The following is a 114,802-nucleotide window of genomic DNA, read 5'->3' as shown; positions in this document are numbered from 1 at the left end:
CACTTTCATCACTCATTACTTTCTTCATTTGTTTAAGGATAGTCTCATCTGTGACATTGGCATCTGCAAGGAGTGGCTTTAACTCTCTACGAATGTCACTATGTTTGTGGCCCAGTCCTTGATACACAGTATGAAGAAATACATCCTGAACTGTACTGGCTGAGTACTTTACATGGTATGCTTTGAGGTGAGCAAGATCTTTTGTTTGAGACCTATGACTCGATACAGAAACTGTTGTGGTGTCTCACTGTCACTTTGTTTGGTGCACATGAGTTCCTGGAAGAGTTCTGTGTTGTTTTGCTCACCAAGGTGAGAATGGAGGAAGTCTTTAAGCTCCTCTACTGTCAGTTCATCCTTGTTCATTAGCATGTCTTTGAAATTACCAGGTTTGATAACTCTCATGACAGCCCTCACAATTTCGGCATCATTAAACTGTTCTTTGAGACCCTCTTCAATCTGGCGGCAGATGCTGTTATAACTGATGTCTGATCCCTGGTCTCCAATCTGGCCCCCGTGAATCTTAAACTCCCTGCGATGGAGGTAAGACAAGTCTCTTAGGGACACCACCTTGTCATGTCTCATGGGTGCTTGAGTTTCAACTAAGCTGTCATTGTGTGGTGTGCTTCTACAATGAGCCTGTGATGGTGTCTGAGAGGTGAGTTGAGAACCTGATGTGGGCATGTACTGCTTAATTTTCTTAGAGAGCTCTTCGTAACTGAAGAGTATTTTTTGTAGTTCTATATCACGTTGGGAAACAGCAGTAGAGCTGGTATTCTGGGTCACACTGTCAGTTACTTCTGTACCACTATTATGACCATCTTCTAAAAACATTGCATTAGTTGGACTCACTTCAACACTGACATCATGAGGCTGAGCATTTGGACATAGATCACATGAATCATTACCAGTGGCAGCCTGTATCTGCAAATCAGGAACATGACCCTGGGTAACAGCATCAACAACATCTTTCAGTGATCAGACAGGGAGACGTGGCTTGCCGTTTCCTGAATACTCCGCCATTATTTATTCAAATTCACAATTATGCACTCCTTTTATTACTTTTACAGTATTACAACTGTGTATTTACTTATTCTTAACATAGCTCACACATTCTCCATATGTGTTACTAACTGTTACCAACTAGACTACAGGGAATTAACACATTCCAATGTTATAAACATGACCAATTTTCTTGTAAGACTTGGTTCAAAATGAATTCCAACAAGACAAATCTATAAATCTCAAATAGCTTGAAAGAATGGTGTAATCAGCACCATCTTGACATGTGCACTGAATTCACGGAAACACTTTATGGCAGAAAACAAGATACTAAAACAATACAGAATAACGGTGGAGCCGATCACTAACATCACAGAGCATAGGAGGTGTGCGACCCAAACTAACATGCTAACCATAGCATGCTGCTAAAGCCGTAAACAAATACTTACAAAAGTGTAATTTACTGTACTACACAATGTTGTACGCTTTCACTTTCCAACCGTAATGGTTAATCTATGCTATATAATGGATGTGATTGCTATTATATTCTATTTCGGGCACGATACGAACCTGTAAACAGGAAAGAAATGATCAGACAGGGAGACGTGGCTTGCCGTTTCCTGAATACTCCGCCATTATGAGAAAACAGCGCGGAGCATGCGCTTCAGGCTGCTAACAACAGGCCAAACGATGGTCTCACACTGCCACCTACTGGTACAAAAATGGAGCGTCCGCTACAAATATCCCAGGGTAGTTACCAAGTTTCCTGTTACAATTACTGTAGTTATTTAGGGAATTCCCAAATGGAAATATCACTTACATTGAAAGTGAAATTATTTAAATTAATTCACATAAATGTGATCACACATTAGTGGGTATCACATTAAGCTCGCTGCATAGGGTGAATAGCCATACATTCACCTGAGGGCGGCAGATAAATTATTAACTAACATTCTTGTTCTTAAAGTGCTTTGTCAATATTGTAGAAAATATTAAACTTAATCATCATCTTGGCCTGACAACCTGTTTGCTGTTGCATGCTGCTGAAAGGCAGTGGGGAGAGGGGACACTTGGGCAGTGCATTTATCGCAGCATATAATGTGTTTTCTGGATACACTGTGCTTTTTCAGCATTCAAAGATTGATGGCACCGTGTCAGAGCACTGGCTACGAATTTCAGACAGATCAGGCCTTAACTTAACACAAAAGTTATCAACAGTTCTGTTCATCTTTTCTCATTACCCACAGCTACATCCACTTCTGTCGGGCCTAGGCTGCTCACTAGGGCTGGGTATCATCACTGATTTCTATAATCCATTCGATTCCGGTTTCTCAAAGTCCTGATTCGATTCAGTTTAGCCTCAGACAGTCAGAAATATTATAATTCTGATACTTTATCAGTACTGATACATGTGAGACTTCATCAGCATTGTGAACATCACAGCAGATGCCTTTGTGTCAAAGTAACTGAGAATAAAACACAGAAAAACATGAAGGAGATTTTCCTGGTCTGGCTTTTTATAGCAGATGACCTTAAAAATATTCTGCAATATTCTGCAATTTTGCATAATTTTAAGAAGTTTAAATTTCTTCAGTGTTGAACAGCAGAAATTAGGCTTTTTTGTCAGAGGTCATTTAAGTGAAAAAAGAAAAGAAAAAGACAGCGGCCGACAGCGCTGTAAACAACGGTAGACTGGTGGGTAATAAGCAAAAAACAGATTTGAGACGGGAAACTGTTCTTGAAGTACAGAGAGAGAGAGAGAGAGAGAGCTGTGCAGGAAGTGTGATTTTTATCGTGGTGGAAGCAAAACAGCAAAACTCAGAGAGAATTCATGACGACATTGCTCAAATGTGAAGCGTAGTTTGCTGCTTCTTTTGCTGCTGGCTCGGCGAATTTTGGTTGGAGAGAGACAAAACCTGCAGCTCAGAATCAGCGCAAAAAGACGTAAACACAGAGCGGACCCGACGAATCAGAATCGCTGTGCTCCGACAGCGTTTCCGTGTTCAGGCCGTCGGGTGAGAAAGCCGAGAAAGACAAAACTGATTCTGATGCGTCGGGTCCGCTCTGTGTTTACGTCTGTGTGGAATCCGTTAATGAATCGATATCGCTTTATTCAAACTACTCCCCTCTCTCTTCCACCTGCACTTTCAACTGGACCACGGCCAATCAGAGAGGTCCCGCCCCTGACTATCTCTGGTTGGTTTAGTCCACGATAGGGGCATAATGTGTGTCTGTTGTTGACCACAAGGAGAGTTGCAGAGATTTTTGTTTTTTTGTTACCCGAAAATATTTGGTCGCACCACTGAAAAATTTGGTCGCATTTGCGACCAAATTAGTCGCACTCTAGAGCCCTGATATGGCAGCCTTGCTTCTGTCAGTCTGCCCCAGCTGTGGCTACAACTGTAGCTTGCCTCCACCAGTGTGTGAATGTTAGAGTGAATGAATAGTGGAATTGTAAAGCACTTTGCAGGAGTGCACACAAGTTCAGAGGTGAGAACCTCCCCCTTCGCTCAGGACGCAGGGCAAGGTCCTGCGCCATCAGGGTATCTTAGTTGACCACACTGCCAAGACTTGGGACCTTGGTTAATGGTCAGTGGTCAGGGACCATTTTAGTGTGCTGTTTGGTTGAAGAAGCGGGGCTTCAGGCGTGACCACTTCAACGTGGATTGACCGGTAAAACTTTAAGTAAAGCTTCAGGCGGCAGTTAAATACTGGACGCTAGTTAAGTGGAGTTATTGGTCAAGCTGCAGGGAGCGCTTTTAAATTAACATTGGACTTAGAAATCTGGCCCCTTTGTCCCGGACAGAGAAGGAAGAAAAGACTGAAAAGATCAAGAGAGAAGGAATGGAGAGAGGAAACAGCTGATTTGGGCCTGTGTTGATCTGCGAGGCCACACAGGAAACTGTGAGAACAGAGACGAGGATCAGTGAGAGGTGAACCGAGACATGATGCAGTGAAAGCACATGAGAAATTGGATTGAAGATTGAGACTGAACTCATGGAGGTTTAGAAATGTCCAGAACATCACAACAGAGAGGTAAAAAATAAAAAAATAAAAAAGAGAGAGAGAGAGATAAAGAAATAAATAAACTAACAATTATTGAATTGAACAATTGAATAGAAAAGACACATATACAAATAGTTACATGTGAAATTATTTTTGGAGAGAATCAGAAATGAGACAGTTTGAATCCACAGCTCAGTGCAAAGATGCCTGAATTAAACCTGATTATAAAAACACATCAAGGCAATGAAGACCAGCTTACACTCAATATTAATCTGAATACAAATACATACACGCAATGAAGACATGCTTACATTCACGAATGTGAATACATGACATAAATGCCAAATGGTGGAGATTTAACACACTTAAGTTTGAAGTTGAGGAATAACTCAGGGAGTTCCATGACAATAGAGGGATTTTTGTGAAAAGGAAAAAGGATAAACCAGTGATTGGAAGTGTAAAGTAGTTTTAGAATAGTGAATTAGAAGTGCTTTTGTGCCGATTGAGCAAAACAAAAGTTATTACTCTAGAAAGAAAATAAAAAAATAATTTAATTATGTGGTAATGTTTTAAATATGCATTTCTCTTGTCAAGGCAACTTCTTCTGAGAGGAGAGAGTATGAAAATTAGCTGAATGTGTGGCGACAAAAACAAAAAGAAGAACTGAAGCTTCCTTTCTGGCTGTGAAAGAAACATGTCTGTGAATGAGAAGAATTGCTTGGTAAAATATATAATGGTAAAATACAGGATAATTAAATAAAGTGGTCAGGTCTGTGACTAAGTCCAGTAGTCCAGATTTGGAAAAGAAATTTAGAATTTAGTGATGATAGATTGTTATAGCGTTTTTAGAAAGGGCTTAATAGGAATGTTAATATTGTGCAAAACTGTGTGGCTTTTAACAAGATTTTCTGTGTGGACTCTTGGGTGGACCAAGTTTTGGCACAGCGTGTTTTGGGGTTTAAAAGCCACAGAGACCCGGTGTTTAGAAAAAGTGTGTCTCAACTGCTCCGATACTCCTGACACATAAAGGATAACTACAGGTTTTTGCTTGGGCAGCGGTTGTCCTTCTCTCCTGGATCAGCTGGAGCTTTCTTTAGGAGCCTTTCCAGCTTTGACAAAAGTCCAGCTGGTTGTTGATCAATGGTCATGAGAATTTGCATAGTTAAGATTAAGGAACTGACCTCCCAGCCCATTGTCCCGTCAGTGGGCTGGTTTTAGTCATTATGCAAATGTACTGTTTATAAGATTGGGGAAACCTGCAGCCAGCTGAGACTGAAGAAGTCATTTGGATGAGTGATGAAACATTTCTCCCACAAAACGCTACGTCAACATGAACAGAATAAATTTTTGGAGATACTTGAAAAAAGATTGTGATATGTAAACAGGCAGCACCTGAAATAAATATAGAAATTTTGGAACAATATTCATCTTTACGGAATTAGCTTTCCTAATAAGAGATAATGTTAAAGTAGACCATCTTTTAATATATTCTTTGCACTGTTCCAATAGAGGAGTGAGGTTACTTTTAAACAGACTGTAATAGGATTTTGTGTTACACATTTCGATGTTTTTTTCCTCGCTACCTAGCCTGACCTGTCTCCCCAATGTGATGTTTGTGTATTGTATGTACGGTCGGCAAGGTCTGTCATCTCGGTTGTGGGCAAAAGACCTGCAACTGACAAATAAAGGCTATCTCATCTCATCATCTCATATTAAGATATATTTCCAAATTCTTGCAAGACTGAGGATTTCAAGGGTAGATGTGATGGGATTAGTTACATATAATAACAAATCATCAGCATATACCGAGACAGTGTGAGTTATGCCACCACGTGAGATGCCTTGTATACCATTATTGCTTCTAAGAGCTATTGCAAGTGGCTCTACAATTGACAGCTTGCTCGGGTCCATCAGAAACTCATATAAATCCAAATCCATCAGAAACACATATAAATCCAAATCCATGCCACCAAGCTGCTGAAGAATACAGCATGCTACCCTCCTACTGTGATGAAACGAGCAACGGAAGAAAATCAGGCCCAGGTTAAAAGTAAAAAAAAGTTATTTTTTATTTAACCCCAAAACCTAGTTGGTTAAATCATTCAAAAAAAATCTAAATCTTGGGCCCATAAAAGAGGTCAAAGTAACAGAACTCTACTCAAAGTTGACAAAAAACAATACTGATAACTCAAACAAACTGACTGTTAGGTTTAATGTATGTGTTGTAGGTTGCCATTTAAGAGCTCTGCCCATTCGGGGTAAGTCTTGCGACTTATCCCACTATAATAACCGTAGCCACTAATATGAATAGTGACTGTCGCTGCCCCTCTCTTCCAGCACCCCGGAGCGGAAACACTGATAGGATGGCGAGGACGCCGCTGGGTTTTCCCTTCTGCGCCGATCGGCTGGATTTTTAACTTTTAGTGACTTTTACACCGTGGCGGACGCCACTGGACTTTTAATGTTTTTGTTTTATTGATTTTTATTGTGAGTTTTCCCTGGCCAGGGTTGTTTTAATTCATTTTACATTTTTAACTGTTTAAATATAATAAATTATATTTTAGTGATACAGTTTTTTAATTCTGTCTATTCCCTTGGCTGCTCCGCTGCTCCGTCCGTTTTTGAGGAGGGTTTCCCTTCTAGAATAACACCTGTGTTAAATCACAATCACATTGCCCCGTTACATAATTGGCGTTGTCGACATAGGATACGGAGGAGCAGTTGGTGGTAGCTGGGGGAATAGTAAATTTGATGATGCATGTGTATTCCAGTGCCCCAGTGTTGCTGTAGTTTAAAGGGTTAGGCAAAATAAGAAGATGGAGGATAGACTGTTGGAGCCAAAGCCAAGGACCCCTGAGCAGATATGGACAGTGTGCACAGGTATAAGTGTTTGGCCACAAGAAGACTAAATGAGGAACTTCCGACCTAGGTTGTCATGGGAGGGTTGCGGGACGTGCGGTAATGGTTCGCTGCTAGGCAGCAGTGCTTGGGATTAAGCACGAAGCCCAGGTTAGGCCTGGAAGTATCCCCACAGTAGCAGCTAGGTGCAGTTTAGGACCTAATGGCTTCCGGGTAGCTATGCTATGGGGACGTGAAAGGGATTACTCGTTGTGGCATTTGACTGTATGGCGCACTTTGTTATATTTTCGCTTGGGTGATACTTTTATTTATTCACTTCACATGAAATGTAATAAATAAATTATAAAATACAAAAACCAACTATTTGCATTTCAACTTTTAACTATTTAAATTTTCAGCTTTTTCCTTTTAAACAAATTTAAAGTGAAACAACACAAAACACTGCAAACCACAACACAATAAAATATAAATTAAAATATGCAAAACAAAAAGATGCACATTCTCTGTCATATGGGCCCGCATGAATAAACTTTCTGAATCCTTTATCATCCGCAACTGAAAATAGTTGTTGATGATTACTGGCATAAGTAATTTGAATGTTAGCGTTCGTGGAATTGAAGTGTTCAAAAATGCTGTTTTTTCCCTCTGTAATTAATGCAGTAGATTACCACATGGGTCCATTTCCTGATTTAAAGCAGTTTACTGGAGCAGGGTTCATAGTCTTTTTATAGTATGTTGGCCTCACAGGAGTTATGCTTGAATATCTGCAATGTGATAATAAGTTTAACAGCATTTCTAAACCAGGAGTAAAACAGGGCATACATCAAAGGGTTTATACAAGAGTTAAAATAAAAGATAAAGATCACAAAAGATGCAGCTGGATCATTGACAGCATTTTTATCAGTGAGAGAGTAGCAATAAAATGGACAGTAGCATGACAGAAACACAACTACAAGAACCCCCAGAGTCCTGGCTGCTTTCAGCTCAGATTTGTTTGTTTGATTCAATGAACGCTGAAGTGTGAGAGCTGTAACATGAGAGCGCATGGCACGAGCCTGAGACACAGCCACCACAAATACTCTTGTATACAGAACTATGATGACAGAAACTGGAAGAATAAAAAATAAAATAAGGTCAACCATTCCAGAAAAATCACTGATGACAAGCACACACTCACCATAACAGGAATTATACCTGCCTGGTTCAATCAGCATTTCTTGCGTATAAAGACTGCAGTAGAAAGTTGAATAAAACCAACACAGACAAACACTGAGTTTGACTCTAGGCACAGTAATTCTCGTGGAGTAATGCAGAGGGTCACAAATAGCCACATAACGGTCAATCGATATAAGAACTATGTTCCCTATTGAAGCACAGGTAATGTTTACAGTCAGAAAAAAATAAACAGAACACATAAGATCACCAAGTACCCAGCAGGTCATGCTTCTAAGGATTTCTGCTGGCATCAGCAAGAGACCCATGAGAAAGTCTGAGACAGCAAGAGAGAGTAGGAGGATGTTGCTGGGTGTGTGAAGCTTCCTGAAATGAAACAAAAAAGAATATATTAGTAATTTTAAAATGTAAAAAGGTCCATTATTAAGACTGTAAGACAAAGACATTAAGGTGTATAAAAATTAAATATTGTGGTTTAAATTGACCAAGAATGTGCCAAATTCATTTCAATTTAGATAATAAATCATGGTGTTAAACTTTTTAAATGAAAATACAGTTTAAGTTTTAGAAACATTATCTGTGCCTGAAGTAGGAGACTGAGATGATCACGAGAAGGTTTAGAGCAGCAGTGAGCAGAGAGATGCAGGACAAGACAATGTTCAGGAGCACAGCTTTGGACCAGTGAAGCGTCGGCTTCCTGCAGGAAATGTTGAGGAGTTGTGGAAAACAGAGCTCAGCTCCTTTCTGTATCTCCATCATCAGATAGCTACAACCGCTGCAGCTCTCTGATCTGATCTCACTATTATACAGCAGATTTATCTCTGCGTCTGTCTCCTCCTCTCATTCATGCTCTGTAGAATTTGCTCCTATTTCTCTCTGCACAACCTCTTGGACTGTCATACACCTAATTTATTTTGTTCAACCTCTCTTTCCTTTGCTCTGCTGTGCCTCTTTTTCTCTCTCCCAGTCCTCTCTCCTGTTATTTCTGTCTTTCTCTCATGTGGGCAATTTTGATTTCTTTGCATTTGCTTCACCTGTGGAGTTCCTGCTCCACTCCAATTTCACTTCACCTATTGTATTCTCAAATGCAACTTTCACTTGGTAAAAATAATTTGTTCTTACAATAAACTATTAGTAAACTTAGCAAACTGGCTGAAAGGAGCAATCAAAGTGAAGAAGGGGACCTATCAGGGTTAGTCTGTGGACCTCATCCCTAATATCCAATCTCTAATATTCCTCTAATATCTCTAGTAGTTGGCGCATTGACCCAATTGCCAACTCCATCTGAGAGAGCACAGACCTTCCTCTTTTCTGGTTGCTGCCACATGAGCTGCACACTAGCACGAAATAAGGACACCGAGATTCACAGTAAAACTTACAAAAATGATACAGAAAGAAGAGTTAGCACTCACTGCTGATACTAAAAATTATTTTATGCATGTATACTGCTAAAACAATGCGTTCAAATTTAATTACTATTAACTAGCTCTGATTCTCTCTGCATTTTTGGTCGTAGAAAATCAGGGCTTAGAGAGAGTGCCATTTCTAAAATGTCCTCTTGTGAGATCGATGAGCAAATTATTTTACCTGTTCATTATTTATTTTCACTTTTTATGAGTTCACTGTGAGTAAAATATTTCTAACATTTACTGAAGAAATAGTTTACAATGTTTTGTAGAACGCTATACTTTATTTTGCTTAAAAAAACTTGAGGCAATGCCCTGCAGTTGTATTTTTTATTCAGAATGTGATTGAAATTGTAAATATTTAAATTACTGAGAAAAGACTGAAGAAGCATTTAAAACCAATGCAAATAGTGTTGCATATTTTGGTATTTTATTTTCAATTGTAAGCATGGTTAATGTTACATGCAGTAATTTTTTATTTGCTAACAAATTGTGAAGTGTAATTTTTTACAAACTCAGTATGTCCTATGACACTGTCGTTGACAGGTCAGGTTTTTTGTTAAATGCATTGGATTGGATCTGATATTGATGATGAGCCAATCCTGTTGATGGACCAGTTGATTTTTTCCCGTTCTCCAAAACAGAGTGTGGTAGGCCAGCTGCAACAGAAATCCCACGCCTTTTTGAACTTGCTGTCCCCGTTCAAACACACACACACACACACACACACACACACACACACACACACACACACACACACACACACACATTCCCCTAGACTTTTGGACATTTTACTTGAAACCTTTAAGGACTTTTACAGACTCCACACATCTCCGCACACAGGAAGTAGACTTGGTGTAGGCAAGTTGGACCTGTTCCTCCAATTTAAGGTTTTACTCCAATCAGCTAACAAGGTCTGTGCAATGTCAAATTAATGTTGCTATTTATTTTCTTTGAGAATCAATCCGTGTCCGAACTTTGGAAAAAACGGGGCATATACACAGATTTTTTCAATAAGTAAGGAGCAAGCCGAATATGGTGTTTGAGCATAGGGGTGTAAATGTATGTATTTGTTTGTCACTGTTTTTGGTCTATGGCAGTGGTTCCCAAACTTTTTTTGCTGGGCTCCCCTTTGTTTTACAAGAAAAATGTTTGCGCGCCCCCACGTGCACGCGCGCACGCACACGCACAAACACAAACACATCCTCCAACCACACACACCCATATTTTGCTCCATTGCGGTTTATTTCACACCTCAAACATTTAGTAAACAATTAAGCAAATACAAGTAATCTGCAATAAATTACAGGTAGCAATGAAATAAACTACTAACTCTTTTATGCTACGTCCGCACCTACACGGGTATTTGTGAAAACACAGCTGTTTCGTCCACAAGTAAACGGCGTTTTGAATCACCGAAAACTGAGATTTTTTTAAAACTCCTTTTTTGCGTTTACGTGTGGACGAGGAATACAGAGTTCGTCATGCAATGTCAAAGGTATGTGCCTTTTTTCACGTCACGCTGTGCACAAGTTATTGTTCACATGGGATAAATTGCAGAATGGCAGATAGAGACAAAATGTTAATCTGACTATCTTCAGGTTTTACACGCTTACATACACACATGCAGTTAATGTCCCTCCATTTAGAAAGGCAGAGGCGTCACGGTGTGATTATTTTACGTGTAGTTGTTTTTTTTCCTTTGTAATAATATTCAACATTGCTATCAATGCATTTTCAAAAAATGGCTCTCTGTGCAAAATAGGTTTAAAAACATAAACAACTGTGGGATACTGTTTGTCCGGGATTTGAACAGCCCAGCGCTGCTCCCAACGAAGGGAAAACCAATTCTGCAGGGAGACCTACCTCGGCACTTGTGCAGGTGAAACCAAAGGGAAGATATGCTTCACTATATTTTCTAGTCTTTGGCTTAGAATGAAGTTGGTTTGGAAACATATTCAGCGATGCTTCATCTCCTGCTTTGCGTTTCTGTGGGTGCCCGTGCTAGCAGTGTCCAAGCGTTTTGTTTTTTCCCCCCCTTTTCATCCCGCCCCCCACTGCCATGGCTCTGCGCCCCCCCTAGGGGGTGGGCCCCACACTTTGGGAAGGTCTGGTCTATGGTATGTATTTGTCTGTTTTTGGTTTGGTATTTGTTCTGTTTAAAAGGTGTAAAACCTGTAGGGAGGGAGGGCTGAATAAAAGTGAAAAAGTAGTATCAAAGTAGTATAGAATTAGTCCATTTAGAATAGAATAGAATAGAATAGAATGCCTTTATTGTCACTATACAGTTGTACAATGAGATACAGAGCATCTCCTACTCAGTGTAAACATGCTGGGGGGGGGGTACAGTTCTGCAGCGCTATGTACATATGGACAGTATTAACATAGGGAAAAACATATATATATATATATAAAATGTACAATATACAAGCCGTAAGTAATATGTAATAAATAGTGTTATGTATATACAGTTGAGTTATTGCACATGGAATTGGTATAAATAGAGTTATGTATATACAGTTGAGTTGTTGCACATAGAATTGGTATTGCACAGTGGTGGTCCATAGAGGAAGTGGGAAGTGGGGGGGCTGTGTTATCTGTGCATGTGTGAGTTCAGGGTGGTTATCGCTTTGGGGAAGAAACTGTTTTTTAGTCTGTGGGTTTTTGTGTTGATGCACCTGTAGCGCTTCCCTGAGGGAAGCAGGCTGAACATGTTGAAGCCAGGGTGGGAGCTGTCCTTGATAATGTTTGCTGCTCTGGTGAGGCAGCGGGAGGAATAAATGTCCATCAGGGAGGGGAGAGGGCAGCCGATGATCTTTTGTGCTGTCTTGACCACACTCTGAAGCCTCACTCTATCTGCTTTGGTGCAGCTGCCGTACCATACCGTGATGCAGTAGGTTAGCAGGCTCTCAATGGACGAGCGGTAGAAGGTCAGCAGCAGGTTGGAGTTCAGCTTGTACTTCCTGAGGACTCTCAGGAAGTGCAGCCGCTGTTGGGCCTTCTTGATGACCGCTGAGATGTTTCCTGTCCAGGAGATGTCAGCAGAGATGAGGGCACCAAGGAACCGGAAAGTGTGGACCCTCTCCACACACTCCCCGTTGATGTAGAGGGGGGCCAAGTCGGTGCTGTGTCTCCTGAAGTCAACAATGAGCTCTTTGGTTTTCTTGGTGTTCAGTGCCAGGTTGTTTTCTGAACACCATGCTGCCAGCTTCAGGACTTCCTCTCTGTACTCTGCCTCGTCTCCCTTCGAGATGAGTCCGACTACCGTGGTGTCATCAGCAAACTTGATGATGAGAGTGTTGTTGTGGGTCGAACTGCAGTCGTGGGTGTAGAGAGAATACAAGAGGGGGCTCAGCACACAGCCCTGTGGGGAGCCGGTGCTCAGTGTGCGAGTGGAGGAGAGATGAGGGCCGAGTCTTACAGTCTGGGGCCGGTTTGTGAGGAAATTCTTTATCCAGGCACATGTGAGAGGAGGGAGGCCAAGAGTGACCAGTTTGGTGATGAGGATGTCCGGGATGATTGTATTAAAGGCTGAGCTGTAGTCCACAAAGAGCATTCGGACGTAGCTTTGCCGCTGCTCTAGGTGACTCAGCACAGCGTGGAGGGCTGTGGCGATGGCGTCTTCTGTGGATCTGTTTGCACGGTATGCAAACTGGTGGGGGTCGAATTCTGGGGGGAGGTAATCCTTGATGTGCTGAAGGACTAGTCTCTCAAAGCATTTCATGATTACCGGTGTGAGGGCCACAGGGCGGTAATCATTCAGGCTGGAGATGGGAGACTTCTTCGGCACTGGGATGATTGTGGCTGATTTTAGACAGGATGGGATGGCTGCCTGATCCAGTGAGAGGTTGAAGAGTCTGGTGAAGATGAGGGTGAGCTGGTGTGCGCATGCTCTTAGTACCTTGCCAGGTACTCCATCTGGACCGGCCGCCTTCCTGGGGTTCACTGCTAGGAGCACACGTCTGACATCGTGCTCTGTTACAGTGAGTGGAGCGGTGCAGGAACCAGGTGAGGATGAGGATGGGAGCAGGGCTGAAGCAGATGAGTGTTGCTGTTGTGGTGTTTCAAAGCGGGCGAAGAAGCTGTTTATTTCCTCTGCCAGCTGCCCACTCGGGTTTTCTGTTTTCGCAGTGCTGCCTCTGTGGTTGATGATGTCTTGCATTCCCTGCCACACCTCTCGTGTATTGTTGCTGGACAGGTGGGACTCGATGTTCCTTTTGTGGTCTGACTTGGCTTTTTTAATCCCCCTTTTCAGGTCAGCTCGAGCAGCCCTGTACAGAGCTCTGTCACCTGACCTGAAGGCGGCATCACGGGCTTTGAGGAGTGAGCGGACCTCGCTGGTCATCCAGGGTTTTTGATTTGGGAAAACCCGAATGCTTTTGTCCACTGTCACATTTGCAGTACAGAACTTGATGTAGTCCAGTACTGATCCTGTGAATGTTTCTAGGTCCTGGTGTTCAAATATGTCCCAGTCTGTCTCTGTGAAGCAGTCCTGTAGTTTGGAGAGAGCATTTTCCGGCCAGGTTGTAACAGTCTTTGTGGTGGGCCTGGCACTGCGCCTGAGGGGGGTGTAGGCTGGGGAGAGCAGGAGGGAGAGATGGTCGGACTGACCGAGGTGGGGGAGGGGTATGGCTCTTTGGTTTACTGTTAATAAATAAAACAAGTACAATAAATAAATTAATTGAGTAAGAATTTAAGAAAAAAAATTGAGGATAGGATAAAAAAAATTAATTGATTGATCACAAAGAGTAGTGATAAAGCATAAAGAAATACTGACAATTCAAAAAAGGATTAAGCAACGAAAGAAAGAAATTGAAAATAATTGGAAGAATAATAAAATAACAGATGATGTTGAAATAAGTAATAACAAATTAAAAACAGTAAATGAATACACAAGCCACAAAATAGTTAAGCTATAATTATATAAGAAGAGTGAAATATAAAATAAAAATTACAATGGCTACTACCACCCCTGCAACATTCAATGAAGAAGAACTAGCAGCTCCCAGCAATATGAGACAGCTCAAGGACTTTGTAAATGCCAAATGTTGGAAAGAGAAACGGAGAAGAAAAAAAGGGCAAAATCGTAAAAATGCTTGGATGATGTCTGGATGACGTGGGAAAAAGGATTTCTCACTACACATCCAGGAGCACCACTCCCAACTAATGACACAATACAAGCCCTGCATCAAAAAGCAAAAGAGAATTATGATAAGGCACGTGCAGCATGGGAAGAGGGAGTAAGAAAGGCTCGGGGTTCAAAGAAAGTGGACATGGATAAAAAAAAGAGATCTTCTGCTCACAATAACAACAATGTGTCAAATGATGGTTAACAGGAAGAGGCATAATCATTTAACACAAAGTCATAGTGTTAAAGAAATTGAAACTGGACCAACTGTTGTACAGGCCACACCCATGGTTTCGCTTCTGCATCCCTTCCTATTAATGAACCCTTTTTTTTTTTTTGCCATCAGAATTATTGTCTAAAGGCAAAGAAAGATGCCCAACGGATTTACTTTTCCAAATCGATCATCCCAGCCTTGCCGTAATAGTCTATTTGATTCACCTTTTATTGTTTATTTTATTTTATTTTCACTTGCTAAATACGGGACAGACTTGACTGGGGAAAAGAAAGGGGAGAAAGAAAGAGGGAAAGAAAAACAGCGGGGAAGAGGGACGCGGATAAAGTGCAAAAAACAAAAACCAACAAAATAAACAGACAAAAAATACATATCAATCACCTGGATCACCTGTTGAGAAAGAAAAAAGAGAAAACAAGCAGAAGAAAAAAAAAGAGCAACATAATAAACAACATCACAATGATCTATGGGAATATGACAGTAAATACTAAATATTAAACATTATTGTGCAGCACGTAAGATCGACAGCGCACAGTGTGCTTTGAGGTAGGAGCCAAAAAGGGTGTAGTTTGTGTGTGAGAGCACCCGTGTGTACACCTGTGAGCATGAGCACGCCTGTATTTAAAAGGTTCCTTAATGTAATGATCTGCTAGAGGGTGTGGGGAGCCACAGCCCCGTCCTCCAGGGCATGAAGCAGGTATGGAGGAGATCAAGACTCCAGACATCCAGAGGGCCTCAGAACACAAGAGACCAAGGAAGACCAACAGAGGGGCGATCGCGCCACTGTCCCAGAAAGAGCTGAGGAGATCCCCAGATGAGGGGTCACTCAGTAGCTGCGGAGCACAGAGACCCAGGTAGTGTTACCCTTTTCCCTGGGGTGGAGAGAAGCAGACTGCCCCGGCTCAGCAGCAGGGAGGCCCCACTTTCCAGATCGGACGGCCATCTCCTCCTCCTAGCCCCCCCGCTCCGACAGGCTGCAGAGAACGGGGGGGTGTGAAGACTCCAAACCTCCTTCCACCCGCTCATTGTAGTGTTGATGCATGTGTGTTCTAAGGTGCATTTAAAACCCAGGAGGGCATGGAGCTACCTGCCAGAGAGCAGCAGGTACGCGCACAGCCCCTCCTGATAGCCCTCAATGTCTACGTGTATTTAAAATTGAGAGGTGGGCAACGACGCCAGGGGTGAGGTTGTACACCCTGATGGTCTTTTGGATTCCGTGTAGCGTGCCCACCCCCAAGATCCTATATGTATGTGTAATGAGAGTGTGAGTAATGTGAGTGTCTAAGTTGTGAGATAAAATTGAGGCACAGGCAGCCAGAAGGGGACAGAGTGGGGGGGATGCCTCCCCTGCACCCTGGTGACACACCTTTACCCCAAGGCCCTGCATGTGTGGGTGATTGTGGTGGAGCAGGAAGAGGGAGGCAGCTGGAGATGGGGAGGGAAGGAAGGGAGGGGCAAGTGACCCCTCCCTGGGGCCAGCTCCCCCGCTGACCCCAGCAGGCACCCCCATACTCTGCAACCCGCCAGGGAAAGGGGGGCCCAGGCCCATCTGGACTGGGGCCTAGTTCGGCAGCGCCGCCTGTCCCCACAGAGCCCAGGACAGCCCACCCGACCCCACCACAGAGAAAACTGCACCCACCCCGCCATCCACTCATCTTCCAGACTACACAAGACAATAGACATCCAGGCTGAGATCTTCCTCCACCTCTCCTATATCTCCCCCTCCTGCAGAGTGAGTTCCTGAAGAGAGGAGACCTGCAAGATGTAACAGCCTGCCCCACCAGTTGAAGAGCCCCCCAGGTGGCTCGATGAGCCAGCGGAACCCTGCACCAGGGCTGGGCCCCTATACACCCACCCGCCCACAACCCCGGCAACACACCAACCGGAACCCAAGCCCCCAAGGCCCAGCCAGGGCCCCAGCCCAGAGACGGAGCACCCCCAGAACCTCACGCCTGTCCCGGACCCACCCAGGGGAAGCCAGGCTACCAGGTGACCTATTAATGAAACCACCGCAACCAAAGAGGAGAGCTAAACAAGTTACACTGAAGCAACTACAGGAGCTTATGGTCATTCAACAAAAAGAAATTGACAAACTAAGACAAACTGACAAACTGAGATTGAAGAAGCAATTCAAAGACTGCAGATGTGTCAAAAGACAGACTCAACACTGCAAAGAAATTGAAAAAATGACAAAAGAAATGCTGAAACATCAGTGAGTTAAAAATGTCTTGATGTATGCACAATCATGCAAGGAATTAGTCCCAAAAGGAGTTTTCAGTGGCAGAAACGTTTCGTTTCATCCAAATGATTTCTTCAGTCTCAGGTGACTGCAGGTTTTCCCCCAAATTTGTAAACAGTACATTACACCACTGAACCCCCTTAGTGGTGCTAGTTTGCCTTGATGGATAAATGTTGGATAAATATTATGCCTACTGGGAGGGGCAAAGGAGTATAAAGGGTATCAGGGTCTATCTGGGACTCTGTGTGATGGTTACAGTCAGGTAACATGTAGGCTGGTTCAGCCACTTGAACTTTGTAAATAGAATATCTTCTTTTTGGTTTGTGATTAAGTTACTTGTTATTCTTTTTGTAAATAGTCCCTTGTGCACTTGGGAGACCGGCATAATAAAGTACACATTCAGAACCCTTCCTGACTACGCCTATATTTGTTCGGGAGAAGTTTATGAGAGGACCCTGCGACAGTGCCTAACTGATCATTTATAAAGTGTTGCTCATCCTTGGTGTGTAATTTATAAATAAATATATAAATTTTATTCTTGATTAATAAACTCATATATAACTTGTTCATGGTAAAATGTACAAAGTCTAAATAAGTGATTCAAATATTTAGAAGCACATTTATATATATAATGATTAAGATATAAGTGCATTGTTTGTGAGTGTGTTAATGGAGGTTTTATTAATACTTATTTCATATTGTAATTCATAGTTAATTCAGGCACTTACTAGTTGTTAAGTATTTTGTTTGACCTCATGTAAACGGAGTGCCGTTCCATTATAAAGCATTAATGAAAATGAAAGTAGCTTAAGACTCTAGCAAGTCTCACCTATCCTTACAACAGAAAAATTATGTACATATAGATAGGTTTACAGAATACTAAGTTTAAAAGCGAGGTTTGAAAGAAGACTGCAATGCTAATGGATCAAAAAACAACATAGCTGTAAGGCTAGTTAGCCATGTTAGCTCAGCTCAGCTCAGCTAAATTAGGGGGGGCAAACTTTGCAGGGCATGTTTAATGGTGGGCTATCAGTTTCTACTTTTAACTATATTTTAGTAACAGCTCCTTCATGGAAATTCTTTACTTTTTCTCAAGGAAGTTTACATATTTGTCAACTTCATTATCTTGAAAGTTCATTAAAAACAGCAGTTAAAGCTAGAAAAAACATTTTTATTAACTAGATAACACAACCTACTTAAACAACCTACATACCTGCTTCTCTTCTATTGATGGATTTTTAGCATGATTGTCTTCTTTTTCCTCAAAACTGTTATGATATATTTAAAAGGTAACATTTACTGAGATCCTAATTAATATACTAGCCATATTCACAGGTGTGGAAATAATTAGCTAACTTTTGATTTTTGAGAAATATTAATTTTTTTGGTATTAAGCATATGATACAATTGTATCAGAGCTAGAAAAACAACACAGCTGTAAGTCAATGTGTGTTTAAGAAACACAGCCAAAGTCAATGTCATTATTAGTTATAAAATAGAAAGTGGCTCAAGCTGAATGCTCTTCATGTTCAAGTTAACTTAAATGTTAACATTTAAACAAATTTTATCGTACTGAATTCATACACATCTCAATACATAGAAGACAGCAGTTTTATATTTCCAGACTATGGACACATTCATTTACTGGATTTGAAATCTTTATATAGCAGATGTTAGTCAAGTCACTCCGCATCATCTCTGTAGTATGTTGATCTCACTGCTGTTAGCCTTTAATATCTGCAGAGTGATGATAAGTTTAACAGCATTTCTAAACCAGGAGTAAAACAGTGCATACATTAATGGGTTTAGGCAAGAGTTAAAATAATAAACAATGAGGATAGAAGATGCAGAAGAAGCATTAACTTCATTGCCTGCAAGAAAAAAGTAGCAGTAAAATGGACAGTAGCACGCCAGAAACACAACTACAAGAATCCCAAGGTTCCTGGCTGCTTTCAGCTCAGATTTGTTTGCTTGATTCAGTGGACGCTGAAGTGTGACAGCTGTAACATGAGAGCGCATGGCACGGGCCTGAGACACAACCACCACAAACACTCTCGTATACAGCACTACGATGATCGTAACTGGAACTATAAGAGATACAACAAAGTCAACAATTCCAATAATATCATCAACAACAAAGACACACTCTCCATAGCAGGAACCATACCTGCCTGGGTTTATCAGGGCATGCTTTGTATAGATGATGTTATACAAAATAGCATAAAACCAACACAGAAAAACACTGAGTTTGACTCTCGGCACAGTGATTCTGGTGGGGTAATGCAGAGGGTCACAAATAGCCACATAGCGGTCAACTGATACGAGAATAATCATTTCAAATGAAGCATTGATAAGAATGCAGCTCAGATAAGTATAAAGTGAACACATGAGATCGCCAAATATCCAGCAGGCTGTGTTTTTGAAGATTTCTACCGGCATCAACAAAAAACAGACAAAAAAGTCAGAGACAGCCAGAGAGAGGAGGATGATGTTACTGGGAGTGTGGAGCTGCCTGCAGGGAGACAGAAAATGATAAATTACACATTAGTCATGTCAAAATATCCATTAGAGGCATGGTGCAATTAAGCAACTAAAACATATACAGTCATGATGAAGTACACACAGGACATTCATCTTGACATAATTCATTAATTACTTAACTAATTTACTAACTAATTACTAAACTTGATTTTCTAAAAGTTGAACTTTAGTTTCATCTGAGAAGTTAATCTCTGCCTGAAGTGGGAGACTGAGATGATGATGAACAGATTAAGAGCAGCAGTGATCAGAGAGATGGACGAAAGCCCAACGTTCAGGAGCACCGTTTTGGACCAGTGAAGTGTCGGCTTCCTGCAGGAACTGTTCAGTAGCTCTGGAAAACAGAGCTCTGCCTCTGGATGCATCTCCATCATCAGGTTCCTGCAGCTGTCTAATCAGAACTTTCTGTCATACAACAAATTTATCTCCTTCTACCATACCTCCCATCCACTGTTGTGCTCCCTGGAGAATGATATCCTCCCTCTTTTTGTGCACACAACCTCTTTTACTTTTCACTTCTGATTTCTCCGTCTCCCATCCAAACATATCTATCGCAATTAAAACCAGAAGATTTACATTTTAATGGCCAAAACTACAAACTTGGGCCTAAAAACTGTCATCTACAAATCAGCCATCCAAATGTCTCTGTTCTCCTTTTACAATCAGTATGTAAGAGTTAAGATGAATATTTTATGCAGCACCTAATCCAGATAAGCTGAATACACACAGGCAATCAATACAATCCTTGACTTAAGGCACAATTAATCTGTTCTTACTGTGTAATTGATGCTTATGTTAGTTTCATTTATAATCAAGATACCTAAGTTAGTGTTGTTCCAACAAAACTGACATCATACAGTTTCATATGATGATGTTATAACATATATACAAAACCTCCTAGCACTGAGATTTCAGTCATTCTGTAACTGCAGTGACAATACAGACTTTTATACAGTTTTTAGTTTTTCTGTCAACGTAGTTATAATCAGCAGTCACAGAATCAACTGTTGTCTGTGATTACGCTTGTGGGACAAGACATGAACAATAAATGTTAAATTACAGGCACTTCTATTTGATTGAATCTTGAAAATGTGCACCCTTTAAAAATATGAAGGAAAAAAATGTGGCTCTCTGTAAAATGTAAAAAAAAGGAAAAAAAAACACAGAATGCAGGGTGCTGGCATTGTTGATTGATTGAGCAGGCAGCCCGTATGACAAAAACCTACTGCCAAGGCCTGGATTTGACTCCACACCAGGCTATTTGTGTGGCTAAATGCCAAAAACATTAAAAAGAAAACACAAATTGCAATAATTTGTAAACCTCATAAATAAAATTTGTATTCCCAAAATAACATAGAAAATACACCAAATATTTAAATAGAGAACATGGAACTTTTTTTTCTTGCCCTGTCTCGCAGTGCAGCAATCAGAATTGTTGAAAACACACTGAACATTTGCTTCAACGCCTGTTAAAAAGAAACAACACAGCAGGCAAACCATAGCAACAACCAACATATGCATAAGTACCACTAAATAATAAATATTAAATGTTACTGAGCAGGACAGAGTATTAATGATACATGACATGTTTAGAGACAGCAGTCGACCAAGATATTGTGAGTCTGTATCTGTGTGCAAATCTGTGAGTGGGAGCATGCTTGTGTTCATGAGGTTTCTCCATTTAAGTATCTAATAGTGTGTGGGGGAAACATTGATCAGTTTCAATATGATGGCAGCAACACGTCTCTGGGAAAGGGCAATGTGTTGCATCCCCTCTTTGTTTCGCAACAGTCCATAAACAACAGAGAAGTGAGGAGACCTCTGGCTGTTATTTACTCTGGGAAAAACTGCACAGAGGTTTATGAAAACAAGCAGTATGTCTGGAAAATAGTGCAGGAGACTCTGCGAGAGTTCAAAGAGAGGAGAGAAACACAACTACAAGAATCCCAAGAGTCCTGGCTGCTTTCAGCTCCAATTTGTTTGCTTGATTCAGTGACATGAGACCGCATGGCTCGAGCCTGAGACACAGCCACCACAAACACTCAAATATAAACAACTGTGATGATAATAACTGGAGCAAAAAAAGAGAAAACTAGGTCAAAAATCCCTGCAATATCATTAATGACAAACACACACTCTCCATAGCAGGAATTATACCTGCCTGGTTCAACTGGTTCACCTTCATGTAGAGACTGCAGTAGAAAACAGCATAAAACCAACACAGACAAACACTAAATTTGACTCTCGCTACAGTCATTCTGGTGGGGTAATGCAGAGGGTCACAAATAGCCACATAACGGTCAACTGAGATGAGAACTATGTTCCCTATTGAAGCACAGGTAATGTTGCTGGTCATATAAATATAAAGTGAACACATAAGATCACCAAGTACCCAGCAGGTTGTACTTCTAAATATTTCTAATGGCAGTAACAGGAGACCCACAAAAACATCTGAGACAGCCAGAGAGAGGAGAAGGATGTTAGTGGGTGTGCGAAGCTGTCTGGAGGGAGACACAAAAGAATATATATAATATTAATAATTTCCATTAATATGTCCATGATTCAATCTAGGAAAATACAACTTTACAATCATGGTTAAAATCAAGAATGTGCCCGTTCATTCACCATTAAATCAAATGAAATAAATCATAGGATTAAAATTTCAAAAACTTCAACAGTAGTGTCCGCTAAGAAGTTGTTCTTTTCCATGAAGGGAGACTGAGATGATAACGATGAGATAGTTGAGATCATGTCATGTCTTAATCATGTCAAAATGTATTTAGTGAAATTGCTTCTTTATTGAGACAAAATGAAGCTTAATCAACTTAGCAGTTATGGTTGAACATTGCTAATTCCAATAATGCAAATCTCACTTTTCATATATCTAAACCAAAATTGTATCTCAAGTGTAATTTCAATTCAAAAGTTGGTCTCTGCTTGAAGTGGGAGACTGAGATGATGATGAGCAGATTAAGAGCAGCAGTGATCACAGAGATGGACGAAAGCCCAACGTTCAGGAGCACCGTTTTGGACCAGTGAAGTGTCGGCTTCCTGCAGGAACTGTTCGGTAGCTCTGGAAAACAGAGCTCTGCCTCTGGATGCATCTGGATCTCCATCATCAGGTTCCTGCAGCTGTCTGGACAGAACTTTCTGTCATACAGCAAATTTATCTCCTTCTACCATACCTCCCATCCACTGTTGTGCTCCCTGGAGACTGATATCCTTCCTCCTTTTGTCCACACAACCTCTTTTACTTTTCACTCATTCACTGAAGCCCTAGTTTCTCATCCAAACATAGTTATCACAATTAATATTTATTTATTCTGGTAATGACCAAAAAACAAAAATTTTGCCTTGAAAAAATATAATAATTCCTCAATGCTGATGTTAGTTTTATATATATAATCAAGATAGTGTTGATCAGATATTTGTCGTTGCAACAACATTCCCATCATACGGTGTCATATGATGCTTTTGTAACATATGTGTAAAACTGACTTAGCAGAGAGACTTCAATTACCACAATAATTCAGATAATTTTAAAAGACCAATAGAGTTTTTAATTTAACTATCTACAGCGTTGTGCCAGAATCAGTAATCAGAAATGGAATTCTGAATCAATTGATAAGACAGACTTAGAGCTTTTTATTGTCATTGTGCAGTTTCTTGCACAGTGAGATAAGATAAGATAAGATAAGATAAGATAAGCTTTATTAGTCTCACATGTGGGAAATTTGTTTTATTACAGCAGAAAGTGGGCAGTGCAAAGTTACATAGCAAAATTAGAGAAAGACTGGAATAGGATAACAATAAGAATAAGATACTGTACACAACTGTACACTATAGGATTTAATAAAATAAAATACTGGCCACAATAGAATAAAACAGAATAGAAATGCTATATACAACTGAGTAAAATACAATGTTGTCAGAAAAAGAGTATCGCACAATTGCTATTGAACATATGTGGATGTATGTGTTTGGTCAGTTGCGGAGTCTTTGTTGTGGAGTCTGACAGCAGTGGGGAGGAAAGACCTGCAAAATCTCTCCATCCTGCATCGTGGGTGCCGCAGCCTGCCACTGAAGGAGCTGCTCAGTGCTGTCAGAGTCTCCTGCATGGGGTGGGAGATGTTGTCCAACAGGGATGACAGCTTAGCCACCATTCTCCTGTCACTCACCACCTCCACTGGGTCCAGAGGGCATCCTAGAACAGAGCTGGCCCTCCGGATCAGCCTGTTCAGTCTCTTCCTGTCCCGAGCAGAGATGCTGCCACCCCAGCAGACCACACCGTAAAAGATGGCTGAGGCCACCACAGAGTCATAGAAGGTCTTCAGGATTGGGCCCTTCACTCCAAAAGACCTTAGTTACCGCAGCAGGTACAGCCTGCTCTGCCTTTTCCCGTAGAGGGCGTCTGAATTATGAGTCCAGTCCAGTTTATTGTTCAAATACACACCCAGGTACCTGTAGCTGTCCACAGTCTTGATGTCCATACCTTGAATGTTTAGTGGTTGCAGTGGAGGATGTTTGTGCCTGAGGAAGTCTACCACCAGCTCCTTGGTTTTACTAGTGTTGATCTGCAGGTAGTTCAGCTGGCACCAGTCCACAAAGTCATGGGTAAGTTCTCTGTACTCCCTCTCATCCCCATCAGTGATGAGGCCGACTATTGAAGAGTCATCAGAGAACTTCTGAAGGAAGCACTGGGTGGAGTTGTGGGAGAGGTCTGCAGTGTAGATGGTGAAGAGGAACAGAGGCAGAACTATTCCCTGTGGGGCCCCCGTACCTCAGACAACCCTGTCCGACACACCGCCCTGAGTTCTCACATACTGTGGTCGGTCAGTGAGGTAGTCCACCATCCATGTTGTTAGGTGATGGTCCACTTGCATTCTCCAGCTTGTCCTTCAGGACTGTGGGAAGAATGGTCTTGAAGGCAGTGGAGAAATCAAAGAACATGATACTCACAGTGCTCCCAGCGGTCTCCAGGTGAGAGGGAACTATGCAGAAGGTGAATGATGGCATAATCTGCTGGTCTCCGAGATTAGACCTTTGGGACATTACATCAACAAAAGAAAGAAAAAAACACATAAAAAAAATTAAAGTTAAAAAAGTAAAATGGGAATAAAAACAGAATGCAGGGTGCTGACATGCTGAGCAGGTGACCCATAAATATTAAAAAGCTCCAGCTCAGGCTTGGATTCAGAAAACAAAGCTGCTTTCTATATCTCCATCGCCAGAGAGCTGCAGCTGTCAGAATGTTTTCTCACAGACGTGATTTATTTCACTACCACCCACAGACATACACACATGACACACACAAAATCCCTGTCCCTCCTCTTTCTCTCTACACCATACATTCACTGTCTTACGCAATCAATTAATGATCAGTAATTTTTCATTCATCTGGAATTCATGATATTGGTTATTATTATATTATGTCTTGAACGGATTGGTGCAGCGGCTGCAGCGATGCGGACGATCTACGCCCCTACCGTCACCTATGGCCATGAGCTGTGGTTAGTGACCGAAAGAACAAGATCGCAGATACAAGCGGCAGAAATGGGCTTCCTCCAAAGGGTGGCTGGCCTGTCCCTTAGAGATAGGGTGAGAAGTTCGGCCATTCAGGAGGGGCTCGGAGTAGAGCCGCTGCTCCTTCACATCGAAAGGAGCCAGTTGAGGTGGTTCAGAGATCTGACAAGGATGCTTCCTGGGCGCCTCCTGGGTGAGGTTTTCCGGGGAGGCCCAGGAAATCTCTTGGCTGGCCTGGGAAGGCCTTGGTGTTCCCCCGGACAAGCTTGAGGAGGTGGCTGGGGAAAGGGAGGTCTGGGCTTCTCTGCTTGGACTGGGCTGCCCCTCCTGGTCGACAAGGAGGGGCAGGACTGGATTTTGTTTCTCTCTTTCCTCGGGTTCTGTCATTATTACCAGGGTGACAGCTGAACTTGACTTGACAGTATGGGCCCAATATAATCTGGGAATAAACACTGGAGGGAACAAAAATACAGTTAAGTGATCTTTTTTCCTGGGTCAGACTCATCGTGCTGAGCATTTTGCACAAGTGTCTTTCCATCTCCCAGATTAGTGAGCTGATGATGGGTGATGATGGGTGATGGACCAGAAGGATTGGAGCACTCTTAGAGGTGGCGTCAGAGGTTCAGATCCAGGTCTGTAGGCAAAAGCAAGATTAAATCTAGTAAAGAACAGGATCCACTTGGCTTAATGAGCATGGAGTTGCTTAGCAACGGCACTAAAGGATTTTAATGGTCCATCCAAACAACAAAAGGTTTTTCAGCTCCTTCCAGCAATTCTCTCTATTCTTCCAGAGCATTATAATTTTGTTCACACAGACAATTGGAGAAAAAGGCACAAGGATGCATTTTGCTTTCTCATTCCTGTGGGAAGAGAAGAACAAACAACAACAAGAACAAAACCAAGAAAGCCCAAGCACTGGAGATGCTTCCGAGTTACCGGTACGGGCCAGGCAACACTGCCTACACTGTAGCTGGATCTGTCTTAATCGGCCATTTCTCTAAGATGAAACCAAGAAAAGAGACTGAATCACATTTCTCACCTTTGATATAGATTTTATTTTCTAGGAAGTGCTGCAGCACTATACTATTGCACTTCTTTTTTTCTTAGCTAATTCCACTGATGTAAGTCTAAGTTTTTACATATGTTAATTTAAAACTGTAGTTAAGTGGGAGACTGAGATGATGACCAGAAGGTTTAGAGCAGGGGCGATTTTAGCCCATTTTTGGGGGTGCTGAAGCACCCCCAAAATGAATCAAAGCACCCCCAAAGATTTCTTACTTTTTTTCCACAATATTTGCTGTTTGTGTGACACACTACTAAAAATATAAAAAGATTACAGTACTTGGTTGAAACGTAACATTTCAACAACAAAAGTATAGATACCCCCCTCCCAAAATGGTTTGTTCCAGCTCGCCTCTCCCCTGCTCTGGCTCTAGCGCTCTTGCTGCTACAGCAATGGTGGCTGAGACTCAGCAGAGCGGAGGTGTAAGTGCCTGGCTTAAAACAGGACATATTAGCTGCATTTAACCTTCAGTTACTCTTTATATAGTTAGGTAGGAGTCAGAACATGTTTCTTTTAGCTGAAAAACATTACACCCAGGTAACCTGCAGTGTTGAAAACGTCGATGTTTGCTACCCTACAATCCGTCCTGCTCTGTAGTAAAATCAGCGACATTTGACCGTCCTGCTGCTCCCATTGAAATTTATATAACCTATTTAAAATCTAAAACTTAAAATTGTCCGTAGCCTGGTGTTGTTACCGCTGTCCTGTTTGAAATGGATACTGCGGCGTGGGTGTGGTCTCTGGCCGGCTGCAGAGGAGGGGTGACGCAGTGAGCTACCGGGGCGGCGCAGGGGCGGGGTGAACAGGTGTGCTGAGAAGTGAAGGTGATTGTCACTCTTTATATGTTGGCAGTGACAGTTGGAGGCGGAAGAGCGGACGTGACAGCAGAGAGCGGGATTGACTGTGTCCCAGTGAACTGAAAACCACAGTATTAATAAAAGTATTGCTGTCCTCACACCTGTGTCCCGTAGATGCTTTACAGGACAAACATTACAGATACTAACTAGCTAACTGACTGGATGCCCATTAACCTTATAACTCCTGTTGTGTGTGTGTGTGTGTGTGTGTGTGTGTGTGTGTGTGTGTGTGTGTGTGTTTGTGTACAGAGAGACAGCCAGGTTCATAATGGATATAAGGAAGTTTTTTCAAAAGAAGGAGCCACATTCAGGTAAAAGTGTAAAATCAAATGATCCGTCAATAAAGGATAATGTTGGATCAGTGTTTCAATATTTATATCTTTTATTAGATGTTCATGTGGTTTGGTTATTTGCCTTTTGGTTGAAAGTACACTGAGAGAGGACTTTTTGTTAGTGATCTTAATAGAATTTTTTTCATATTAATGTAATTTTTCATCTAATTGAATACCATCTATTTGTGTATGATTGTCAGTCCAAAGAGGGAGAAAGGAAAGAGGGGAACGTGAGGAGGTACAAGGTCAGGAAGAACCAGGTAAGAAAACAGACAGGGAACAGTGACAGGCACAACACAAACTATTAAACCGACAAAGAGAAAAAACCTGATTTTACTCACACAATCTGGCAGTTGTGTTCTCCCTATATTAAAGCTGCTATACAGAATCTGCTAAACAAACTGGGTTGAAACATTTTTGACCCTCTTTAACAACATTCCAACATAACATTGTAATGGATTGGGGAGATTAAAATTAATGATGTATTTTTATGTAGTTCAGCCACAATTTTACTAAAACCTCAGCCAGTAATAGGTAGGCCAACTTTTGGACCGTCCAGTTGTCTGTATGACTGCCGCAGTACGTACGTGAGGAGCTGTAAAGAGAAGCAGATGCTCTGTTTATATTCTAAAAATGTTTTAAGCTTGTTTCAAAGATTCTGTACAGCAGCTTTAAATGTTTTCCAAAAGCACACATACACTTATCAGTGTTTCTCAAACTTTTTAGTGTGTACCACCTGATAAAAAATATCAAGCTCTAAGTACCACTATGAAAGCATGAAACTCATAAATCTTACAACACAAAATTAGTATTGTTAAATTAGTCAAATTAGTATCTGCAGTAAAGATTTTTCCATGCGTTGTATACGTTCTACCACAGGCAACGTTGCCTCTATTTTTATATGGCCTGGGATTTTATAAAAATATTCTGCAGTACATCAAAAACGAAAGAAAACCATTAATCAACATATGAACATTACCTCTGAAGTTACAGCGGTTTTATTAGAGACACGGCTAAGCGTTTTGCATTTTGCATAATTTTAAAAAGTTTACATTTGTTCAGAAGCCTGTTGAACAGCAGAAATGAGGTTTTCTTTTCGGAAGTAAGTAAAAGGAAAAAAACAGTGGCCGACAGCGTTGTAAATAACTGTAGACTTGTGCGTAACAAGCAAGCGAATAATGCAGAAAACTGATTTTTAGACGGGAAACTGTTCTTGAAGTATAGTGAGAGAGACAGACAGAGAGAGAGAGAGATGTGCATGAAGTGTGGTGGAAGCAAAACAGCAAAAGTCAGAGTGAATTCATGACGATGTTTATGTGAAGCGTAGTTTGGATCTTCTTTTGCTGCTGGTTCGGTCAATATTGTTTGGAGAGAGATAAAACTAACAGCTTTAGAATCAGCGCAAAAAGGGCGTAAACACAAAGCGCGGAAACATCAGAATCAGCGAGCTGTCGGCTTTCAGCCCCGACCGTGTCCGTGCCGTCGGGTGAGAAAGGCAACATCTCACTGATTCTGATCCGTCGGCGGGTCCGCGCTTTGTGTTTACGTCTTTGTGCAGAATCTGTGTTCCTGCTCTCATTTACTGTTTTAGCTGTTTGGTGGTTGTTGAAATTTTGTGAGGTTTAACCTGAGATTCTGGCGTTTCGGGCAAAATCGATATCACGTTATCCAAGCCAGAATCGATTTAAATCGATTATCAAAACCCACCCCTAGTCTCATTGTGACAAGTAAAGTGTATCTTGGCTGGCTGGGAAGCTCTCTGGGTGCTCAGCACCCCCAAAGCTCTGATCCTAGAATCGCCCCTGGTTTAGAGCAGCAGTGATCAGAGAGATGCAGAACACCTCAATGTACAGAAGTACAGCTTTGGACCAGTAAAGCGTCATCCTCCTGCAGGAACTGTTGAGGAGTTCTGGAAAACAAAGCTCAGCTTTATTTTGTATCTCCATCAGTGAGCTGCAGCTCCTGCAGATCAGATCAGGTGGCTGAGATCAGAAAGGACCCTCCAGTTGTGGTCATTTCAAGATGACCTAACATATAAAACAGGAATAGACCGCCGTGTAATCCATTTATTTCAACAAAGTAACTGTATTCTAATTATCACCTTTTTAAATGATAACTGTAGCAGAATACAGTTACTCATATTTTGTATTTTAAATACGTAATGTTGGTACGTGTATTCCGTTACTCCCCAACACTGCTGCCAGATAGAATATGCTCAATGGTGTATTGACAGAAGTGGTTAGTATTCTCTAGTCCATGCCAAACCTGCTCAGCCACCGCAGAAAGAAAAGCCGCTGTCTCACTGCTTTTGTGATCACATCAATATGATGTGACCAGCTCAGATCCTCATTAATGTTAATCCCCAGGAACCTGCAGCATGTGACTCTCTCCACCTCTGTTTTCTCAATGTTAAAAGGAGTGTTCCTGCTGCCCTGCAGTCTCTTATAACACTGGAAGTCCCAGTCCACAATGAGCTCCTTTGTCTTGCTGACGTTGAGCAGCAGGTTGTTATCTGGACACCATGATGTCAGGGCTTTCACCTGTGCTCTGTAAGCATCTAAAACAGCAGTCCCCAACATTTTTGCGCCACAGACCAGCCTTTAAGGTGTCACGGATAAATACAACAAAATAAAATGATAACACCAAGACAAAAAGTGTGGTTTTTTGTAAATATAATAATAAACACAAATTTACTGTGTAACTGTCTAACTTAGCAGCGTCCCCCTGAAATGCGCCAACAACATTGAGAGTACCATCCTCCTCTCTGCCCCTTAATGCTCTCTGGTCGCTATAGTAACACATAAATATTTCTTTCAAAATAAGACACACAACTACAACACGGGAAAAGGCCCAGGGAAACTGAGTTAACGATAAAAACCCTGAAAACAATTTCACACCCGAGCCTCAACTCTCGTGGCCCGGTACCAAATGGCTTACAGACCAGTACCAGTCTGTGGCCCGGGGGTTGGAGACTGCTGATCTAAAATACAGCTGATGCTGGTGGTGTTGTTTGCAAATGATGGTGTTGCAGCTGTGTGGAGCCACACAGTCATGGGTGAGCAGTATTTTATGATCCTAGGCACACTCTTACCGTCTGTGATTCAAACTCTCTAAAACCAAACCCAAGTCATAAATTTGGGACACTTAGTCTAACTCATTTTTCTTTCATGACAATGTTCTGGCTCTGTTGCTTAGTACAAAATTTTCCATCTCTATTCAGTGTCAGTATTTGCAAACGCATGATGGAATTGTGGTTTTCCTTTAAGCTGCATGAATTTAGTCTTAGGTGCAGTCTAGAATAGAATAGAATAGAATAATCCTTTAATTGTCCCACAAGGAGAAATTTGGTTGTAACAGCAGCCAGAAAGACACATATACAACAAACAGTACACAGGACACAGAACAGAAACATACACAATTTTTCTTACATATTTACATTTTTACATTAAGGACAATGGTTACTATAAACAGAGTACTGTACAGTTATTAAATTAAATAAGAAACCTAACCCCTGAATGAATCAGCACATCTACAACCGCAGCTTTCTACCACCTTACACGGATGTCTACTTTCAGTTGCTTTACTCTCTAATCCAATTGCTGCTAATCAGGTGGTTTGCAGGTTAAGAATATTTCTCTTTTAATGGTCTTTAATGAGGTAATTACAGTATGAGGAATGGCCACATGGTTGCATGGATGTAATAGTGTGTGGGGGATTTTGTCTATTTTTGTCTCTATTTTGCTGCTGTAATAAAAACAATAATAAAAAATAAGACATTTAGGTACAACAACATTTGCTCAAATATATTGTAATGTAAAGACCGTACAATAATACAAAGAACCTGTGAAAACCCCAACGTTCATATGACTCCCTCTGAACGAGCCCTTTGGCGGAAGTGGGAAGGAAAAACTCGGTTTTAAGAAATCTCCGGCAGAACTAGGCTCAAGTAGGGGCGGCCATCTGCTGCGACTAGTTGGGGGTAATGGGGAGGAAGACAAAACATAGACATGGTGTGGAAAAAACCCCAGATATTACTAATAACTAATAATTAATTGCAGAGAGGTATATAAACACAGTGAGTGAAAAGGGTAACTTAAGAAGAAACACTGGGGAATCCCCCAGCAGCCTAGATCTATTTCAGCATAACTAAAGGAGTATTCAGGTTCATCTGATCCAGCGCTCACTATATGCTTTATGGGAAATTAAAGTCTTAAGCCTTATCTTAAAAGTAGACAGAGTGTTTGTCTTCCGAATCCAAGCCTTGAGCTGGTTCCAAAAAAAAAAGGACCTGAAAGGGAACAAAACCTAACAACCGGCAGCTTTTAGGATATCCAGATAGTAATGAATTACGGTAGTCTAGGCTATAAGTAAGACATGCATGAATTAATTTTCCAGCTTCACTTATTTCTAATTTTAGAGACTTTGTGCAATTGGAAGAAAGCAGTCCAACATATTTGTTTAATATGCACATTGAAGGACATATCTTGGTCAAAGGCCTTTAACACATCAAGACCTGCATGACCTCTAATTTCCTACTTCTAAACTCAGATAAAGCTCAGGTTTGCTGAATGCTGAGTGGGCACATACGACTGTCATAGTTGCAGCTTCAAAGGGAAGGGGTGTACTCAGGGTGTCTGGTCAAGCTTCTCATGGTACTCTACGTGGTATTGGATCACCTTCACATTATGCCTACTGAATCTTCTAGGCTATGGAAACCCATGCCATGAAACCTTTGTGTATCTATGTTACACAAAGGTATAACGCAGATAGTTTCAAGTGTAAAACATAATAATACATATCACGAGTCCCAAACAACTGTAAAAATATGAATCAACTGTCTATGACACAGCAAGTGTGAAACAGCTGAAGTGTGGCAGATTGTGTAGAGCGAAAGAGGGACGTCATTTAATAGAAAAGGAAAGAGGTAATGAGGAGGAAAAGCAGAAAGAGATAAATTAGTTCTATGAGAAGTCTTGGTCAAAGAGCGGTGGGAGGCGTAGCTGTTTGGTGATGGAGAAAGGAGCTGAGCTCTGCTTTCCACAACTCCTCAACAATTCCTGCATCAAGCCGACACTTCACTGGTCCAAAGCCGTGCTCCTGAACATTGTGCTGTCGTGCATCTCTTTGATCACTGCTGGTCTCAATCTTCTTGTTATCATCTCAGTCTCCCATTTCAGGCAGAGATTGACTTAAACTTTAGCTTAAATTTTATAAACTTTGAGAGTATGATTTATGTCATATGATTTGTTGATGGACGAATGAAGTGAATCTGACATATTCTTCATGTATTTTAACCAAACTGTATTGTGTAATTCATTATCAATGAATCATTTTCTTACTTAAGACACTTTGAAAAGATTAATGATTATTATTTTCACTTCTGTGTCCCTGCAGGCAGCTCCACACACCCAGTAACATCCTCCTCCTCTCTCTGGCTGTGTCAGACTTTCTTGTTGGTCTCCTGTTAATTCCAGCTGAGATTTTTAGAATCACAGTCTGCTGGGTATTTGGTGAATCCACGTGTTCACTTTATACATATCTAGGCTACATTGTTGTAACATCTTCAATAAGTAACATAGTTCTCATATCAGTTGATCGCTATGTGGCAATTTGTGATCCTCTGCATTACCCCAGTAGAATTTCTGTGGCAAAAATCAGACTTAGTGTTTGTATGTGTTGGTTTTATTCGGCTTTCTACAGCACTCTTTGTACAAAGAATATCCTGATTGAACCAGGCAGGTATAATTCCTGTTATGGAGAGTGTGTGTTTATCACCAGTGATATTGCTGGCATAATTGACCTTGTTTTATCTTTTATCGTACCAGTTTCCATCATCATAGTTCTATATATGAGAGTATTTGTGGTGGCTGTGTCTCAGGCTCGTGCCATGCGCTCTCATGTTACAACTACACTTCAGCGTTCACTGAATCAAACAAACTAATCTGAGCTGAAAGCAGCCAGGACCCTGGGGGTTCTTGTAGTTGTGTTTCTGGCCAGTTTCTGTCCATTTTATTGTTACTTTCTTGTTGTAGAAGACATAGTCAGTGATTCATCTGCCTCTATTGTGGTCATTGTCTATTATTTTAACTCTTGTCTAAACCCACTAATTTATGCCCTGTTTTACCCTTGGTTTAGAAATGCTGTTAAAGTCATCATCACTTTTCAGATATTCAAGCATGACAGCAGTGAGGTCAACATACTATAGAAATGTAATGAAACCTGTTCCAGTAAGATGTTCAACCAGTCAATTGATACATCCAATAGTCTGGAAATACACATTTTTATCACCTTGTTTCAATAAAAATTATATTATTGAATTATGACAGTTAAATAAATGTAAACATCAAGAGTGCAAATTTCAGTTTAAAGAAATAATTAGATTCACTTGTTGCTGAAACTGACTTTGAATTATGGCTGTCTTTAGAAACAGCAGCAGATCAAACCTCTTTTCCAGTCCTTAAAAATCTTTCCTTCCTTTTAGAATCTCTTAAACTGGGAGAAAAGTGTCATTATTGTGAGATTCTTACTCTGAATCTGATTAAGTACGTGGGACCACTGTGTGCGGTAAGACCATCTCTTTTACTTCCTGTATTACCATCTCCCGGCATGCATTGCCAGTGCGTAACACGTAATTACACAATCAAACAATGAACACATACTGCCCATACAACAAATGTACCAGAGACAATTATGAATACACTACAATTATGACATAATTGAGTGGCATTATTTAACTAGTAACACTTATGCATATGTTGAATGTGGCCTGCTATGTAAATTGCATAGAGAGATTAATATGATTAGACTGATGAATCTAAATGTATTAGATTAATTATAAATTCGATCCTATTTATTTCACAACACAGTTTTATTGAATATAATGTTTATAATCATTTATAGTAATAGATCAATTGTATTAATTATGATTGCAGTATATGACTGAGGAAGAAAATAAAATTTAAAATAAAAGTAAAATTTACTGAAGTAGTTTGATAATTCCATATCTTTTTAATAAAAACTAGAAAACTGAAGACATTCTACGTGGTAATTGAAAAACAAACGAGTAAGATACACTAGGCAAGAGTGAATTCAGCTTTTCACTCAAAGTATTTAATCCTTCCCTCTTGAATGCCTTCTAGGCGTAAACCTTGTTTCTCTTTTCAGACCTGAGCTTTTTCAATCATATTTCAGGCTTTGTTACAGAAAAAAAAATGGTCTGAGCATGAATCAAGGTTGTGACAGTGCCATCTACCTAGAAAACTAATTGTGACTTCCCTTGGAAAATCTCATAATGTTTTTTAATCACAAATAACCTTTAGTGATATAAACATGTCAAAAACTGTTAGTAAGGGTATGTCATCAAATATTATCTTTATGGGGGAAGAATGTTAGCTTTGAAAGGTAGGTAGCGGCATAATTTTAACTGCAATGTAAACTGAATTTAGTATAGTAACAAGTTACGGTACTGCATTACTGAAAACTGTAAAGCATCACACCCAACAGTGGTAGCGACCAAATTGTCCAGTTTAGTTTGTCCATTCTGGGCTCCAGATGGGTTATTGCGTTAAAATTTTTAATTGCGGTAATTGTGATGAAGGCATTAACATGAATACACTGACAGCCCTACAACAAACACAAAAACAGAAGACAATATAATATAGACTTATAATTTGCACAGATGTGTTTTCTAAATTCCATCAAAGTGAGCGTGAGGGCCCTCGGTGCGCCTGCTTGCTGTTGTTGCTCACACATAACCGTTCGAAAGGGGAGGGGGGCACGCTGCTTCCAAATAGTGCACATATCATTCATAATGGTTGTTCATTTCATTCATAATGATGTAGGATGTTGATACTGTTTTTTTTGATAGTCCAAAAAAAAAAACACCTCTGCACATAGCACATGAAAAAACTCTTAATACACCAAAGAAACACATGACAAGCAACAGGGATGGGTAAAGGGTGAGAGACAGCCAGTGTAGACAGTACATCAGGGCCTGTAGCATAAGCGCTGGTCTCCTTGATCCACCGTCAGCATCGGAGGGGAATAAGCGTCGAAGGCGTTTGGAGTGGGAGGGGGGATGAGTGTACATCTGCATGTGTATATATGTCTGTGTGTGTGTGTGTGTGTATGTGTCCAGAGTTCAGCTGAGACAGTGTCCTTCGCCCTGCCAGGCAAGTAAACAGTCTTCCAGCTAACCCAGGTGGCCTTGCATAGAATGTGAAGAACAGTCAACACACAGCCGTTATCAGGGTGTTGTTGTTCAGCTCCAGCCTTGAGACCGCAGCTGGCGCCGAGGGGGTATCCGCATGAAGTGATGGTGGTTTTTACTTTAGTGCGAACAACTCATATGAATTTCAAAGCTGTTCTAACAGTCCAACACTGGTCTCTCAGTCTCCCGTTGGAGAGCCGTGAGCTTCTCCGTGATGTTATCAACATTACGCTCCGTGATGTAGTCATTCTTGTGCTCAAAGAGCCGATTCTGAGAACTCACGACCGCAGTAAGCTTCTCCAAGATGTAATCCAGTTTGCGCTCAGAGGTCTTATTCTGAGTATTCACGGCAGCCTTAAGCTTCTCCAAGATGTTATCCGTGCTGCACTCAATGAGCCCATTTTGAGAACTCACGCCTCGTCCCATCGTTCCAATCCCAGCGGGCAGCCTTGTGGGGGTTTGAACAGCCAGTTCCTCTTCCTTAATTCTTCGATAAGCCAGGGCCAGGCCAGCTCCGATCAGCAAGAACCCTGTTATCATGGTTCCGAATAGGTAGATATCTTCAGCACTCAGGCTCACCCGAGCCCAGACTTCTCGTTGAGAAAAGGGTGTCAATTGCATTCAGGGACCAGTTGATCAAATCCATAATTCTCTTTTAGGTTTTAGAGAACAGACTGTGAGAGAGTGTTCCAGGGAAAAGTAATACAAAAAACACAAGACTAGACAAGGACACAAGAGGCTAAGCAGGGAAGCTAAGGGAGAGGAGGAGAGGAGAAAAGTGCGACCGCCTTCGTCAAGAGCAAGATCTTCTCAAGATTAATTAGCCATTAATTGGAAGAACTGTATTGTTGATTTGTCTGCTATTTTAATGTATGATGAATCATAATGGCTCTTTGTTAGCCATTTCCATAATCTCTCTCTCTCACTATATAAAATATGTATCTGGTTAAATTCAGTATGGTTCCGACAACAGTTTACACAATAAAATATGTTAATGTGGGGGGCGCCGCCACTGGAGGGGGGTGCAGAACCATTGCGGGGGGTGGGGGGTGGGGGTATGAATAAAGAAAAAAGAACACTTGGACACTGCTAGCATAATGGATGCTAAACAAAAGATGGAGCATCACCAAATATGTTTCCAACAAGATATAACAAGAATAGAAAGTATAATGAAGCATATCTTGCCTTTGGCTTCACCTGCACAACGGTGGTGCCAAGGTAGGTTTCCCCAGTAGAATTTGTTTCTCCTGTGTTGGGAGCACACGCTGTTCAAATCACGGACAAACAGTATCCAACAGTCTTGATTTTTAGTTCACAAACACTTCTTATAATGACTAACTACTCCTGAAATTTTGGACATGTTAGCTCTAGGGGTGGGTTTTGATAATTGATTTATCGATTAAAATCGATTCAGACTTGGATAACGTGATATCGATTCATTAAAATCCTGCGTCGATTTTTTAATATAAATTTATTTTGCCCAAAACGCCAGAATCTCAGGTTAAACCTCACAAAATTTAAACAACCACCAAACAGCTAAAACAGTAAATGAGGGCAGGTACATGGATTCTGCACAAAGACGTAAACACAAAGCACGGACCCGCCGACGGATCAGAATCAGTGAGATGTCGCCTTTCTCATCCGACGGCACGGACACGGTCGGGGCTGAAAGCCGACAGCTCGCTGATTCTGATGTTTCGGCGGGTCCGCGCTTTGTGTTTACGCCCCTTTTGCGCTGATTCTAAAGCTGTTAGTTTGATCTCTCTCCAAACAATATTGACTAAACCAGCAGCAAAAAAAGATCCAAACTAAGCTTCACATAAACATCGTCATGAATTCCCTCTGACTTTTACTGTTTTGCTTCCACCACAATAAAATCACACTTCATGCACAGCTCTCTCTCTCTCTCTTTCTCTCTCTCTCTCTTCAAGAACAGTTTCCCGTCTAAAAATCAGTTTTCTGCATTATTCGCTTGCTTGTTACGCACAAGTCTACCGTTGTTTACGGCGCTGTCGGCCGCTGTTTTTTTTTTTCCTTTTACTTACTTCCGAAAAGAAAACCTAATTTCTGCTGTTCAATCGGCTTCTGAACAAATTTAAACTTTTAAAATTATGCAAAATGCAAAACGCTTAGCTGTGTCTCTAATAAAACCGCTGTAACTTCAGACGTAATGTTCATATGTTGATTAATGCTTTTCTTTCATTTTTGATGTACTGCAGAATATTTTTATAAAATCCCAGGCCAGGAAAACCACCTTCATGTTTTTCTGTGTTTTATCCTCAGCTGCTTTGACACAAAGGCATCTGCTGTGATGCTCACACCTTTGATAAAGTCTTGCGAGTGTCAGCTTCCTTTTTATAGATACAAAAATATGTAAATGTACTGATCTGAATTATAATATTTCTGCCTGTCTGAGGCAAAATTTCCCAGATTCAAATCGAATTGAATTGAATCGAATCGAATCGTGGATCGAATCGATTCGGGACCTTGTGAATCGGAATCAAATTGATTCTAGAAATCAGTGACGATACCCAGCCCTAGTTAGCTCTTTATACACTAAAGTTACAGTGGGATACAACTGCCAAAGTTTGTTCCTCTTGTCCAAATAACTGACAAACAGTATCCCACAGTTCTTTATGTTTTTAAAACCCATTTTGCACACAGAGGCATTTTTTGAAAAATGTTTCTCTTGAATATTCTTACACAGTAAAAAAACAAAAACAACTGCATGTAAAATAATTACACCATAAAGTCTGTTTGTTTTCCTATAAGAAATGATATGGAACATGAATAAAACTATAAACCCAGCAGTCTACAATTTCTTTAAATGCAATGATGGCCCAATGTTCAAGCTCTTTCCTCAAATTTCAAAGGACATAGATCCTTACTGAAGCTGTTTTGACAAAAATAAATAAATACATAAAATTTAAAAACTTGAGAGAAATCCTTTGTGTGTCAGTAGCTAAAAGACCTACTTAGTTTAACCCTCTGTGCTCTCTTACCAGCCCTGGATTACTGGATTACACTCCCTGCCTCTATGATTCACCTGCCATCTGCTTACTGCTGCTGAGGCTATCCAGCTCCTCTCCATAGCTGCAACCATTTGCAGCTGTCTTCATGTTCTTCCCATCAGCCACAAACAACAAAAAAGAAACATGGCTCTCAGTAGTAACATATGATGAACTGGTTTAATGTTGATACTCTTGGTATTATTAGTGCCTACGGACTCTGAGCCACCCAGGATAATAGTGATGCTATAATCTGCTTCCTCTGTAACTGTGGTTCTGCCAGACACCTCAGAGGCTATTATCCTAGAGTCTGAGGTCATAAACCATAAGTTAGAGTCCCAAAGCCAACTCTGGATGTCAGCTTTGTGGTTTTGTTTGTTGAACCTGTGCAAGCTGCTCAAGAGACTAAAAATGTGTTTCCTCTTGCTGAGCTAGCCAACCTTGAGTGTGTTTGTCCTGTGCCTGAGTCAGCTGATCCCAAGTATCTAGACTAGTGGTGCAACGGATCAGGGTTGATCCGTAATCCGAAACGATCCCACTCCACAATAACAACGACTAGATTCTCCCGATCGTTTACTCTTGCTGTCCTGTGAACAACATCGGCGTGGTGTTAATTGTTTGCTGTTTTCGCGATCGCGTCTTGAATGAGAATATCACCAGGTAAACTTGTGACATTTTTAAACATTTTGTTGTTCAACAGCACCAAGACTGACGGAGTGTGTTTGAGAAACCTCACAAGTGTCACAGATGACACATTTGGCGTTTTTTTGCTGGTTTGTCGGTAGCAGCTCCTGAAACGCAAGTCTGCCACACATCTGTTCGACCAAATCCAGTTAATCTGTGACGCCAGTTAATCTGGAACACCCTAACTACAAATGGGTGGACCTCCAGGGCAACGGAAAGCTACGTGACCGTGACCGCTCATTATATCACAGTGGAGTGGTAGATAGAAAGCCCTGTACTGCCCTACATTGCACCTTAATTTGTTTTTATATACCGTATTTTCCGGACTACAAAGCGCACCTGAATATTAGCCGCACAAGCTAAAATCAGGGGAAAATCCTGTTTTGTACATACATTAGCCGCACCTGACTAAAAGCCACAGGTGTTTTAATGTTTACTTACCATATGTAAGAGAATATGCACAAAGGGAATTGTCAGGAAAGAGATGGCTGTTTGGGAACACATCCCTTTTATTAATATTTTGAAAAACAAGTTACAGGTACATATTTGTATAACTTTTTATGTATATGTACAAGTACCAGTAATTACAAGTACGAAACATGTACTGTGCTTTATAAACGAGTAACAAATGTAGTGTATAACAATAACCTACAGCACACCAGAAAAATAGATTCGGCCTACCTTTTAGGCTCAGGTGCAGTGACACGGCTTTAACAAGAAGAAAAGTCAGTCACTCACCACCATCTTTCTCTTCTTCCTGCGCACTAAAACCCATAAAGTCCTCTTCACCAGTGTCGGAAACGAACAGGCTCAGGATGGCTTCGTCATCCACTCTCCGCTTCTCTCCTTCGTTGTCGCTTTCAAAACCAAAGAAATCCTCATTGTCAGTGTCAGAGTTGAACACCCTCTGAAGGGCCGTGGCGGTGTCCTCCTCTCCATCATGCAGCAGTCCTGCCCTTCGAAATCCGTTGGTGATTGTGGATGTTTTCACACTTATCCGCGTTGTCAGAATCCACTGGCAGACTTGGGCAAAACTTGCTCTTCGCATGCAACCAGTTTTGGTGAATGATTTATTGCCGCTCGTCATCCACGCCTCCCACTGAACGCGTAGTGCTACTTTGAATGCACGATTCACACTGATGTCGAGTGGCTGCAGGTGCTTCGTTGTGCCTCCAGGAATCACAGCTGGAATCGAGTTTGTGCTCTTAATGGCTGCTTTCACAGAATCTGTGATATGGGCCCTTATGCTGTCCACAACAAGCAACGCTTTTTTTGGCGAAAGAATCCTCCAGGTCGCTTCCCATAGCACTCTTGCAGCCATTCCTTCATTACGCTTTCCACCATCCATCCTTTCTTGTTGACTTTAACAGAGATGCCGCTCGGGATCTCTTCTCTTGGCATAGTAATCCGCTTAAAAATCACCATTGGTGGAAGTTTAAACCCTGATGCTGTGCAGCCCAGCACACAAGTGAAAGTCGTTCTCTCATGGCCAGTGGTTCTCACCGTGATGGTTGATTCACCTTGCTTGTTAACAGTCCTTGTGAATGAAAGCTTCCTTTGCTCCTGTAATACTCCTCTTGCTCTTGCTAATCAAGTTTGTTTTTCGCGCTCCGGACGGACATGTGACCAGCATTGTACTCTTGTGTGTCTGATCACATGCCCTTCCGCCAGGCAACGTAGTGCCGTACAACAGCGGAACAACCAAAACAAATCCTCTTACGATATCACAAAAATCATGGACGATCCTTAGAAAAGCCGCACCTGACTAAAAGCCGCAGGGTTCAAAGCTTATGCAAAAAGTAGCGGCTTATAGCCCGAAACATACGGAGTCTTGAGTTGAATGTTTTTAATAGACAAAAAATACTTAAATAAGTAAATGACGTGTTAAATTTTTGTCTTTTTTTTCTGCTGATCCGAAAATTGATCTGATCCGTGACGAAAAAAACGTGATCCGATCCGAACCGTGAGACTTTTGCATCACTAATCTAGACTATATAGTATCCTGCCCCTCTGCTTTGCCTTGCCCCCAGATCAACCTCCAGAGACCTCTCCTCTTCTTAATAGGCTGAACTGCTGAACTGTTCCTGAATCCTGCACTACATATAAGCTTTCCACTTGAACTTTTTTTTTCAGCCCTTGAGCCCCAGTTTATGTTTGAGTACACTGTATGAAGGTACATAAAATTGGAATGAATGAATTACAAATCTCACAGTTTTGCATCCCCTTTTCTTAAAAACATCTGAGAACCAGTTGCTGGATCATGGGAGAAGGATCTATTCTATCCTTGTCCGATAGCTGTCCATCAAAGTCCCAGAACATGACTCTTGTATTTTTCATCATGCTCCAAATAATTTAAATTCGTGAACGGTCTGTACTGTAGTCAAGTCACTTCAGCACTTGGACAGTTCAACTACCAAGCTATGCTGCTGTAATGGATGCAGTATATGGTTTAGTAATGTCTCAATGAAATATACAAGTCCTGTCCTGAAAAACATGCCATTTGGAAGAAAGCATATGTTGCTCTAAAACCTTTACATACCTGTCAGCACCAATGGTGTGTTTCCACATGTGCAAGCTGCCAATTCCATGGGCACTAATGCTGGAGAACAACAGCCAGTGTAAGATGGAGAAGAGAGTTCACTGGACAGAAAATAATTAAAGTCACGCTGCTGTGTTACGTCAGTGTCCATTGAGAACATATAAGAAAGGGGGAGGGGAGAAATGAAGGTCCAGAAACAGATAATTTCATCAGATTTGAAAGCTTAAACAGACTGTGTCTGCTGATACTCTTATCCTCATCTAGATGATGGAGAACAAGGACAGTATATGCTTTCCAGAAGTCTTCAACTCTTCCTGCAGGAGACCAGCATTTCACTGGTCTGAAGCTGTGCCCCTGAATACCCTGCTGTGCTCCATCTCTGTAATCACCATAGCTCTGAACCTCCTTGTCATCATCTCAGTCTCCTACTTCAGGCAGATTCCATTTTCTATTAGATTTAATTTGGGAAGTTTTCGAAATATGATCGTGCAAAACCTGATGTACAGAAAACCACCACTACACCTTTCTCCAAAACAAGTTATTTTAATTGTTTTACAAAGTTAAATTTAACATAATGTTATGGCAAGTTATGTGGCACTAACATAAAGTTTCTAATTTTTAGGGAAGATTTTTTTGGTAATGGTGCTTTTTTGACTTATTCCAGGCAGCTCCACACACCCACTAACATCCTCCTCCTCTCTTTGGCTGTGTCAGACTTTCTTGTGGGGCTCCTGTTGCTGCCTGGAGAAATCTTCCTAGGAATAGCCTGCTGGGCTTTCGGTAACCTTTTGTGTTCTCTCTTTAATTATGTGTCTTTCATCATTACCTCGGCTTCAGTGGGAAACATGGTTCTCATATCAGTTGACCGCTATGTGGCGATCTGTTATCCTCTGCATTATTCTACCAGAATTACTGTGACAAGAGTTAAACGTTCTGTTTGTTTGTGTTGGCTCTGTTGTGTTTTGTACAGTAGTTCGAGACATCTCATATGACACCATCTCTTGGTGGCGCTGTCACTTGGTGTTCGCTCGCTCTGCGGTAGAGTATCACTTCCTGTTCCTGCTCAAACACAGTGGTGTTTCTGAGTAGCTTATTTGCTTAGCAATTTAATTAACAACTTTTAAATACATTCTTCTTTCATAGTATAATCTTCACGTGCTTCATCCGAAGCACACTTTCTGTGTACTCACTACCTAATTTATAGCCAAAGTATTCACTCACTGTCTCTGTACTGTTTCGCTAGCTTAGCTCATAGCCGACTCGTTAGCACCATGGCTACTTCACCTGTCCCTCCTGCACTTTCTTGCTCATTGTGTCAGATGTTTAGTTACTCCTCGGCCTCCTTTAGCAGTAATGATATCTGTAACAAATGTAGCATATTTGCAGCTCTGGAGGCCAGGATTACTGAATTGGAGACTCGGCATTTAGTCTGTTATTAGACTCAATCGGCTTCTCTCAAAATGTAAAAGAACCCACCCACCACTTTAATCACACTCTAGATCTTGTTTTAACATATGGCATAGAAACTGAACATTTAACAGTGTTTCCTGAAAACCCTCTCCTGTCTGATCATTTCCTGATAACATTTACATTTACAATAATTGATTACACAGCGGTGGAGAGTAGATTTTATCAAAGTAGATGTCTTTCTGAAAGCGCTGTAACTAAGTTTAAGAATATAATCCACCCACTGTTATCATCTTCAATGCCCTGTACCAACACAGAGCAGAGCAGCTATCTGAACGCTACCCCAACAGAGGTTGATTATCTTGTTAATAATTTCACCTCCTCACTACGTACGACTCTGGATACTGTAGCTCCAGTGAAAACTAAGGTCTCTAATCAGAAGTACCTGACTCCGTGGTATAATTCTCAAACACGTACCCTAAAGCAGATGACTCGTAATCTGGAGAGGAAATGGCGTGTCACAAATTTAGAGGATCATCATTTAGCCTGGAGAAATAGTTTGCTGCTTTATAAGAAAGCCCTCCGCAAAGCCAGAACATCTTACTATTCATCACTGATTGAAGAAAATAAGAACAACCCCAGGTTTCTCTTCAGCACTGTAGCCAGGCTGACAAAGAGTCAGAGCTCTGTTGAGCCAACCATCCCTTTAACGTTAACTAGTAATGACTTCATGAACTTCTTCACAAATAAAATTTTTATCATTAGAGAAAAAATTACCAGTAATCATCCCACAGATGTAATATTATCTACAGCTACTCTTAGTACCATTGATGTTAAGTTAGACTCTTTTTCTCCAATTGATCTTTCTGAGTTAACTTCAATAATTACTTCCTCCAAACCATCAACGTGTGTTTTAGACCCCATTCCTACAAAACTGCTCAAAGAAGTCCTGCCATTGATTAATTCTTCGATCTTAAATATGATCAACCTATCTCTAATGGTCGGCTATGTACCACAGGCCTTCAAGCTGGCTGTGGTTAAACCTTTACTCAAAAAGCCATCTCTAGACCCAGCAGTCTTAGCTAATTATAGGCCAATCTCCAACCTTCCTTTCATATCAAAAATCCTTGAAAGAGTAGTTGTCAAACAGCTAACAGATTATCTGCAGAGGAATGGTTTATTTGAAGAGTTTCAGTCAGGTTTCAGAGCTCATCACAGCACAGAAACAGCTTTAGTGAAGGTTACAAATGATCTTCTTATGGCCTCTGACAGTGGACTCATCTCTGTGCTTGTCCTGCTAGACCTCAGTGCAGCGTTCGATACTGTCGACCATAATATCCTATTAGAGCGATTAGAACATGCTGTAGGTATTACAGGTACTGCACTGCAGTGGTTTGTATCATATCTATCTAATAGACTCCAATTTGTGCATGTAAATGGAGAGTCCTCTTCACACACTGAGGTTAATTATGGAGTTCCACAGGGTTCAGTGCTAGGACCAATTCTGTTTACATTATACATGCTTCCCTTAGGCAGCATCATTAGAAGACATAGCATACATTTTCACTGCTATGCAGATGACACCCAGCTCTATCTGTCCATGAAGCCAGATAACACACACCAATTAGTTAAACTGCAGGAATGTCTTAAAGACATAAAGACCTGGATGGCCGCTAACTTTCTGCTTCTTAATTCAGATAAAACTGAGGTTATTGTACTCGGCCCTGAAAATCTTAGAAATATGGTATCTAACCAGATTCATACTCTGGATGGCATTACCTTGGCCTCCAGTAACGCTGTGAGGAACCTTGGAGTCATTTTTGACCAGGACATGTCCTTCAACGCACATATTAAACAAATATGTAAGACTGCTTTCTTCCATTTGCGCAACATCTCTAAAATTAGAAATATCCTGTCTCAGAGTGATGCTGAAAAACTAGTTCATGCATTTATTACTTCCAGGCTGGACTACTGTAATTCATTATTATTAGGATGTCCAAAAAACTCACTGAAAAGCCTTCAGCTAATCCAAAATGCTGCAGCAAGAGTACTGACAGGGACTAGAAGGAGAGAGCATATTTCTCCTGTTTTGGCTTCCCTTCATTGGCTTCCTGTTAAGTCCAGAATTGAATTCAAAATCCTGCTCCTCACATACAAGGTCTTAAATAATCAGGCCCCATCTTATCTTAATGACCTTGTAGTACCATATCACCCTATTAGAGCACTTCGCTCTCGCTCTGCAGGCCTACTTGTTGTTCCTAGAGTATTTAAAAGTAGAATGGGAGGCAGAGCCTTCAGTTTTCAGGCCCCTCTTCTGTGGAACCAGCTTCCAGTTTGGATTCGGGAGACAGAAACTATCTCTACTTTCAAGATTAGGCTTAAAACTTTCCTTTTTGCTAAAGCATATAGTTAGGGCTGGACCAGGTGACCCTGAATCCTCCCTTAGTTATGCTGCAATAGACGTAGGCTGCCGGGGGATTCCCAAGATGCATTGAGTTTTTCCTTTCCAGTCACCTTTCTCACTCACTATGTATTAATAGACCTCTCTGCATTGAATCATATCTGTTATTAACCTCTGTCTCTCTTCCACAGCATGTCTTTTATCCTGTCTTCCCTCTCTCACCCCAACCGGTCGCAGCAGATGGCCGCCCCTCCCTGAGCCTGGTTCTGCCGGAGGTTTCTTCCTGTTAAAAGGGAGTTTTTCCTTCCCACTGTCGCCAAAGTGCTTGCTCATAGGGGGTCATATGATTGTTGGGTTTTTCTCTGTATCTATGAAGCGCCTTGAGGCGACTTTTGTTGTGATTTGGCGCTATATAAATAAAATTGAATTGAATTGAATTGAATAGTGTCCTTTTAAAAGATGAGCTGATTCAACCAGGAAGGCATAATTCCTGCTATGGAGAATGTGTTTTTGTCATCAACTTTATTGCAGGAACTGTTGATCTTTTGTTAACCTTTATTGTTCCTATTTCTGTTATCGTAGTTCTGTATATGAGAGTATTTGTAGTGGCTGTGTCTCAGGCCCGTGCCATGCGCTCTCATGTTACAGCTGTCACACTGCAGCTTTCAGTGAATCTGACAACAAAGAAATCTGAGTTGAAAGCAGGAAGGACTCTTGGTGTTCTAATAGTTGTGTTTCTCATGTGTTTCTGTCCATACTATTGCGTCTCTCTTGCAGGGGAAGACTCACTCAGTGAGTCATCCACATCAATTGTCCGTTATCTCTTCTATTTTAACTCCTGTTTGAACCCTCTGATCTATGCACTATTTTACTCCTGGTTTAGAAAAGCTATTAAACACATTGTCATGCTTCAGATATTTCACACTGGCTCCCATGAGGCCAACATACTATAGAGAGGACCTAAATGAGTGAATAAGTGAAATCTGCTGAACATATATTTTTATCCTTAACCCGTATAATGTTATGCAAGATGCCTGGAATCATTTTGTTGTTTTAGCTCCAAAACTGTCATAAAATCAGCTGTATGTTCTTTGGTCTCTTTTCAACATCTGGTATGTAGTTGTTTGGCATTACTGTACACTACCAGTGTGTTATCAACGATTAAAAACAGAAGAACACAAAAAAACAAAGTTGAAATTTTTACGTTTTTCCTGAATGAGGCACTCAGAATGTACATAAATATGTAAAAAAATATATATCATTTTCAATTTGAACTCTAAGCTGTAAAATACTGAATAATATCAAGTATGTGACCTTTGGCCATGTGGTTTGTTATTGGAAATCTTTTTCTAAATAAGTCACTGTGTTTTTGGCCCCTTGAATAGCTCCAAATGAAGCTCCTCTCAAGCTATAGGCAAAAGCCTACATTGCACTGCTGGCACTTTTTGCTTGCTTTTATACAATATATTTTCCTGAGTCCATGTTACATCCCGGTCTAGGGGTACACAAGTGCAACATAAAGGCTAAAAAGGGTCCCCAAAGCCAGACCCAAATAGCCAATATACTGTTAAAGGTGAGGTTTATTGCCACCAATAACACCAAAACTGAAAGCATTAACTCCAGGGTTACCAAGGGTCAAAATAATAAACAAAAGAAGCTATTTCAAAAAAGTGCTACCTAAACCCTGCATGAAACAAAACTAAACAAAAGACAAGCACTAATGTTAGCGCCCTAATTTAACAAGCAAAAGAAAACAACAAATAGGTAGTTCACCCCCTTCTGCTTCAGTGCTTATTTACAAATGGACCAGACTATTTACAACACTATATACAAAACCTAATTTCTCTCAGAAGACTAGTACTCCACTGCACTTTGCTGAATTAACCAACTGAATTCAACCTTTCTACTACTGTTATTATTCCCTATATAAAAGTATTTGTGGTTTTGTTATGTTATTTGTGGTTTTGTGGTTAGTGGCTTTGGTTCATTGTAAAACAAAGATGGTAATGAAGGAGCTGGGCAACAAACGTTCTGTGACGTTCAGTCCTGTGACTTTATAGTGGAAGGTGTTAATTTACAGGATAATATTATTAATTGTGTCTATAGACTTTCATTTTCCTGTTAAGGAAGGAGAAACGTTTACAATCAATTAGACAGAAAAAAAGACAGCCTACCATACTAAGTTTATCTGAACAGCAACAAAAATGTGGACCCATATGACCAAAAGTACAGTACTTCCTCAGAAAACCTAAAATATTGTTGTCTGTTTTTTACAAATAGAAAACTAAAGTATTTGTCTTATGATTATGTTAATATATAGTTTTGTAATACTTTAAGCAACTTAAACGCTCTAAGAGGCATTCCTAAACCAGCTGAGAGATGTAACCTCAAGCATTTCCAGTGCCTGCTCCAGGGTCTCCTCCAAGTGTGTCATGCCCAAGCAATCTAAACTGGCTCCTTTCAATGTGAAAGACTGCACTGTAAAAACTATGCAAACTTGTTGCCTCAAAAAAAATTGAGTAAAGTTGACTTAAGACGACTAAGGTTTTGCAACTTATTCACTTTGAGTACAGAGTATAAAACCTATTTAGTTTCCAGAACTCAAAAAAGCTATGCATAACTAAGTAAAGCTTACTTAAGATGACTGTTAGGATAACTTATTCATTGCAAGTCTGCAGTATTAAGAATAACTTGATATTTCTGACTGTGCAATACTAATTGTTTACCTACTGACAAACATTTCAAGTTCAACTAAATTAAAAACCAATTTGTGGTAACCTGAATATGATTAAAAAATAATTAACAACACTTTTTGTAATGATGTTAAAATCAGCCCAACTTTTATTTTCAAATGCAAAAAAGTATAATAGCCAACATACTGGACACTGTTCTGCTGAACAACAAACAATTATATTGCCATCATTGTTATAATCTTACAATGAAACAAAGTCTCAGATTTAATTATTCTGAAACTAAGTTTAGGCTTTCCACAGCTTTTTTTTGTACTTACATTACTTATATAATCAAAATAAAATTTTTATTTATTGTTCAGTCACAAGTGCAGTCTCTAGTTTAAATAACACTTTTTTTTTCATTCAAACACAGGAGCTGGAATGTTGTAATATTTTAAGGATGGCTTGTTTCCAGTCCAGGCATTACTGCCTGAATGACTATCATGGATCGAGGTGATCCAAATGTAAGTGCAGAAGAAAGTCTTTAACTTCCCTTAAGTACAGTGGCAGTGGATGTGGGTTGGAGATGCAATGAGCTTGAACCTGCAGGTGACCATCTTCACTGACCACACCATCTGTGACGGAGGACTCATCTCTCCTCGTGTCCTACAAGCAAACAATCATATTTTTTGGAACACCAACTTATTTGCTTTCTTAAAACATTTTTTTCTGCACTGCGTATAGATCAGACTCCAATTTAGACAATCTCAGGCCCCCTCCCCACCAGAGAGGGGAGGATGTCAATCTGGATAGCCCTGACCACCACCCAACACACAATATGTCATGTATATTTTAAAAAAAGGGCTATGCAAACATGGCCAATAACTTTCATTCTAATGATGTGCAAATTTATTTGAGCACAAATTTCACTGTTCAAAAACTTCACTATATACAGTGCAGACAATGTAGACCCTCTAAACCAGCGGTCCCCAACCTTTTTTGCGCCACGGACCGGTTTATGCCTGACAATATTTTCACAGACCGGCCTTTAAGGTGTCGCGGATAAATACAACAAAATAAAACTAGTACCGGTACCGAAAAAAAGATTTATTCATAACACATGGGAAAAGACCCAGGAAAACCGAGTTAATAATGAAAATGATAACAAAATAACGCTAAAAACCGATAAAAACCCTGAAAACCATACATTTCACACCCGAGCCTCAACTCTCATGGCCCGGTACCAAACGACTCATGGACCGGTACCGGCCCGTAGCCCGGGGGTTGGGGACCGCTGCTCTAAACTAAGTTTGGGGGATGTGATCTTTCAAGAAATACAGACATTACTGGAGTCATCAGCAACAGCATAGTGCAGTCATATCTCAAGTCTAATAACAGAAGACAGGAAAAGATCAGTAAAGAAACAACTTCCAAAAACCAAAGCACAAATGAGGGGCTAAGAATATACAGTTCATAAAGGTTTATATGAGCTGTCCAAAAATTCAGGGACCGCATCCTCCTGAGGCCACATTTGTAGGCCAATTATGTCACAGCGACCGACGAAGGCTGTCCAAATTCGAAGACTCCGGCCGAAGACTCAATTCTCAAGTACGCAAGTCTGTACTTGCGTTCTATGAGCTGATTCTCATTCCCACTTGGCTGCGAACTATTCCTGTACGAGCTGGAGGCCATCACCTGATGAAGCCAAAAGAACCATGTCATCTCAAAAAGCAGAGATGACATTCTGAGACTGCCCAAGTGGAAGCCTTCCGCCACTTGGCTACACCTAGAAATTCTGTCCATGAAAATTATGAACAGAATCAGTGACAAAGATGACAAAGGGCAGCCCTGGTGAAGTCCATCACCCACCGGCAACAAGTCCAATGTATTGACAGCTATGTGGACCAAGATTTTGCAACGAATTGAATTGCCTGTAACAATGACCAGACACACACCATACTCCTGGAGCACCTCCCTACCGGACACTCCGAGGGACACGGCCAAATGCCTTTTCCAAATCCACAAAACACATATAGACTGGTGGGGCAAACTCTATGCATCCTCCAGTATCCTCAAGAGAATAAAGAGATGGCCCAATGTTCCACAACCAGGAAAAGGGTGGGGTGCTCACTCTGGGTTAGGAACGAGTTCCTGCTCCAAGTGGAGCACATTGTTCCTCCTGTATCTTTCCAAGGGAGGCTGAGGAGTGTGATCCCCCTATATCAGAATCAAAATCAGTATACTTTATTAATCCCTAAGGAAATTATGTAGGTTTAGTTGCTCCAGAACAGTAACAGAAACAGACTAGGCCATTTAACAATACAATATGTCGCAGATTTACACATTTAAGAAATAGCACAATACATACAAATCACTCAATAATATATATCAAGGATTGACAGAGGTGATTGTAAATAAATATCAAGAATACTGACAGCAACATTACTGAGTAGAAAAGAGTGTGTGCAAAAAGGATGAAACTATTGTAGTGTTTACAGTGTACAAGATGGAGGAGTTGTTCAGGGAGATGGCCACTAGCAGAATAATTTCCTGTGTTGTTCAGTGGTGCTTTTTGATAATCTCAGTCTCTCACTGAACGTGCTCCTGTGGCTAGCAAGCATGTCATGGAGTGGGTGGGAGATATTATCCAACATTGTCTTTAAATTGGACAACATCCACCTTAAGGGAATCCAGCTCCATCCTCATAACATTACTGGCCTTGTGGATCAATTTATTGAGTCTGTTGGCATCTGCGAATCTTAACCTGCTCCCCCAGCATGCAACCACATAGAGGATAGCACTGGCCACAACAGACTCACAGACAAATCCTGAGCATTGTCTGACAGATGTTGAAGGACTTCAGCCGCCTCAGAAAATAGAGATGACTCTAGCCTTTCCTGTAAAGTGCAGTGTTGTTTTTAACCCAGTCCAGTTTATTGTCTATGTATACTCCAAGGTATTTATAGTCCTCCACAATGTCCACATTGATCCCCTGGATTGAAACAGGGGTTAAGTCCACCATCAATTCCTTGGTCTTTGCCACGTTGAGCTGCAGATGTTTCTGCTTGCACCATGTAACAAAGGAATCAACCTGGTCAGCCCGGTACTCTGACTAATCACCCCTGCTGATGCATCCAACCACCGGAGAGTCATCAGAAAACTTCTGAAGATAGCAGGTCTTTGTGCAGTGGCTGTAGTCTGTGGTGTAGAGGGTGAAGAGGAAGGGGGAGAGGACGTTCCCTTGTGGTGGCCCTGGTGGTCACCACCTCAAAGCCCCCAAAGCGCTCCATTGAGCTCCCTCCCTATGATTACCTTGTCAGACACACAATGTGGAAAACGCACATATTGTGGTCTTCGCTGTCAGCATTTATGTTAGCTTATCACCCAGGAGGGTTGGCCTGATGGTGTTGAATGCACTGGAAAAGTCAAAAAACATGACCCTCACAGTGCTCACCGGCTGGTCCAGATGGGTGTAGACACAATGGAGCAGGTAGATGATGGTGTCCTCAGGGCGGGGCTGGTAAGCAAACTGAAGGGGATCCTGATGTGGTCTGACTATGGGTTGGAGCTGGTCCAGGATAAGTCCTTCCAGAATCTTCATGAATGTGGGAGGTCAGTGCCACAGGCCTGTAATGCTGGGGGCCACTGCGTCTTTGGTACAGGGATGAGGCATGATGTCTTCCACAGCACTTGGACCCCCTGTAGACTCAGACTCAACATGAACAGTTTATGAAAGACTCCACAAAGCTGGGAGGTGCAGGCCTTAAGGACACGGGGACTCACCCTGTTTGGTCCAGCAGACTTGCCTGAGTGGAGTCTCCTCATTTGCTTCTGAACCTGGTCATGAGTGACAGTAATATGTGGGGGAGAGGTGTCAGGACTTTCACCGGAGGCAACTATGTGGAGAGAGAGGGAGACAGTGCACAGTTCAATGTCCGGGCAGCAAATCCTTTCTTTGATTGTTACGTGGGCAGGGTTACACCAACGGTTGTCAACAAGAACAGCAAGCCCCCGTCCTTTCACCTTACCGTTTGCGGCGCTGTCCCTGTCTGCCCGAACAGCGTGGAAGCCTTCCACGAATGCGTTGTGGTCAGGAATATCCTGGTGCATCCATGATTCAGTGAAACACATCGAGCTACACTCCCGGTATTTCCTCTGACTCCGTGGAGAAGTCAGAAATACTGCTGTCTCACCGTCTCCTTCCTTGTCCTCTTCTGTCCTCCACCTCTGCATCCTCGGTGTGTTTTCCTCCAGATTTCAGCTGGTACATCTGTGGTTCTGACCAATGAGCAGGCGACATCAGTGCGATCAGCTGATCTCTCGAGTAAGCAGCCTGTGTGTATGTAGTAGTTGTGTTGTGGTCCCATTGCTCAATAAAGGTAACAGTTCTGCGGTCACAAGCAGAACAAAAATTCTCTCGATCCACATGACTGAACGAAAGAGATTCAAACAGACCAAAGTCCAAGTAAAGAAAAAGAATAAGTAAGAAAAAAGCTAAACTAAAGAGAAAAAAGCAGGAGCAATTGTAACAGGCCTCACGCTGGTTGACAAGCGCACAAAATCTATATCTTGATGCATGCTCAATCATCCAGATAAGTAAATCCCAAAAGGTTCTTTCTGTACTGGACATAGCGTTTTCTTTGGGAGAAACATTTCATCACTCATCCAACTTCAGTCTGAGCTGACTGCGGGTTTCCCCAACCTTCCCAAAGTTTCTCCCACTGAAAACTGTACTTCCAAATGAGCAGAATCAGCATTTTTGGGTTGGCTATAGTTGGAACACACCCTTTGATCCCTTTTCTTAAAAATGGGTACCAACACCCTAGTCTGGCAATCAATAGGTACGACCCCTTATCTCCACAAAACATTGTAGACGCGCGTAAACCAAGACAGTTCTACAATATCCAGACCCTTCAGGAACTCAGGACGAACCTCATCCACCCCAGGGGCCCTGCCACCAAGGAGTTGTTGTTTAACTGCCTCACCCTGGAGATAGACGAGTCATCGCCCTTGTCCCTAGACTGCTTCCTCCAAAGAAGACATGCCAGTGGTATTCTTTTCACCACCTGACAATGTTCTCAGTCAGAGTCAGGAGCATGCTACACGCACTATACACACATTTACTTTTCATGTTCATACTTGAGGTAACTTGTTTGATGCATATTCAGAAAATTGATGTTTGAGAATATTTTACATTTTATCATTATTTCAGTTTATTTTGAAAAGTCTCAAGGATGTTGAGCTTTATTGTGAAAGGTTTATGTGGAAAATAAACAAGTGGCTGGCGGAGCCAACATAATGGTTTCACCGTCGTTGTTGCTAACAAACCGAGGCATAAAACTAGTTGCTTGTCTGTCCCAAATGTGATTATTATAAATGTACAATGAAGTGAAAACTCAGCAAGGATAATATAGCCACTACAGTTCGTTGTTTATTTGTTTTTTTTTTATTCTTGTAATCGCAACTGATTTCGGGGCAAGATATGTTTGGAAAAAGCAAAAACAAAGGACTGTAGAGAATTTAAACATATTTTTGGATATTCTGGTGGTCGTCATAGAATTCATCTTTTTACCTTCAAAAAAGATATGACACATTCTATTAAATTGTTTATTCTCAATTGATAATTTGTGTTTAACTAGCTCAGATTGCCCCAGGCTAAACCTCTTGATCCATCCAACATTGCAATAAACAAAGTAAAAAAAAAATGCTCTGGGTGAAATTAATTTTTATCTTTTACATTTTCTCTAGATACTGCAATAATATTGTGAACATAAAATTATTTTAGCCAACACAATGAAAAAAAAACTCAGATAATGTAACAGCTGTATTTTCAAACAGAGTATTATTTGGCCACATCAACATAGTCTTGACTTATGAGGTTCTGGATCGTTTTTTGAATTTTATTAGCTCTCAAACTCTGAAAGTGCTGCCGCTGATCTCAGTAAACAGACTTCACTCACTTCCTGTACAGAGATTTAGAGATGGGTAAAAGCAGAGTATAGATATGTCTGTGAAGGTTCTCAGTCATCCAGGTCATCGTAGTCTAAGGAGCTTGGAAAGAAAAGCGTCTGGACTTCTTTGAGTTGCTTGAAGACGTTTCACCTCTCATCCGAGAAGCTTCTCGGATGAGAGGTGAAACGTCTTCAAGCAACTCAAAGGAGTATAGATTCTACAGATGATATGCCACAAAAGGCAGAAATAGTCCACCATCAAAGCAGCCTGTTTTCCAAGTTTGATATGTATGTGGGGTTTTTTTTGTTACTGAGAACATTTTTGCTTTTGAAATTCAACATTATTACATTGTAAGTCAAATGGCAAACAAGTGCCAACTTGAAGTAGAATTTAACTCTGGCACAAATTTCACCCTGGTCTTGGCAAACAAAAATTTGTAATGTAAGTGGAAGGGCTCCTCAGCAGGCATTAGAGACACACAAATGTAAGGCAAGGCAAGGCAAGTTTATTTGTAGAGCAAAATTCAACAACAAGGTGATTCAAAGTGCTTTACAGAGACATTAGAAACAAAAACAAATAAAAATAAAATAAAATAAATGTAAGAAGTCACTTAGTCTGAAAATATTGGCATCAGGCAGGACATTCTTTTTAGAAGAAAAAGAAGTTGTAAATGGTGAAGAAGGCTGAGTATACCAGTTAGAAAGATCGGAGAGAGAGACACAGCTAAGGGTACTGCAGAAAAGAAATTGAAATCCACAGTGAGGGATGGAGCACATAGATATCCAACTGACATTGAGAAAAAGACGAGGGGCGGAGTGAGAAGGGGTGAGTTATATAACTAATTCTGTTTGTAATGCTACGTAGAGCTACAGGTCTCTCTGAAAATGGATACACAGGATGTGGCAGAGCTCTGTTTTCCACAACTCTTCAACACCTCCTGCAAAAAACCTCCTCTGTCAGAATTTGTGTTCCTTCATGTTGTGTTGTCCTCCATCTCGCTGCTAACTGTGACTCTCAACCTGCTCGTCATCATCTCAGTCTCCCACTACAGGCAGAGTTGTTGTTATTTTTTTAATAGCTGTGTGTAGCTTCTACATTCTGTGAGCTAACTGACTTAAGATGTTTTTGTGACCTCAGTGGTGTATACAATTAAACCATCTGATATAGAAGTGGTCGATTAGAAATGATCAAAACTGTTTTTCTCTTACCAAGAGCTAATGTTTTATTGTTTGTTGGGTTGCTTTAATTTAGCGATTTGAGGACTGTTAATTTAATAATTTTTGTGTCTTCTTGCAGGCAGCTTCACACACCCACTAACACCCTCCTCCTCTCTCTGGCTGTCTCAGACTTTCTTGTTGGTCTCCTGTTGATGCCTGGAGAAATCCTCCGAAATACAGCCTGCTGGTTTCTCGGTGACCTCACCTGTTCTATGTACAATTATATGTCTTTAATTGTTACCTCTACCTCAGTGGGAGACATGGTGTTAATATCAATTGACCGCTATGTGGCTATTTGTGACCCTCTGCATTACCCCACCAGAATCACAGACAGAAGAGTGAAACTCTCTATCTGTCTGTGTTGGCTCTCTTCTGTTTTCTATAGCAGCCTGTTTGTAAAGGATGATCTAACTCAACCAGGGAAGCATAATTCCTGCTATGGAGAATGTACAATTGTTGTTGACTTAATTACAGGAACGATTGACCTTCTTTTAACCTTTTTTGTTCCAGTTACTGTCATCGTAGTTCTGTATCTGAGAGTATTTGTGGTGGCTGTGTCTCAGGCTCGCGCCATGCGCTCTCATGTTACAGCTGCTGCTCTGCAGCTTTCAGTGACTCTAACAACAAAGAAATCAGAGTTAAAGGCAGCCAGGACTCTGGGTGTTCTTGTAGTTGTGTTTCTACTGTGTTTCTGCCCTTATTATTGTGTTACTCTTGCCAGGGACGACCTACTCAATAGTTCATCTGTATCCTTTTTGCTCTATCTGTTCTATTTTAACTCATGTCTAAACCCTTTGATCTATGCACTGCTCTACCCCTGGTTTAGAAAAGCTGTGAAACTCATAATCTCTTTACACATACTGCAGCCTGGCTCCTGTGAGATTAGCATTCTGTAAAAAAAAAACAAAAAAACAAATAAAAGGAACACTGAACAATTGTTGAGTTATTTTGTTGCCCTACTGGTTGGCTACTTTTGGGCTTCCATTTGTGTTATTCTGTGGCACTGGAAATGATGCTGTGTCAGTATCACTGTGTCATCGATGACAGTAACTTGTTGGAAAAGAAGGATGGAAAATATTTTTCATGTTGGCACTATTAAATGCTGCTACCTGTAATCTGAACTCACCCATTGCTAATTAGCATTTTGTTTGTATATCATCAGAATTATCATTATCGCAAATTTGCGTAAGTATTGCGATATACTTTTGAAGCTATATTGCCCACTGCTACACAGTAATTGTCTCTTCTCTCTGTGATCCACAGAGAAGTTTGGTAAATGGCCAGCACCATGGACCTTTTTAGATGATCCAGACCGCAGCAGTCTTTAATGGCAGCGCCTTCAGCATTAGTACGCACATATGTAAAATTAGTCTCAGTCCTGGGCTCAGTTAGAGAGGTAAACAAAACGCACATGCCTGGTGTGTGACATGGGCAGAACCGTGGGTTTTCCATGCGTGTAACGTGCAAGCAGCTGCATGTCGGCAGAGCAAAGAGCTGTGGCTCTGTCAGAGCTGTTTTTTTCCATGCTAACATACTTGATGATTGTGTGGAGCATACACCTGTGTGGGGAGCCTGCCGTTAATATTTAAATACGAGTTAAGGAGAGGGTCACTTGCTGTGGGGGGATAGTACTGTTCACCTACAGGATAACTGCTTACAACAACACAGCTATGGATTTAGGGGGAGAACATAAATGTAAATAGAAACTGTTTAAATAACCTGTTTAATCATCTCAGTTTATTATTGGTGAGTACTTGTGCCTTTTTAGAAATACAGTAAGCATGGCTTTTACTGTGATACCTCTGCATGTATGTGTATTTAATGTAATTTTCTCATTTCTAATTGGCACACTAACCAGATTAAAAAACATTTGGATCACGTGAGGGATCACCTTGATATATGATATATATATGATATTACCATTACCAATAAGTTTGATGTGTCACACGGCCCTCTTCCTATTGAAAAAACAAAAGTTGTATCCAAGATGGCCGACTTCTAAATGGCCACCATGGTCACCACCCATCTTGAGGAGTTTGCCCCCTCACATATACTAATGTGCCACAAACAGGACTTTAATATCACCAGTGTGATAGTGTGTATAAATAAGACTAGAATTACTTCATGTACTATTTAGGTTTGGTGCTTGGTCTGTGACCAGCAGCTGGCCTACAACAACAACACCTCATCGATGCTGAGGCATTTCCGTGCTAAGCACGATGCGGTCCCATCTACAAGTACAATGACAGTGAATCCAAGCATTTATGGTATGGACATCAACTGTCATTCAGTCATTCATTCATGTCTCACATCACTAGCACAAAATGTCACTAATTGCGTTTGACTTCACTTTTTGGGTGAGAGGATGCACTGGTTGGTGGTTCTTCCGCTTCCTATGAAATGTCCGCAGGCTATTGGTAAGATGGGAGACCCATTTACTTGATCCCACAACACATAATGACTATTGAACTACCTGCGAATAATGGCATTAAAGCCTAATCAACTTATACAACACAGTTAAGCCTATTTTTATCCTTATATTCAAATGTTTTTGTGTATTGAAGGGATCATGAACACGCTTTGGTGAACATGATCGTGAAGGACTCGCAGCCCTTTTCCATTGTTGACGATGCTGGTTTCAGACAGTTTGTTGGTGTCTTGGACCCAACCTACACAATCCCCACCAGAAAGGCTCTAAAGGAAATGGTGGCAGAAAAGTTCAAGGAGGAAAAGGAGAAAGCAAAGAGAGAAGTGGAGAAGGCTACAGCTGTCAGTCTCACCAGTGACATGTGGACATCCATTCATATGGATGCCTACTTGGCTGTGACATGTCATTTTGTCAATGAACAAGATACACTGTCCACAGTGTTGCTAGGAGTGGGACATTTCTCCAAGGCACATACAGCAGAAAATATTGCTGAGGTGAAAAAGGTTTTGATGGAGGAGTGGGGCATCCAAAATAAAGTCAGATGCCTCGTCACTGATGCAGCACCAAACATGATTTCCTCATCTAAAATATTGAAAGTGCGCCACACAAAGTGCATTGCACATACTCTGAACCTCATTGTGAGAAAATCAATTGACAACACGCCTGGGCTTGAGGAGATCAGAGGTAAGGCTCGTAAAATGGTAAGCTATTTCCGATCTAGCGCAACAGCAAAGGAGAAGCTCTGCCAAATGCAGCAGCAGATGGGCAGATCACATCTAAAGCTCCTTCAGGAGGTTGACACCAGGGGTCCGTTCTTCGTACCTCGCTAAGTAAGTTAGCTGGATTTGATTGTTGACGATTTCGCGTGATCTTGGATCGTTCGGTTCTCCGAAGCTCATCCGGGACTTGCTGTCATAGCAACAGATCCGTAAGCGTAAACCTGCTTGGGAGCAGGCTTACTTTATGTAAACAGGATTAGATCGCGGCCACTCAGGTATGTCCGCTTCATTTATACGAAAGCAACAGTGATATTTTTCCACTGTTTTTCCATAAATAAATATTATCAATGTAACTAAAGATAATGCAGTATTTGATTCTTTTATTGATTTCATACAGATACATACAGGTCATTTCCTAAAAAACAGGGAAATGTACTATTAATCATTCTATTTCATGCATTTGATTATTTCAGATGTAATTCATATTTTAGAGTAGTAATAGTAAATTACTTCGTGTAATCAAGATGAGAGACCACGGCTATAAAAGCGAAGGTGGATTTGGGAAGTCTGTCGCAGCCATGTCCTGTCCGTTTGTACGCGAGCAACCCATTGCGGAAGGTGCAAGATTGATAAGGAAAGTTTTCAGAATTCAGCGTATATTGCGGGATAGACAGGATCCTTTAGCTCAGCGCGACAGTGTGCTCATAGAGAGATATCGATTTTCCCGTGAGGGTATTATTTACTTAACCAACTTGTTGACGAGGGGGTGCAGGACCACCACCTGTCTTTTTTTGCTCTGCCCTTTTCTTGGTTGCTGTTATAAACAAACAAACAGATTATTTCAGGGTCTCTTTTCAAGAGACTAAAAGCAATATAAGTGATAAATATTACCATTCTGTAGAATATTCTTATATTTCACTTTTACTTGTTCCCATGTTCTAGTGGGTCCTGTTGTGGCTCTAATGTGAAAGAGGATATAATGTAATGTAATATAATATAATAAATTTACCCTACCGCCTACTGGTGTTGGCCAGAGGGGCCGATGGCGCGATATGGCAGCCTCGCTTCTGTCAGTCTGCCCCAGGGCAGCTGTGGCTACAACCATAGATTGCCTCCACCAGTGTGTGAATGTGAGAGTGAATGAATAGTGGCATTGTAAAGCGCTTTGGGTGCCTTGAAAAGCGCTATATAAATCCAATCCATTATTATTATTATTATTATTAAATTACTTACGAGTTTAATTTGTCAGCAACTTTCTGCCAGCCCTCTCTCCTTGCTTTTGCAGCCTTTGCAGTGTTCCCTTGCGTTTTAATTAAACTCTGAAACTCCTGAAATCCCTCAATCAAGAGTTCTTGCTCTGCTGCCGAAAAATACTGAGCGTGCTCCTTCGACATTTTCGCCGACCAATCAAAGGGTTGCCGATCAATGTTTCTACTATCGATGCGTAGCCCCTTTTAAGCCACCCAGTGATCTCACATTACTTCATCCAGCTGTACTAATCGTCAACAACAGGTGTGTTCGGAGAACCGGAATAGCGAGCTCAAAGTTGGCGCGATGATTTGATCTTGGATGTGTCATTTGATCTTGGATGTAGTAAGCGAGGTACGAAGAACGGACCCCAGGTGGAACAGCACATACACCATGCTGCAGCGTCTGTATGAGGAGAGAGAGACAGTTAGTGCTGCCCTTGTCTCAATGAGAACAGATCTCACACCTGTCACTGCTGAGGAGTACCTCTCAGTTAAAGAGTGCCTGGAGGTGCTTTCTCCTTTTTACACAGCCACTACTGAACTTTCTGGAGAGCAGAGAGTATCTGGGTCCAAAGTCATTCCACTTGTCTGCATGCTGCGGTATGCAATTGCTAAAAAAAAAAAAGTTCTGGATGACAAAGCCCGCCAGCTGTGCATGAACCTCACAAGAATGCTGGGTGAATGTTAGTCTTACTTGGAAACAGTGAGTGTAATGACCATTGCTACCCTGCTTGATCCAAGATTCAAGGCTGTGGGGTTTTGCAGTCAGACCAATGCTCAAGCTGCAGTGAGACGTCTGACTGCAGAATGTGCCACCATCATTGAAAATGAAAAAGACCAGATAATGCCTGTCCCTCCTGTCCCATCTACCTCGTCACAGCCAGAGCCAGCAACCAGTTCTGCAACTCAGTCAGGTATGGCTTTTGTTGACCTGAAGTCCATAACACAATGACAGGGTTCCAGCATATTCTAAAAATGTCTCAACAGTAAGAATATGCTTTAATATCCCAAAGTTTCAATTCTGTTATTGGAAATATGTGACTATAAGAAGTTTTTTAACAAAACTAAAATCTGCTTGTCAAAATATACATTTCATTAGATATCTTTAGTATCACTTACATTTGAATATTCACATTTGATGTAATGAGTGAACCAAAATATTTCATTTTAAAATACATCTGAAAATGTTATTCTACAAAATGTGCAGCTATTTAATTTCATTAGTCTTTTAGGTGATGGTCTGTGGGATTTGCTGGACAGCCATATGGTGGAGAGGCAGGTGAGGAATGCCACAGCAGATGCCACAGTGGAAGTACAGAGGTACATGGCAGATCCTTTGATTCCCCGGACAGAGGATCCGCTCCACTTCTGGGCAACCAGGAAGACTGTATACCCCCATCTTTATAAACTTGCTTTGCAGTTTTTGTGCACCCCAGCATCATCCGTTCCATGTGAGAGGATCTTCTCTAAGGCAGGAGAAATTATATCCAAGAAAAGGAACTCAGTCCTCGCACAGTGGAACTAATTCTTTTCTTGAATAAAAACCAAACAGGATAACCTTAAATGCATCATGTTTTTATTGGACATGTTCGCAAGAATTTTCCCCTCCCAGTTCACAATCAGTTCTTTCCCCAGTTTCAAAATATATCAGAGATTTAGCAAATATAATATGATCTATAAACAGACCTGTCCAGGTGTCCAGTGGTTAATTGCTAAGTACCTGGAGGCAGGACCTCACAGCAGAGGCATGCGTCATAATGTGTTGTATGTTATTATATGTATTTTGCATTTATTTTATTTACCAACATCAAGAAGTGACAGGCAAAGAAATACCACACCATGGTGCATGTTTACATAAGAACGGTTTATTGATTAAATCTATCCATTAGACTAATGATGGCCCGCTTGAAGCTGGCGCTCCGGTGCGTACCCAAAAAACAACACACTGCAGAAGCACTGTGTCGTTTGGCCAGAGTCACGTGATCAGTGACGTCCGAAGCTTCATTTAGAACACAAGTGATTCAGTGGTTTATAGGAAAGTGAATCATTCGTGGGATTTTGAGTTGATTTTGCTCAATTTATTTTATCTGCCGAAGTGAAAAACTTGAAATGTCCAAAATCAAGTTTCCATAATGTAAATATCATTACAGCATATGACTTTAGAAACACTTCCATGTGAATTAAAGCTAATAAAGACTAAAAAAATGTATTTGACACTATACGTAAATTACATTGCTACACATTTTAGAAAATCATTTTGTTTATTGTTTTCAGGTGATAGTCTGCAGGACCCAGGAAGACCGCATACCTGCATATCTACCAACTTGCAGTGCAGTTCCTGCACTCCACAGCCTCTTCTGTTCCATGCGAGAGGATTTTCTCTAGGGCAGGAGAAATTATTTCTAAGAAAAGAAACAGACTCGGCCAGCACACAGTAAAACTAATCCTCTTTTTAAATGAAAATAACAAAAGGGCTACCTTACATAGATCATGTTTTTACTTTGCAAGTTCATGATTAGTGTGGAGATTAGGAAATTATTTTACTGTTACTATTCATAACCATTATCATTACTATTGCATTACTTATCATTTATCATTATCATTTCATCAAAGCATTTATTGAAGCTGTTGATGTTACATTAAAGTCTGTATTTCAGCTGTTAGCTTAATTACATAATAATCTTTCATTGCAGGTGCAACTGTAATCATGTTATACACATTGCATTTTTGTGCTAATTAAAGAGTTGAAGCTCGGTCAGTTAATTGATGATGGTCTGAAGCTTCAGCCGACGCGATGTTCGACTGATCTATTGAGTAAAGTGACCCACAGCTATTGAAAGAATTGCATACATGCTTACAATACAATACGCTACATATAACCTGTAAACAGAATAGAGGCCTGTGTGCCCTCAGCAGCCTGCTGCATTGGAGTTTGCCTGGTAACAGATGACTCAAATGGAGTCAGGAAGTATACTTTTAAAATGTCTTTGTTTGTCGAGTGAGGTCATGCACTGAGGTCAAGACACACATAAGGCTGCCTGCACACATACACAGTATATAGACTTGTTTTGCTTGTAAACGGCATGTTCATGTTCTGTTCTGAAGTGCAGTAAGTGAAATAACAGGAAGCATCTGGCGGTGGCGGAGGAACAGAGGAAGGAACTGTTCTTTTTTGAATGTGTCCAAGCTTGGAATTACTGGAACTGATGCATGTTAGTTATCTGCTTTGACGCATGATGCTCGTCATCAACTATGTTATATATATGACTGCTCATTTATTGTTCTGGGGAGATCGAGGCTGATGTTTTGCAGAGCTCATCTTCACCACACGTGTGTAAATAAAATCATTGTTTTGACGCACAATGGACCTCCAGTCGTTTGTCTCTCACCTCAAATACGAAATCAGGACATTAGGGGTGGGTTTTGACTATCGCTTTTCTGATTACAATCCATGCTAAATTGAATAAAGTGATATTGATTCATTAAAATCCTGTGTCGATTTGTAAATTAAACATTATTATGCCTGAAACGCCAGCATCTCAGGTTAAACCTCACAAAATGTCGTCAAACACCAAACAGCTAAAACAGTAACTGGGAGCAGGTTTACGGATTCTGATGCGTCAGAATCAGATTTTGATATGTCGGCGAGTCCACGCTGTGTTTACCTCTTTTTTTTTTTTTCCGCCGGCTTCTGCAGCTGCAGGTTTCATAACTCTCTGTTTACATCTCTAATTAAGTCTCACAAGTGTCAGCTTTCTTTTAATAGATACAAAATTATGGATATATACTGATAAATGATAAGAATTGTAATATTTCTGACTGTCTGAGGCAAAACTTTCCAGATTCCAATCAAATTGAATCGGATCCTGTATCAAATCAAAATGATTCTACAAATCAGTGACGATGCAGCCGTACTCAGCCCCCTAAGCATTTTCCCTTTCCAGTTCACAATCAATCCTACCCCTAGGTCAAAAATATGTATAGTACAATTGGCCTAATCTAATATTTTGTATGAACCTGTCCAGCTGTCCAGTGATTAAATGCACAAGTAGATGGAGACAGGACTTCACAGCACGAGCATACTCCATAATGTGCTGTGCATTATCATATGTATATTATATATATTGCTCACTTATTGTATTTACCAACGTCAAGGAGTCATGAGCAAAGAAAGGCCACACCATAGTGCATGTTTAAATAGGGAAAGTTTATTGATCAAAATGCAAATAAGCAAATAAGCATTACATTTTTTTCAGCCCCCCAATTGAGAAAAAAAAAACAATTACATGTTCAAAGCAAGGCAACGGTGGCCCAATATCAGAGAGAACTCCACTCTGTGGAGTGAGCAGTGATAATTAAGCAGTCCGTTTTATTTTGCAGATTCAAGCTGCTCTTCATAATTTTCGCCACCAGATGTCACCGGAGAGGACTGTGTTGAAAAGCTTCGAGTAATGAACCGTTTTTCAATACAAGCTTCAGTGCTTCAGAAAGCTTCATTTGGCCATCACTGCCATCACTACCTCTCCCACCTGCTCCTACCACTCCACACCGTAGGCAGGGCAATCACACACCCAGCACTCAAAGCGGCGACACCAGAGAAAGCCACCCTCCCACAGCCAGCCCATCCCCAGCTTATATAACCTCAGAGAGGTGATTGCTGACTGGGCCCAGGTGGTAAATGAGGCCAATGAGCAGCAGCTGTGTCCCGGGGAGAGAGAAGAGCAAGAGAGAGACAGAGGGGTGGAGCAAGAGAGGAGGAGGCAGAGAAAAACACCACGCCCACACAAGGGCAGTTTCAGGAGACCCAGCTAGGGCCGTAACATTGCAAATCAAACAGTAAGACTGTAACAGACTTTAAGTAGAAAGTACATTTTTAAACTAATATGAAGTTATTAAAGGCTTATTTTTTCTGAGCTTGAAGTAACCTGTTTTGTTTTTTCTTACTGCAGGAACACAACTCAGATTCTGACAGCAATGTAATGGCAGTTACCGGAGAAGAACCGCCTCCTGTGCTGGAAGATCCTGAGGTTCCCCCGCTGATGAGAACAGACAGCATCTATGCAAGTTTGCTTTATGACATCTACACAACACCAGGATTATCTTTACTTTTCTTAGATATAATGCTTAATCCATTAAATACTGTTAATGCTAAATTGGTACTTGAACATCCTTGTTTTTTTATGCTTTAAAGTTTAACATTTAGAATACAAGGTCAAATAATTGTTGGCCTCGGTTTGAGTGGAAAACTAACTTAGTTTGAACATGTCTTACATTTGAGTCATCTCTGCGGACTTCTACAAATGCTATTGTTTCAAGTTGTGAAAAAAAACATGTTTAATTTGATTTTGATTTTCCAAGATTTTTTTTTAATTACCACTGTTGCACAAGCATGAGCCTTGGTCCTGTTAATTGTTTATACCTAAACTACTGCAAAAAAATTGGAACAATGTGGGTTTTTTTTATTGTATATGCCACAAGGCTACCTTGACCAGCTATCCAAGGTGTTGAACTAATCTGAGATCCTTTAAGCTGCGTCGAATTGACTGACGATGAATTTGTCCCACCACAGGAGCCGATGGAGGAAAGCAGTTCTGAAGGATCTGTTGATGTTCCTGCTCAGGCCCCAATGAAAAGAAAAGAAAAGAAAACCTCTAAGGACTTCCAAAAGAGCCAAACAGACAATTACTTGCTCAGACAAAGATTCCAGGAGCACGGAGAATGAGGAGGAAACTAACACAGGCAAGGTGTCTGCCATGAAGCTGCAGAAAAAGGAGGATGGTGAATTTACAGTAAGAAGCATTGTCTTTATTGTATGATTAGTTGCCATAAAATGGCAAGGCACTTGTTGTGGAAACACAGTTCTGAAACAGCGGTTGCAAAAGCAATAAGCTACCCTTTGACATCAAGACAAAGAAAACTACATTTTGGCCTCATCAGAAATAGAGGAGATCATGCTCATAATAATGAGGTCCTTAAATAAGGAAGTGATACCCTGATCCCAAGTGAGCAGGCTTCCAAACCAGAGAATGCGTTTGACTACATGCACTGTATTAACTGTGAGGCATTGCTCAAAAGAAAAGTATTATGGAGACACGTGTTACTATGCAGACTCTCACAAAAGTGCAGTAAACAGAAGCCAGGCAGAAGTCGAATTCAGTCTGTGCTTTCGCACAGCCTGCACCAGAAGGTGTGAGCCATAAAATTTGGGAACTACTAAATGTGATGGATCAGGATGAGATCTCACAAGTTATATGAGGAGAAAAAAATCATAGAGCTTGGAGAGCAGCTGTAAGCTAAGCATGGCCACGAAAAGTCCAAACATGAATACATTAGACAGAAATTGAGAGAGATGGGAAGACTGGTTCGAGTTTCAAGAAAAGGGGGTAAAATTCAAAGAATGGAGGCGTTTTTTTTTAAACACTCCAACTTCAATGTGGTTGTGGAAATGGTAAAAAAGGTGTTTGGTTTTGATAATGACACAAACACAAAACTCAGTCTTTGGCTCTCAAACTAGGTCATAGCTTGAAAAAGATTGCTGATATTCTGGAGTGTGAGACACAGATGTCGGAGCGTGTTGATGACCAGTTTCTTGAAAACATAAAAAGGACGAGAAGTCTACTGGAAAAGAAGTGGGATGTGTGCATTTCATCACGTGTGCTGGGAACTCTGAGTGAAGGGAAATGGAACACACCACAGCTTCTTCCTTTCACAGAAGATATAATAAAAATGCGGGCCCCTTGGATCCTCCAGTGGAGGCAGGAGACGGCTGGACGGGCCCCTTGGACCCTCCAGCGGGTGCAGGAGACAGCTGGATGGGCCCCTCGGACCCTCCAGCAGAGACGGGAGACAGCTGGACGGGCCCCTTGGACCCTCCAGCGGGTGCAGGAGACAGCTGGATGGGCCCCTCGGACCCTCCAGCAGAGACGGGAGACGGCTGGACGGGCCCTTCGGAGCCTCCAGGGGAGACAGGCTGCTGAAACAGTTCTCCTGAACTGCCAGCAGTGACAGAGAGTGGCATGGGAGCTGTGGAGCCCTGGATTGTCTCAGTCGAGCTTCCAGCAGGAGCTGATGCAGGGCCAGAAGGTATTGAGACGCCTGGCTGAATATGTAGCCAAGTGGCAGACTAGATTGGCGACAGAGCAACTGGGGACTGAACTTAGGGCGACACAGCTCCAGGGGACTGAAGTAAGGGCGACAGAGCTGTAGGAGACTGAACTAATGAATGAGCTATAGGGCTTTGGAGCGTGATGTCACGGGCGTGGGCGTGGAAAGGATTTTGGCCCGATCCGCCATTTTGGGGGTCTAGCGTATGTGAAAAGGGAGCGAAGGCACACACAACAGCCATGGTTCGTATTTGCTGTGTGGTCGGCTGCAATGTTCGATCACACGACCGGCAAGAGAATAAGCTTGAAAATGGTTTATCTTTTCATTCTTTCCCAACCTGGAAGCAACATGAGGCAGCTCGTGTATCGGATGTTACCAAACGAAGGCGTCTAGCCTGGATAGCAGCTGTGAGACGAACTGACGTGCAGTTCTCTTCCATCTCCAGATATCTGTTGGTGCTCCAGACATTTTCATTCCGGTAAGTTCTAAATATGTTCATATCACTCTTTATAGCCTATTAGTTTTATTTTCTATGCGCTCTGAGGTCATAGCAAATTAGAACAAACATCCTACTGAGTGATTTTGCAGAACTACCTTCTATTTATAGAGTTGCTAATTATTTGGCATTATTGCAGCAAACCAGCCTATGAAATGGATGAAACATCATGACTGGGTTCCAGCGCTACACAAGGGACCTGCTTCAAACATACCACCATGCCAATCAGATTACTTCTTCCATGTGAGGGTGAAGAGGTGACCCTCCTGGATAAGATGGCGAAGGTTTGCTGCGTTTTGGTGAACAGTGTGATAATAAAACCAGGGAAGAATGAAACCTGCTCCTGTTAAATATTCTTAAGTCTTGTGCTGTTAAAATTGCTGTATTTTTTCGAAAGATACAGCAAATAAAGTAATGTTAGTAGTGGGTGATATCATGTAAACACTCATGATTTTGTGTAAACATTTTGTCATTTGTAAACTATAAATGACATGGATTCTACACTGTAACTGATGTGATGTTCTATAAAGGCAAAAATTAGTTTCTTTATTCAACTTTTGAACAGTGGTACTCAGTCAGTACATATTCAGTAAATGCAAATTATTTACATGGCAGTGCACAACAGGCATAAATCTAGACCCCTAGATAAAACATTATGGGTCATTCCCACAACCCACAGCTTTACTGTGTTCCAGCAAAGTATCCAATAGCAGTGACAACTCCTCCAAAGTAGCAGGTGGGATTTTTCTGTTTTGAGGACGGCTCCTTTTACCTTTCAATACGGATGGTCTGTTTATGTTTTGATCAAGAGCCTTTTTTTGGGCAGCTGAAGAGGAGAAGTCTATCTTATGGCCAACCTCTGGCTGTATCTTGGTCATATTACCCAGCAAAACCCAGTATGCAGGTTCATCTGTAACAGTCCTTGTGCCACGGATCAACACTGTTGCTTCTACATTAAACAGAAGAGCAGCGACATGGCTGCAGGTCTCTGCGACTCCGGCCATACAGGTGCAGTGGGCGGCTTCAACCTTCCCTGTGATGCTCACAGTGACCCATGGCTGCAATGCTGGTTCATTCAGTCTTTGAGAGTGCAGTACCTGAAACACACACAAAGTTCATTTAAAGACAAGAACTAATGAGCCAAGGCCGACGTAAATGTGTTTTATCTACTTTATCATAAATGTAACAAAGTGTTTAGAAAGTTAGCACATACATGTAATTTTTCATTTTTTTATGTGTCCATCTATAGAACGCTGCATGTTATAGTGTAAATCTGCCTGTTCTCTGTCAGAAACCTGCCTGCAGAAAATGAACCTAAAGTATGTAATCACTTTCAAGATGGAGAAAGCATAAAGTGACAATTATGAATCACTTAATATGATAAGGAGATTCTGCAGGTCATTAATCAATGTATAAAACTAAAATAAAATGTATTTTTAGTGACACAGGATACAAACATGGAAGCAATATGTATAATTAGGATTATTTATAATAAATATGAATAAATTAGTGCAATTTCTTTAACCATAAAGAATAACTAAATCCTTCAGGACAATGTCACATCAATACACTGAACTCACTATGTTATCCACCTAACAGCCTCCACATGTTCTCACTGTAATTTCCCCCTCATGAATGAATTTATGCTGCACTAATCTGAATGTTTGCAGGGAAATCAAACGCATTTCACATGCAGTACTCAAGCTGACTTACCTTTGTTTGAATGACGACTTGTACGCGCTGACTCCACAGACAAGGTACGAAAATATGTCAGGCTACGTCAATAGCGGTTGGTCTTCAGGGTTTCTACTCCACGGCCGTATTTCATACGGGTCCACATTTCCAATGCACGCTATTTTCTGCAAGTACCGCTGCTTCGCCTCTGGACGCAATCGGTCTCTATACAGTTCATTCTCTTTTGAGCTGCTTTTAAGCATCTTTCTTGTAGTTGTCGTTCCAACACAGTGTGTTTGTTTTGATTCGTAGACCCCGAAAATGGCGCTGCGCTCCCACAATGCATTGCGGCGTGATGTCAACTCCAAAGCCCTATTGGTGGCGCAGGAAACTGAGCTAGGAACTTAACAGGTAGGTGAGCGATGGACTGAATAGGCAAATGAGCGATGGATTGCACAGGCAGCCGAACTAAAGGTCGAGCTGCACACTGATTAGCAGACTGGACTAATGACAACACAGGTGGCTGAATAGCAAGTTGAGTTCGTGGCTGAAGTGATGGTTGAGGTGAAAATGGAGCTAGTGGCGGAGTTGATTGCTGAGCAGGAGACACTGGAGACTGAGCTAGGGACAGCTGAGCTGCGGGAGACGCAGGTGACTGAACTGAGGTTAGCTGGGCAGCTGACTGAACTCACAACTGAGCAGGAGCCTGAGCTAGTGATTGTAGTGACGGTTGTGGTGAAAGTGGAGTTGGTGGTTGAGTAAATGACTGCGCTAGAGACTGAGCTGCTGGTAGCAGAGCTAATGGCTGGGCTGCTAAGGGCAATTGAACAGAAGGCCGGGCGGCTAACTGGGTTACAGGCTGGGCGGCTAACGGCGAAGCTAATGATTGAGGAAACCAAGCTGCGAGGGTTTTTAGAAGGGTGGCTGAGTCCTCCTTGCCTGGGCCACCCATGCCAAGCAGTTCAAAACAGCATTAAACTTCACCAAGAGGCACACAAGGAAAGACACAGCATGAGGGAAGACACAACACTGACGCAGAGAAACACAGGGCTTAAATTCACTGGGGAATAACGAGGGGAATGAGACACAGGAGGAGAGCACAGCTGGGAGAAGTCAGACATGACGAGACCAATGGGAAGCAAAACTAGAAACACTGGGGGTGTCGAAATTCATGGGCTGCATCCTCCTGAGACTGCATTTGTAGACCGATTACATCACAGCGACGCACCAAAGGCTGTCCAAATTTGTAGACTCCTCTGAATGCAGCCGACAAATGCGTCCTCCTTTTCCCTGAATTTGGAGGATGGGTCAGGTGTGTCCTTCGTGGCCCACCATATCCCAGAATTCATAGCGCGGCCTGGCCAACTCCAGTTTCCGGCAATGGCAGCCACTACTAAGTTTTAATATTACTCTTATTAATCTTTCTGGGTCACAAAATAAATTTTTAACATATTTTCAGGCGAGAATGTGGGTGTGTAAACTTCAAATATCTGCTCGGTTTATCAAGATATCACATATTTGCAAAAGTGCTCCGACGTCTTCAGAGACATCTGTTATCCACCAGCTGGATAGCTAGCCGGCCCAGAATTCATTGTGGAACTTTTCATGTAATGATGGCGGCACAAGTAGAAGATAAACCGGGAGATGAATACACTTTTAAATGTAAGTATATGAAAATCTGGTGGTACAAAAGTTAAATTTTTATAGCGGTTATGTTGTTAGGTTTGTGAATTTTCATAGACTTGTATTATTTATTTAAACAATCTTCGTAAAAAGTGACCGAAAACTAGCTTGTACGGTGGGTCCCGCGGTTTTTCATTGCCGCTTACATACAGCTAATTTTGATTTTTCGCAATTAGCTTTTTTGTGATATGTTTATAGGGACCAAAAAGCAAACAGTGGACTTCATAAAAATTAGAGGAGAAAACGATCACCTCTTCACCGGGGTAAAAAATTCAGGCATTGTGGGATGGAGGTACAAGAATAAATCAATTTACACATCATATTCATCTGAGTATGGTTTCAATAACCCTCATTCTGTACAGAACCTGTGATGTCCAGACGGTATTCCTCTTGTGCTCTGCTGTGAAAACTTTTGGATTTAGGGATTATCATAGTTGTCATGGTTTTCTCTCTTCTCTTATTTTTTTTGTGCGATCAGGACAATTCTCGAGAAGATGGGCCTGCAGGGGAAAGTCACCCCCTTGCAGGCCAAAAAGAAATGGGACAACTTAAAGAAAAGATACAAAGTATGTGTGTTGTCAAAAAGATCATTTTTAAGAACAAAATGTAATAATGTACATTAAAATGTACATTTACTAAAAGTTGTGTTGTTTTTATTTGTCTGTCATTTCTGATTTCCTCTGCCTTTAGGATTGCAAGTATCCAGGGTCAGGAGAGGGAGTCAGTGGGAAGCCCACTGCTGCTACTTGGCTCTGGTTTGGCCTCATGGATGAGGTAACAGGGCAGGGGCCTTCCATTAGGCCTCCTGTCCTAATTTCCTCTCTCCCTGAGGACAATCCAGGGCCAAGGTACAGCAGTGGGTGACAAAAGCGAGAGGGAAGAAGAGACAGATGAGGAAGAAGATCAGCCATCCACAACAGGGAGGAAGAGGAGAAGGGATAGGGGGGATGAGAGGACATGAGATACCAAAGGGAGGCTGAGGAGAGGAGAGAACAGGAGAGCAGGGACAGGATGGACAGACTTTTTTCTATACTAGAAAGATTGGTTCCTAAATAAGTTACAAATATATTCAAATAATATTCTTACTTTGTTCTGTTTGTTGTTTCATTCTAAAAGTTTTTGATTAATGAAAGTTTGTTCCCAAATCGGTTGTGCCTTCAGATATTTTTTTATTTGAATACATTTCTTACTTTTTTCTATTTGTTGTTATTTTAAAAGTTTTTCATTATGAATAAATTGATGAAAACAATTTTCACTGAACTCATTTTATTTATAGTTGTTTTTAACATGTATGAACATTAATCAAACTTCAAACAGTTTTAAAATGATATTTATTAAAGGTAAATAAAAATAAAACAAGAACATTTCTAAAACATGAATATTAGTTAAAGAAGGAAAAAAAATATACAAATATTTACAATTTTTCACACAGGATTAACCTAAGTGACTTGTTCCTGGACCGTTTTTTAATATAATTTGATAGATCACACAAACAGGAAGTCTCTGGCAGTGTTGCTGGATCTGCCGAAGCAAGATCAGACGTGGATGGGGTGCTGCGACTGAGACCCGCGGTTTGTCTTTTCTGGTTGGAGAGTGGAGAATCACACAGGGTGGTCTGCAAAGAGAGTTTTAGGATGCTTCCTCCCACTGCATGGTCCATCCACGGGTTTGCAGGGCTGGCTCAATCGATGGCTGCCACACCACTAAGAGGTTTTTCAGAAATATGCAAACTGGAGAAAGTGGATTCTATATTACTACTAGTATAACGGTGCATACACACAGAACGCAATAGAAGACCAAAGAGTCAGGTTTGCATGTAAAGTCGATGGAGGAGGATGACAAAGTGCGACTGCGGGTCCCATGCCAAATCAGAAGCAGATTTGCGTCGCGAAAATGCTTTTCTGCCCGATTTGCACAAACAATTAGCGCGAATGATGCGTTTGAAGCGCAAAGTAAAATACGCACTGCATTTTATGTCGTGCATTTTGTGCATTCGTGCTTATCGCATCTGCCGCTCAAGTTGGAAAAATCTGAACTCCAGCGTCAAGTCGCGCCACGACAACCAATCAGGTGACGGGTGTCAGCGTGAATGGAGTCACAGCATCAGCAGGACATGGATACTGATAAAGACCGTGGCTACGGGGTGGATCTAAAAATTTTCTTAGGGTGGCATGAGGGTGGCAAAGAAATCAAATGGGGTGGCAAAATCAAAGCCTTTTTTTTTTCAAACACATATGCAGGTGGTTACATATGGTTAAAATAATTCATGTAAGTATACACGTTTTTCATATAAATATAGTCTATAACATAATTATTGTCTGTAGCCCACATAATTAAACACTTTAGTTACATAAAACATGTGAGTTTTGATTCTATGTACTGTATAGCCTGTATAATAAATAAATGTGTAGCCCAATAAGTATAAAATCCAGAAAGCTACACAACATGGGGCGGTTCATTTACAAACACAAGTCTAACTTAAGTTTCACACTGGTTTTTGTTAGAAAACAATCACATTGTTACATGCTTAAATTACACAAAATGTCAGAAATCTGCACTGTCATGAACAAAAATTTTAACCAAATTTTTCATGATTTGTTGGATTAACTCACCGAGGTCTGAAATACAACCGGCCATTTTTGACTCCTTTTGAGTTTACGTTTGTATTTCACCCTCAAATTGTTTCATTTTATTTTTTTCCCCCTTGCCTTGTTTGGTATCATTCTTTTCAGCTCAACTGAATTTAGTTGTTTTTTTCACTGACATACTGCATTAGTAGTATTTTTTTTACTGTAAAAAAAACCCCACAGACATGTTGAGTCAATTTTTATAACTTGAAATGCAAATATAAAATGTACATTTTGTAAACATATACATATACAACTATTTATCTGAAAATGCAGCCAATACACCTGCCGTTTTTTTTTTCAGTTTGTACAGCCATTTAAAAATATTACTAAAACTAAAATGAGAGAACAATCAGGTGTTGCAATAAGGCTACGTCCACACGTACACGGGTATTTTTGAAAACGGAGGTTTTCCGTTTTTGTTTTAAAAAATAATCCCGTCCACACGTAAACGCAGAAATGAAGGAAAACGCTGCTAGGAACATGCCAAAGCAACAGGTGGCGATATATTCCTAACCGTGTAGAAATGTTGGCCAATCAGAAGTCTAGAAGCCTCGGTGGGAAATGGTAAACAAAGATGGGGCATAGAAGCAGAACCGAGTCGTATGTGTGGAGGGACAGTAACTGTTAGGAGTGCAACGATACACAAAATTCACGGTTCGGTTCGGTTCGATACTTTGGTGTCACGGTTCAATATTTTTTTGATACAAAAAAATGTTCATGCTTTTTTAATTTGTCATTTATTAAAATTATAAATATATATTTTAACTCAAACGTACAGTTTTTAAACTTAATGTTGCTGAAACAACAAGGGGATAAAATAATAAATCTATCTGATCAAGAAATCACTCATCTTTGGAAAAGAGAGTTTATTACAGAGAAATGGCTCTTTCCAAAATAAAAGCTATACTATACGCTTCTTCTGGGCTATATTCTCAGCAGCATATTAAACATATCAGGTCCCCATAAGGAGAATCAAATGACTCGGGTAAAGTTTGTAGCATGCGTGCTCGTTGTTTTTGCCTGCTTCCACTTGTCTTTGCACTAGGATGATGTCAGCGTAAATGTGCAGTCATATTCGTTGTGTTCCCACTAGTGCTGTCAGCGTTAATCTCGTTGAAATGACGTTAATGCCACAACACGGCAAATCTCCGTTAACGAGCTACCGCGGATCGCCCCGTGCGTGGGGCTGGACGGCCAACACGTTAACGAGCTAACTGCGCTAATGCACTAGTTCCCACCAATGTAATTGAGCATTGCGTGGCACATCCAACATACTGTTTTACTTTTGTCCATGACGGGCTTACCTTCAGGGTCATACGTCACATGAAAACCAAAATAGTTCCAAACGCCACATCTGAATGAGGGTGGGGGAGGTTCAATTTGCCATGTTGCAAGGAGAGCTTAACTTCTGTCTCGCTAGCTTGCGCTGCGCTCAGTGAATCTGGGTTCGACTACTCCGCCTAGGCTGCACTGTCGAGCGCAGATCCACTGAGCGCTCAACACAGACAGCATCGTCAGAAGGAAAGTTGATAAAATAAATGAAAAATTTTGTATTGTTCGATACATATGCGTACCGAACCGAAAGCACTGTATCGAACGGTTCAATATCGATACGAGTATCGTTGCACCCCTAGTAACTGTGTGTGTATATGTAAGCATTTAAACACTGCAGAGAGTAAAATTAACAGTAACAGTATTGTAGAAATTCATTTCACCGAAACAATAACGTGGCGCACAGTGTGACGTCAAAAAAGGCGCACACCTTTGACGCTGCGTTTTCTCAGTTTTTCTCGTCCACACGTAAATGCAAAAACTGAGTTTTCGAAAATATCCACCCTGGCAGGCGTGATTAGAAATCTCAGTTTTCAGTGACTGAAAACGCCGTTTACGTGTGGACGAAAGGTGCAAACGCATAGAAAAATCTGAGTTTTCAAAAATACCCGGGTACGTGTGGACGTAGCCTAAGATGCCCCACAAATTATGTGTGCCAGTAAAAAAAAAGTTTGTCCACCAAAAGACAGAGGAGAACAGCACAGGGATAAACCTGCAGTCCTGACAACAGGAGGTGTGTCACTCCGCTGATTTTCTACTTAGTGACAGTGTTTACGTTGCAAATGTGCCTTTGTGACATTCATTAGTGCCCTCACTGACAAACAAAACGACAATAGTGATGAGATTTCCGGCTCCGAACCGGCTCTTCAGGTTGTTTTATTGCTTTAATTAATTTATTATTAACAATAATATAAAATTGTGCACAGAAGGAATTACTAATGTAAAAAAAAAAGTGGTTTTATTTATATATGTTTATATATAAATATATAATATGTGGTGGCCCCTAGAGACAAAACGCGTACAAACTCCAAAACACATTTCTAGCGTTAACTGAACTTCCAAAACAGAGCTACCTAGATCACTTAAATTACACAATTGAAAGCATATGTGTATTGTTTGTGTATTTATACACAAGCACTCATATATATTCAAATAATAAAAAAAAATGTTCATTTACCTGTTACTACCACACACCAAATCCAGTCGTTGGTACTTGCTGGCTCGTGTAGCCACTAGGTAACAAAAGCTCAACACTGCCCCTATCATCCTGGAGCACTTCTGTTGTGTTTTGTACGTGCTTTGGAGTTTTTACGTGTTTTGAAGTTTGTATGTGCTTTGTCTCTAGGGGCCACTGTAAATATACTTTTATTTATTCACTCCACATAAAATGTAATAAATAAATAATATAATACAAAACCAACTAGTCACAGTTCAACTTTTAACTATTTAAATTTTCAGCTTTTTCCTTTTAAACAAATTTAAAATGAAACAACACAAAACACTGCAAACCACAACACAATTAAATATAAATTAAAATATGAAAACAAAAAGAAGATGCACATTCTCTGTCATATGGGCCTGCATGAATAAACTTTCTGAATCCTTTATTGGATGTGGATGATTACTATACCTTTCTAATGTGACGTTGTTGTCCCTGTGCTACTGCGAGTGTAACTACCGCCCCTCCCCCCTCTTCCCAGCGTGAAATAACTTTTTCTCGATATAAAAATGAAACTATTGCGATAGACCAATACAAATTAAGTAGCACAGAGCCGAACCAATCACAGCCGCAGCGTCACGTCACGTAACTTGTTACGTACAGCTCAAGTGCCAAGCCGCACATCTGTATTTGTTTGGGAAGCCGTGCGGCTGGGTAATCGAGGAAATGACTAGAGAAAAATCAACCGAGAGCTTGGGTGACCAGGTTACCGAAGAGAAAACAGATGACGGTTCCAATGCCGGAGAGATTGTCGAAAGGAAAGGCCAGAGAAGTTCCGTAGTGTGGATGTATTTCGGCTATTTGAAGTCTGACAAAAAACAGTAACGCGCACTGTAAATTGTGCCGAAAGCATGTTCCCACAAAGTCTGGAAATACTACAAACCTTTTTTATCACCTGAAACAGTGCCACCCACTAGAGCACGCTCTGATTGAAAGCGCTAATTTGTCATCGAAAACAACCAGGGGAATCCCTGCGAAGCAGCAACAGTCAATTGAGTCGGCTTTCTCCAGCGTCTTACCATATGACAAAAAAGCTAAGAGACATAGCAACATAACGAATGCCATAGCTTGCTGTCTTGCTAAAGACATGCTACCAATAAACACGGTCAAAAATGAAGGATTCAAGCAGCTAATTAAGGTAATGGATCCTCGTTACCAACTCCTTGGACATAAACATTTCTCTCAGACAGCGCTTCTAAAGCAATATTAAATAAGTTAGTCAATTTTGTCTCTTCTTCTGTAAAATAAACTAAGATTTATTTTTAGAATTAATATTTTGTTTCTAAGTGGAACTGACAATTTAGCAGTCTGTTTTGTTTGTTCTATTTTGAAACTTAAATGCTTTAGCGGCTACTTTTTGTGTAGTTTGTAATATTTGCCTTTATTTTGCCTAGACTGAAGCCTCATTTTAAGTACATCTGCCCTGTTGAACTTATTATGGGAAATAAATATTTAAATCAAAACAAGCTGCTGATTATTTCACATTTTACTTGTGAGCGACAGCACATTTAAATCTTACATATATAGTTATTTGGCTTATATCGTGATATATATCGTTATCGCCTGAAATGAAAAAAGCATATCGTGATATGAAGAAATCTTATATCGCCCAGCTCTACTTCTACACAACAGAACAACTACACAAGACAGCACAACACACTAAGTATACACTCCACACTAAACGTCACAAATCTCCCACATCTAAAAACTCTCTCTCTCTCTCTCTCTCTCTCTCACTAGCTCGCTCTGTCTCGCTGCTGTTACCGTCACTCCCAAAACTTTCCCCTCTTCCTAAACAACCAAATCCTATGTGTTGACTTTTTTTTGATTGGTCGACATGGTACATTTTTCCACTGATAGGAAAGAGGTGGCTTTTTTCCTTTTTTTTTACTGTTTTTGCGCTGTCCTTAGAAAACGCTTAAAACACACACACAAAAATGTGACTACAGTATTTAGAAAAAGCGTGGCTTATATATATTATCATAACTCTGGATTTACTTGACTGTAATTAAAATTTAAAAACTTTGAAGTCCAAACTTTCAATGTGGGCTGAAATAGAGACTCAGCGAGGCTGCAGCTTGTTGCTATGTCAGCTTAGATCAGTCATGTGATTTGGAGGTGCAGCGTGTCCCTGGACCACGGAAGGTTAATAACACTTACCTTCTTCCATTTCCAGAGTGTAACATCCAATCACCTGTGTAAAAAGCGAAATTCCCATGGTGTTGTTCAAAATGTGCTCTGGCACAATCATAAACATCGCTTGCTACTGAAAACAAGAAAAAAGCTGGTCCTACTATGGGCTGAACCATTTGTAAATGGTGGAGGGGGGGACACTATGCAATATATTCAGTTTTAGCATTTATATTCACTGTTGACTGTAACTACGCTCAAACTGTTAATGCTATCTTATTTTAATAAACTGGAGCTGGAGGTAGCAGAGCTGAAGATGTTGAGGTTCTCTTTAGGAGTGACGAGGGACATGACATACACAGAGGGAGAGCTCAGGTTAGATGTTTTGGAGATCAAGCCAGGGAAGCCAGATTGAGATGGTTTGGACACGTTCAGAGGAGGGACAGTGATTATGTTGGTAAAAGGATGTTGAGGTTCATGCTGCCAGAAAGGAGGCCTAGAGGAAGACCAAAGAGGAGGTTCATGGATTTAGTGAAGGATGACATGAGGGTGGTTGTTGTGAGCGAGGCGGATGCAGAGGATAGGGTTAGCTGGAGGCAGGTGATTCGCTGTGGAGACCCCTGAAGAGCGTAGCCAAAAGGAAAAGAAGTGCTTTTTTCTGTCTGACATCTTGTAAAATACTCTTAATTTTATTACCAGGAACCACCAGATTGAAGAAAAAAAGCATACAATGGAGCCTGAAAAGTGTCCCTCCAGAACTTTATACTACACTTTAAGTGCTTCTCAAAAAGGGCTGCTATTGTGTGTTAATAATATAGTTTTTTTTGTTTTTTTTTTATCTATAAGCGAATAATGTAAACAATATTATCCAGAAATATGTGATAGCCTTTCAGCTCACAGAATATTTAGATGTCTGAGAGTACCTGCATCTTCAAGCAAAATCCAGCATTTAGAGGCTCACACACACATTCTGCAAAACCTAATTAACATTTGAATTGTTTGCTCTTTCATCCATTCACTCAAACTGCTCCCACCTGACACATTAGAATTAACTACAAAAAAAAAGTTATCAACTGTGCTAGATCAGTCTAGCAGTCAGTGTTAAAATGTAAAGATTTCTTTTTAAAATTAACTTTTACAGGTTATAAATTTCGGTTTCATTTTGTTTACCTTTATGTAATTTGAGATATTACTAGTGTAGACATAGTCAATAATGTCTAAGCTGTCTGGACAGAAGTTTCTAATTTAATGTTTTGTTTTTTATAAACAGGCCCTTCGGTCACAACATACTCCTGTGAAAGCTATTTTTACAATACACGTACAACTCAAGAGCCATGGTGATATTTTTTTATTTTTGTGGATAAAAACCTTGTGTAGGCTGGACCTCAAAGATGAAAATCAGACAAGAGTTTTACCTACCAGCTTTTATTTCCAGTTATTTACTTCTGAAACAGACAATCAACTTAGATGATATCGTTTGTTTAAACTAGAGATCCACCAATATGTTTTTTTGGGGGCCGAATATCAATTATTATGTAATGAAATATTAAGTGTTATTTACTTCATTCAATGTTAATTCTTTATGTTCAATATGTTTGGTTATATGAAAAATGGGTGGTTTTAAACAAACTGTGATCTTGTAAATTGTTCATCAGATCTCGATGTAAAAACCTGAAATCCAAAGCTGGCAGGTAAATCTGCTGTCTGATATTCATCTTTTGAAGTGAAACTTAAAGTCCACAGCAAAGAAAATCAAACCTCTTCAGTTGACTCAAAAACAACGAACTTGGCCTAACTGTCCAAATTCTTTTGCAGGGGACTGTAAATCAGTTTAGTAATTTCATTGTTCCTTGTTGCCTAAAGCGATTTTATCTTCAGTTGATAAGTTTGTTGAACACAGTCCAAAGATTCTCACGGTACTGTACAGGTTTTCATTTAGCTCTGGATGTATGTTTGAATGATTACAGCATCTGTATAACACCATACAGCACAGGTGTCAAACTCCAGACCTCAAGGGTCACTGTCCTGCTCGTTTTCCAACTAACCTGGCCTTGTAGCTTTTTAATGGCAAAGCACACCTGATCCAGGTAATCAGCAGGTAAGACAGGAATATTTCAAAAACAAGCAGGATACTGGCCCTCGAGGTCTGGAGTTTGACACCCCTGCCACCCCTGGGACGTTTGTCACTCTTGAGGTATTGACATGCAGTACAATATCTGCTCTGAATTGGCAAAAATAAATGGTCGTTACTTTTTATTTCACTTGCTCACATGTTGTATTTTCACTTGTTCAGTTTCCTATTTACTTGTCTGTCCCTCACACCCGTCTCACCACTAAGCTCTGCAAATTACTAACATCAGAAATATTACTCCACTTTCTCTTTTCAAATCCTCACTTAAGACTCATCGGTTTAAATTAGCTTTCAATCTACAAACATAACAGCAGTGTCACATTTTAACCTGCCCTATTTTTCTGTACTTTTCTGGTTCTATATGTAATGTTGTGCAGTGTAAATATTTTAACGTTGTTAAAATTTTGGATTATGTGAACACTTGGCCTTTGCTTATTTTGAAATAAAACTGCCATTTGCTGTTTTTTTTTTTTTTTTTTTGCTTTTTTTTCCTGAGGTAATATTGAGGTGCCATGTGTTTAAATAAAGACAACAATTGTTGTTTGGATTGAGAAGTTTAAGTGTGGTTGTGTTACGCTGTCAGTATAGCTGCTGTGGTATTATAGCTGTTCAGTTTAACATTGTAGGAAATATTAATTATTTCTAGTGAAAAACAAAGTTGTTCTTTTTACAGTTTTTTGCAATCGCTAACAAGCGCCTACCCATACTTCAGATACTTTTTCTAAACTCTTAACACAGACTCACACCTACAAAACACAATTGGCCAAATGGATAATTTTCTTCTCAAAAATACATTTTGGTAAATATATACTAACTCTTCATTTCAAAATAGAACACATCTTTCTCTCCACACACTAAATGTACAAAAACACTATAAATCTGACTCAAAATGAAATTAGTCTGTCAAAGAATAACACTTGTTTTCACTTCACAAGGTACATGCAGTCAATCAAAGTACACCAGGTTTCAAAATACTGGCTATTATTGACATTACAAAAACTGCATAGACTTTGATTTTTCAGTTTTACAGGTATTTGCATGCGAAACATGCAATCCACCATTTTGACACCAGAAATGTCTTGGTTGGTAACTGTATGTCCACATGTACAGTAATGTTCACATTCAAAAGCATTCCAGTAAAAAGCAAACAAGTTTTTGTTTCTTTACTGTTTACTACAGGAGGTACAGTAGAAACACGGTATGATAGGACAGAGAAAGTTTTACAGTATTGCTTACAGTGAACAAAATATCCATGAAACACACAAGAGCATTCTGAACAAAAAAACAACAGCAAAAAGCCAAGATAAAAAGGGGGGGAGGGGGAGGGGGGCTAAAAAAAGGCAAAAAAGTTGCATCTAATCTCTGCGATCTTCAGGGTTAGGCCACATGTTTTCATCAACATCACATCTGATGTTATCCAAGTCGATGCACCTGGGATAAAACCGCCTGGTATGTCGGATCCACCCTTGGCAATCGTCAACTGTGATGTCCCTGGAGCCAGCATCCATGGCTTCAAGGAGGGACATCTGGTCATGTGGCTGATGGTCATAAACCTTCCACCTCCATGCAGAAAAGAACTCCTCTATGGGGTTGAGGAAAGGTGAATAGGGTGGAAGGAAGAGACTTACCAGTCTTGGGTGGACTTCAAACCATGTTGTTATTGCTTGCGAGTGATGGAAAGCCACATTGTCCCAGGTAATTACAAAGGTCCTCATGTTTTCACCCTCCTGACCCTGCTCTGGAACCAGGCGCTGGTGGAGATCATTGAGAAAGGCAAGCAAGCGCTCTGTATTATAGGGTCCAACCTGACATCTGCGAAGGAGTAATCCTGCATTTGCAATTGCTGCACACATGGTAATGTTTGCCCCTCTCTGTCCTGGCACATCAACTGTGGCCCTTTTTCCAATTACATTTCGTCCACGTCGACGCCTTTTGGCCAGATTGAATCCTGCCTCATCGATGTATATGAATTCATGAGGGGCCTGGTTGGCCTCCAATTCCATAACTCTCTGAAACAAAGTTTATGTAAGTCATGTTATTACTGTATACCATACTGTACTGTAACCTAGCATTGTGTAGGTTACCTACTTGCAAAGTGCAAAGCTTATAGAACTGGACATTGGATTGAATATACACTATACCTGGACATATTGTCGTCGTAGCTCCTTGACCCTCTCACTGTTCCTCTCAAAGGGAACAGTGTAGAGCTGCTCCATCCGCACTCTGTGTTTGGACAATGTCCGCGTAATGGTTGTGAGGCTGATTCTATCGATATTGTCAAATATCTCATGGTCCGCCACAATTCTAGTTTGAATTTCACGCAGTTTTATTGCATTATTTGCAGTGACCATTTCTACAATGGCAAGCTCCTGATCATTACTGAGGAGCTTTCCTCTTCCCCCAGAGGGTGGAAGATGTTGCATTCTTTAGAAAGACAAAAAATTCAACATATGCATTACTGTATGACCATATTGACATGTCAAGTGAGAATAGAAACAATCCATGTAAAATGCAATACTTACCTGTTGGTTTGTTGAAAGATGCGTATAATGGAGGCAACCGTTGACCGCCTCAAATTGGGCTGCACTCTTTCACCAGCCTCTCTTAGTGAAAGACCATGGTTGATTACATGGTCAATGATAGTGGCACGAATTTCATCACTGACTACTGTTCTTGCAGCCCTTGGAATGCCACCACCACGCATTCTTACACCTCTACCTTGCCCTCTCCTTGGGCCTGCTCTTCTCCCTGGGCCCCTTGCTCTTACTCTTCCTCGACCAGACATTACAGTGTTTGTCTTTTTTTTGTTTCCAAAAACATCACTCCTCAAGGTCTTGCCTTATAAACCCCACTGAGTCTAAGCCAGAATGGAAGAAGCTGTGGTTGGCCCAATTTACCCAACATAAATCAGCTGTGTGTCAATTATTCAATTGTTTGTTTATTATCAGCTGAGATATATTTTTGATATTGATATTGTTTTTGTACTGATATCATTGCAGAAGCAGAGGTTTTTATACTGTATCTAAGGTTTGGAATATTGTTTTTGCTATTGTGGGATGTTGTGTGTTAACATTCGTTGATACTACAAAAACAGTCCATAATTTTGTTGGGAGGTATAGCTTGTCTGTTAAGAAAAAGTAAGCATTGTGGAAATGTGTTCACTGACTGCATATTGGGTGAACACGACGTGAAATGTGTGAATGGTATGGCCACAACAGACCGATGCTGTGCTAATTGTGTTTAGAGTTTTGCAAATGTGACAACTGTTTGGACAAACGCTTGTTAGCGACTGAAAAAAACTGTAAATAGCAGGGTCCCCACGGGAATAGCAAAATTTAGAACTTTCTTTCATGTGTTTTTAATTATGATTTTCCTCTTTACAAAAAATGTACATGAATTTAGCAATTAAAATTAATTTTGTAAACCATGTAGAAAAGTTGATCCCACCAAAACCCTCCCAGTCAGGTGGTCAAACCAGGTAGTAAAAACGGGTATGGGCTCAAAATGTGGTCATAAATATTTTGTACTTGTAAATCAGGATTTGTATGTGTAAAAAAAATTTGTGCGTGCGTAAAAAAGATTTGTATGTGTTAAAAAGATTTGTGTGTGCGTAAAGAAGATTTGTATGTGTAAAAAAAATTTGTGTGTGCGTAAAAAAGATTTGTATGTGTTAAAAAGATTTGTGTGTGCGTAAAAAAGATTTGTATGTGTAAAAAAGATTTGTGTGTGCGTAAAAAAGATTTGTATGTGTAAAAAAGATTTGTGTGTGCGTAAAGAAGATTTGTATGTGTAAAAAGGATTTGCAAGTTACAAGTACGAATTTTGACCCTATTTTTCTTCCTTTAAGCTGATTGGTCTACGTCATGTCAATCACAAATTAAACAATCCAATCAGAGAACAGATGGGTTTGTGGGGCGCGGGGGGGGGGGGTGCTTTACGGACCTTCAGGTCCTGGAAGGGTAACACAGTTTGAAGATGGAGGACAGCGGTGGCGCTTCTGCGGCGCAGGTAAGCTTTAATTTATGGTTTACTGGAACAAGCTAATTGTCCAGACATATATTTTTGAATATCATGTTCGGTTACTACACTGTAACTTTTTCACGGTGCCAAAAGCTAGCTTAAAAAGGGCTCTCAACATTAGCCCTAGTGTTGCATGTGTTCAAATAGTCTCCTGTGTGGCACGGTCTGTCTGCTTAAACATCAGCATCGTGGAGAATTATGTGTTTGGATTTAAGTTTAATCCCGATGAGACGTCGTTTTGGTAATAACTGGAACTGAAATGCTCTGACTTGACCTTAGCACTGGTCCCAGGTCACCCCCGAGTTTGTGTTAGAGTAATACTACAGTAATTACAATATACAACAACTTTCAGCAGCTACTGAAAGTTAGGGGACCTAGCTTCAGTGAGCGTTTTGGGATTTATGACAGCTTATAGGCAGTGACATTAAGAAGTACTCTGTTATACAGTACCAGATTGACCAAGAATGCTTCTGTAGTAACTGTAGTGCAGTGTCTGTCTGGTGTCAGTAAGCTAATGTCTGTTGATATTTGTTTTGCTGGATGTGTCGTGTTCAAAAATTTAAGAAGGAATTCAGGAGAAAAAGATTTATAAAGATTGAATTTGCTTCAGCAGTTGAAATTACAAGTTTATAGTGCCAACCTTTTGTGTGAACCAGCTTCCCAAAAAGGATAATGCTGAAACGGGCTTTACAGCTTATATACTGTGACAATAAAAACAGATGCTGATTCTAAGGCCCAGTTCACGGCATCTTGTTCAGACTCCCTAACCCAGAGACTAATCTAACCATTATCGTGTGTTTGTAAGCATGCTGCAAAAAAAACCTCTGTGTCCCTGCAATATTTCAAATACAGCGCTGAATGATGCTCTCAACCTTCAAACATGGAGTGCCAACATGCTTATGAGCACATTTGCATTGTGTACATCTTAAAAAAATAATGAAACAGCCTTATTTAATAATTTTGTAAGCTTGTAAATAAATTTTCAACCCTAACAGATGTCAAATGTGTTTAGGGACTTTTAAAGTCTTTCTTCATCGGGTTATGTGTTTTGAAGTGTGCTATACTAAATTTGTGGGTCATCTGTGTCATCATGGGAACGTCCACGGGGTACTTCAGAGAAAACCCTTCTTAAATAGGAGAGTGTATGACACATCCATAGAGAAACGTGTAAATCTTTGAAAATTGTCTGATTGTTTTACTTAACAGGTGACTGTAAATCAAGTAACATTATATTCAACAGCATTGGACTGTGTGTAACATTTAATACAGCTTTAGTATTAATCTACTTTTTTTCACCTCTTGTAATCCATGAAACTGCTTCAAACAAAGAGATGATGTGAATCGGATGCATGACAATGACTTTAAGTTAACAAAACAACCCTAAATAACATAATCATTAGTTCCTTAACTTCAAATATAAATGTTAATGGTGGGAACTGTAACTTTAATTTTTATATTTAAACTCGCATAACAATATTCCCAAAAAATCAATAAGCCTAAGTAACAGTGAAACTTTTGGCTATGTAAAACATTTTTCAAGCATGGTAAAGTTTATTCGACATCCAGTGTCTACAAATTGCTTTTAAATAAGGCTGAAACCTGTGGCACAATTTGCAATGCAATCATCAACATGTTTGGAAAAGACATTGTACTCGTGGAAGTGCCCAGGCACACGCAACGTTCCAAAACATGTAGATGATATGAGGTAGTCTGCTTTGACTACTTCAACCTTCATGGTACCAGTCGGAATTTCCCACCCGACCCAAAACCTCATCAGCTGGCTGAGCTGGAATGGAGTGGCTGTAAAAATAATCAATGCATTAGAAATCAAATTAGATTCAAATTTTGAATCACAATGCAATTACACTTGCCTGTTTCAATGTAGGTCTTCAGAAATCCCACTGTTTGCATTTGGATGCTTAGTGGGTAAGGTGGATCATCATTGTCTTCATCATCGCCCTCATCTCCTGGCCAAACAATGTGGCTAAGAACAGCCTAAAATGAGATTTCAGAGACACACTTAAGAATGCAACTGCCTTAAAAACAGTTTTTTTACATGTTAAATTTGTGAAGGGACTTTTTTCCGACACTTGGCATTTATATATGGTGTATTCTATGGGGTGCTCATGATGGCACTGGATTATCTGGCAGCCTTTAAAAGAATTTCCCTCAGGATGAATAAAGTATTATCAATCAATCATTTTGTCTCACTTAACGTATAATGGTAAAAGGACTGATTCTTACTTTTCTACTCTCCCAGACCCTTCAAAGATTTTTCTACAATAATTATCATTCTCACAATCACATTCTTATTTTCAGTACTTCCTACCAAAAATTCATACAGAACGGGGAGCCAGGGATCTTAACAAACTGCTGATCAGTAGATGACCTGCTCTACCTCCTGAGCTACAGCCTCCCCTAAAAGCAGCATTAACTGTCATGCCATCTAGCCTTATCACTGTAGTCTGCACCTTAGAAATGCATTGAAATACCTGTGCAGTAAGAATGCTGTCTTCATGCTGGGGAAAAAGACCACTGAGGCTGTGTCAGGTCTTTGTTGAAGCATAGTCAACAATCCGGTGTCCTTCAGACCTTTTCTGATGTGTTTTGTCTGCCTTTTAGTTCGGCCTATCACCTAAAACCATAATTAAAAATAACCACATGACATTTGCTTAGGTGATGACAATCTAAAAACAATTTTTAAAGGGCAATCTTACTGCATGATGGAGAAGCTGTTGGAACAGCCATCTGCGGTTTTCTGCACTGACGGGTGGCAAGTCCCAGGAAATGGCCAAATTGTTAAGGTCATCCTTCTGCTGCTCAGTGAGGTGTTTATTACCATCAAGCTTATGGATGAGAAAAGTTCCATTTCAGTATGTTGCAAATATATTGCCTAAAAAAACTGCATTTTCTTGGGGGGGGGTATTTACACTTATATAAAAATGAGTTAATTTAAATTATGATTTCACTAAGGCTTGAAGTAAATTTGTATTCACCATGCAAATTGTAGAACGAATATCTAGATCTGGCACATCATCGGGATGGACAGTGACAGTGTCTCTATCAGCATGGACCAACATGTGAATAATAGCCTTGCTGAGGCCATGCAATCGTGGCCCATCGTTCAAAAATGAATGCTCAATCATTCTGCCTGCTACCACAAATAAGTCACTGTCTGCTAGTGATGGGTCGGTCGCGAACGAAATGGCTCTTGGAGCCGGGTCTTTGACGTGAACGACGCGAGCCGGCTCCTTGTCACGAGCCGTGTTTTTTTTTGTTGTTTTGTTTTTTTCTTTCTCTCACCCTCTCTCGCACTTTTTTTCGCTTCACTCCGCATGCGAGCCTTGTGCTTTGTGCTGGGGGGAGGGGGGAGGGGCGGTAGTTACACTCGCAGTAACACAGGAAAAGAGCCGCAGGGAAAGAGAGAGAAAGAGACAAGGGACAACAACGTCACATTAGAAAGGTATAGTAATTAGTGATGGTAAATTCGATTCTTTTTACTGAATTGAGTTTGAATGAGTCACTCACCACAGTGAATCGGGTTTTTTGAATCATTTGAGTTACTTAGTCAGATGATCATAGAGTGCAAAAAATGTACATTTTCACTCAAACTTAATTTGTTTCTCTTTTCATGCATATCCTACTGCTAAGATGAGTGATTGAAAAAGAAAAACTATTTTTATAGAGCAAAAAAAAGATTTCTAATGGGAACATATATTCATTTTTATTTTATTAGTATTTTCCTCAAATGTGTCAAATATATATTTTCTCATCTAAATGTCCACTAAGCTGTGAGCCAGGGGCCGGTAATTTACCTTAACATTGGTTGCCAACCAAGAAGAAGAAGCTGTGAGCCAGGAGGGAGCAGTGTTGCCAACTTAGCGACTTTGTCGCTATATTTAGCGAGTTTTCAGACCCCTTAGCGACTTTTTTTCTAAAAGAAGTCGCTAAAAAAAGACGTGAAAGCGCGTATTGCTTTTACTCTCAACAAGCAGCGGGTGCTGTAACGCAGTCAGTTCTTCTTTTACTCTTATGCTGTTTTGTGGATCACAAGGTTTAAAACTACTTATAAACACAAACACAAAGTAACTCCACCAGAGTGCTTATTTCGGGTCACTTTTGCCGGTCCAAGCCTGGGTAAAGGAGCAGGGTTGGAATTGTGACATTAAAAAAAACAATAATTGCTAAAAGAAATTTAATTTGTAGTTCTAAATAAACTCTAAATGCATTTAGGACGTTTTTTACTCACTTTATGTCTCTTCCACGATGTTATTTCTCTCTCCAACAACATAGGTTACAATTAGATTAGCATGACCAATTATGCAAATTAGGCGATGACGTCATTTAGCGACTTCTAGCGACTTTTAAGACAACCAATAGCGATTTTCCTTACTGAGGAGTTGGCAACACTGGGAGGGAGGGGGTGAGTGAGTGAGTAGCTGTGTCCCAAAACGTCGGCTGCTTCCTTCGGAGGCCGCATTTGAAGGCCAATTACGTCACAGCCAGGTGACGAAGTTTTAAAATTACACTTATTAATCTTTCTGGGTCACAAAATAAACTTTTAACATATTTTCAGACGAGAAAGTAGCTGTGTAAACTTCAAATATTTGCTTGGTTTAACAAGACATCGCATATTTGCAAAAGTGCACCGACGTTTTCGGAGATGTCTGTTACCCACCCGCTTGATAGCTAGCCGGGGGGTTCAATGGTCACTCAATGGTCAATGGTCATAGGACATTGACTCCCGGCTTCATCATTTTCAGACCCCCGCTGTCTTTCACTACTCAGGTTAAACATGATATATAAGTCACTCAGATAACTTAAAAATGTAATTGTTTGGCTTTTTTCTGTGTTTTATTTGTTCCGGAGTAAACAATTCTATCACTGTTTTTTGCAGATAGTGTGTTATTTACCATAGAGTGATTCAGAGTTATTTTTAAAAATTTTTTTGGTTAGGCCCCCCTTTGTTTTACAAGAAAATCTTTGCCCCCCCCCCCCAGCACAAACACATTCTCCGACCACACACATCCACATTTTGTTTTCAAATTCCACTGCAGTTTATTTCACATCAAAAACAATAGTAAACAATTAAAAGTAAACTGCAATAAATTACAGGTATAAACTACTAACTCTTTTACGCTACGTCCACACCTACCTACACAGCTTTTTCTATGCGTTTGGACCTTTCGTTCATACGTAAACAGCGTTTTGAATCACCGAATACTGAAATTTTTTAAAACTCCTGCCAGGTTGGAGATTTTTTCGAAAACTCAGGTTTTTTTCGTTTACGTGTGGACAAGGAATATGGAGTTTGTCACGCATCGTCAAAGGTATGTACCTTTTGTCACGTTTTTGACGGCGGATAAAGACAAAATAGTGTTACTGTTAGTCTTACTATCTGCAGTTTGTACACGCTTACATATACACACGCAGTTACTGTCGCTCCATTTAGAAGACGTCATGGTGTAATTATTTTACATGTAGTTGTTTTTTCCCTGTGTAATAATATTCAACATTGCTATCAATACATTTTTTAAAAAATGCCCCTCTGTGCAAAATGGGTTCAAAAACATAAACAACTTGTGGGATGCTGTTTGTTCGTGATTTGGAGAGGGGGAACAAGTTGTGGCAGGATCAGCCTGATATTATTTGCATCCCACTGTAACTTTACTGTGTAACCCATATGGAAAGGAAATAGAAAAAACTTGCATAAGATGTGGCCTACTTCATACAGTGAATCATATAAGGCTTATATGATTTACTCATGAAAGTGGCCACTTTCTCATTACTTTCATATATTGTTTTGTTAAGTAACCAAAACATACAAGTTTCATTTCTATAATTTTTCAAGGGATCTTATATCTGTTTTCACTCTTGTATGCTTTTCATACAAGTTTCACACAAGACAGATACAAACTTTATAAGATTTACATATATATCTTTTCCATGTGGGAAAGAACTAAAACCTCCAAAGTTAAGGAGTAATTAGTCATTATAAGAAGTGTGTGTGAACTAAAAATCAACAAGGTCAGGTACTGTTTGTCCATGATTTGGACAGCCCATCGCGTGCTCGCCACGCAGGGGAAACTAATTCTGTCGGGGATACCTACCTTGGCACTTGTGCAGGTAAAGCCAAAGGCAAGATATGCTTTATCATATTTGTATTTGGCTTGGAAGGAAGTTGGTTTGGAAACATATTTGGCGATGCTTCATCTTCTGCTTTGCGTTTGCATGGGAGCCCTGTCAAAAACCTGTACATTATGCTAGCAGTGTCCATGCATTCTTTTTTTATTTTTTTTTTTTAATTCATACCGCGCCCCCCCTGCAATGGCTCTGCCCCCCCCCCTCACACACACACACACACACACACACACTCACACTCTTTGGGAAGCTCCGCTTTACATGAAGTAAAAAGTTGTTGATATTGTAAGTTTTCGCTTTAATATTTCCAGCTGATAAGGAGACATATTGCGTTTCAAATTCATGCCCATCATGCCAACAGGTTTTTAAACATTCACTTTTTCTGTCATGGCAGTGTCGCACTACGGAGTGCTGGTTTTTACTCAAATTCAACATTTTTAGATAAAAATTCAACTATGAGTTTTATTTATTTCACTGTAACAACAAAAAGTTAGTGTTCATCCTCCAGCTTCACTGTGTTTATGTTATACTAACATAGCTGTGTCACTAGCAATCACGTAGCACATCATTATATACCAGCTAGCCCGACTTCAGTAACCCTACAAAAGTCACTGCTGTTTAGTTTTCTGTCTCCATTTATGTTGGAAGTGATAGCAGAGCTGTACATTTTAATTTTTTCAGAAATCTCTCAGTCAGAACATGCTATATCATGTTTACATGGAAACTAGCAAGCCAACTTCCTGCTAACTTCTAACTCCGTTAAATTTGATAAATTCTGTTGTCATGGACGCCTGGATGTTAAACTTCATTGTTACACTTGTGGTGGACGTATGTGCCGAACCAGGAGAACACTAACACAGGAACAGTGTGTCAGGTCACGGTCCTTACAGTTACCTTTAATAGTCATTCTAACCCTTTTGTGTCAAGTTGTTTGCATGCTATCAGGCCAAAATTGGTGTTTTTTCCATTGATTAAGCACTGCTTCCAGCCAAGAGTGATACCATATATGCCCTATAGCTGCAGAAAAGGCTAACATTGTTATCTTTTTACAAAAAAACAGCTAAAAACAAGAGGATTTTGGACAAAGTTTGTGTTCTTTATTCTTTAAGCACCGGTTCGAGCACCGTTTAAGCACCGGCACCGTTTCAAAAGTACCGGTTTGGTACTGGTATCGGATAAAACCTAAACGATACCCATCCCTAGCGAAGACCCTACAAAAAAAATCCAAAAATCCCCAACAGACAGTTGACCCCCCATGAGCAAGTGCTTTGGCGACAGTGAAAAGGAAAAACTCCCTCTTAACAGAAAGAAACTTCTGGCAGGATCAGGGAGGGACAGTCATCTGTTGCAACAGGTTGGCGGTAACATAAAGAGGATAGGACAAAGACACGCTGTGGAAAAGATCCAGAGATTAATAACAACTAATAATTAAATGCAGAGATGTGTATAAACACATAGAGAGTGAAAAAGGTGACAGAAGAAGAACCACTCAGTGCATCATGGTGGAACTCCATAATAAACCTTAGTGTGTGAAGATAGATATGATGCAAATGATTTACTCAGATGAGTAAATGTACCACAGAGCTGTGATCAGGATCCTCCATGAGTCCCATTCATGTGCTAGTTCATTCATCCACCAGACTCAGGCTCACCTGTCCTGTGCAGCTCTATTTGGTGTTTCCAGGTGATATCCAGGAGTCTGCGCTGATGCTCCATCTTTTCCTCGTACTGCACAGGATCATTATGAACTTCAGTCTCCTCCTTCAGTCCCAGCTGCACTGCAAAAACTCAAAATCTTACCAAGTATATTTGTCTTATTTCAAGTCAAAATATCTAATCACACTTAAAATAAGCCATAATCAGCTAAAGAGTAACGTTTCAGTGAGATATAGGAACTTGTTTTTAGACAGTGCATCTTGGATATCTTGTTAAGTGAAAAACTCTTGAAAACATATTGTTTTGAGTCATATCTCACACGAAACAAGCTTTTTTGGCATTTCATAAACGTTTTAAGCTGCTGTGTTATTTGTAAAAGATGTATCATCTTGTTTCAAGAAATAGACCTAACTTGAATCCGGACATCAAATCTACTTTATTGAGAACTGCAGGTTAATATCATGCCCAACATTGCATTATTATGAGTCTTAGTATCTTAAGCACAGTGTATTTATTTTTCTTACATACCAGTCAAACCATATCAATGTGACATTGAAAAAGAGGCAAAACACTGAAATTGTTTCCCTCTCAGTTGTGTTGCACTGAACAGATTGCGCCAAAAGTAAAATAAAAAGTAAATTGAACAATTTTTTTGCCAGTCTTTAAAAACATTATTTCAGCCCACATATTCACAAAAGACTCAAGAATAATGTTTGATGATGTCAGTTAGATCATACTTCACTGGAATGTACTTGCTGTTATTAAAGTTTACATAGTGGTATGCTGTATAATCAACAAGATTTCCAGCATCCACAAAAATATTTGCCTGAGCTAGACAGGGAACTTCTACCTCACAAGCTAAATATTGATCATTCCACCCAACTGTAGAGAGAGGCTGGCATTCAAAACAATACACAGATGCATTTACAATATAGATGTTTTTAACAAGTGCAAACTCTGGAGCATCATTTATGACATCAGAAATAACCAAAGATTTTTCACATGAATGTATATTTCTATGTAGCATAATCCACTGTACAGAAACTACATGTTCAACTCGCTCAATGAAGTCTTTAATCTTGCCTTCTACATAATGAACATTTTTCACCTCTTTGGCTGGACCCATGTCGACTTCACTTGAAAAAATGGGATGTTTCTCATGCACGTTCTGACTACATTCATAAAGTTGGTTGTGCTTCACAAGAGATTTACAAATATTCTTAAAACTACTTTTCAGAGCCCACTGCTTGAAGAAACAATGTTTTGACTCAAAACGCATACACATATGCCTCACTGTAGGACCAAGAGCCTTAATCTGAGAAGGAAGATGCAGTAAATAATGCTGTTTAGGTATAATATTTTCATCTGGAAACAGTTGTTTGAAATGTTTTAAATGCTGCTCTATTAAAAGTTTCAATCTGGAGAGAGTTGAGACAGCAATAATAGGTGAAAACAGAATTTTTATGATCTCTAACATGTTACGTAGCATTTGTGTGTAATGATTTTCTCCAATTTTGTCCATAAGAAATGGAAGGATCTTCAACAAAACCAGCATCTGCCCAGCTGACTGTTTCAATTTATTGTCATTTGATGACAGCGTACTGACAGATATGGGGCAAGGCTTATCCCTCACATCAACAGGAGAATAAGGGAAACACAGAATTGCACTATTGAATGAATCTAAGTTCATTTGCCCTGAAAGCACAAGATTCTTTAAAACACATTTGATTTCATATGGGGCAACGCCTTCAAGAATAACATGCATGATGTCTTGTGGTGTTTGATTGATTATATCAACGTGAGGAGATTCTGTTAACTTGCTTCTCCTGTTTATACCATACGTTATTTTTAGTTTGTCTTTCAGAAAGTCAGTACTTGCCTTCTCAATGTCATTACATTGCCTGTTATGACTGGCCATGGTCCTTTTAACAAACAAATCTTCATTAAATTTTTCCTGCATATCTTCAAAGTGGCATTCGCAGTGCCTGCATTTACTGTAGGCAAAACCCACTCCTTCCTTAAATCCAGCCACTTCATGCTGAGCTAGAGTGTCTCCACACACAGATATGAGTGCCCCATGAATTGTCCTCTCACCACTTGCAGTGACAACTTGGACACCATCACACAGCTCAATTAAGTCACGGTTAATCCTCTCAAATATCTCATCTATACCACAACGGGAAAGATCTTTTGATTTTACCATGGCAAGCAGACGGATAGCAGGAAGTCTTGATCTGTACTTAGGGCTGATGTTACCTAAGGTGTAATAAATCAATAACAGCTTGTTCTTGTTTGCCCGAGATCCAAGAGGATTGCATAGTTCAATTTCATCTGTATATAAAATCAACTGTAATGCTGTAGGGACTTTAATAAACAGTGGGTGCCACTTAAAAATGTCTCCATCAATGAAATCATGAAGAAAGCCATCCTTGCATGGCTTTGGCCTCTCATCAATCATTGCAAGCATTCTTGGATGTGATAGCAGCTGCTCCAAACTTTTCACCAACGGTATGTAATGAAAACAATGGTCCTTAATGGCAAGAACTCTGGAGTCTCCACGCTTCGAATAACAGACTGTTTGTTTTGTGACAATAATCTCTGGTTCAACTGGTTTTAACAGTTCTTTGATGGTCTTGTCCTGCAAATGGGTGGATGCAATTTGAGTGAAAGGGTCAACAAACTGGTCAAATACCCCCACTGCATCACTCTTTAGTTGATCCAGGTCCCCAGAATGTCTCTCAATCATGTCACTCATTTGTTGTTTTAGGTGCTCCAATAATACGGCCTGATATTGCTGGATTCCACTCACGATGTGGTTAACAGCTCTCTGTGGAAGAGGAAAAAAAACAAAGGAAAATCCTTAATTACAAAATTCATATGAAAACACAGTCAACATGCAAACTCACAGAGACACAATTTTTGAAAATGGAAACCTTCAGTTACATAAAGTTAGTGAGATGCAATGAGCAAAATAAGTTACCCCCACCACCCAATTTTTTTTGTAAAGAATAATATTGCCTTATGCAACGTTAAAACCTTGTTTTCACTTAATTATAATGCATTTTGAGGAATCGGATCATAGTTGGAAATGCAAATTGAAAATTTGTGTTGTGTGTATTATGTTGTCTCTATTCTTAGCTCATGCTAAGGAAATATAGTGATAGGCAGATTTTGGATGCAACATACATGTCTATTTCCATATATAGTGGGGGAGTGAGATCTGAGTGGTCACCCATGAAGTACATGGAGACACATTCTAATGTCAGGTGTTTCACTCACATACCTAAAGCTGTCCAATTATGATCAGATCATTCAGGATGCCAGGTCTGAACAGTGCCCAAGTTATAGTTTGAGCACTGTTAAGCATAAGTTAAGCATATTGCTTTTAGGTTGTCTAACAATGAAATACAATTCAATTGAAAATTAATGGCATAAATTACCTGTGTCAGTCGATGTGTTTCCTTGGCTTGAAGAAGAAATGCAGTTGCATGTTTATAAATGTCAAGATTCAGGTGACCCTCTCCATCTTCTTGAAATCCACTCTGAAACAGAATAACAAAAACATATCTATTAAAACAGAAATAAATAATTGCATTGATAGGTAGCAATCACCAAACAATATTGCATTCATTAGTTAGCTAGATTCATGCCCATAAGGTACAAGGTAGATGTATTTTTACTGACTGATGTCTTTAATTTGAGCTTTTAAAATGACAACTAAAATGACAAACAAAGCAGTACTTGATAATAGATTAATAAGACTAGCAAAGCACATGGAGAGCTCAGTACAGTATAGTTTAAATTCCTTGATCCTGCCTGATCACCCCCAAAATTAAATTACTTGTTTATTGGCCCATTTCTGACATTTCCTGAAAATTTAAAATCTGTCCATAACTTTGAGTTATTTTGCTAACAGTCAGACAAATGCCACCAAAAACATAACCTCCGGAGTTACTAAGAAAAAAAAGGTAAAGAAAAGAAAAACAAAAGATAGTTTTAGAAAAAAAAGTAACAGTTAATGTTGTCAGTAGTCTTACTGTTACTTCGGAAATGTAAATAGTTATTTATAACTGATTACTCATTTAAAAAATATACAAAATAACTTACTGATTGGTTTGTATGAAAGTAATTAGTTATGTCAGTTATTTACTGTCGGACAAGTGACTGACAATTTGAAATATGTTATATTTAGTAGTTTCACCTTTAAAAAAACAACCAATACTGACAATAAAAGTAATATTGACTTTAATGCTCTTATTAATGTGAAGATGAGTATTTTTTGTGTGTTTAAATTTTTTTTGACAGTAACTCTGAACAAATCATGTAATTTTGGTTTGCTTTGCCTAATAGTCATTCTCTAAGTTGACCTTGAACACATTATACGTAAACATGATAGCGACCTATTCAGTTAGCTGACTGGCTTTTACCAGCTGATTTCAACACGTATTTCAACAATATATCAACTTTTTTTTTTAAACTAATAGGACTTTCTGCAAAGTTTGGATGCATTCACCGGAGCGAACGGATGACTGAAAAAAAAAAACAGTCTGACAAGACTGCAGCTTTGTGTTTCTGCCACAGCTCTCATTTACGTTTCAGGTGAGTTACTTAATTTAGCGAAGCAACTAGTTCGACATTCATCACTGTTAAAATAAAAGTACAACATGAGTCTGTCAAAAACAACACATTTAATGGACGTACTTGGATCAGCCAAAGTAAATGCTAACATTATGTTACAGCTTCTGCAGCTCGTTTCTCTGGCTTTTGTTAAAATAACTTACCGTTAGTGCGGGAATGCTTGAGCCCTCGTCAGTTACTGAAGAACTGGCGTTAGTTTGGTTGATTGGGGCCATCCTTTCACCTGCTCCAGGTAAACCGTGGCGGGTTGATCCATCCTCCTCATCCGCTTCCACTCCGAGAAGGTGACGCGCGTGTGTCCGCTTTACGTGATAGTAGAAGGAGTTATACACTCTGTACTCACTCGGACAGCCATCAATTCCACACACCACGCGAAAGTCAGGGCTGCGGCTGTGCATGGTATTAATGTGACTCAAAAGTTGTCTCAGAGTCAATGCTACAAACACGTAGCATATAAAGCAACGCCAAATCATGTTGGAAGCTACTATGTTTCATTCGGTAGCGCGGGCTGCAGTTGTGCCGTAAAATAACTCGTTACCATGGTTAAACGCGCCTGCTAAATTGTCGTAAATGTGGGGGATAAACTAAATTATTTTTTTATTAACCTATAATAATTAACGTTATTTTGCAATGCACAGAGACAGTTGTTTGGTTTAAAAACCAATCAATCATCCTTTTAGGATTTTTGGGCCAAAGAAATGTCAGGCAAATTGAAGACGAACTTCGTTTCTGGCTGTCGTGAATGATCTGGTGGACATCTTAAGTTCATGTAGACACGTGCCTGCCACTACTGTCCGAGAGTTCGTTGCATTCGTGTTTCATTGGAAGTAAGTTAAAATGTATTATACAGTGCTCATTTTTTGTACATATTACACTCCTTTCGAAAGTTCTAAATGTTTTGGTGTGTTTATATTGTATAACGTTGCAGGCGAACAGTGACTGGACGAGGCAAGCTAACGCCAAAAAAAGCTAACTAGTGTGCTAGTAGGCTAACAGCATGGAAGGACTGGATGAGGTCACAGTGTCGGTTTTAAAGGGTAATGTATGCAAATTTTATTTTTAAACAGATTAAATGGACTTATGTTTTACATAGGTGTATGAACACGGAAGTGTGTAAATTACATTATTTTATAAATAATGGCGTTGATGATGTTTAAGTAATTTTTTTACCTTCCATTTCATGTGATCATTTCCTCATTTTAGGAACATTTGTAGTTATTTGTTTTACTTATGCAAGTGTATTTATTCATCCTTAGAGGTGGATAGTTCTCAGTAACATTTACCAATTTACATTTAATTGATTAACTTTTGTGGAAAAAAGTACTTATAAGAGTAGTTTTACTGCACTATATTTTACACTTTTACTTGAGTAGATTTGTAAAGAAGTAACTGTACTCCACTACATTCCAAAAAGCTCAGTTCCTTTAATAATACCTAAAGCTGGATAAAAATTCAGTGTCCAATATATAAAAAATGAGGTCAACAATGTTACTAAAGTAGTGTGATGATTTGTTTGTCTGTAAACAGAATTTTTCCACAGCAGTTAGCCCAGCAAATATGTTTTTTAATTTAATTAATTAATTTTTTTGAGGAGAATACTTTTTTCTTCTACTTCATTTTATTTTGAAGTAACACTACTTTTACTTAAGTACAGTCTTTTTAGCATGTTGATCATTAGCTCTATACAAAAAACAGTAGCAGACAATGAGCTATTCACATTTCTATACTAAACTAGTTAGCAATAGCAACAAAATTTTAATGAAGTGTCAACTTTCATAGTCTCGTCTCTCATGCAGTTTCCTTTGTAGGGCATAATTTCATCTTGCTATGTTTTTCTTCCAATGTGTTCATAGCTGCAAACATCAGCGAGGGAATGATGGGCACCCTGTCTCGTGAAGACTTGCAGGATCTTTTCCCAGGCCCAGAGAACTTTTTACGGAGAAAAGCTGTCTGGCGTGCCTGTCAGGATGTACTGGAGGTCAGTTTCTCAGTCACTCACCACCTCTTAAAATTGGCATCGTCGTGTTTTTGTTCCTTTTGTAATTATTTTTTTGTTTTAACACCAGTCACCAAATATACCTATTTTATTTTAAGGGAATAATGGAATGAACCTGCTATCAACCTGCTATTAATGAGGGCTGTCAATTGATTAACAAAATGCACTCAGTTAATCACAACACAACTCTGTGATTAATTACAACTAAAATACTATAAACCACATATACTACTGTTACCTGAATTTTCTTTTTTATGTTCTTATATAGAATTGAAGGGTGCAATATAGGTAATCATTACAATTTATGGAGGCAATTTTATAGACTTGTGAAGAATAACACTTTTTTTTTCTTTTTCTTCTTTTTTTTTTTTTTTCTTTTTTTTTTTTTTTACATCAAAATTACGGTATTGAATAAATCAATCTGCAAACCTCAACTTTGATAAATAAGTCACATCATGGTCAGTCTATGGTCACTTAGTTGTGAATAGAAAATATTGTCTCCCTGAAGCTGCCTTACATTGTAGGAACCATCGTCCATCATAGAAAACACTTGCAGAGTAACAACCAGTCTGATTGTCAAATCAGTTTACCAGGTTTCTCAACTCTGGAATGTGATCAAACCACCGATTACAACTAGTTTAACCGTGGGCAGAGTTGAATGGCTCTTCACTATTCTCCCCACCCCCCTCCACACACACACAAACACACACACACACACACACACACACAAAAAAAAAATTTGCATTTTGCTTTTATTCATTATTATTTATTTTACAGGAATCTGGCCAAGATGACTCAAAATTTTCAAGCAGCTCCTCCATTAATGAGTCACCCAAGCAACAGACATCCACTACTGTAAATGCAACTCCTGCAAAATGCACAAGCCCTGAAAAGGTTGTGAAGTTATTCTATCCAGAATATGTATTGCACACTGACACTGAGCTTGAGCAAGTCCGCCAACAATACTTTGAGTTGTCAAAGAAAGGTGAAGAGCGCAGCTACAAAATGTCAAAGGAGCTCAGATGTCGGCTCATCCGAAACACCATGACTAGTATGATTGCAATCCTGAGGGCAAAAGGGGATGGAGAATCGCATAGATACCCATCAAAACCAGAAATTACAGCAATGGCGAAGAGAATAGTGCAGTACTACCCTATGCTACAGGACCAAGGCATCAAGAATACATGGGTAAGTGAAATGCATCCACTTCAATACCAAAGTGTTTCATGTTGGACATTTTAGTAGTGGTTGGAAAAATGTATTAAATGTCCTATACAGGTTACTGTGTACACACAGCTAAACAAAAGACTGCAAAATGTGAGATCCCCCCAAAAAGCCACTCCAGATGGGAGACATTCAAAGAGGTAAGGCTGCAACTAATTAATTTTAATTTTAGCAATGATAATTCTGTTATTCATTTTCCTCATTAATTGATAAGTTGTTTAGTCAGTACGATGTCTGAAAGTTGTGAAAGTTTTTCCTCAAAAGTCTTCTTTTGTCCACAACCTGACAATTTTAATTTCAACGATAGAGGACAAACAAAAAAGCTAAAATCATGTTTGGGCATTTTATTAAGGAAAGAAAGAAAGAAAGAAGTGATCCAATATGATCAATCAAGTATTTGGTGACCTGCCTTTAGTTTCCTCACCTGTTTTAGCATGAAAGGAAGAAGCACTTTGTGTTATACTTTGTATATATGAAAATGGCTATACAATAAAGATATGAATTGATTGAGTTTATAGTTGATAACTAATTGATTAACTTGGTATTAATTGGTATTGGTATTAATAAAAGCCAGTATATTATAAATTTAAAGAGCTGGGTACTGTGGTGTGTTTATAGTATAAGTCTGTGCAACATCACTGTCTATAACCACTCAGTATATCATGTAAAGAAATGTTTTTAAAAAACAATGTGCCTCACTAGAGGCTTTTTTTTTCTCTTTTTAACTGTTTTTTAATTTAGGTTCCAAACTAATTTTTAAAATGTATTACCCTGACACAAAATATCTCTTTGCTATGTCTTTAAGGAAAAAGGAAAGCACAAAACCTACTTGAAGAAGAACCCTCTACCCTGCCAAGTCCTAATAGTGAGTCCATTCAACTGCCTCGTGTGTGTGTGTGTGTGTGTGTGCGTGTGTGCACGCGCGCGCACCTTTGTAGGGGTGCACTTGTGTGCCTACATATAATTGTATATGATTGCATGACCATATGTAAATTGGCATTTACATGGTAAATATTTTGAAAAATGAATAAGTATTTAATAGTTAAGTTCAGAGCTGTAGTTTTTTGTTTTTTTTAAAGATTTAACTCCATTAAAGTATAGTCTATACTTTTTTTTTTTATGGCAGATTTCTGACATTTGTCATTTTAATGACGTAAGATTTTTTTTTTAAAGTGAGAGACATTATTTATGTAATTTTGTGTCTTGCAGCAAACAAGCCTGCAGATATCAACAGTCCAGACACCCACTGTCCAGCAACCTTGGCCAAACACTACAAGACCCTACAAACTTTGTTTAAAAGAAAAAACCCAAACCACCAGGATGTCTCTCAGCTCCTGGATTTGGAATTTTCAGCCAGAAGAGCATTCATTGATTCAAATACTATTCGCGAGGAGCACAGACACAAAAAGGTTCTAGAAGCATATCCTTGCTTCAAGGACATTGGACATGTAAGTCATTGTTGAATCCACGTGATTCAAGCCAAACAATGTTTATCATACCAACTTCTTGCTCCTCAGTGATGCATTGACATGTTTGTATTGGTATGCTGAATATTTTATAGGTGATGGAGGAGCTTCATCGCATCTTGGATAAAGAAAATGCCAACTTCATCAATGAACTGAAGGGAAGATGGCAAGATTTCTGCCAGAAGGTGCAGTTTTTTGGTGTGTGGAAAAAGACGCTGAAGCCCCCAATGGGAATGGATAAAGGTAAGCAATGATGTTTTGGTGTTATTGGTCACCAGAGTTTGGATCTTTAAGCATGTTAAAGCAGTAGTCCGTAAAGTAATGTCACTGAGGACAGGAGGAGGAGAATTTGAAATTTTAAAGGCCTAATCCCCCACTCCCCTCTCCTTCTTGAAGGAGCTGAAAGCCGCACCTTTACTAGTTACGCGCAGGGAAAACAGACTCAACGCTACAAAAGGCTAAAATACAAACCAACAGGCCAGTTTAGGAAAAGGTTGTTGTGTAGGCTCACTACACAACATACAATGTAAGATAAATCCCTTTTTGTTCCCCCTCCCTCCCCTCCTCAGCATTAAGTTTTACAGACTGACATTAATGCAATGTAGGTCAATGTAGGTGTAGTTAGCATTCAAGCATAAGTCATATTAGCCTACTGTAAACACAGTATACAACAATTATCTACACCATTTACCTTTTTTTTTTAGGTTACTGTGACAAGCTTGAACTATGGATTACAGCTTTAACTTTCATGTGCTAGTGTCTTGTTGTTCACCTTTTCAATCCACGATGGTTGTCACTGGCCAAATATTTGTTGTTGTTTTGTTTTTTTTTGATCTTGACGATTTTGTTTAAGTGTGGTAATGAGATGATGATTCTTTTTTCTGTATAGCTGAACAGGCTCTTGAGATCCTACATGTGCTGCCATCACTGTTCCCATCCACCTCTGCTCCTCCAAAGAGGGCACGGGATGCGAGTGAGGCTCTGGTGCATGTCCTTCAGGTGAGTTGTGTAAAATGTAACAGTTGTTTTTTGTTTTTGTTCTTTTTGGCTCAACAGTATTAAAAAAAATGCTTCTTCTGATGAGTGCCAAAGTATTTTATATTCACATATTATATGTTCTAAGCCTTCAAAAGGCACCTAAAACACATTTTTGGAATGAGGGTTCTCACAGGTTAGATCTCTGTTACCAGTAAATACAAACATGGATGCATTACGTGGTAGCACATTTTTATCACCTCAATGATACCTAATTAAATGTAGCCTTGGTTTTCTGTTTTTCAGGAAGGCTAGACAGATGTGAACAGTAATTCCATCGAGAATAATTAAAAGTAGCAATTTCAGATGTGTTTTCTCAGAACCTCAACTTTTGTTGTAATTTAGCTTTAGTTATGTGTTTGAAACAAAAGTGCATCATCCTTACAAAAGTATGTCTGTGTTATGTGTTAAAGGACCAAGAAGACCCTAATACCTATCTGATGAAACGTCCTCTCTCCTGCCCAGTCCTAATTGTGAGTCCATCCAACTGCATCCTAGCGGTAGGAGATGTGCCAATAACCACGTTTCCAAAAGACTTGGTTACCGAGGGTGCTTTATACCTTATGGCCTACTATTACACCCTTCACCTTACATACCCAAAGTGTGTAGCCACTCTGCTGTCCGTCATACAGACGGAGGTTCTCTTGGACAAAATCCATGAGAGAGATCTCACATCATCTTACAAGAAGAGCATGGCTGAGTGGACAGCTTTTATTGGCCAGTAAAGCCATTATGGTCAGATGGACTATAGGAAAGCACTTCCTCTCTCCTTCCACGGCTACTACAGTTGGTTGCGATTGATTTTTGTTTGTAATTTGGCCAGGTTAGCCCAGTGTTATAATTAAGGGTGCACGATAATAATGGCTAACATGCCGACATTTTGTGTTTGGTTTGTGCAGTGCAGAGACAGCCTCGCTTTTAGTTAATTTTACGATTTTTTTTTTTTTTAAATGTTGAGTTTAGACAGAAGACTATTCAGAAAATAGGCTCTACTGTGAAAGAGTAAATTGACTAAGCTGAGACTGACTAGTTTGGTATAAAAGTAAGAATTGCTTTATTGGGTATTGGCTAGTACAACTGTAAAATATTAGATATAGCTGAAAAATCAAATACTGTGCATCCTTAATGATAATGTTATGGTATTGTTTGAAGAATGTGGTCAAATGTTCATGTTAAAAGCACTTTGTAATAATAAATGTTACAGGTTGAGGAGTTTTAGCCTAGCAGTGTTTGTCTGTACTTTGCCTGTGCAATGCACATATGTTACAGGTGTGTTTAGTGTTAGATTGGGCAGGGGAAAAAAGTCACTGCAAAATGGCTTTCTTTTATGTAGTCCCCTCTGTTTATGGGGTTTTATCAATAAAGTTGTTGCTTTTGAAGTCTATAGTTCTCATTTTTTTTGTCTTATAATCAGTAGGTAAAAGTCTTGAATATGGGGTAAATGCACTAGAAATAGAGAATTATTACAAAAAAGATTGCCTAATACTAGTAAAAGAATGCTAACTTTAATACATTTTGTCTCGAAATGCCAGTTTCTAATCTTATTTCAAGTAAGGTGCTGGACTTAAATCTAGATTGGTGTCACATTTTTAGAACTGAAAATAAGTTATATACACTGAAAACAATGAGGATGATGTTGGGAGGTTTATAGAAAAAATGCTATTTTTGAGGGGAAAATACTACTTTTGAGCACCACAAACTTATTATGAGACACAAACTTCACAACACTAGTAAAATATAGCTAAGAATGAGTTTTTCCAGCTAATTTCAAGATCTCGTAAGGCTTGATTCACTGTCTTATTTCAAGAAATCTTGTCAAGAGAATTTTCACTTGTTCCATTGGCAGATTTTTTCACTTATTTCAAGCAAAAAATATCTTGTATTAAGTTTTTTTTTCTTGTTTTTGGAGGGCCATTTTTTCCAGTGTGCTCTTGCTCCTGACTGCTGCACAGTTCCTCCTGTTCCTCTTTAATCTGTGGAGGTTCTGGTTCCTCCTGGTCCTGACTGCAGCTCCTCTCCTGGTTCCAGACCTGCTGCTCAGGGAGAACCTCCTCCTCCTCCTCACAGACATGCTGCTGTGGGACGTCTGGAAGAACAGAAGAAAGAAGTCACAACCACAGAAACATTAACAGGACTTTACAGCATAACTGCATCGCTCATGAATGTGAGAGTTCAGCCATATCAGCTGCAAGTCACTGATCTCAGATCTGCATTTATTCAGATAAAGGCAAACCCAAACTTTGTGTCACTTCTTTCAGTCACGTCCGTGACTCTGAACAACAACATGGTGGACTTTGTTTTTCTCACTAGTGATGGGTCGTTCGCGAACGAAATGGCTCTTAGAGCTGGCTCTTTTAAGTGAACGATGCGAGCCAGCTCCTTATTAGGAGCCGTGGGTTTTTTTTTTTCTTTCTTTCTCTTGCCCTCTCTCTCTCTCTCTCTCTCTCTCTCTCTCTCACTTTTTTCACTTCATGCTTCAGCCTTGTGTTTGTGCTGAGCAGAGACAGGAGGGGCACAAACAGAGCCTTGCGTGTGCGCCCTCTAGTCTAACTGGGGCGCACATGCAAGGCTCTCGCAACAGCAGTAGCACACGAAAAGAGCAGGAGGTAGAGTGAAAGAAAGAGCCGGGAGCAACAACTAGAGACAACATTGTCACAGAAAAGAAGCAAAATCTGGAACCATTTCAATGTTATTGACAATACAAAGGCAGAGTCTAGAGTCTGCAAGAAGAGTATCATATAGAGCCGGCTCCACAAACACAGGCACCTGAGTGTGATATAACTGAAGGTGCCAGTGTGTCGTACCCACTGAGCTGGTGGGAGGCCAAGGCTTCAATTTATCCACGTCTTACCCAGATGATGACATGGAGACTGCATTGTGGCAACATCAGTCCCCTCTGAGAGAATCTTCTCCAAAACAGGACAGATAATTACTGACAGAAGAAACCGGATCAGCTCCTCAAAGCTGAGACACTTGGCATTTCTAAATGCCAACCTTTCCCTTAATTAAAGAGGGGCGTTTATTTTATTTTTGTTTTGCATATTTTAATAAATTTTTTATTGTGTTGTGGTTTACAGTGCCTTGTGTTGTTTCCTTTTAAATGTGTTTAAAAGGAAAAATCTGAAAATTTAAATAGTTAAAAGTTGAATTGTAAATAGTTGGGTTTTGTATTTTATAATTTATGTTTTTTTTTACATTTTGTGTGGTGTGAATAAATAAAATAATATTTATATAATAAACATATAAATAAAATCAATTTTTTTACATTAGTAATTCATTTTGTGCATAATTTTATATTGTTGTTGATAATAAATTGATTAAAGCAACCTGAAGAGCTGGTTGGTAAATGGTCTGCATTTGTATAGCGCTTTACTTAGTCCCTAAGGACCCCAAAGAGATTCACACTACATTCAGTCATTCACATACTGGTGATGGCAAGTTATGTTGTAGCCACAGCTGCCCTGGAGCGCACTGACAGACACTGGTGCCACCGGGCCCTCTGAACACCACCAGTAGACAAACATGGGTACCCAAGGATATTTGACATGCAGCCAGGAGGCAGCCTGGGATCGAACCACCGACCTTCTGATTAGTGGCTGACCTGCTCTGCCACCTGAGCTACAGCCTCTGATAGAGCCAGTTCTCTAAAAAGAGCCGGAATTCCCATCACTAGACCAAAACTGCCATCTTTCTCGCTTTCCCTGCCTAAAAATATGCAGTGGCTGCTTCAATTTCAGGTGGACCCTCTAAACCGCAGGTAAGAAACCATTTTTCATCATCCTTCTTTGCTATTCCACTGGACTGGACATAAGTTAAGTTTTTATTAGCTATATCTGGTGAAGTTGTGGTAAAATGCTAACATTAGCCTAGTCACTGTAGCAAGCTTACCTGCAGTTAATATTTGCTTAGTTTAGTGATGCCGTGTCTTTTAGGAGTAAGAGGCCAATGTTGTAGCAGCGGAACAAGATCTTATGAACAGGTTAGCACAAAGTATTCAGCAACCTCATACTGCATTGCAGCAAAATGCAGAGCAGTCTCATGAGCGCTGAGATGGACAAGCCCAGACCCTAAAACAGACAGTGCAAGAGGAGATGGAAGGTTAGTAATTTTATGGAAAAATTATACTTTTAATTATTTTGATTTGTAAAAAGAAACAAACAAGCAAAAAATAAATAAATAAATAAATCAGTTTCCTGCATTTCTAAAAGTTATTACTGCTTCTCACATATAGGTAATTCTCAGGACTTTTTAAATCACAAAAGGGGGTGAAAATTGCTTTTCCCCACTCCAAAGTAGTCTGCTGAAGCCTAAATCCAGCAAGCGGTGTGTATATAGATGTAGTGAATAAGGGCTGTACCAACACTCCTGAGGAGCTGCAGCAGAGCCAAGCAGGGCTGGGAAAGAGGTCCCTCATGTTGACTGATCATGTGAGCCATAGAATGGTCTCACAGTTTTAATTTAATTCAACTTATATTAGAGAAATGCATGTACATTAAAAAAAAGTTTTTATCTCAAATGATAGTGATAGGTATGCAAATGACAGCAGTTATTCCTTTTTCACATATTAGTACTGATAAGAGTATAATAATTATTTAGAGTTTAACCAATTGTTTCCCCTTATATAATGTTTTAGATTAATAAAATGATTACTAAAGAATATCCCAAAATGGATGGAGTGTAAGGATGATTGTTGCACAAAATAATAATTTAATTTAATTTTTAATAATTATTAAAAATAATAATAATTTTCCTTTTTGAAATTGTTTTATTTAGACGAGACTGAAACGTGAAAATTGTAGCTATCGACATCAGGAGGAACCACCTAAATACAAAGATCAATTCAAAGTGCAATTAAAAGACATCATACGTTACTGTTGTGTGAAATGTTGAGACATTAATTTGAACTGTTTTTAATTTTTAGACCTGAGGACACTTCCACTCACAGGACAACTAAGTCAGTACTTGTCACACTGCTCACAGAGTCAGTAGAAAGAGAGCAAATACTTTGGCTGATTTATTCAGGTTGGATTTCTATCAGTTGGCCTTTATTGGAGGAGCAGGATTTAATACTGGTGCATTAAGCAAAGACTTTTTGACTGGTAAAGCTATGTAGTTTGTACTGACAGTTCAGATACTGAATATGGCCAAATCAAATTCACATACAGTATAAGGTTTGTCTGTTTTCATAAATTTCCCAGCATTATGTAGTGTATGAAACACGTTAAACATTTCTCTGTGTCTTACAGAACTGCAGCAGAAGTGTTTTCAATCAGCCTTGCACAGGAAGGTCCACCACCATGGATCCTGGAAAGTTTCTTTCAACAGGAAACTTTGCAAATACAGCTCAACTTTTCAATTAGAAAGCTATATTCTACATCATCTCTGGCAAGCCGAAGAGCATCAGAGTTGTGAAAATGCAGATTGTGTGTGTGCGCGTGTATAGTTATCTACTATCTAAAAACTTCAAATAATTTATTATTTTTGTCCTGTGTGTATATTCTTTTGACTGCAACTAGTTCAGTATGCTGCTGCATGTCTTTTAACTGGCACTTGTAGATGCAAGTATATCACCCCAGTTTTATATTCACTTCATTGGCTGCCAGTGCATTTTAGGATACATTTTAAGCTCTTTTTATTTGTTTTTAAATGTTTGTCAAATGCTGCCCCTCTGTACATCTGAGTTTCTTCATCCATACCTACCCTCAGGTCGGCAGACCAGCTCCTCCTGAGCGTGCCCAGGACAAATCGTAAGCTCAGAGGGGATGGGGCGTTTGCTGTGGCAGCACCAAAATTGTGGAATGAGTTGCCTTTACATGTTAGACAGGCACCTTCCTTATATGTTTTTAAGTCACGTCTTAAAACATATCTATTTACCTAGGCTTTCAGCACAGCAGGACTTGTTGATGTCTTTTAATGTGTTTCTTATTAATTATATTATTTTTAACTTAACAGTGTTCACTGTGGAGTTCTCTCGGCAGGTGGTCAGCGCGCAGGACCAGATGAGGCAGGACCAGACAGCTGACCTCTGGCTCAAACTGAGCGGATCCTTCCCATGCACTGACCTCCGGAACGGCGTGGTGGTCGCCTCCCTCTCACATGTGGTTGAGGAACCACATGTTGGCCAGGAACCGACCCGAGCTGCCAGACTCACTATCAAGCTGCATCTGGCGCTCTGACCTAGATGCTTGTTTATGACACTCTTTTGCAGCTTTTCAGCCATAAACCAACGGACGACAACAACCTTTTATGCAGGGAAGGCGTGATGAGCTGATGGAGCTACCGTGTGGCTCAGCCTCCCCTGCAGCTGTGCCCAAGCCACACCCCGCCACACCAACACATGCAAAAGAAAATACTATCATCACCTTCTTCCAAGACTTCTTAATAGAACCTTGAAGACTCAGGTTTGTACTGTCCGCCAGTTAAAGTTACTTTTAGGAGACCTAGGTCGTCGACACAGAGTTTTGAGTTTACATTATTATTTAACTTTGCTTTAGATATTATTTATCTTTTCTAATCTTTTGGTTTCTTTGAGTTCTGCTGTCTGGGTTCTGTGTTCCTTAGTTGCTCTGTCTCCCCATCTGCTGTATCCCCTTGTCAAGTCTGCGTCTCTGTGTTTTATTTCCTGTTTTACTTTGAAGTCCGTGTCTCAGGTTATTGTATCTGGTTTTGCTTCCCCTGTCTCATTAGCCCTGATTTGCCCCAGCCTTGTTTTCCATCTGTCTCTCATTCCCTGATTCCTCTCTCTGTGTATTTAAGCACTGTGTTTTCCTTTGTCTGTGTTGTGATCTACCGTCTACCATGCTGTGTGTTCTGCATGTCAGCGTGTTTGGTTTTTGTAGTTTTGCAATAAATCTAAGTTTGAGTTTCCTTTCCACCTCAGTAAGTCTGCACATTGGGTCCTTGATACCACCACTCCTGCCTGCATATGAGCCTTCAGATGACAGTTACTGGTGACATCAGTTTATCACAACAAAAGTAACACAACAGCTGCTATAGATAGTGTTGTAACATTTCTTTTAAACCTGCTATACTGTCCAAAAGTGTGGTGTCATAACAGACAATAGATACCAGTGTGATTTAACTAAAATTGCTGTAAAGATTAGTTTGTGTTTTGATGTTTTATACAATGTACCACGTGTGTAAAGGATAAAATTGGTGTTGCATAATAAAAAAAAAAAGTGTGATTTGACAGTTAAACATTTAAAGTAAGTGGAATCTGCTTCTTCAGATCAGGATGAAGACCAAGAGAGCTATGGATATGGGATCCAAGACCTACAAAACCAGGACTGTCTTTCACAGCAGTTATGCAGTGGTGGACTGGACTATGACAAAAACCATGCCTTCCATCAGAAAGAGCCCATTTTAAAATCCATGTTAGATTTAAACATCACTGCAAAGAAAAGATGCCTGGACATGTACATGCCTGCACAAATACAATCTTTTTTCCTGTAACACACGTGAACTCATACACAGAGGTTAGAGAGATTATTACAACAACTGTCACAATAGGTAGAGATTTCAGCTATGTGTAGTTGACACTCAATAAATCGCATTCCATCACGAGTTAGGTCACATTGTACTGTATCCCTACTATATGGCTAATCCTTGAAACCTATTTTGGTTCTCAGAACACAGATTAAAAGGAAAAGGAATTTACAATTACATATTATGTTCCCACCTTGATTGACTTAATTTTGGATTTTGCATAAAAAACCAAAAGTTAAAGGTTGATGAGTTGAAAGTTTTGATTAAGTTGCAGTTAGAAGATAAAACGTCATAGAAGCCCATCTGAGAAGCGTTTTTGAAAAAGTGTTTAAAACTATAAGGTGTAAGTCCTAGGGTTTTAGCTGTTAAAGTTAAGCTTTTACTTTTTATTTCAAAAGTGTATGACCACTGCCATCCTCTCTGCTTTCTCTTAGTTTGGTTATGGACATCTGTTAAAAAAAAAAACTCCCCCCAAAAAAACTCTTAAGAGAAAAAAAAAACAAAACTCTAAAACAAAAGGCAGCTGTATTGGGCCACGTCCACATGTACACGGTATTTTTTAAAATACAGCTTTAACGTAAACGTTGTTTTGGGTCACTGAAAACGAAGATTTTTTAAAACTCCTGCCAGGGTAGAGATTTTTTTAAAACTCAAATTTTTGCGTTTACGGGTGGATGAGGAAAACCAAGATCTAGTCACACAATGTCAAAGGTGTGTGCCACGGTATTGTTTACAATTTCTACAATGGCGGATAGAGATGAAATACTCTTGCTGTTAATCTTACAATCTGCAGTTTTTGCATGCTTACACAGTTACTGTCCCTCCGTTTAAAAAGACGGAGGCGTCAGAGTGAACTTCGGATGTGGCTTCTACATTCAACACAGACACTCTCACAACCCAAATCCCAACGGCAACTTCATCTTCGGTGTTGAATAAATTTAATAATTTTTTTAACATTAAATTCATGCTGTATGCATTTTGTCCATTTCCAAGTTGAGTCTACACCAGCCATATCTCAGCGCGCTATGAATCTGGCCAAGCGAGCCAGTGAGACAAAATCCAAAATACTGTCTTTACTTATTTACATGTAAAATGATGAAGGCACTTGAAAAGTAACACAAAATTACTTGCCTTTGCAGAAAAACACAAAAACTTTTCAGAAGTACTTTAGGTTTTGTGTGACACAAAAACAAAACCTTGTTTACCCTTTCCCTCCCAGGCTTCTAGACTTGTGATTTGTGACATATCTACACAGTTAGGATTTGGCATTTTTTTGACAGCGTTTGACTTATATTTCATGTGGACAGAGATTTTTTTTTTTTTAATTGCTCGTGTGGATGGGATTTTTTTTTTTTTTTTTTTAAACGAAAACCGAAAATCTCAGTTTTCAGAAATACCCGTGTACGTTTGAATGTAGCCTGAAGGTATGCAGAAATCCAGTCTATTTGTTTTGTTTCATTTTTTTCCTCCCTTTTGAAACAAAAGATCTGTGATTTTATTTTGTAGACGTTAATTTTAGTTCCTGAATAATAAATGACTTGAATTGTGTATTCTGATACAGATTGTGACAGCAGGGATTGTTGTGTGTTTAAAAAGCGGACCAAAAACGCAGACATGGAAGAAAACACACTATAACAAAAAGCGAGCCTTTATTTTGGCTGAATATCATGAACAGAAAACGAGGGAAAAGCTAAACTAAAACCTATCCTGGGATAAACTAAGGTTAACTATGAAAACTGTGACAAGAAACATGAATCTGGACTGGAGCAGAAAACCTGGAGAAACATGAAGCAAGACAAACAGACAACCCAACACTGAACAGAGGAGACAGAGGACTTAAATACACAGGAGGGTAACAAGGGAAGTGGAAACACCTGGGGAGACACAGCTGCCACAAATGATCATAATGCCACAGGAAAAAAAATAAAACATGGAAACAGGAAACATGGAGAGATACAGACATGACAAGACAAGGTTGACAATTAGAACATGGAACACGGGGAGAGACTAACGCACAGGCATACTGAAAGTAAAACACTGAGGACAAAATGGACTACATAGAGGACAGGAAAAGACTCATAAATCAGGAGACATAGATGAACAAAAACTAGACTCAACATTTTGTTTTCTCTCTTAGAAAAACCCAACACCCCTGGCCATCAGAAATAATGCTCTGGAATGATTGTAGATACTGTTGTAGTTGTTTTAAACCTCAAATCCCTGTACAGGAGAATCCAGTTCAAAGTTAAAATATCTTTGTTTATTTACATAACTGGCCAATAACTCCTGTGAATTTTGCTGTGGGTCAGCCTCTTCAGAACTCCGTCAACAATCTTGTTTACTGCAGCCAGGTCAATGTCTTTCTTCTGCAATGTATCAGATGCAGTAGCATTCATTTGGAAGTTGGGACAGGTGATCTCCAGACACAGGATGAATTCAAAATTGATGCTTTTGAGAAGGATCATTGCATCACCTGCTGAAGAGTCTAGGGGGATCTTGCTGTAGTATTTCCCTCAGAAACTGCATGACAACTGGGAGGATCTTCCTCATTGTGTTGAGGAAAGTTTCTCTGCAATCCACCTAGTATCTAACAGCTCCAGTGGGCGCTGCTCATGGTACAACTTCTCCTGCATTTTAAATACAGTGTCGTTTAGATGAGTTGGCCACAAAAGTGAAAAGCTTTTCAATTACGTTGAAAAAGCTGACAAAACACATGTTTGACTCTCTACCAAAACCAGATTAAGGCAATTTGCCTGACAGTGGACATATAAGGCCTTTGGATTTTTATTTGTATTTTTGTATTCTTGACTTAAGTAAAGCACCAGCTCATGTTTGCAGTTCTTGCAATTTCCAGTTGTTGACTCCAAATTACCTGAAGGAAGCGGTTACTAATTTCCATGTTGTGCACGTCTGACAACAAAGGAAACCTGCTCGGTGTGCGATACATCTGTGGTTTCATCCATCAACATAGAAAAGATTTCACACTCTTGGATGACACATCTTACTGATGTGGCCAAAACTTTGATTATGCTGTTTTGACTTCTGTTTGACAGGAGCGAGACGAGAGGTCTTTTTCCAGGTCCCTGTCTCTCTTTTATGGCATGAAATTTAATTACACTGTCATACTTACTGAACAATTCAACTCGATTTTTGGCTTGACAAGGTCTCATCATGTCCCCTGAAAGGTGTACCCTGTCTTGCAAGGTAGAGAGTGGTGGCTATGAAACAAGACAACATTTCTCTGTTTCTCTCTCTCTCTTTGTCTTTTGCAGCTTGTGACACTTGGTCAGCTACTTTAAAAGCTGCCTTCAAGGTTGTTTTTTTTAATGAGTTCCACCTTACCATACCACACATGTGAGACTCTGAGGCACTGTGCTCTTTAATCTTTTCTAAAGCCCTTCTCCACCGATTTAACCCGTTTCCCGGGTTTTGTGACTTGTGTACTTTTTGTAATTTAAGAAAAGATGGCAGCTGAAACAAAACATATCATCAGCACTTGGAGAATACTCTAGCCATGGATTATTCTCATACCATTTCTTTTAAAATGATCATCCCTCTTCATTCTTTGGATATGATGACATTACTGGTTGGCAGGGTCCAGTATTATCACACATTTGAATAAAGGCCTCATCATACTGTGTGTGGAATTGCATAACATGGGCAGGATAATCAATTTGTGAACCTTGTGTAAGGTTTTTTTAGGCATCCTAAATAATCAAATCCTGCTCAAATTTCTGGGCTCCCAACCCATTAAACATTAGCTGCCTCCCCCGCTTGGCCATCTAAATCTTTTTTATCAAGCCATTTTGCCTTCTTCAGTGATGCACATTACTTTAGATTAGAACTTCTACTATTTCTGTTATTTAGACTTCTGTTTATCATACCTACTCAATTCTTAAATGGTATGTCCTATTCTGTGTCTTTATTATTCTTCTGTGTTCAGTGCACTAAACATTTAGCACCGTCATCGGGTTTTGGGGGTACTAGAAATGGTAATAGTTAGCAGGAGAATGTATATTTTGTGTTGACTTCATTGCAAGAGTTGCTATCTAGGGCCCATGCCATGGGCTCTCAGGTTACAGCTGTCTCACTGCAGATCTCAGTGACTCTAACAACAACAAAAATCGGCATTATAAGAGCCAGGACATATTGTGTTTTTGCCAGTATTACTATGTTCCCGTTTTAGGTTACAGCTTAATCCAGACCTTCCCAAAGTGTGGGGCCCGCCCCCTAGGGGGGGCGCAGAGCCATGGCGGGGGGGGGGGCGCGGTATGAAAAGGAAAAAAACAAAACGCTTGGACACTGCTAGCACGGGGCGCCCACAGAAACGCAAAGCAGGAGAGGAAGCATAGCTGAATAGGTTTCCAAATAGGGTTGTCAACCGTCCCTTAAAAAACGGAATCGTCCCGTATTTAGAAACAAAAGTACACATCCCGTATTGAGCTAATAAGGGACGCACTTTGTCCCGTAATACAGTGAGAATCAAAAGTAGTCTATAAATGTTTATGGAATTAACGCTTTGTTTGAAAACATAATTCCCAGCCCCTCTCCTGCTTTGTGACCAATGAGCTGACAGCACACTAATGACAATTCGAGTATGACAATTCAGATTACCGCTTATCTCATTGGTCGAGGAAAGGTCGCTTGCGGAGAAAATACCGGAAGACAACAGATGACCACAACAAGAAGCATGGCCAACAGGGAAACAAACGCCGACACTGCGGTGCAAGTCTCGGATGACAGTACACCTAAAGCTGGGCAGACACTGCGATTTTTTCAGTCACGTTATTCAGCTCCTGCTCAAACTGCACGATTGACTCGCAGGGGTTAGAAGTTGGTAGGTCACGATGCAGGGTCTCACACTATACCGCCCGATGCTCTGATGCGACCTGAGTGCTCAC

The 114,802-nt window shown here is 40.1% G+C and overlaps 6 protein-coding genes, 1 long non-coding RNA gene and 3 pseudogenes across 7 annotated transcripts; 5 read left to right on the top strand and 5 right to left on the bottom strand.

Moving 5' to 3' along the window:
* Positions 1-7,589: 7,589 nt before the first annotated feature.
* Positions 7,590-8,796, bottom strand: LOC146371063 (trace amine-associated receptor 13c-like). The gene is made up of 2 exons (XM_084908753.1): positions 8,621-8,796; positions 7,590-8,403 (listed from the first exon to the last, which is right to left on the bottom strand). Exons 1-2 carry the CDS (start codon positions 8,794-8,796, stop codon positions 7,590-7,592), a joined length of 990 nt encoding a protein of 329 aa, XP_084764879.1.
* Positions 8,797-18,734: 9,938 nt separating this feature from the next.
* On the bottom strand, positions 18,735-19,954 carry LOC146371062 (trace amine-associated receptor 13c-like). The gene is made up of 2 exons (XM_084955037.1): positions 19,779-19,954; positions 18,735-19,554 (listed from the first exon to the last, which is right to left on the bottom strand). The coding sequence occupies exons 1-2, from the start codon at positions 19,952-19,954 to the stop codon at positions 18,735-18,737; spliced, it is 996 nt and encodes a 331-aa protein (XP_084811163.1).
* A 1,538-nt stretch (positions 19,955-21,492) lies between these two features.
* On the bottom strand, positions 21,493-22,696 carry LOC146371061 (trace amine-associated receptor 13c-like; annotated as a pseudogene).
* A 9,666-nt stretch (positions 22,697-32,362) lies between these two features.
* Positions 32,363-33,560, top strand: LOC146371060 (trace amine-associated receptor 13c-like; annotated as a pseudogene).
* Positions 33,561-42,059: 8,499 nt separating this feature from the next.
* LOC146371059 (trace amine-associated receptor 13c-like) lies at positions 42,060-46,556 on the top strand. The gene is made up of 3 exons (XM_084908755.1): positions 42,060-42,229; positions 42,460-42,763; positions 46,044-46,556. The coding sequence occupies exons 1-3, from the start codon at positions 42,060-42,062 to the stop codon at positions 46,554-46,556; spliced, it is 987 nt and encodes a 328-aa protein (XP_084764881.1).
* Positions 46,557-55,052: 8,496 nt separating this feature from the next.
* On the top strand, positions 55,053-56,340 carry LOC146371058 (trace amine-associated receptor 13c-like). Its single transcript, XM_084908759.1, has 2 exons — positions 55,053-55,311; positions 55,524-56,340. Exons 1-2 carry the CDS (start codon positions 55,112-55,114, stop codon positions 56,338-56,340), a joined length of 1,017 nt encoding a protein of 338 aa, XP_084764885.1. The 5' UTR covers positions 55,053-55,111.
* A 1,331-nt stretch (positions 56,341-57,671) lies between these two features.
* Positions 57,672-62,326, top strand: LOC146371057 (E3 SUMO-protein ligase ZBED1-like; annotated as a pseudogene).
* A 22,309-nt stretch (positions 62,327-84,635) lies between these two features.
* LOC146371056 (uncharacterized) lies at positions 84,636-87,128 on the bottom strand. Its single transcript, XR_014797216.1, has 3 exons — positions 86,978-87,128; positions 86,753-86,895; positions 84,636-86,255 (listed from the first exon to the last, which is right to left on the bottom strand). It is a non-coding gene; the product is annotated as an uncharacterized LOC146371056 (long non-coding RNA).
* Positions 87,129-92,030: 4,902 nt separating this feature from the next.
* Positions 92,031-97,168, bottom strand: LOC146371055 (uncharacterized). Its single transcript, XM_084955036.1, has 4 exons — positions 96,839-97,168; positions 95,498-95,599; positions 93,097-94,884; positions 92,031-92,174 (listed from the first exon to the last, which is right to left on the bottom strand). The coding sequence occupies exons 1-4, from the start codon at positions 97,166-97,168 to the stop codon at positions 92,031-92,033; spliced, it is 2,364 nt and encodes a 787-aa protein (XP_084811162.1).
* A 462-nt stretch (positions 97,169-97,630) lies between these two features.
* Positions 97,631-103,313, top strand: LOC146371054 (uncharacterized). The gene is made up of 6 exons (XM_084908757.1): positions 97,631-97,732; positions 100,721-100,780; positions 101,125-101,363; positions 101,477-101,624; positions 102,271-102,380; positions 102,830-103,313. Exons 1-6 carry the CDS (start codon positions 97,693-97,695, stop codon positions 103,139-103,141), a joined length of 909 nt encoding a protein of 302 aa, XP_084764883.1. The 5' UTR covers positions 97,631-97,692; the 3' UTR covers positions 103,142-103,313.
* The last annotated feature ends 11,489 nt before the right edge of the window (positions 103,314-114,802 follow it).

The sequence above is a fragment of the Perissodus microlepis genome, chromosome 16 (assembly GCF_051167445.1).
Source record: "Perissodus microlepis isolate ML-2025 ecotype Zambia chromosome 16, ASM5116744v1, whole genome shotgun sequence".
Taxonomy (NCBI): Eukaryota; Metazoa; Chordata; class Actinopteri; order Cichliformes; family Cichlidae; genus Perissodus; species Perissodus microlepis.
Note: the sequence above shows the minus strand (reverse complement) of the source record. Positions and strands in the feature narration are given on the sequence as shown.

Bases quoted from the DNA above. Each gene is read 5' to 3' on its own strand.
- LOC146371063 (XM_084908753.1), bottom strand. From the start codon at position 8,796: ATGATGGAGATACAGAAAGGAGCTGAGCTCTGTTTTCCACAACTCCTC. The intron at 8,404-8,620 runs GCACAGATAATG...GTTTCATTTCAG, and splicing joins ATCTCAGTCTCCTACTTCAG to GAAGCTTCACACACCCAGCA.
- LOC146371062 (XM_084955037.1), bottom strand. From the start codon at position 19,954: ATGATGGAGATGCATCCAGAGGCAGAGCTCTGTTTTCCAGAGCTACTG. The intron at 19,555-19,778 runs GCAGAGATTAAC...GTCTCCCTGCAG, and splicing joins ATCTCAGTCTCCCACTTCAG to GCAGCTCCACACTCCCAGTA.
- LOC146371059 (XM_084908755.1), top strand. From the start codon at position 42,060: ATGATGGAGAACAAGGACAGTATATGCTTTCCAGAAGTCTTCAACTCT. The intron at 42,230-42,459 runs GCAGATTCCATT...GACTTATTCCAG, and splicing joins ATCTCAGTCTCCTACTTCAG to GCAGCTCCACACACCCACTA. The intron at 42,764-46,043 runs AGTAGTTCGAGA...TGAATTGAATTG, and splicing joins GGCTCTGTTGTGTTTTGTAC to AATAGTGTCCTTTTAAAAGA.
- LOC146371058 (XM_084908759.1), top strand. From the start codon at position 55,112: ATGGATACACAGGATGTGGCAGAGCTCTGTTTTCCACAACTCTTCAAC. The intron at 55,312-55,523 runs GTAGCTTCTACA...GTCTTCTTGCAG, and splicing joins TATTTTTTTAATAGCTGTGT to GCAGCTTCACACACCCACTA.
- LOC146371055 (XM_084955036.1), bottom strand. From the start codon at position 97,168: ATGATTTGGCGTTGCTTTATATGCTACGTGTTTGTAGCATTGACTCTG. The intron at 95,600-96,838 runs GTAAGTTATTTT...ATTCTGTTTCAG, and splicing joins CAAGCATTCCCGCACTAACG to AGTGGATTTCAAGAAGATGG. The intron at 94,885-95,497 runs GTAATTTATGCC...CCTCTTCCACAG, and splicing joins AAACACATCGACTGACACAG to AGAGCTGTTAACCACATCGT.
- LOC146371054 (XM_084908757.1), top strand. From the start codon at position 97,693: ATGGAAGGACTGGATGAGGTCACAGTGTCGGTTTTAAAGG. The intron at 101,625-102,270 runs GTAAGCAATGAT...TTTTCTGTATAG, and splicing joins CCCAATGGGAATGGATAAAG to CTGAACAGGCTCTTGAGATC. The intron at 102,381-102,829 runs GTGAGTTGTGTA...TATGTGTTAAAG, and splicing joins CTCTGGTGCATGTCCTTCAG to GACCAAGAAGACCCTAATAC.